This window comes from Phocoena phocoena, chromosome 6 (assembly GCF_963924675.1).
Source record: "Phocoena phocoena chromosome 6, mPhoPho1.1, whole genome shotgun sequence".
Classification (NCBI taxonomy): Eukaryota; Metazoa; Chordata; class Mammalia; order Artiodactyla; family Phocoenidae; genus Phocoena; species Phocoena phocoena.
Window position 1 is genome coordinate 2,955,148 of NC_089224.1, and position 141,286 is coordinate 3,096,433.

Consider the following 141,286-nt stretch of genomic DNA (forward strand, 5'->3'; position numbering starts at 1 on the left):
TAAGAGAATTCAGCACCACCAAACCAGCCCTACAATAAATGCTAAAGGAATTTCTCTAAGTGGGAAACATAAGAGAAGAAAAGGACCCGCAAAAACAAACCCACGGGCTTCCCTGGTGGCGCAGTGGTTAAGAGTCCGCCTGCCAATGCAGGGGACACGGGTTCGTGCCCCGGTCCGGGAGGATCCCACATGCCACGGAGAGGCTGGGCCCGTGAGACATGGCCGCTGAGCCTGCGCGTCCGGAGCCTGTGCTCCGCAACGGGAGAGGCCACACAGTGAGAGGCCCGCGTACCGCAAAAAAAAAAAAAAAAACCATAACAATTATGAAAATGGTAATAGGAACATACATATCAATAATTATCTTAAACGTGAATGGATTAAATGCTCCAACCAAAAGACAAGGCTCACTGAATGGATACAAAAACAAGACCCATATATATGCTGTCTACAAGAGACCCACTTCAGACCTAGGGACACATACAGACTGAAAGTGAGGGGATGGAAAAAGATATTCCATGCAAATGGAAATCAAAAGAAAGCTGGAGTAGCGATTCTCACATCAGACAAAACAGACTTTAAAATAAAGAATATTAAAAGAGACAAGGAAGGACACTACATAGTGATCAAGGGATCAATCCAAGTAGATATAACAATTATAAATATATACGCACCCAACACAGGAGCACCTCAATAAATAAGGCAACTGCTAACAGCTATAAAAGAGGAACTCAACAGTAACACAATAATAGTGGGGAACTTTTAACACCTCACTTACACCAATGGACAGATCATCCAGACAGAAAATTAATAAGGAAACACAAGCTTTAAATGACACATTAGACCAGATAGGTTTTATTGATATTTTGAGGACATTCCATCCAAAAACAGCAGATTACATTTTCTTCTCAAGTGCACATGGAACATTCTCCAGGATAGATCACATCTTCGTTCACAAATTAAGCCTCAGTAAATTTAAGAAAACTGAAATCATATCAAGCATCTTTTCTAAACACAACCCTATGAGATTAGAAATCAATTACAGGGAAAAAATGTAAAAAACACAAACACATGGAGGCTAAACAATACGTTACTAAACAACCAAGAGATCACTGAAGAAATCAAAGAGGAAATCAAAAAATAACTAGAGACAAATGACAACGAAAACACGACAATTCAAAACCTATGGGATACAGCAAAAGCAGTTTTAAGAGGGAAGTTTATAGCAATACAAGCCTACCTCAAGAAACAAAAAAAATCTCAATCTATAACTTATACCTAAAGGAACTAGAGAAAGAAGAACAAACAAAACCCAAAGTTAGCAGAAGGAAAGAAAGCATAAAGATCAGAGCAGAAATAAATGAAAAAGAAATGAAGGAAACAATAGCAAAGATCAATAAAACTAAAAGCTGGTTCTTTGAGAAGATAAACAAAATTGATAAACCATTAGCCAGACTCATCAAGAAAAAGAGGGAGAGGACTCAAGTCAATAAAATTAGAAATGAAAAAGGAGAAGTTACAACAGACACCACAGAAATACAAAGCATCCTAAGAGACTACTACAAGCAACTCTATGCCAATAAAATGGACAACCTGGACGAAATGGACAAATTCTTAGAAAAGCACAACCTTCTGAGACTGAACCAGGGAGAAATAGAAGATATGAACAGACCAATCACAAGCACTGAAATTGAGACTGTGATTAAAAATCTTCCAACAGGGCTTCCCTGGTGGTGCAGGGGTTGGGATTCCACCTGCCGATGCAGAGCACACGGGTTCATTCCCCGGTCCGGGAGGATCTCACATGCCGCAAAGCATCTGGGCCTGTGAGCCGTGGCCACTGAGCCTGTGTGTCCGGAGCCTGTGCTCCGCAACGGGAGAGGCCACAACAGACAGAGGCCAATGTACCAAAAAAAAAAAAAAAAAAATTCCAACAAACAAAAGTCCAGGACCAGATGGTTTCACAGGTGAATTCTACCAAACATTTAGAGAAGAGCTAACACCCATCATTCTCAAACTCTTCCAGAAAATTGCAGAGGAAGGAACACTCCCAAACTCATTCTACGAGGCCACCATCACCGTGATACAAAAACCAGACAAAGACACTACAAAAAAGGAATATTTCACACCAATATCACTGGTGATTACAGATGCAAAAATGCTCAAAAAATACTAGCAAACAGAATCCAGCAACATATTAAAAGGATCATACACCATGATCAAGTGGGCTTTATCCCAGGGATGCAAGGATTCTTCAATATATGCAAATCAATCAATGTGATACACCATATTAACAAACTGAAGAATAAAAACCATATGATCATCTCAATAGATGCAGAAAAAGCTTTTGACGAAATTCAACACCCATTTATGATAAAAAATCTCCAGAAAGTGGGCAAAGAGGGAACCTATCTCAACAAAATGAAGGCCATATATGACAAACCCACAGCCAACATCATTCTCAGTGCTGAAAAACTGAAAGCATTTCCTCTAAGATCAGGAACAAGACAAGGATGTCCACTCTCGCCACTATGATTCAACATAGTTTTGGAAGTGCTAGCCATGGCGATCAGAGAAGAAAAAGAAATAAAATAAAATAAAAGGAATACAAATTGGAAAAGAAGAAGTAAAACTGTCACTGTTGGCAGATGACATGATACTATACATAGAAAATTCTAAAGATGCCACCAGAAAACTACTAGAGCTAATCAATGAATCTGGTAAAGTTTCAGGATACAAAATTAATGCACAGAAATCTCTTGCATTCCTATAAACTAATGATGAAAAATCTGAAAGAGAAATTAAGGAAACCTTCCCATTTACCACTGCAACAAAAAGAATAAAATACCTAGGAATAAACCTACCTAGGGAGACAAAAGACCTGTATGCAGAAAACTCTAAGACATTGGTGAAAGAAATGAAAGATGATACAAATAGGTGGAGAGATATACCGTTTTCTTGGATTGGAAGAATCAATATTGTTAAAATGACTATACTACCCAAAGCAATCTACAGATTCAATGTAATCCCTATCAAATTACCAATGGCATTTTTTACAGAACTAGAACAAAAAATCTTAAAATTTGTATGGAGACACAAAAGACCCCAAATAGCCAAAGCAGTCTTGAGGGGAAATAAACGGAGCTGGAAGAATCAGACTCCCTGACTTCAGACTATACTACAAAGCTACAGTAATCAAGACAATATGGTACTGGCACATAAAGAGAAATATAGATCAATGGACCAGGATAGAAAGCCCAGAAATAAACCCACACACCTATGGTCAACTAATCTATGACAAAGGAGGCAAGTATATACAAAGGAGAAAAGACAGCCTCCTCAATAAGTGGTGCTGGGAACACTGAACAGCTACATGTAAAAGAATGAAATTAGAACACTCCCTAATACCATGCATAAAAATAAACCCAAGATGGATTAGAGACCTAAATGTTAGGCCGGACAGTATAAAACTCTCAGAGGAAAACATAGGAAGAACACGCTTTGACATAAATCACAGCAAGATCTTTTTTGATCCACCTCGTAGAGCAATGGAAATAAAAACAAAAATAAACAAATGGGACCTAATGAAACTTAAAAGCTTTTGCAAAGCAAAGTAGAAACAAGACAAAAAGACAACCCTCAGAATGGGAGAAAATATTTGCAAACAAATCAACAGACAAAGGATTAATCTCCAAAATATATAAACAGCTCATGAAGTTCAATATTAAAAAAAAACAAACAACCCAATCCAAAAATGGGCAGAAGACCTAAATAGACATTTCTCCAAGGAAGACATACAGATGGCCAAGAAGCAAATGAAAAGCTGCACAACATCACTAATTATTAGGGAAATGCAGATCAAAACTACAATGAGGTATCACCTCACACCGGTTAGAATGGGCATCATCAGAAAATCTATAAACATCAAATGCTGGAGAGGGTGTGGAGAAAAGGGAACCCTCTTGCACTGTTGGTGGGAATGTAAACTGATACAGCCACTATGGAGAACAGTATGGAGGTTCCTTAAAAAACTAAAAATAGAATTACCATATGATCCAGCAATCCCACTACTGGGCATATACCCAGAGAAAACCATAATTCAAAAAGACACATGCACCCCAATTTTCATTGCAGCACTATTTACAATGGCCAGGTCATGGAAGCAACCTAAATGCCCATCGACAGACAAATGGATAAAGAAGATGTGGTACATATATACAATGGAATATTACTCAGCCATAAAAAAGGAACGAAACTGGGTCATTTGTAGAGACGTGGATGCACCTAGAGACTGTCATACAGAGTGAAGTAAGTCAGAAAGAGAAAAACAAATATGGTATATTAACGCATATACGAGGAACCTAGAAAAATGGTACAGATGAACTGGTCTGCAGGGCAGAAATAGAGACACAGATGTAGAGAACAAATGTATGGACACAAAGGGGGGGAAGTGGCGGGGGTGGTGTTGGGATGAATTGGGAGATTGCGATTGACATATATACACTAATATGTATACAATGGATAACTAGTAAGAACCTGCTACATAAAAAAATTTAAAAAATGAAATTCGAAAAAAAAAAAGAAAGGGGAAAGTAAAAGCACTAGAATTAAAACATGATTTAAACAGCATAACAATCTGAAGCCAGGGAAGACTGGGACCAGTAGGCCAGAAGATAAGTACCAGATAATAGTAATTATGATTTGGGAGGAACATGAGATACCCTGTGACAGTTACTGCCTCATAGTCAAGACCTGTTCATGATGTGGCAAACAAGACGAGAGTTGTCCACTATTGGACTCCGGAAACTACAGAGAAAAATGGTAACTAGCGGAGGGTGGAGAAATCAAAATTGCTGGGAGGAGAAAACGAAAGGGAACTATGAAAAAACCCTTAGACTTATTCTGATTTCTGGAGTTCTGTCCCTTTCACTCATGCTTCATAGCTAAATGGTTCTTTTTCTTTAGGAATATGGTACGAGAATCTCCCTGTATATGACATCAACGGGTGGATTCAGAAGAAACACAATCATGTTAAGAGATAACACAAAAGACATCTGATAAAACGCCAAAACACAAGTCTGATAAAAACTGTAAAACCCAGACGTAAAATTATATTCCTTACTATTTTACCATACATAACAGAGAAATGACTAAAGTATTTCCATTAAAGACAGGAACAAAAGTATTATCTCTATTACTATTTAACTCTGCCCTAGAAGTTCTGGCCGATGCAGCAAGAATAAAGTGGTAATAAAAGGCAAAACTTAAAGAAAGCAGGGGAGTTAGGCGTACTGGCTATGAACACTAAGACTTTGATACCTGACAGGCACAGGTTCCTATCCCAATTCCACACTTCCTGAAAATGTGACCTCATCTAATTGTTTTATCTTTCTTTATCTGCTTTGTAAAGTCGTAAAGAGTAAGCAAAGCGATCCATGGGCAGTGGTTATAATTTGCCTTGCATACAATAAACAATTATGAACTGTAGCAATTACTGTTATGATGTATATCATGACTGCCTGTCAGTGATATTGTTGCATGCTGAAACCCCTCAACATTGGTAGAACAGGCACACTCACTGCATAAGAGATAAGCAAAACCCAACAATTTCTCCAAATATCAGCACTATTCTGTTAGAAAAAGCCAAACGTTTAAAAGCAGAAATGGAATTATAAACCACCAAGAAATGAGCTTTATAAGAAATATAACAAGTACGAGTTAAAAATGATCAAAATTATGTAAGAGATATAAAAGATACAAGTAAATGTAGATATTTAACACGCTTCTGGATAAAGACTATTATAAACACGTCAGCTCTTCTTAAGTTAATTTGTAGGTTTAAGGTAGTATGATCAAAATCCCAACAGGATGTAAGAAAAGAAAAAAGAAAAAATATTACTCTAAACTGTATCTCTTAGAGAAAAAGAGAGCAAGTAAGTAAGGAAAACAAATGAAAAAGAAGAGTGAAGGGGAAATGAGGGAAGAACCCTTCCAAGAATTAAATATATTCTAAACCCATAATTACAAGCACAACGGGGCCCTGGGGAACAGACGTGGACTCATCCTCCAGGACACACAGGCGTCTAGTCTCTCACAGGCAGCATTGCAGATCAGGGGCAGAAGAAAAGTTGCAGGCACTAAGTGATGCTGGGACTTTGATTAGCTACTTGGCAATAAAAAAGACTTAAAAAAAAAAAAAAAAAAAAAAGACTAAACACATTGGGTTCTCACCTCAAGTCAAACCCCAAAATAACTTCCATATGGATCATCCTTAAATGATGACAAAGACAGAGAGACGTAGGGGAATTGAACGAGAGGAAGAAAATAGGACCACAGAACCATAAGGCTGGCGCAGCACCCAGTGAAAGCCCGCGTGCAGGAGCCCGGCAGGACGACAGGGGCAAGGCTCACATGCTCCTCCCACAGCTTCTTCTCTCTCTCGTACGCCTCCTTCCTCCTACGTTCTAGCTGCTCCTTCAGCACAGCCGCGCGGGCGCTCACCTGGGCCTGGAAATGAAGACAATCAGCACAGCTAGTGCCAGAAAGAAAGGCGCACGTTTGCCTGTTTGTTTGTCCAGGTCTATAAAAATATTTCCTTATTAGCCAAAAAAGAAGTGGGTGAGTGTGGTTCCAGAACACAAACGTAAGCTGCATGCCCAGCACCTAAACGGGCTGCCAACACACAGCAGCTGCTCAATAAGTATTTCTGGAATGAAAATAAATGCAGGTACAGTCAAATGGAAATAAAAATTTAAAAATTTACAACTATGACTATTATGCACAAACTTGTCTTCACAGAAACAGAGATTACGTTTTTCACTTTTAGAGTTACCATTTTCTCTTCTTAAGGTTACTTGTGTGATAGTTTCATGTATTTATGCTGTGGCTTCATCAAATTGCTCTCCATCAATATGACATGAAGAGAGCAAAACGCTATTTTTCGGAAATGGAAAAGTGAGGGATAAAAGGGAAAGAAAAGTTAAGGCAAGAGAATAAGTTGGTTTACTATGAAAGACTTAAGAACACAACTTTCTATCTCGGGTTTCCATTTCCTCTAGGAAAACCTGTATCGCTTCCAGTACATACCTTCAGCACTTCCACTTTCTTACGCCTCACGTCAGCCTCCTCACTTCCTTCCTGTCCTTCGGAGCTGTCAGCTTCTTTCTACAAAATAAGTAGTGAGCAGACCACTTAGGATAGAACCGCAAACTCACTGTAGACTTCACATGAATAAACTAACATCTAAAAATGAAAAATGGCAAGTCGTTCACAGCTGCAACTGAACGCTCCACAACCGTCAACTCCTATGGACACTGAGAAAAAAGACAGAACAGAAGGATATAAAACGTACCATTTTATATGTCCATGGGTACCACTCACACTTTCCTCTCAGAATCCCCCCGGAACAAAAGGTCTTATCAATTTTAAGTCATATAAATAAGATATACTGTAACACTATGTATAGTTTTCTGGTCTTTGACCTTCACTGTCTTCATCAGACTTTATTTTGTGTTAGTGGCACATAATCTCAGTGTATTATAATGTCATTCAATTACTTTCTGAAAAAGATTTTCAACCTGCCTTTTCACCACGAAGCTTCGCTCTAATCTGTTGGCGCTCATTGAAATTCTGCAGCCTTATTTGTCTCAGCCTTGCCAGATAAACCTATGAAGAGAAAAAAAAACACAACATTTTAATTAAAAAAAAAAAAACTACCGTTTTCATTGCTAAAATGTTTTTTATTTAAAGAAAGGTGTTAATGTGAATATAAGAAATAAAAGTTTTGAAATCTGGTTAATGGCAATGTAATATTAGCTTTCAAGTGTTTAATCTAGATCAATTTGTTTCTGAAAAGAAAAACAACACAATAACAAATTTTTAATTTTATCAAAAGAAAAGAAATTGAACTCAGAATTCTGAATAACAGTTATGGGGCAAAATTATGACACAGTATGTCAGTCAAAATATATTAACAGGTCCCTACAGACCTAAAGATCGTCCAGTCATTGTTAGGAATTTAAACCATGCAGGAAAGGAAGGCAATCAACTCAAAGTGACGGCGTGAGGCAGCGAGCATGCAGGAGGCGTACCTCTTCCTCTTTGCTTCTCGGCTTCCCTCCTCGTGAAGAGCTGCGCCTGCCTTCGCACAGAGCTGCCAGGTTGTGCAGGGTGCCCTGTGCATCATTTAATGTACTAAGGTTAAAGAACGACTAAGGCTACAGCAGCATCTTACCTAGGGACCGCCCGGCGCCACTACTTCTGGTGGCAAATAGTGATCATGTCTAAATGATTAGCTGATAAACTGATAAAAGACGCTGGCATTCTCCTTTGGCGATTTAACCAACACATTCAGTGAGAACAGAAGGAAGCAATTAAACCCCAAATGTAATTATTTAAATAGAGACCAGCTACCTTTTTATTAGCCATTTATGTCAACATGTTTTTTAAAACTGCTTTGGAGGTTAACTAAACCCCAAATCAAAATCTTCCTCTACAAAGGCCCATCATTGCTACATGTTCGCTTACAAAGTACACACACACGTGCACACACACACACGCACACAACAGGGAATAACATGAGCTCCAACTCCCTGCACCTGGGCATGCCCTGGTCCTGGACTGCAAATGACCCGCCCAACCACATGCCGACTAACATGGTTTATCACAAGCATGGAATGATCTCCTCATTAGAAATTACTCATAATTACCCACTTTCTCTTCCTGCGGCACCAGCTGTGGATCGAGAGCCTCCCAACTGAAAAATCCTCGTCCCACTTCCCCTTCTCACGTCTTTCTGTCGGATTGCTGAACGTGTACTTTTTATATTTCCGTGCTTTTACCTGCTTCCCATTTATTTTTAAATCTGCTACACTCTGTGTTCTGATCCCACTGTGACTCTGAAAATCTTTCAAGGCTACCAATGCCCTCCAAGTTCGTAATTCAAATGGACTCTTTTGAGCAAATTTTGCAATGAACATTTCCATTGGAAATTAGTTTTCATTTAGCTTATGCCAGTATTTTTTTCTCTCATAAAAATCATATATGTACACTGTTGAAAACGTATGAAACAAAGAAAATACAAATCATTCGTAATTCTACCATCTGAGAAACTTACAGTTTCAGTGTTCTCCTCCAGACTTCCTTCTATGCCTATGTAGGAATTTAACCATTTTAGTTTGAAATATTATAGATAACAACAGAAAGGTGAGAAGTAATGTACAGGGAAGTCCCATGTATCCTTCACCCACCCTCTCCCAACTGTATCGTCCTGCATAACTGTGGTACCTATACACACTGGGAAGCTGGCACTGCACGAACCAGACATTTCACCAGTTACTAGTGCTCACGTTTCTGTATCGCCATCAGTACAATTTTATCACACGCGTAGCCTTATGTGACCACCATCAAATCAGGATACTTAACTGTACCATTACTATGTCACTTGATAGCCACATTCACTGCTCCCATCTCTGCCCGTCAACTACCAATCTGTTCCCCACGCCTACAACTATATTTCAGAAGTCCTATATATACGTATGGAATCGCGCAGTATGCATCCTTCTGAGGTTGACTGTTTTCACTTGGTATTACTTCCTCGGAGCCCATCCAAGACACTGGACGCATGACTGAATGGCCTGTTCCATCTCAGTGCTGAGCAGCAGACTATGGTATGGAAGTACCATAATTTGTTCATTCATTCACCCTCTGAAGGACATTGGGGTTTCACAGTTTTGGCTATTAAGAACAAAGTTGCTGGGCTTCCCTGGTGGCGCAGTGGTTGAGAGTCCGCCTGCCGATGCAGGGGACATGGGTTCGTGCCCCGGTCCGGGAGGATCCCACATGCCGCGGAGTGGCTGGGCCCATGAGCCATGGCCGCTGAGCCTGCGCGTCCGGAGCCTGTGCTCTACAACGGGAGAGGCCACAACACTGAGAGGCCCGCATACCACAAAACAAAACAAAAAAACCCACAAGAACAAAGTTGCTAAGAACATGCATGTAATAAGTTTCTTAGTGAAAATAAGTTTTCTCTTCTCTGGGACAAATGCCCAAGAGCGCAGCATTACCTGCTCTTGGTGTGACAGATCCATTTGTAGTTTTAAAAGGGACTGCCAAACAGTTTTGCAAAGTGGCTGTATCATTTAACATCCCTACTAGCAATGTTACGGTCACCCACTTCTTCCACATCCTCACCAGCATTTGGTTTTATCACAATTTTTATTTGAGCCATTCTGATGGATGGGTAGTGATATACTACTGTGGTTTTAATTTGCATTCCCCAGATGGCTAATGATGTTGAACATCTTTTCATGTGTTTATCTGCCATCTGTGTCTGCCATTCATCCTCTTCAATGAAATGTTTAGATTGTCTTTTGCCCATTTTCTAACTGGACTCTTCATATTTTTAATGTTGAATTTTGGTGGGTTTTTATATGTTCTAGATACAAGTCGTTTGTTAAACATGGGGTTTACAAATATTTTCCCCCAATCTGTAACTTGTATATTCTTCCTCTTAACAGAGTCTTTTGCAGAGCAAAAGTTTTAAATTCTCATGAAGTCCAATTTATCAAGTTTTTCTTTCATGGATTGTGCTTTTGGTGTTAAGTCTAAGCACTCTTCGTCTAGTCCTAGGTCTTGAAATTTTTCTCTAAGTTTTACAATTTTATGTTTTACATTAGAGTGCATGATCTGTATTGAGTTACTTATATTACGTGTGAGGTTTAGGTCAAGGTTCATATTTTTGCCTACAGATGGATGTCCAATTTCTCCAGCACTAATACTGAAAAGGCAATCCCTCCCTCACTGAACTGCTTTTGCTTCTTTGACAAGAATTAGCAGGGCATATTGGTGTGAATTTACTTCTGGGTTCCTCACACTGTTCCACTGACCTATGTGCCCGTCCTTCCACTAGCACTATACTGCTTCGATCACTGCAGCTACAAGCAAGCTGTGACACCAGGAAGAGTCATTCTTCCCACTTAGTCTTCCTCAGAATTGTTTGGCTATTTTAAGGCCTTTCTCTGTCTATATAAATTTTAGAATAAGCTCGTCTACAAAAAAAATGTTTCTGAGGGTTTACTAAGAACTACAATTATTAGTAAAACAATTTAAGAATACTTGCCATTTTCATTACCTTGAGTCTTCCAATTAATGAACATGGTATGATTCTCCAAATATTTAAATCTTCAATTTCATCAAGATTTTGTCATGTTAATTGCACAAATCCTGCATGTTTTATTATACTTTTGTTCATTTTCTTTGGAGCAATTGTAAATGGTATTGCGTTTTTTTAAATATGTTTCCACTTGTTCATTGTCAATGTATAGAAATCAGTTGATTTTTGTGAAGTGACCTTATACTTTTATAACAATAATAAATTCATTTTTTAGTTCTAGGAGTGTTTTGGTAGAGTCCTTCAGATATTCTATGCAGAAAATCATGTCAACTGGAAACAGCAATAGTTTCATTCCTTCTTTTCAATTTGTATGTCTTTTCTTTCTTTTTCTTTCTTTACTGCAGTAGCCAAAACTGCCGGCAGTATGTTGATTAACAGTGGTGAGAGCTAACTTCCTTGTCCTTTTCCAGACTGTAGAGGGAGAGCATTCAGTCCTCTACCTGTAAGTATTGTTAGGTGTAAGTTTGTTTATAGATGACTATTATGAGGTTGAGGACATTCCCCTTGCTTTCTACTTACTGATAGTTTTTATTTATTACGATGCTGAATTCTGTCAAAACATTTTCTGCATCCATTGTTATGATCACATGATTTTTCTTCTTTAGCCTGTTGATATGGTGGATCTCATTTTTTTTTTTTTTTTTTTTTTGCGGTACGTGGGCCTCTCACTGTTGTGGCCTCTCCCGTTGCGGAGCACAGGCTCCAGACGTGCAAGCTCAGTGGCCATGGCTCACGGGCCCAGCCGCTCCGCGGCATGTGGAATCTTCCCGTACCGGGGCACGAACCCGTGACCCCTGCATCGGCAGGCAGACTCTCAACCACTGCACCACCAGGGAAGCCCCTCATTGATTTTCTAATACTGAAACAGACTTGGGTTTCCAGACTAAATCCCAGTTGGCTGTGGTTGGATTCAATTTGCTAAAATTTGTTGAGAATTTTTGCATTTAAGTCAATGAGATATTAGTCTGTGGTTTTCTTTTTGTGCTGTATTTGTACAGTTTTGGTATCACGGTAATACAGGCCTCAAAATGAGTTGGGAAGTGTTCCTTCTGCTCTGACAGCCTGAAAGAGATGGTATCATTTTATCAAATTGATGTTAATGCTTTCTGTGTTTGGTAAAATTCTCCAGTGAAACCACTTAGGCCTGGAGATTTATTCCTTTTCAGTTTTTAATCAAAAGTTCAATTTTAAAAATAGTTACAGGACTATAGAAGATATCTATTTCAATTTGGCTAAGTTCTGGTAGTTCGTGGTTTTCAAATAGTTGGTGCATTTCTTCTAGGCTGTTTAACTTATGTGTAAAGTTGTCATCTTTTTACTCACTATAAGATCTGTAGTGATATCCTGTTTCATTCCTGATATTGGTGATTTGTGTCATCTCTTTCTTTTTATCAATCTTGCTAGAGATTTATCAATTTCATTCATTTTTTTCTAAGAACCAATTTTTTGTTTCATTACATTTCTCAGAAGGGTTCCTGTTTTCAATTTCACTGCCTTCTACTCTTAATGATTTCCCTCATCCTGCTTGCTTTGGGTCTATCTTGCTCTTCTTTTTCTAGCATCTTCAGATAGGAACTTAGACTATGGATTTGAGACTTTTCTTTTCTAATGTAAGCCTTTAGTGCTATAAATTTCCCTCACAGCAGTGCTTTAGCTGCATCTCATTTATTTTGATATGTGATGTGTGTATTTTCATTCATTCTTTGTATTTTTAACTTTCCTCTTAGATTTCCCCTTTGTCTCTGTATTATTTAGAAGTATCTTTAACTTTCAAGTGTTTGTAGATTTTCTTGTCACCTTTCTATTATTGATTTCTAGTTTGATTCCATTACGTTCAAAGAATATATGTCATATAACTTTAATTCTTCTGAATTAGTTAAGATTTGTTTTATGATCCAGCATATGGTCTATCTTGGTGAATGGTTCGTGGGCACTTGAAAAAATAATGTATTCTGCTATTGTTGGATAGGATGTAAATTAGATCTTGGTGGCCTGTGGTGGTGTTTAACTATTCTATACCCTTGCTCATTTCTGACTAGCAGTTCTATCAATCACTATGTTCAAGTCCCCAACTATACTTGTGGATTTGTTTATTTCTCCTTTCAGCTCTATTAGTTTTATATATTTTGAAGTTTGGTTGTTTGGTATACACCCATTAAGGATTGCAATAACTTCTTATTGGACTGATTCTTTTGTTATTATGTAATGTCTCTCTTTCTCCCTAGTAATTCTGTTTGCTACGTTAACAATAAATTCTTTTAGCTTATTTCGTTTGAGAACGTCTTTATTTCCCCTTCATTCCTGAAGGATGTTTTCATCAAATATAGGATTCAGGGTTGACAGTTCTTTTCTTTCAGCACTTGAAAATTTTTATGCCACTTCTTTCTGGACTCCACGGTTTCAGATGAGAAATTTGGTGTTGTTCCAATTGGTAGTCCTTTATATCTAATGTGTCATTTCTCTCTGGCTATTTTAAGATTTGTTTTCTTTGTCTTTTACTTTCAGAAGTTTAATATTCCTAGGTGAAGATTTAAGTGTATCCTATTTCAGGGTTTGCTCAGCTTCTTGAAGCTTTAAATTTATGTCTTTCACCAAATGTGGAAAGTTTTCAGCTATTATTTCTTCAAATACTTTTTACACTCCCATGCTCCTTCTATTATCCTTTGGGCTCCAATGATACAAATGTTAAATCTTTTGTTATTGTCCCACAAATCCTTAAGACTCTGATAATTTTTTTCAGTCTTTTTTCTGTTAATCAGGTTGAGTAAATTCAACTGATCTGCCTTCAAGTTCAGTGATTATATCTCCATCAGCTCCACTCTACTACTGATTCTACCCAGTGAATTTTAAACTTTGGTTATTATGTTTTCCAATTATATAACTGCCAACTGGTTCTTTTTATAACTACTAATCCTATACTGAGATTTTCTCCTTTTTTCATTCCAAAGAATTCCTAATTGCTTGTTGGAGCATTTGTTTAAAGCAGCTTGAAAATCTTTGTCAGATAATTCCAGTATTCCATTGGCCCTAGGTCAGCTCAATGTCAAGTTGTGGTTTTCCTGGTTCCTGGTATGACAAGTGATTTTTTTATTGTATCCTGAATATTTTAGGTATTATGTTAGAAGACTCGTGATCCTATTTACATGTTCTGTTTGAGCAGGCCATTTAGGTCCTGGCCTACTGTTGTGGGGCTTCACTCCAATGACAGTTTGGCCTTCTGAACTCTTGTGATGTTAATCTGGTCTGCTTTGTTGTTCTGGTGCTGATGGAGGTCCTGCTCAGTCCGTTCTGCTGTTATTCTATGAGGATGAAGTTGCTTCCCTGGGTCAGCTGCTGTTACTGAAGATCTCCTGAGGGTGGGGGTGACGGGCAGATGCCACTGGGCCTGGTCTCCTTGTCATTACGTGGAGAGAATGGGGACACAGCTTTGTGGCAACTTCTGCTATGGATAGATGGAGAACCTGCTCATGTACCAGTTGTTGAGTAGACCAGGACAGTCCAGGGCTTTGTTGCCACTGATGGGTCAAACTGCCCTCCAAGTCACCTGCTGATGCTCCAGTTGTGGGATGGGGTAGGGACACCCTGGGGCTTCACTGCTGCCCACAGTTTAAATCACTCAACAGGACCCCCCTGTGGCACATATTGGGGTTCTTCTTTCCTAGTACGTTGGCAAGTGAGAGGATTTTCTGGGGTTTTTTTTGCTTGTTTGGTTTCTTTGTATTTTTGTCTATGTCAATGGTGGATCTGGATTTCAGGCAGGTCCAACACCCAGTCCATGATATACAGGAGATGTAACTTCCAGAGTATTTAACTGTATTTAGGTGGGAAAAGCAGGGAAAACTGAGTCTATGCCATCTTGTCCTGGAACAATGCAGAAGCCATTTTTTGGCAGCTAGGGTTTCTGCACTGCAATACGCTCTACGATAAGACCAGTACAGTTGACCCTTAAATAATACGGATTTGAACTGTGAGACCCACTTATACTCAGATGTTTTTCAATAGTAAACATACTACAATCCTACACAATCTGCAGTTGTTGAATCCATGGATGCAGAGCTGCAGACATGACTTGGAGGAACCATGTATATGGAGGGTAGGCGGAGGGTAGGCTTAAGTTATATGCAGATTTTCAACAGGAAGGCAGGTTGATGCCCTCATCCCCACACTGTTCAAGATTCAACTGTATATTAAGGTTCCACAGAGTTACCTAGGATTGCTATAAAGACTAATAGAGAGCTTTCTGGGTTGAACTGTATTCCCCCAGAATTCATATGCTTAAGTTCTAACCCCTAGTACCTCAGAATGTGACCTTAGTTGGAGACAAGATCTTTATCAAGTTAAAAGAGATCATGAGGGTGGGCTCCAATCCAGTATAACTGGTGTCCTTAGAAAAAAGGGGAAATTTGGAGACACACGCCTGTACAGGTAGAACACCATGTAAAATGAAGGGAGAGGCTGGGGTGATGACTCTACATGTCAAGGAATGCTAAAGATAGCCAGGAAACCACCAGAAGACAGGGAGCAGATTCTTCTCACAGCCCTCAGAAGGAACAAACCCTGCTGACATGCTGATCTCTGACTTCTACCCTCCAGACTGTGAAGTAATAAATTTCTGTTGTGTAAGACATTCAGATTGGAATTTTGTTTTCTTACAGCAGCTCTAGTAGACTAATACAGAGATAATGCACATAATTGTTTAACATAATGTCTGGCATAGTAAGCTTTCAATAAACGGCTGTCATTTATTACTTAATTTTTGGTTTAATTGTCTATCTCCTTTACTGTTTAAGTTCTCTTGCTGGCACAGAACCTAATATATTAGTCAATAAATGTTTGTGTAATACTAAAAAAATGAGTGAAAGAATGAATTAAATATTTAACACTTCACTGCACATTTTAAAGGCATTTTTCCATTAATGTAAATAAATAAAGAATGATTTAAGATGAGGAAGTAAGACAATAACATTTCTCAAGGTAAATAATACTGCTTCATCATTTTTTATAAAATTCATAAGTGTTCTGTTAAATCATTCAACAGAAGAAAACAGATAACCAAGGAAATTCTTGTATATGTGTACCAGGAAACATGTGCAAAAACGTTCAAAGCAGAAACTAGATTCAACTTAAATACCTACTGTCAGGTGAATTAACTGCGGTATATTCACACAACAGAATATTATACAGCTAAACCCAACTATGTAAATGAATCTTAGAAAAATAATGACGAATGAAAAAAAGCAAGTCCTAATCTATATACAGTATGATGTAATTTTTATAATGCTCAAAAATAGGCAAAACAGAACAAGACATCATTCAGACACATATATGTAAGAGGAAAAAGCACTTTAAAAAAATCCATAGGAATGATATATCCAAAATTCAAGGTAATGGTCACCTCTGGGAGAAGACAGAGGCACAGTCAAGACAGGGGTTGACAAACTATGGTTCAGGGGCCAAATTCAGCCCGCCACCTGTTTTTTTATGTTTCATAAGATAAGAATGGTTTTGCACATTTTTAAATGGTCAAAAAAATGAAGCGAGTATTTCATGAACACATAAAAATTATATGAAATCCAGATTTCAGTCCCTAAGTAAGTTTTACTGAAAGTCAGCCATGCTCACTCATTTACACAGTGTCTATCGTTACTACTTTGCTACAATGCATAGTTAGTAGTTATGACAGAGATCTTACAGTTTGAAAAGACTAAGATATTTACAATCTGGCCCTTTACAGAAAAACACCCGCCAATCCCTAGATTAGGGAATAGTACACAGATAGAACTTAGTGTTCTAACTGCTGGGTATGTTATTTTGCTTGATAGTTTACACATATATATTACATATATGCTTTTTTATGTACCAAAAATTATATTTTACAAGGACAATAAGGGAATCATTTTTTTAAAAGAAGTGAAAAAATAATCTTCTCAAAATGAACAACTTAGTGTTGAAGAACTCTACAAGAGTCAGCAAACTACAATCCTCAGGTCAAACCTGGCCAGCTGCCTGACGGTGTAGATGAGGTGTTTGTTTGGTTTTTTTAAACATCTTTATCGGAGTGTAACTGCTTTACAATGGTTAGTTTCTGCTTTATAAAAGGTCAATCAGCTACACATGTACATATATCTCCAGATCTCCTCCCTCTTGTGTCTCCGACCACCCTCCCTATCTCACCCCTCTAGGTGGCCACAAAGCACCGAGCTGATCTCCCTGTGCTATGCGACTGCTTCCAACTAGCTATCTGTTTTACATTTGGTAGTATGTAAGTCCAAGGTACTCTCTCACTTCGTCCCAGATTCCCCTCCCCACCCCATGGTGTCCTCAAGTCCATTCTCTATGTCTGCGTCTTTATTCCAGTCCGTTCTGTAGGTTCTACAGAGCCCTCTTTTTTTTTTCTTTTTTTAGATTCCATATATATGTGTTAGCATACGGTATTTGTCTTTCTCTTTCTGACTTACTTCACTCAGTATGACAGACTCTAGGTCCATCCACCTCACTACAAATAATTCAATTTCGTTTCTTTTTATGGCTGAGTAATATTGCATTATATATATGTGCCATATCTTCTTTATCCATTCATCTGACAATGGACACTTAGGATCATTCCATACTCTGGCTATTGTAAATAGAGGTTCATTCCATGCTCTCTGGCTATTGTAAATAGCGCTTCAGTGAACACTGTGGTACATGACTCCTTTTGAATTATGGTTTTCTCAGGGTATATGCCCAGTAGTGGGATTGCTGCCTCATATGGTATTTCTGTTTTTCGTTTTCTAAGGAACCTCCATACTGTTCTCCATAGTGGCTGTACCAAGTTACATTCCCACCAACAGTGCAAGAGGGTTCCCTTTCCTCCACACCCTCTCCAGCATTTATTGTTTGTAGATTTTTGGACGATGGCCATTCTGACCAGTGTGAGGTGATACCTCATTATACTTTGGATTTGCATTTCTCTAACAATTAATGATGTTGAGCATCCTTTCATGTGCTTGTTGGCAATCTGTATATCTTCTTTGGAGAAATGTCTATTTAGGCTTTCTGCACATTTTTGGATTGGGTTTTTTTGATATTGAGCTGCATGGCCTGCTTGTAAAATTTGGAGATTAATCCTTTGTCAGTTGCTTCACTTGCAAATATTTTCTCCATTCTGAGGGTTGTCTTTTCGTCTTGTTTATGGTTTCCTTTGGTGTGCAAAAGCTTTTAAGTTTCATTAAGTCCCGTTTGTTTATATTATCATTTCTCAAGGAGATGAGTCAAAAATGATCTTGCTGTAATTTATGTCACAGAGTGTTCTGCCTATGCTTTCCTCCAAGAGTTTTATAGTGTCTGGCCTTACATTTAGGTTTTTATCCATTTTGAGTTAATTTTTGTGTATGCTGTTAGGGAGTGTTCTACTTTCATTACTTTACATGTACCTATCCAGTTTTCCCAGCACCATTTATTGAAGAGGCTGTCTTTTCTCCATTGTATATTCTTGCCTACTTTATCAAAAATAAGGTGACCCTACGTGTGTGGATTCATCTCTGGGCTTTCTATCCTGTTCCACTGATCTATCTTTCTGGTTTTGTGCCAGGACCACACTGTCTTGATTACTGTAGCTTTGTACTAGAGTCTGAAGTCAGGCAGCCTGATTCCTCCAGCTCCATTTTCCTTTCTCAAGATGGCTTTGGCTATTTGGGGTCTTTTGTGTTTCCATACAAATTGTGAATTTTTTTCTTCTAGTTCTGTGAAAAATGCCACTGGTAGTTTGATTGGGATTGCACTGAATCTGTAGGCTGCATTGGGTAGTAGAGGTATTTTCACGTTTATTCTTCCAATCCAAGAACATGGTATATCTCACCATCTGTTTGTATCACCTTTAACTTCTATCATCAGTGCCTTAAAATTTCCTGCATATAGGTCTTTTGTCTCCTTAGTTAGGTAGGTTTATTCCGACGTATTTTATTCTTTTTGTTGCAGTGGTAAATGGGAGTGTTTCCTTAATTTCTCTTTCTGATTTTTCATTATTAGTGTAGAGGAATGCAAGAAATCTGTACATTTTGTATCTTACTACTTTACCAAATTCATTGATTGGCTCTAGTAGTTTTCTGGTAGTATCTTTAGGATTCTCTACATATAGTACCATGTGATCTGAAACACTGACAGCTTTACTTTTTCTTATCCAATTTGGATTCCTTTTATTTCTTTTTCTTCTTTGACTGCTATGGCTAAAACTTACAAAACTATGTTGAATAATAGTGGTGAGAACGGACAACCTTGTCTTGTTCCTGATCTTAGTGGAAATGGTTTCAGTTTTTCACCATTGAGAACAATGTTGCCTGTGGGTTTGTAATATATGGCCTTTATTACGATAAGTTCCCTCTAGGCCAACTTTCTGGAGGGCTGTTTCATAAATGGGTGTTGAATTTTGTCGAAAGCTTTTTCTGCATCTACTGAGATGATCGTATGGTTTTTATTCTTCAGTTTGTTAATATGGTGTATCACATTAATTGATTTGCTTACATTGAAGAATCGTTGCATATTTGGGACAAACCCCACTTGATTATGGTGTATGATCCTTTTAATGTACTGTTGGATTCTGTTTGCTAGTATTTTGTTGAGGATTTTCGCATCTATATCACTATGTTCATCAGTGATACTGGCCCGTGGTTTTCTTTCTCTGTGACACCATTGTCTGGTTTTGGTATCAGGGTGATGGTGGCCTAGTATAATGAGTTTGGGAGTGTTCCTCCCTCTGCTATATTTGGGAAGAGTTTGAGAAGGACAGGTGTTACCTCTTCTCTAAATGCTTGATAGAATTTACCTGTGAAGCCATCGAGTCTTGTGCTTTTGTTTTTTGGAAGATTTTTAATCACAGTCTCAATTTCAGTGCTTGGGATATGTCTGATTATATTTTCTATTTCTTCCTGGTTCAGTCTTGGAAGGTTGTGCTTTCCCAAAAATTTGTCCATTTCTTCCACATCGTCCATTTTATTGGCACAGAGTTGCTTGTAGTAATTTCTCATGATCCTCTGTATTTCTGCAGTGTCAGTTGTTACTTCTCCTTTTCCATTTCTAAGTGTATTGATGAGTCTTCCTTTTTTTGTTGATGAGTGTGGCTAATGGTTTATCAATTTTGTTTTCTTCTCAAAGAACCTGCTTTTAGTTTTATTGATCTTTGCTATTGTTTCCTTCATTTCTTTTTCATTTATTTCTGATCTGATCTTTATGATTTCTTTCCTTCTGCTAACTTTGGTTTTTTTTTTTTTGGTTCTTTCTCTAATTGCTCTAGCTGTAAGGTTTAGGTTGTTTATTTGAGATGTTTCTTGTTTCTTGAGGGAGGATCGTATCACTATAAACTTCCCTCTTAGAACTGCTTTAGCTGCATCCCATAGGTTTTGGGTCATCATGTTTTCATTGTCATTTGTCTCTAGGTATTTTTTGATTTCTTCTTTGTTTTCTTCAGTGATCTCTTGGTTATTAAGTAGTGTATTGTTTAGCCTCCATGTGTTTGTATTTTTTACAGATTTTTCCCTGTAACTGATATCTAGTCTCACAGTACTGTGGGCAGAAAACATACTTGATACGATTTCAATTTTCTAAAATTTATCAAGGCTTGATTTGTGACCCAAGATATGATCTATCCTGGAGAATGTTCCATGAGCACTTGAGAAGAATGTGTATTCTGTTGTTCTTCGATGGAATGTCCTATAAATATCAATTAACTCCATCTTGTTTAATGTATCATTTAAAGCTTGTGTTTCCTTATTTATTTTCATTTTGGATGATTTGTCTCTTGGTGAAAGTGGGGTGTTAAAGTCCCCTATTGTGATTGTGTTACTGTCGATTTTTCCTTTTATGGCTGGTAGCATTTGCCTCACATACTGAGGTGCTCCTATGTTGGGTGCATAAATATTTACAATTGTTATATTTTCTTGGATTGATCCCTTGATCATCATGTAGTATCCTTCTTTGTCTCTTGTAATAGTGTTTATTTTAAAGTCTATTTTGTCTGATATGAGAATTGCTACTCCAGCTTTCTTTTAGTTACCATTTGCATGGAATATCTTTTCCTCCCCTTCACTTTTAGTCTGTATGTGCCCCTAGGACTGAACTGGGTCTCTTGTAGACAGCATATATATGGGTCTTGTTTTTGTATATATTCAGCCAGTCGATGTCTTTTGGTTGGAGCATTTAACCCATTTACATTTAAGGTAAGTATCGATATGTGCATTCCTATTACCATTTTCTTAATTGTTTTGGGTTTGTTATTGTAGGACTTTTCCTTCTCTTGTGTCTCCTGCCTAGAGAACTTCCTTTAGCATTTGTTGTAAAGCTGGTGTGGTGGTGCTGAATTCTCTTAGGTTTTGCTTCTCTGTAAAGGTTTTAATTTCTCTGTCGAATCTGAATGAGATCCTTCCTGGGTAGAGTCATCTTGGTTGTAGGTTTTTCCCTTTCATCACTTTAAGTATGTCTTGCCACTCCCTTCTGGCTTGCCGAGTTTCTGCTGAAAGATCAGCTGTTAACCTTATGGGAATTCGCTTGTATGTTATTTGTTGTTTTTCTCTTGCTGCTTCTAGTATTTTTTCTTTGTATTTAATTTTTGATAGTTTGATTAACATGTGTGTTGGCGTGTTTCTCCTTGGATTTATCCTGTATTGGACTCTCTGCTCTGCCTGGACTTCATTAACTATTTCCTTTCCCATATTAGGGAAGTTTTCAACTATAACCTCTTCAAATATTTTTTTAGTCCCTTTCTTTCTCTTCTTCTTCTGGGACCCCTATAATTCAAATAGTGGTGTGTTTAATATTGTCCCAGAGGTCTCTGAGAGTGGCCTCAATTCTTTTCATTCTTTTTTCTTTATTCTGCTTTGCGGTAGTTATTTCCACTATTTTATCTTCCAGGTCACTTATCTGTTCTTCTGCCTCAGTTATTCAGCTATTGATTCCTTCTAGAGGATTTTAAATTTCATTTATTGTGCTGTTCATCATTGTTTGTTTCCTCTTTAGTTCTTCTAGATCCTTGTTAAAAGTTTCTTGTATTTCCTCCATTCTATTTCCAAGATTTTGGATTATCTTTACTACCATTACTCTGAATACTTTTTCAGGTAGACTGCCTATTTCCTCTTCATTTGTTGGTCTGGTGGGTTTTTACCTTGCTCCTTCATCTGTTGTGTGCTTCTCTGTCTTCTCATTTTGTTTGACTTACTGTGTTTGGGGTCTCTTTTTCGCAAGCTGCAGTTTCATAGCTCCTGTGGTTTTTGGTGTCTGCCCCCAGTAGCTACGGTTGTTTCAGTGGGTTGTGTAGGCTTCTTTGGAGGGGACTAGTGTCTGTGTCCTGGTGGATGAGGCTGGATCTTGTCTTTCTGGCGGGCAGGTCTGTATCCAGTGGTGTGTTCTGGGGTGTCTCTGAGTTTATTATGATTTTAGGCACACTCTCTGCTAATGGGTGGGATTGTGTTCCTGTCTTACTAGTTGTTTGGCTTAGGGTGTCCAGCACTGTAGTTGGCTGGTATTTAGTGGAGCTAAGGCCTAGCACTGAGATGGAGATCTCTGGGAGAGCTTTCACCGTTTGTTATTATGTGGAGCTGGGAGGTCTCTGGTGGACCAATGTCCTGAACTTGGCTCTCCCACCTCAGAGGCACAGACCTCACACCCAGCCAGAGCACCAAGACTCTGTCAGCCACACAGCCCAGAAGATAAGGGAGGGAGGGGGAGGGAGAGAGAGAGGGAGAGGGAGGGGGAGGGGGAGGGGGAGGGGGAGAGAGGGAGAGAGGGAGAGAGGGAGACAGGGAGAGAGGGAGAGAGGGAGAGAGGGAGAGAGGGAGAAAGAATGAAAAAATAAAGTTATTAAAATTAAAAAGTAATAAAAAAGAAATAAGAGAGCAACCAAACCAAAAAACAAATACACCAATGATAACAAGCGTTAAAAACTATACTAAAAAACAAACAAACCAAAAATACGGACAGACAAGACCCTAGGACAAATGGTAAAAGCAAAGCTATAAAGAGAAAATCACACACTGAAGCATACACATACACACTTACAAAAAGAGAAAAAGGAAAAAAATATATACATCATGGCTCTGAAAGTTCATCTCCTCAATTTGGGATGATTCGCTGTCTATGCAGGTATACCACAGATGCAGGGTACATCAAGTTGATTGTGGAGATTTAATCCACTGCTCCTGAGGCTGCTGGGAGAGATTTCCCTTCTCTTGTTTGTTCGCACAGCTCCTGGGGTTCAGCTTTGGATCTGGCCCTGCCTCTGTGTGTAGGTCGCCTGAGGGCATCTGTTCTTTGCTCAGACAGGACTGGGTTAAAGGAACCGCTGATTAGGGGCTCTGGCTCACTCAGGCAGTGGGGAGGGAGGGGTACGGAATGTGGGGCTAGTCTGGGGCGGCAGAGGCCGGCGTGACATTGCACCAGCCTGAGGCACTCCGTGTGTTCTCCCAGGGAAGTTCTCCCTGGATCACAGGACCCTGGCAGTGGCGGGCTGCACAGGCTCCCAGGAGGGGAGGTCTGGAGAGTGACCTGTGCTTGCACACAGGCTTGTTGGTTGCTGCAGCAGCAGCCTTAGCATCTCATGCCCGTCTCTGGGGTACGCGCTGATAGCTGTGGCTTATGGCCTGGAGCTCATTTAGGCAGTGCTCTGAATGCCCTCTCCTCACACACCCCGCAACAATGGTCTCTTGCCTCTTAGGCAGGTCCAGACTTTTCCCTGGACTCCCTCATGGCTAGCTGTGGCACACTAGTCCCCTTCAGGCTGTCTTCACACAGCCAACCCCAGTCCTCTCCCTGGGATCTGACCTCTGACGCCCAAGCCTCAGCTCCCAGCACCCGCCTGCCCCGGCGGATGAGTAGACAAGCCTCTCGGGCTGGTGAGCGCTGGTCGGCAGCGATCCTCTGTGCGGGCATCTGTCCACTTTGCCCTCCGTACCCCTGTTGCTGTGCTCTCCTCCGTGGCTCTGAAGCTTCCCCTCCACCCTCCTTGTCTCCACCAGTGAAGGGGTTTACTAGTGTGTGGAAACCCTTCCTCCTTCACTGCTCCCTCCCACTGGTGCAGATCCTGTCCCTATTCTTTTGTCTCTGTTTTTTCTTTTTTCTTTTGCCCTACCCAGGTACATGGGGTAGTTTCTTGCCTTTTGGGAGGTCTAAGGTCTTCTGCCAGCGTTCAGTAGGTGTTCTGTAGGAGCTGTTCCACATGTAGACGTACTTCTGATGTATCTGTGGGGAGAAAGGTGATCTCCACGTCTCACTGCTCCGGCATCTTGAAGGTCTCCTAGGTAAGGTTTTACCAGCACAGCCTCGCCCATTTGCTTTGGCTTTCACTGCCACGGCAGAGTTGAGTAGTTACTCAGGACAGCCTATGGGCTGCAAAGCCTAAAACACTGACTATCTGCCCTTTTACACAGAAGGTCTGTCTATCCCTGCACTACAAAATCATCAAATCCACAAGTATTACATAAAGTAAAGCAAATACTAATATGGGATTTAAAAACGAACAAACAGCAAAGCAAAATAGCTAGAAGAATGATCTCGAAAGTCAGACACACTGGGCTTGCATGCTGCCTCTGGACATACCAAGTGATCTCAGGCAAACTACTAATGACTGAGTCAGTTTCACAACCTGTGACCTTGGAATAAAAATCCCCACTGCAGAGAATTACTGTCAGGATTAGATTCTAAGTAACTTTAGTTAATTTTTATAAATACTGCTCAGAGAAAAACAAACAAACCACCTGGCTTGAAGTGTTACTTGTTAAGAGTTTCCTTAACCTGCATTTTTTTAAAATTTCAAATTACCTGAACAGGGAAAATTTTAAATTCGCATACAAGCATATGAAATTACTCTGAAATCCATGATTACTTTAAATTACAATTCAATCCAAAAATTATTTATGTCCCAAATGCTTATTCATAGGTCAGGGACTTGGATTTCATTTTGCCACAGAAACAATGTTGTAATCATTATGATTTCCCAAAGCAGTTAATAAAATTTACTGATCAAATAATTTAACTACAGCAGTTTCCCAATTCCAGAGGATCAATCTTTAAGACTCAGAACTTATTCTTAACTGTTTAGGTTTGATTATTTATAATGAGATTGTAAGTATTAGAAAACACATATTAGGTTTAAGATATGTATCTGTCACAATACCTTTAAGACTCCTCTTCATTAGCAAAATGGATATTTTATGACTGGTTATAAGGACAAACCACAGTGTAACATCTATACATTTTCAAACTGTACAAACAAATCATGAGTATTAATATTTATCAGTGGAAAAATGTTTATTATGTGCTGCCTTAAATCACTGGTGTTAATATATTTTTCTTGACGAGTCAGGGTTATTACCATAAATATCCATCACAGTCCTGTGCTATAGGTACAGTTGTAACATAAATACCTCAGTATTTACAATGCTGAATGCTGTCAGAGTCCAAAAATAAGCATTAATGACCACTATGAAAGTAGCCCCCAAGTAACACCAGTTTCTCCTCATTCATCACATCAAGGTCTCTGTTGATCCATCTCTCCCTGATTGTGGAATGTTGTAAATATCTGACAACATAGTGCATGTCTAATGCAAACTGTCTGACAAAGAAAATTATTAATCTTGCCAAAGATGAAGGGTTTCATGAAGATGATAACAATGATACTGGAAAAATCTTCAAATCACATGCAAAACCGTCTACAAATACAACAGGATTAGATAAATTAAGTGAATTTTTAAAAAGTGCACAGAATGATGATGTTGGTCCTTCAAAATATTATTGGTATTAAAAAATTCAGGGCTTCCCTGCAAAATATTATTGGTATTAAAAAACTCAGGGCTTCCCTGGTGGTGCAGTGGTTGAGAGTCCACCTGCCAGTGCAGGGGACGCGGGTTTGTGCCCCAGTCTGGGAGGATCCCACACGCCGCGGAGCGGCTGGGCCCGTGAGCCATGGCTGCTGGGCCTGCGCGTCCGGAACGTGTGCTCCGCAACGGGAGAGGCCACAACGGTGAGAGGCCCGTGTACAGCAAAAACAGAAACAAAAACAAAAAAACACATAAAAAAAATTTCAGAAACGATCTTTGGAAAACTGCCAAAATCTCAGCCATTTTTGCAAGAAACAGCCATCTTTTATAATACAGTTATAAAAACAAACGTACAAACATTTTGAAGTGAAGGGTATACCATCTTTCATCAGTTCTAATATGAACAGTGTTCACATTTTAACATCTCTGAAATGGGGTGCATCTTACAATCAATAGCATCTCTATGATCTGTTATAATCTTATAAACTGTGGGCCAGGCAGCAGTTACAACATAGATGTTACTGCCAGAGAATGTATGAGCTTTGTCAATTTTTTATTTCTTGGTGTCATAACTGGAAAACCTCAACTCCTCAGTTTTAAATTAAAAAAATCACGTACTGGCTTGTTCAAGAGGAAACAGGAGCCTAGCAGTTGTTGAAAACCTTCCATTGATTCCCTCTGATAAGAGCAAGAAAGCACCAGCACCAAAGCCTGCAGACTGGTGCTGACGCCCTGAGAGAAAATTGGGGTTCTCTTTTAAGAATCGCTGAAATCTCAGTGCACTTGGTGGCACAGAGGATAATATTATTTGAGAAAACATGAACGTCAATGATCCTAATTTTAAAAACGAATGATTGGAAAGTCAAAGTATGAAAGTAGATTTAGGAATGAATACCTTTACTGATTTATTTCATTCATATTTTCCTTTGTATGGATGCTCAAGAATAACATAATAAAAAAAATCCAAAAGACTTATTTCAACAAGTATAAAATAAAAAGGTTAAGTGATAAAAAGCATTGTATCAAGTTAAACTGGCAAGATTTTTTCTCTTTTAGTCATATATAAAATAACAATATGCCTTATAGTTGTATCTTAGATTTGATAAAATACATATTGTATTCATTATACAATTCTAACAGAAAAATTATAATCCTCCTCAAGTTAGTTACTTTCAGAATCAATATGGATTCGGAAGTATATCCAAAATTCTGACAAACGTAAGACAAAATAATTTTAAAATTTCATTTTTCAAGGTAAAATCCCAATCAAACCCTTTTTCCACTCTTTACTACAAAATGTGGGTCTCTATTTTAGCTGGATTTACTTTAAGTGGCTTTACCCAACATGAATGCTGCTGGGCTAAGGAGGGTCTCCTACACGAGACACGGGGCTGAATGACTCAGCACCTCATGCTGAGTGAGTGACAGTTCCCAGGCTCCTGGCTGTTTTCAGAGGAGACTGCAAGGCTCTCCCTGAGGCCTCTCCTCCCTCAGGTTCCCCGGATGATTCGTTAGAGCTGATAAACTCTCAGAGCAGCCACGTCTCCCTGCTCCAGCCTGTGCAGCCTAAGCGTGCCGTACAGACCTGTGGCACAGAACCAATCGTTTTCCCAGGGCAATAACGGGATGTCTACTCTTTGAAGATACACGAGGCTGGCAAAATCAGAAAGCTTTAAGTAAACTACCTAAGATGCTATGCAAATTAACAGTAATTATTTCTAGAGTTAATCGCCATCTCCTCCTCAGCAGGAAACAAATGCAGTGGCAGTAAAAACATGTCTACCTTCCCCCTGAATCTCTCCCACAGCTTCAGCCACAGTCCCCAAGCCAGCAAGGCAACAGAAAGGTACCGTGAACTCTCTCACGAAGATAAGGCAGATGGAATCTCAGTAGAAACTAGAAACAGCGTTTTCTGGGAACTGCACGTAGTCTGGTATGGTCGAAGCTGAAGGGATGAAGAGGGGAACAGGAAAATCAAGAGCAGTAAGAAAGACAAAGGGTAGACCCCTTGTGCTAAGCTACCAGGTTTAATTTATCCTCTAAACAATAAACAACCACTGAGTAATTCCAAGCACATGGGCAATGTGTTCCATGTGGCTTCAGAAAGATCACCTTAGCAGCCCAAGCCAAAGATGCATTAGAAGGATCCTTAGTTAGAAGCGGTGAGATGAAAAGACTAACAAGACATAAGGATCTCAATGAACAAGGGCAAAAATAACAAAAACAGAAAGGAGGAGGTGGCTACGGGATATTCAGAAGGCAGAAAACGCGATCTGGTCGCTGACTGGCTACGAGTTGGGTGGGACGTGACAAAGAGAAGATGCTACAAGATGGCTTTCAAACCAGAACCCAAAAGTCAAGACATATTTGATGGTGATTCTCTGCAGCAGGATGGGTACTACAGGAAGGGCCATGGGTCTGAAGACAATGAAGTGAATTTAGTTTTGGAAATAAAAGAATGAAGTACAGAAAGCTCTAGTCCCGGGTAAGATGGAAGCACACACACCCCCTTTCCCAATGAACACATGATAAAGTGCAGGCACATCTGGGGACCCTGAAAAGTAAACAGAGGCAGGCAGACTTGAGAATGCCAGAGCTCAGAGTACCTGTAAATGCATGATGAGGGTACCACACTTTTAAAACTGCGGTATCTTATGACCTAAACCTAACTTGGCGAAAACGCCGAAACTGAGCACTCTGGTAACAACAGCAGTAACTCTGGTTATCTCTTCCAGTTCCAGAGTGTGGGGGGGAAACTTAAGGAGAAAGTAGGAAATGTTCCAGTTTTTTTCTTTCTGTCTCCTTTTCTTCTTGTGCTGCAGCCCCCAGGAAAGCTCACTGCTGTGGTGGCAACCAAGACAGCAAGAGGAGCTTCTGGGAACTACAATGGTGAGGGGGGGACCCTTTGTCTCCTGTGACGATGATACTCCAAAAGCCAGAGCAGGGCTTCCCTGGTGGTGCAGTGGTTGAGAGTCCGCCTGCCGATACAGGGGGACACAGGTTCATGCCCCGGTCCAGGAAGATCCCATATGCCGCAGAGCGGCTGGGCCTGTGAGCCATGGCCGCTGAGCCTGCGCTCCACAACGGAAGAGGCCACAACAGTGAGAGGCCCACGTACTGCCAAAAAAAAAAAAGAAAACCAGAGCAAAGTCTGTGGCCTCTGCCTCTCTCTTTCTCTCTCTGCCTCTGTCTGTCTGTCTGTCTGTCCTCCCACTGCTTCACTCTAGGAGTGAGGGAGCCCTAGGTATGCGAGGCCTCAGACTGAGAGGTGAGCCCAGGGAAAACGCGGGCATCAGACCAACGGCACACTGTGGGGCTCCGGAAAATGGCCCCAGAGTTGTTATAAAGTCCTGGGGTTGCCTGCATCTGTGTGTGGACAAGACCCTGCTCTGCATGAGCACAGGGCTGGCCGAAAGACTTCCACCCAAATGCCGGGCAAACAATACTGCACAGTGCACACGAGGGACAAAAGGAAAACAGGAATTTGAAGTCTGACCCCGACAGGTCAACTGCCTGCTAAAACAAATAAAATCAACAGCCTCCATAAAATTTAAACAAAATCCAAAGTCTAATAATGTAATATTCCAAATGTCCAGGGTGCAACTCAAAATTAATCAGCACATGAAAAACGACAAAAATCTCAACCTACCTGGGAATATACAATAGACAGATAATGATTAGATGAAAGAGATGATATAATTATGGGACAGAAACTTCAAAGAAACTATTTTAAAAGTATTTGAACAGCAATCAAGTGGTGAAAAAAGGTTAACATAGAAAATACTAGCAGGGAAAGAAAAGAAACAAGGAAAAACCAAATGAAAACACAAGAAATGAAAAAATAAAATTACTAAAATAAAACCCTCCCTGGCTGGACCAAATAAGCAGAATAAAGATGAAAGGGGAAAGAGGAAGTGAATCTGAAAACAACAGAAATTAACCAATCTGAACAACAGAGAAAAAAACTGTAAAAAACAAAACAGAGCTTCACAAACCTGTGGAACAAGAACAAAAGGTCTAACATTCATGTCATCAGAGAACCAGAGAAGAGAAAGAGCACAGAGCTGAAAAAAATATTTGAAGAAATCATGGCTCAAAAATGGCATAAGGCATAAATCTACAAGTCCAAGAAACTTAGCAAACCACCAACAGAATAAACCTAAAGAAATCCATGCCCAGAGACAACTTAATCACACTGCTGGAAACTACAGACAAAGAAAGAATCTGGAAGCATCCAGAGAAAAATAAGACATACCTGCAGGAGAAAAAAAGGTGAGGATTTCTCTTCAAAAACTATGGAGGACAAAAAGCAGTGAAGTAACTTTTTAAATGAAAATAGAAAAGAACTGTCAACCCAAAATACTACACCCATCGAAAATACTGCTTAGAAATAAAGATGAAATAAAACTAAGAGGACTTATAGCCAACAGACCTAACCTAAAAGAACTGCCAGTCTTTCTGCGAGTAGGTGTGCGATCGAGCGGCTGTGTGCGTGCCGCATGGTGCTGGTCTCCGTTGCCGCTGAGAAGGAAGCACAGGCGGCAGTGGAGGCAGGAAAGCAGGCAGCGGCCAGCCGGGCCTTGGCAGCTCCCTGTGCGCAGCGGGCGGCGACCTAGACGGCGCATGGTGGTGCTAGGTCTCGCGGCAGCAGCGGCCCAGCTGTTGGCAGCGAGCCACCCCAAAACACACCACCAGACGTGGACCTACCCACCAGAAAGACAAGATCCAGCCTCATCCACCAGAACACAGGCACTAGTCCCCTCCACCAGGAAGCCTACACAACCCACTGAACCAACTTTGGCCACTGGGGACAGACACCAAAAACAACGGGAACTACGAACCTGCAGCCTGCAAAAAGGAGACCCGAAACACAGTAAGATAAGGAAAATGAAAAGATAGAAAAACACACAGCAGATGAAGGAGCAAGATAAAAACCCACCAGACCTAACAAATGAAGAAGAAATAGGCAGTCTACCTGACAAAGAATTCAGAATAATGATAGTAAAGATGATCCAAAATCTTGGAAATAGAATAGAGAAAATGCAAGAAACATTTAACAAGGACCTAGAAGAACTAAAGATGAAACAAACAACGATGAACAACACAATAAATGAAATTAAGAACACTCTACATGGGATCAGTAGCAGAATAACTGAGGCAGAAAAACGGATAAGTGACCTGGAAGATAAAATAATGGAAATAACTACTGCAGAGCAGAATAAAGAAAAAAGAATGAAAAGAACTGAGGACAGTCTCAGAGACCTCTGGGACAACATTAAACACAGCAACATTCGAATTATAGGGGTTCCAGAGGAAGAAGAGAAAAAGAAAGGGACTGAGAAAATATTTGAAGAGATTATAGTTGAAAACTTCCCTAATATGGGAAAGGAAATAGTTAATCTAGTCCAGGAAGCACAGAGAGGCCCATACAGGATAAATCCAAGGACAAACACACCAAGACACATATTAATCAAACTGTCAAAAATTAAATACAAAGAAAACATATTAAAATCAGCAAGAGAAAAACAACAAATAACACACAAGGGAATCCCCATAAGGTTAACAGCTGATCTTTCCGCAGAAACTCTGCAAGCCAGAAGGGACTGGCAGAACATATTAAAACTGATGAAGGAGAGAAAACTACAACCAAGATTACTCTACCCAGCAAGGATCTCATTCAGATTTGATGGAGAAATTAAAACCTTTACACAAAAGCAAAATGTGAGAGTTCAGCACCACCAAACCAGCATTACAACAAATGCTAAAGGAACTTCTCTAGGCAAGAAACACAAGAGAAGGAAAAGACCTACAATAACAAACCCAAAACAATTAAGAAAATGGAAATAGGAACATACATATCAATAATTACCTTAAATGTAAATGGATTAAAGGCTCCCACCAAAAGACACAGACTGGCTGAATGGATACAAAAACAAGACCAAAATATATGCTGTCTACGTGAGACCCACTTCAGACATAGAGACACATACAGACTGAATGTAGGGGGATGGAAAAAGATATCCCTAAAAGAACTAAAGAAAGCTGGAATAGCAATTCTCTTATCAGACAAAACAGACTTTAAACTAAAGACTATTAGAAGAGACAAAGGAGGACACTACATAATGATCAAGGGATCGATCCAAGAAGAAGATATAACAATTATAAATATTTATGCACCCAACACAGGAGCACCTCAATACATAACGCAAATGCTAACAGCCATAAAAGGGGAAATCGAAAGTAACACAGTCATAGTATGGGACTTTCACACCCCACTTACACCCATGGACAGATCATCCAAAAGGAAAATAAATAAGGAAACACAAGCTTTAAATGATACATTAAACAAGATGGACTTAATTGATATTTATAGGACATTCCATCCAAAAACAACAGCATACACATTTTTCTCAACAGCTCATGGAACATTCTCCAGGATAGATCATATCTTGGATCACAAATCAAGCCTTGGTAAATTTAAGAAAATTGAAATTGTATCAAGTATGTTTTCCGACCAAAACGCTGTGAGACTAGATATCAATTACAGGAAAAGATCTGTAAAAAAATACAAACACATGGAGGCTAAACAATACACTACTTAAAAACGAAGTGATCACTGAGGAAATCAAAGAGGAAATAAAAAAATACCTGGAAACAAATCACAATGGAGACACAACGACCCAAAACCTATGGGATGCAGCAAAAGCAGTTCTAATAGGGAAGTTTATAGCAATACAATCCTAGCTTAAGAAACAGGAAACATCTCGAATAAACAACCTAACCTTGCACCTCAAGCAATTAGAGAAAGAAGAACAAAAAACCCCCGAAGTTAGCAGAAGGAAAGAAATCATAAAGATCAGATCAGAAATAAATGAAAAAGCAATGAAGGAAACAATATCAAAGATCAATAAAACTAAAAGCTGCTTCTTTGAGAAGATAAACAAAATAGATAAACCATTAGCCAGACTCATCAAGAAAAAAAGGGAGAAGACTCAAATCAATAGAATTAGAAATGAAAAAGGAGAAGTAACAACTGACACTGCAGAAATACAAGAGATCATGAGAGATTACTACAAGCAACTCTATGCCAATAAAACGGACAACGTGGAAGACATGGACAAATTGTTAGAAATGCACAACCTGCTGAGACTGAATCAGAAAGAAATAGAAAATATGAACAGACCAATCACAAGCACTGAAATTGAAACTGTGATTAAAAATCTTCCAACAAACAAAAGCCCAGGACCAGATGGATTCACAGGCGAATTCTATCAAACATTTAGAGAAGGGCTAACACCTATCCTTCTCAAACTCTTCCAAAATATAGCAGAGGGAGGAACTCTCAGAAACTCATTCTTCAAGGCCACCATCACCCTGATACCAAAACCAGACAAGGATGTCACAAAGAAAGAAAACTACAGGCCAATATCACTGATGAACATAGATGCAAAAATCCTCAACAAAATCCTAGCAAAAAGAACCCAACAGCACATTAAAAGGATCATACACCATGATCAAGTGGAGATTATTCCAGGAATGCAAGGATTCTTCAATATATGCAAATTAATCAACGTGATACACCATATTAACAAGCTGAAGGAGAAAAACCACATGATCATCTCAACAGATGCAGAGAAAGCTTTCGACAAAATTCAACACCCATTTATGATAAAAACCCTGCAGAAAGTAGGCATACAGGGAACTTTCCTCAACATAATAAAGGCCATATATGACAAAACAACAGCCAACATCATCCTCAGTGGTGAAAAACTGAAAGCATTTCCACCAAGATGAGGAACAAGACAAGGTTTCCCACTCTCACGACTCTTATTCAACATAGTTTTGGAAGTTTTAGCCACAGTAATCAGAGAAGAAAAGGAAATAAAAGGAATCCAAATCGGAAAAGAAGAAGTAAACCTGTCACTGTTTGTAGATGACATGATACTATACATAGAGAATCCTAAAGATGCTACCAGAAAACCATTAGAGCTAATCAATGAATTTGGTAAAGTAGCAGGATACAAAATTCATGCACAGAAATCTCTGGCATTCCTATACACTAAGGATGAAAAATCTGAAAGTGAAATCAAGAAAACACTCCCATTTACCGTTGCAACAAAAAGAATAAAATATCTAGGAATAAACCTACTTAAGGAGACAAAAGACCTGTATGCAGAAAATTATAAGACGCTGATGAAAGAAATTAAAGATGATACAAATAGATGGAGAGATATACCATGTTCTTGGATTGGAAGAATCAACATTGTGAAAATGACTCTACTACCCAAAGCAATCTACAGATTCAATGCAATCCCTATCAAACTACCACTGGCATTTTTCACAGAACTAGAACAAAAAATTTCACAATTTGTATGGAAACACAAAAGACCCCGAATAGCCAAAGCAATCTTGAGAACAAAAAACGGAGCTGGAGGATTCAGCCTCCCTGACTTTGGACTATACTACAAAGCTACAGTAATCAAGACAGTATGGTGCTGGCACAAAAACAGAAATATAGATCAATGGAACAGGATAGAAAGCCCAGAGATAAACCCATGCACATATGGTCACCTTATCTTTGATAAAGGAAGCAGGAATGTACAGTGGAGAAAGGACAGCCTCTTCAATAAGTGGTGCTGGGAAAACTGGACAGGTACATGTAAAAGTATGAGATTAGATCACTCCCTAACACCATACACAAAAATAAGCTCAAAATGGATTAAAGACCTAAATATAAGGCCAGAAATTATCAAACTCTTAGAGGAAAACATAGGCAGGACACTCTATGACATAAATCACAGCAAGATCCTTTTTGACCCACCTCCTAGAGAAATGGAAATAAAAACAAAAATAAACAAATGGGACCTAATGAAACTTCAAAGCTTTTGCACAGCAAAGGAAACCATAAACAAGACCAAAAAGACAACCCTCAGAATGGGAGACAATATTTGCAAATTAATCAACTGACAAAGGATTAATCTCCAAAATTTATAAGCAGCTCATGCAGCTCAATAACAAAAAAACAGACAACCCAATCCAAAAATGGGCAGAAGACCTAAATAGACATTTCTCCAAAGAAGATATCCAGATTGCCAACAAACACATGAAAGAATGCTCAACATCATTAATCATTAGAGAAATGCAAATCAAAACTACAATGTGATATCATCTCACAGCAGTCAGAATGGCCATCATCATAAAATCTGGAAACAATAAATGCTGGAGAGGGCGTGGAGAAAAGGGAACACTCTTGCACTGCGGGTGGGAATGTGAATTGGTACAGCCACTATGGAGAACAGTATGGAGGTTCCTTAAAAAACTACAAATAGAACTACCATATGACCCAGCAATCCCATTACTGGGCATATACCTTGAGAAAACCATAATTCAAAAAGAGTCATGTACCTAAATGTTCATCCCAGCTCTATTTACAATAGCCAGGAGATGGAAACAACCTAAGTGTCCATCATTGGATGAATGGATAAAGAAGATGTGGCACATATATACAGTGGAATATTTCTCAGCCATAAAAAGAAACAAAATTGAGTTATTTGTAGTGAGGTGGATGGACCTAGAGTCTGTCACACAGACTGAAGTAAGTCAGAAAGAGAAAGACAAATACCGTAAGGTAACACATATATATGGAATATAAGGGAAAAAAAATGTCTTGAAGAACCTAGGGGTAAGACGGGAAGAAAGACACAGACCTACTAGAGAATGGACTTGAGGATATGGGGAGGGGCAAGGGTAAGCTGTGACAAAGTGAGAGAGTGGCATGGACATATATACACTACCAAACGTAAGGTAGATAGCTAGTGGGAAACAGCCGCATAGCACAGGGTGATCAGTTCGGTGCTTTGTGACCACCTGGATGGGTGGGATAGGGAGGGTGGGAGGGAAGGAGATGCAAGAGGGAGGAGATATGGGAACATATGTATAACTGATCCACTTTGTTATAAAGCAGACCCTAACACACCCTGTAAAGCAATTATACTCCAATAAAGATGTTAAAAAAAAAAAAAAAAAAAGAACTGCGAAAGGAATTTCTTCAGACAGAGAGAAATTATATAAGAAGAAACTTGGATCATTAGGAATGAGTGAATAGCAAGAAAAACGGTAAATATTTGTGTAAATATTAGAAAGTATTCCTGTCCTATTGCCTTCTTAAACATGTTTGAAGTTGTAAGAAAAATTTATAAGACAGCCTAATGAGGCTTTAAATTTATGTTAACGTAATATATAAGACAACTATGGCATAAAGGGGAGAGGGTAAGGGTACCTACATGATGGAAAAATTTCTACATTCCAAATTGAAACAGTAAAATAGCGTTTACAGCTGACCCGGGAACAACAAGGGGTCTGGAGCACCGACCCTTCATACAGTTGAAAATGAGATAACAAATACATGTTGTTAAAAGCCACTAACTTGTGGTAATTTGTTACACAGCGAAACAAAAACAAAAACAAAAACGAACCCCTCCAGTAATATGAGAAACAAAAAGAGATTACATTTTGGTAAGAAAGGTCAATTCACTCTAAAACCCCAACGATTCTAAATGTGTATGCTCTCTAAAAAAAAAAAAGAAAGAAAGAAAGGAAAAACTGACCTAACTAAAAGGAGAAACAGATAAATCTATAATTATATCTGAAGGCTTCTACTCTCCTACCTCAGTATCAAACAATGTTGGCATAATGTCAGCATGGATTAAGTACTAAAAAGCATCAACTCACTGGATCTAATTGAAACATATAGCACTCCACCGAACCACAGCAGGGTACACATTCTTTTCAAGTGTATGTGGAACATTCACAAAGATAGATCATATTCTAGATCAAAGTACAAACAGTAACAAATGTAAAATGACTGAATGAAGTCCTACAAAGTATGTTCTCTGATCATAAAATAAAACCAGAAAACAGTAACAGAAAAAAGTAGGAAAATGTCCAAACACTTGGAAATTAACCCATTTCTAAGTAATCCTGGGCCAAAGAGGATGTTTCAAGGGGAAATTACAATAAAGTTTGAACTGAATTAAAATGAAAATAGAACACAGAAAAATTTGTGGGGTGCAACTAAAGCAGTGCTTAGAGGGAAATTTACAGCATGCAATACCAATATTAGAAAAGAAAAAAGGTCTCACCCTCAGCTATCTAAGCTTCAACCTTAAAAGACCAGATAAGAGCAAAATAAACAGAAATCAAGCAGAAGGAAGATAACATTGTGAATGTACCTTATGCTACTGAATTGTGTATTTTTAAATGGTTAAGACAGAAAATTTTATGTTTTGTGTATTTTACCACACTAAAAACATATTCTTTCATGGATCATAGGTCTAAAGGTTAAAAGTAAAACTATAAAAATTTTTTTGAGGGCTTCCCTGGTGGCGCAGTGGTTGAGAGTCCGCCTGCCGATGCAGGGGACACGGGTTCGTGCCCTGGTCCGGGAGGATCCCACATGCCGCGGAGCGGCTGGGCCCGTGAGCCATGGCCGCTGAGCCTGCGCGTCCGGAGCCTGTGCTCCGCAACGGGAGAGGCCACAACAGTGAGAGGCCCACGTACCGCAAAAAAAAAAAAATTTTTTTGAAAAATAGGAGCAAATTTTCATGACTGCTGGATAGGCAGAGAGTTTTTAGACATGATAGAGTAAAAGCATGATCCGTAAACAAGAAACCTGAAAACGTACACTTTATCAAAGTTAACATCTTGCGCTCTGTGAAAAATATTGTTAAGAGAATGATAAGCCAAACTGCCACCTAGGAGAACATATTGGCAAATCACTTACCCAATAAAAGATTTGTCCAGAATATAAAGAACTCTCAAAACAAAACAGTAACAACACAACACAATTAATATGGACAAATTACTCAGACACATGGTTCCCTAAAGAGGATATAAGGATCACAAATAAGCACATGAAAAGGGATTCAACATCATTAACATTTAGCGACATGCAAATCAAACAACAATGAGATACCCCTATACATAGATTAGATGACCAAAATAAAAGACACAGACAATACCGAATGCTGATGAGGATGTGGGGCAACGGGCGCTCTTGATCACCGATGCTAAGAAGGCAAAAGGGTGCGAGTGCTCTGCCAAATGGCTGACTTTTGAAAACTCAAGGTAAGTCTACACTTACCATATGATCCAGAAAAGCCGCTCTTGGGCATTTACCCTAGAGGAACAAAAACTTACTCTTTTCCAAACACCTGTAAATGAATGATCAAAGCAGCACTGATTATTAATTAACAAAAACTAGAAACAACCCAAATGTCCCTCGGTGGGTGAATGAATAAATGAACTGTAGCACATCCATACAATGGAATACCACTCAACAACAAAAAACAAAAAGTTACTGATACATGCAACAACTTGGATGAACAGCATCAAGGTGAATGAAAGAAGCCAACCGCTAAAGGTTACATACTATTATATATACCACACACAAATACCATATAAGACATTCTTGAAGAAAAGACAAAGCCATAGTAATGGAGAATAGACAGTGGCTTTCAGGGCATTAGGAGTGAGGGGACAGCATGACTATGCTGAGAGAGAGCACGAGAGAGTTTTGGGGTGATGGAATGGTTCTGTATCCTGACTGTGGTGGTCGGTACGTGAATTTATACTTGTGTTAAAATTCATAGAACCGGAAAAGAAAAATAAAGTTAATGTTATTGTATGATGATTTACATAATAAAAGGAAAATTTTTAAATAAGGTACCAATGTGACCGCTAGGAAATGATGTCCAGAAAGCAGCTAGACAGGATGGAAGTTAGGAGGGTAGTCTGCGTAACTGACAGAGACTTTGAGGTCACCAGTCCCTTGTAGAATAGTGAGTGAGATCACCCCAGGGTATTAACTTACAGTGAAAAATAGCCAAGGACAGAACCCCAGGAAATATCAGCCTTAGAAACTACGGAAGAAGAGAATCCTGTAGAAGAAGATATTAAGAAATAATAATCAGAAAACTAAGGGATAAAGAAAGAGAATTTGGTGTCACGGAAGGCAAGGAAGAAATTTTGAAGAAGTAACTCATGAGATCAAATGTCACAGAAAGGTCAAGTAAGATAAAGATTTAAAATACTCGATTATATTTGGCAGGATGGACATCGGTGACTTTCAACAGGATTTCAACAGGATTATGAATAGCGGGTAAGCAACGACAGAGAACAGAGCTTCATTCATTTGAGGTGTCTGGCCATGAAGAGGAGGAAGGAGCCAGGAACGTGAGAAACATGAATATATTTATGGGCTATGCCAGGAAAGACGGGAAGTTCAGAAAAGGGAGGAAACAAGTGATAGAGTAAGGAGGACCCTTGAGGAAACAGACAGCATGGCCCAGAAAATAAGGCCATGAAAGCGTGGGCTCTCAAGTCAGACTGCAGGGATTCAAACACGATGTAATCTATCATTTGGCTGCTGTAAAGCTCAAGCTATCGCTTTAGCTTCTCCACCTCTGCCTCAGTGAGATGTAACATGGGAAGACGACAGAACCTGCCTCAGAGCACTGCTATGACAAGTGAGTGAGTACAGGTATAGAGCTTAGAACTAAGCCTGACACATAAGCACCCAGTAAACGACCAATGTGAACAATTACCAGCATTAGAATCACCAAATAGGATGGAACAGGAAGATTACTTTTGAACAGAGGAAGTTATATCCTTCTCTGAGACTGGAGAAAACAAGGATAGATTGGGCACAATTATGCATAAGTTTATAAGTATGGAGGCAGAAAATGTGATGAAATGTGGGATTTTTAAGCCCAATTTTCTCTGTGATGTAATGATTATCTTCACAGAAAGGGAAGAAGGATGAAACCATGGAGGAAAGTCCCCACTGTGGGCAACAGGAGAGGCTGCTGACCACGGAGATTCAGAGGACAGCCGAGAAGGACTGACAGCTCTGCTGAAACCAGAGCCATAAACCCATCTGACACTAGTCACCACAGCTTTAACTTTCTCCAGCAGTGTTCAGAAGTCTTAGAGTAAAAACAGTCACCAACTGAGTTACACGTAATAAAGAGGGATATGCCCACTCAGACAGAAGGGCTCTGTGGGAGCATGGGGAGCATATAATTGAGGGAATTTAATGATCGGCTACTCCCATGAGCTTTAAAAGCATCTCTTTTAGAAACTACACAAATGCCCATCAACTGAGGACTGAACAAATAAACTGTAGTACATCCACACGATGGAATATGACTCAGGAATAAAAAAGAACTACTCATACACACCAGCCTCAAAACTCCATATACTGTATAATAATTTTACATGACATTCTAGAAGAAACAAGACCACAGTGGCAGGAAGCAGACCGGTGGTTGCCTACAGCTGGTAGAAGATTGACTGTCACAGGGCACAAGGAAACTTCTTCCTCCAGTGTTACTGAGACACAACGGACTTACAACACGGCTAGTTTAAGGTGTAAAACATAATGGCTTGATACACGCATGTACTGAGAAAGGATCACTATGGTAAGTCTGGTTATCATCCATCATCTCACATACCGACAGCTTTTTCTCTGGTGGCAAGAGGAGCAACCTTTTAAGAAATGATGGAATGGTGCTGTCCTGTGGTTGTGGCAGTGGTTACATGACTACATACACCTGTCAACACCATCCAGATACACTCCCAACACTGGTGAATTTCACTGTATTTAAACTTCATGTTAATACAGCTGACTTCTTACAAGGCTCTGTGTGGACGCCTGGGCTGCGTGCTCCACCACCAAGCACGGGCTCGAGACAGCTCCTCCCCGTCACCTTGTCTACATCCCCAGACGCGGCCTCTAAGTCACAGGCAAAGGGACTGTGGCGGGCAGAACCTGGAGAAGACCCCAAAGGCTTCCCGATACCCACACCCACTCCCCAGGTATGCAAGTCTGATGGGTTGTAACCCCAGGATTAGGTCACGATAAATGGGATGAGGGGTGTTAAACCAGTGAGCTGACCATTAAATGCAGTTTTCCTGGCTGGTTGTAGAAGCGGCAGGTGGGGGGTTGATGTACAGGGAGTTCTTTGACGCTGAGATGAAGGGGCCACATGGTCCCAGTCAAAGCTCTCAGACAGCGAGGCCTGAGTTCCACAGCAGCAGGGAGGGAAGTCCTGCCAGCACCCTGAGGGGTCGGTGAAGGTGGCTGAGCCTCCAGCTGAGGACACAGCTGTTGACACATCCACCTCAGCCTCAGGAGACCAGGAGCAGAGAACTGTTACAACGTGCCAGAGTCCTGGCCCGGAGAAACTGTAGGTCATAAATTTGTGTTGCTTTAAGCCACTACATTATGGTAATTTGTGTTATACAGCATGGAAAAGGAGAGGCCAATTTTAAACAAACCCTCTACCTCATCATAAAAAAGTTCCAATTTAGAACTTAAAATTGTGTGAACTTAAAATCTTAAAATCCCCACAGGTAACCTCAGCTTTCGCCTCTGTTCTTTACCTCACGCTTCCAGAATATATATTCTTGTCTAACACCAGACTCTAAGTTATTCCAGAGAGAAACTATATCTGAGTAAGCTTTAATTAAGTCATCTTTAATCAATTAATTAACCTATTACCCCCAAAGTGTTTAACACACTGCCTTGTTGTTATATTAGTGAATAAAGAAAGTAATATACGATGTATCCACCCAAATATACTGAAAAGTAAAAATTCTTCACTTTTTAGCCACATTTTTCTAAAGTAAAGTTTCACATACACATATAGTCATGTAGGGAATGAAGAAACTCTATACAGGTTAACAAAACGAATCTTGGAAAGTCATATAAAAATCACTGTCAAAAATGCACTGATTTCTAAAGCACATCTTTTAAAAATGATAAAACAACAAAATGAAAATACTAATATCTGATTGCAGTGAGACCATGGCCTCCCCTTCTTCCAAAATTCTACACTTGAGAAGTTGTTAAGTGAATGCATACCAGCACTCCCAAACAAGTGAAACTCTGGGTAGTCCCAAGAACAGAAGGAACCCAGAGGTAAGGAAAGTACACACGTGGGTTTAAGATGAGAAGCGTCATGAGCACAGCCTGTAGGGAAGAGGCCTCGGCAGAAGATGTGAGCAACAGGAGACTGCTCTGCAATGAGCTGGCAGCCGGGGCACGAGGGGAACAGCAGCAATGGCACTTAAAGAAGAGGTCACCCAGCACACTCCATCTCCGCGAGCAGCTCCCTTCAGACACGAGTAGTGAGAGAGCCCGGACCGAAAGGCCAGGCCGATGCTCCAGGTGACCGGTGACACCCAGGAAGGTGGGGTCTCCAATGCCCAGAAAGTAAGCTGCTACGTATTTGCCTGGCCGAACAGCAACGTGTCCCACCCATCCTCTACTGTGATGAAAAAACTGAACAGAGGAGAGGTCAGCAACATGTGCCCATCTCGCCAGGGGGCCACCCAAACAGAGGCAACGAAGGGTAAAATAGACACCCCCAAACATGAACACACCAGAAAGAACACTAAATGTATGAGGGATGCCAGTACCATGAAACAGGGGGCAGACTTGCTGAAAAAAAAACTGAAGACACCGAGGTGACACGGCCAAGAGTGCACTAAGAACAAGACCTTATGATAACCAAAGTATCATTAGAGAAATGAGCACAAGATCACAGAGCTTTCAAGGAAAACTAAGAAGATTCATGGACATGAGAATACAAGTTTCTAAACTTAAGAGAAAACATCACTGGATGGGCTGAAGAGCAGAGTAGAGAAAACAAAAGAACATGTTACGAGCTGAAATTAGGGCCCAGGAATCCTTCCAAAACAGTAAGAAGGGACAAAGGGATAAAAAAGATGAAATAAAAGTACAGAAAAAAAGACATTTGATGCAGAGGTTCCAGTCTATCCATTTAACGGGAGTTCTCTTAAGGAGAAAAAGGAGAAGCGATATGTGAACAAGCGTCAGTTAAGAATGTCCTAGAACTGAAGGTGAGCGCTCAGACTGAAGGCATCTGGTTAGAGTCATGACAGGTCAATTAAAAATACCGAGAACACTCAAGCGATATTTCAGAACACGGAAGGCAGAAAAACGGTGCCAAAAGCTTTCAGAGAGGCAAAACCCCTTACAGAGGAATGTGAAGGAAAACCATGTCACAAGACTTGAGAGCGACAATGAGACCATGATGAGGCAGCAGCTTCAAGGTGGGGTGGGGAGAGCTTGCCACCCACATTTCTTCACCCAGCAAACTACCAGTCAAGACTTCCACTTGCAGCTGTGCGGGAGTAACAGGGACCAGGTCTACCCTCCCACCTTCAGCAACTACAAGTCTGGACAAAGTGGATGAAACAACGATTTTCCAACACTGGCCAACAGGCAGCACAAGACAGTGATCCTTGTGAGAAGGGTAACAAGTGAGGTAAGCTCAGCAACTGCCCAGTCTCCAGGCTGCAGCACAGGGAGAGGGTGTCCTGAGTCAGGGAAACAGCAGCCAGAGCTTGGGAGGCTGAAGAGCAGTACCATTTGCAGGAAGGGGTACCAAGGAAGAGAGAGCTGCCCAGAGAGTCCTGGAATCGGCAGAGGTTTCCCCTGCGTTTCCTGCTGAGGGACGGTTACCATGACATCACCAATCCCTCAGGCTCACTGAGGGCTGGGAACACATCACACTTCCAACAGCCAGACTAGAAAGGCCTCCAAATCAACAGAGCATTGGAGTACCACCAATCCATCATCAGAGCGTCAAGAGTACTGCCTCGCTTTTCCGGTAAGCAGCCTGAGGTGACCCCTAAAAATGGTTCGCTAGTCACTTGACCCAGAAAACCCCACAAAATCATGCAAGTCGAGAGGTTCAAATCTTCGTGTTCACTTTAAGAACACTTGTGAAACGGCCCAGGCCGTTAAGGGTATGCATATCCGAAAAGTCACCAAGTATCTGAAGGATGTCACTTTAAAGAAGCAATGTGTGCCATTCCGTCGTTACAATGATGGAGTTGGTAGGTGTGCCCAGGCCAAACAGTGGGACCGCATGCAGGGTCGGTGGCCCAAAAAGAGTGCTGAATTTTTACTGCACATGCTCAAAAATGCAGAGAGTAACGCTGAACTTAAGGGCTTAGATGTAGATTCTCTGGTCATTGGGCATATCCAGGCGAACAAAGCCCCCAAGACGCAGCGCAGGACTTACACAGCTCATGGTTGGATCAACCTATACGTGAGCTCTCCCTGCCACACTGAGATGATCCTTACTGAAAAAAACCAGATTGTTCCTAAAGCAGAAGAGGAGGTTGCCCAGAAGAAAAAGATATCCCCGAAGAAATTGAAGAAACAAAAACTTATGGCCCCAGAATAAATGCTGCAAAAAGTAAATGCAAATAAAAGTAAAAAACAAAAAAAAAAAAGAGTACTGCCTGAGTGGTGGTGCCAAGTGCATTCTAGACGAAAAGCTGTTCTCCACCTGCCTAGCAAAGCTGAGAATCAACCTTGAAAGACTCAAACTATTTTCAAGTAACATAACTGCATCGCAGAATAAATTTATTAATTTGTATTTAAATACAAAAAATCCAAGCTAAAATACACAATGCCAGGCATCCAACCACAAATTACCAGGTAGGGAAAGAAGCAGGAAAAGATTACCCAAATGAAGAGAAAATCAGTCAACAAACAGACTCAGGAATGACACAGATAATAGAATTAGTGACAAGGTCATTAAAAAGGCGACTCTAATCATATTTCGTATGTTCAAGAAGGTAGAGAAAAGTGTAAGTATTATAAAGACAGACATGGAAAGTATAAAAATGACCCAAATAAATTTTAAGAGATTAAAAAATACAGTATCTGAAATGAAAAATATACAGTGTCTGGATGGGATTAAGAGCAGAGATTACACAAAGCAGACAAAAAGAGTAATGAACTTGAAGATACAGTAACAGAAGCTACCCAAAACCAAACACAGGAAAAGGACCAAAAAGAAATGAACAGAGCATCAGCAAGCTGACGTATGGCTACTGAGCCCCCAGAGGAAAAAGGAGAGGAGAACAGAAAAGGATTTTGAAGAAATAATGGCTGAATTTTTCCAAATTTGATAAAAACAATAAATCCACTGATCCAAGAAGCTCAATGAACCCCCAACAAAATAAAAATGAAGAAAACTACACCAAGATACATCTAAATCAATCCACTTCCAGCGATAAGGAGGAAATGTTAAAAGCCGTCAGAGGGAAAAGACACATTACACGCAGAGGAAAATTTAAGAATGACAGCAGACTTCTGGTCAGAACCGGCGTGCCAGGATGTAAGTGGAGAAACACCTTTAAAGAACTGAAAGAAAAAGAACTCTCAACCTATAAGACTACATCCAGCAAAAATATTTTTCAAAAAAGAAGACAAAATGCTTTTTCAGACATATAAATGCTAAGCAAATTCACCAGCAGACCACCACTACAAATTAACATTTAAGTGTGAAGACAAAATAAGGACCTTCCCAACAAATCTTTGACAGTTTCTCTCCGAAAGGTTACGAGAGGATAGTCTCCATCATGAAGACAAACTGAGGGAGGACAGTAGTATATAAGGAACTGTGCTGAGGAAAGAAATGTGTAAATCTTGGTAAGTCTAATAACTATTTTTAAAATCTGTAACTAAAATTCCAGATGCTACTAACATGGGAGAAATAGGGCAAGGGAAAACAAAGGAGGTTCTCCTCTGTCTATAGAGAGGATACAAATACAGATTAATTCCAGGTATTAGAAAAACAAGCTCATGGGTGTTACACATATACAGGGTAACCATTAAAAAATTTAACTATTTTTCTGTGATATTATTTCAAAGAAAAAAAAAATCCTAAATTGGAATAACTATATTAATTAACTCATAAAGATATCACTTATGGACTTACAGTAAATCTAAGTCTAAAGAACACACACTACCATACAATTGACCTATTTCCTACGTGAGCATGATGCTTCACGGGTGCTGAGCTGACCAACAGTCACCACTTGTTCTGTGGACAAAAGGTGGAAAGGCATTTGTGTACCTCTGCAAGTCAAAACTATTAACTACTGAAATGATGATTTAAAACTATTAATATTTTCTTATGTACATGACTTAATTCAGCTAACTGGAATAATTAGGGGCTTTAAAATACTTTTGTTTCTAATTTACTTTTGAGTAAATGCAGTTACATGTATATTTACCCAAATGTTTATTTCCCATTTTTCTTCTACAATTCTTTGCTACTTAAAAGTATTTAAAACCAGAAGCATATTGGAAGAAAAAAGTAATGTAAAAACTTATTTATTTAATATAAATATCTGGGTTGCTATACCTACTTCAACTCTTTTAAAAGGAAGGATACAGCTACGAACTTACTCTCAATTAACCAAGGAACAATACAATTTCACGCTTGGCATAAAAGAAATAACTGAAGAGAGGTTAAATGCTCTGCAAATGTTCAGAGGAAATGTTTGTAAAGGATTACAACTCTTGGCGTTTATACCTACCTTGTTCCAGACCTTCACTTTGAATACTAACATGTTCAAAAATCTCAAAAACAAAATCCTACCATATGCCCCTCAGCCCGAGCCTTGTTCTGCCTCGCTTCCCGTCTTCGCTGTAGAAACTCTTCTACCTGCTTTGCTCTTTCCACAGCCAGCTGCCCCTTCTGCCTGAGGAATTTGGACAAATAGCAAAGTTAGAAATTCTGAACATTAAATATTTCAAAAAGTTTAAATTTACACTTCTTCTACATATTTTCTTTAGAGATATTTGCAAAGTATGAAGGCTGACATGAAGTAAAATCTTCCTCTGTAATGAAGAAATTGCTACACATATATTAGAATCTACCACTTAAATTGGAGACATTATTATTTTAAATAGAGGTAAAATTTCCACTGCTATGTTCATTTAATCTATTCTACTTATAGACACATAAAATGATTTTAGACTATACCTACAGAAAAATCTCAATAGTTTCCAAGTAGGTAAGCTTATTTCAGAAGTCTGCATCAAAGATATCAATCAGTATGGAAGTAAGATCAAAGCAGCAGAGTAGCAACTTCAAAGCTCATCAAAAATAAGGAAGAGTTTGTGTGAATTTTCAAAACTGCAGTAAAAAGTAAAATCTGAATTCCTTGAATATCACAACTATTAAAAAGAAAAATGGATAGATTAGGGGAAAAAACTAAAAGCACACTTATTTGTTTCCACCTTTTTCAGTTATGTTTCTGTATCTTCCTCTAACAACTATGAGAGAATGTAAACATGTTGGCCTTAGACGACAACTAAAAAATATCAATGACATTTTGAACATCTAATATATATTGTGTGGGACTTCCCTAACCAGTGGAGCAGTGGTTAAGGATCCGCCTGCCAATGCAGTGGACACAGGTTTGATCTCTGGTCTGGGAAGATCCCCCATGCCATGGAGCAACTAAGCCCATGCGCCACAACTACTGAGCCTGCGCTCTAGAGCCTGTGAGCCATAACTACTGAGCCCACGTGTCACAACTACTAAAGCCCACGTGCCTAGAGCCCCGTGCTCCACAACAAGAGAAGCCACTGCAATGAGAAGCCTACACACCGCAACGAAGAGTAGCCCCCGCTCACCGCAACTAGAGAAAGCCCACATAGCAACAAAGACCCAATGCAGCCAAAAATAAATAAATAAATTTATAATATATATTGTGTCTGTTACCGTGTACTAGGAAAGATACAAAAATAAACAAAACCCACCCCCCGTAAACAGAGAACTCATTGCATAGTATCAACTGCAGTAATTTTGTGAGTAAGGAAGAAAGATGAGAAAGTTATTGACTGTACTTCTCAGATATTGGCTACGAAGGCACACAAAATTCCTACAGCCTCTGTGATGGACCATAACTAAGTTATGTTCAGAAAAAGATATGAAATAATGCCTTCTCTCTTCCAGTAGATTTAAACACTTCTGATTTTCATACCCCAAACAGTCATTTCTTTTACATGTTTTGTTAACAATTAAAGTTGACCCTTGAACAACACAGGTTTGAACTGTGTGGGTCCACTTAATGCGGATATTTTTCAACAGTAAATACTACAGCACTACATGTTCATGGTTGGTTGAATCCATGGATGCAGAGGAACCTCAGATATGGAGGGCTGACTATAAGTATATGCAGATTGACCCCCATATTGTTCAAGGGTCAACTGTACTGAGACATGTAAGGATTTTAAATATGAAATTAAATGGTAGAAATTTAAAATCTGATTTACCATAAAGCTATGGAAGACAGTACCCTAAGATTCATTTAACTTTCATAGTGCTTAAAAGATATTCTTGTGAAACTCCATCATTGGAATTTTCTAGGATTGGATAATCTCTATAGCTGGTTCAGAGCCTTTCCAGTGTATTAATTTTGTAACCTGGAGCTTTACCAAATTCTTTGATGAGCTCTAGTAGTTTTTTGGTAGCGTCTTTAGGATTTTCTATGGACAGTATCATGTCATCTGTAAACAGTGACAGTTTTAGTTCTCTTCTTCCAATTTGGATTCCTTTCATTTCTTTTTCTTCTCTGGTTGCTGAGGCTAGGAAAATCTCCTTCATATACAGCGTTGGCCAAAACGTTCATTTTTCTGTATGTTACAGAAAAACCTGAACAAACATTTTGACCAGCTCAATATATAGGCAAGGCTGTTATTCTGGTCTGCTATAGCCCCATTTATATAAGGCTGGGCCTAAAGACGACAGATAAACTTTCAGAGAGTATGACGCTCAGATATGTCATCTGAAACTGTATAGCTACTGATAAGGCTGTTTTGAGGAGTCCTGGACGCTTACACCACCATATACAATTAGATAAAATCTCTGCTTTGTATCCTGACTGTGCTGACTTCCTTTTCTAACCTTTATAAAAGTAAAACTTCTATAAAGTTTTTATGCTTGATTTCCCATTCTAAGATACTGAGTATCTCCAATGTTTGTCAGTCTGGGGTTCCAACTCAGCATATGTTAATTCATATTCACTGACTGATTTGATTCACTAAATCAAATAATTCAGCTACAAAGAAATATTTTACTAAGAACCTGATCATACACATAACAGCTTTGATTTAAAGAATGTTCACAGCATTTATGTAAATATAGTACTATCCATTCTATTTATTTATGTAATCTATAAGTTTTGCTTTACTGAATAGTTTTTTCCAAAGCTGGTTTAAATAAGCAAGTATATATAACTGGTTGCTTTCAATCACAAACTTAAAACCTGTAGTGATTTTTGCTTACCATTATTTCTTTTATCTTCTCATTTATTAAACAAATACTTATTGTCAACTATTTACCAATATTACATCTGTCTTTGAAGATATAAGATGTATAAAACAGAATTCCAGGAATGCAAGGTTGGTGCAACATATAAAAATCAATCAGAGTAATATACCTTATCAAAAAAATAAAGGACAAAACTAGTTTAATTGATTCTATGATTCCTTATAATATTTAAAAACCTATACTGTTTTCATTTTTCACATGCATTTCTGTTTACTACTTAATACATACCAAAAAGAACCCATTCTTATTCCCCTTTCAGTAGTAAAACTGTACTGAACTGTGAGCACAAACTATATATGTGTGCAAGGCTTATAGGGATAGAGGAAATAGTCAATTAACTTAATAGTCATTTAATAGTCATTCTCTTCATTAAATGTTATTAAGAATTTATATGTGGGACTTCCCCAGTGGCTCAGTCGTTGAGAATCTGCCTGCCAATGCAGGGGACACGGGTTCAATCCCTGGTCCGGAAGATCCCACATGCTGTGGAGCAATTCAGCCCATGCACCACAACTACTGAGCCTGTGCTCTAGAGCCCATGAGCCACAACTACTGAGCCTGAGTGCCACAACTACTGAAGCCCACGCACCTAGAACCTGTGCTCCACAACAAGAGAATCCACTGCAATGAGAAGCCCGTGCAATGAAGAGTAGCCCCCGCTCGCCACAACTACAGAAAGCCCGCATACAGCAACAAAGACCCAACAACTACAGAAAGCCCGCATACAGCAACAAAGACCCAACACAGCCAAAAATAAATAAATAAAAGAATTTATATGTGTATACTCTTTTTTAAACAAATTAAATAGACCATATCTTTTGAGTTCCAAACTTATGCCACTTAAAATTAGTAGAACATTAATCTAGATTAATAGTAAAGGAATGATTAATATAAATACTATATAAGCCACAAATATACAGTAAGAAATTAGGAATCTGGAAAGTGAAATACAGAGACATTAAAATGGGTAAAAAAGAAATAATGAGACAAACTCTTTTTCATCCTGACAAGAGAAAAAAGGAAATTATTTTCATTTTTTTATACAAATGCATGAATAAATGGAAAGATCTGGGTAAGATACCTCATATCCATGGCTCAAACCTTTTACTAAGGGAAATTAAAAATTTTGAAAGATGACTAAAAATGGATTTGTTTAAGAGGTGAAAGCAACATAAAAATGGCAGCAATCTAGGTAGCAGAAATAATCCGAGAAATGAAAAATGAGTCAATATGGTTTAAGGTAGAAGAATTGGGGTGGTATAGGGTTAATGAAATGAAAAAAGGATGTCGTGGGTGCATTCACTAAGCTTCCTCCTCTGTTTAAGTGGCATAATGTCTATCTGAGGGAATGGAATTGTTGTCAGCTTTACTCAAATGAAGCAATACAAAGGAAAAGACTTGGAAAAGTAAAAGCTCAATAAAATGCAAATGATTAGAGGCACTCAATGGTTTCATAAGATGGTCTCACGTGATTGAGGTTCTAACGTTAAAAGCTAACTGAATATAAGCTCACCAGCTGTAACAAACATACCACTCTGGTGGGGGACACTGACAACGGGTATAGGGACAGCATGTGGGAAATCTCTGTACCGTCTCCCTCAGTTTTGTGGTAAAGCTAAACTGCTGTAAAAAGTTAGTCTTCAAAAAAACATGCTAATTGAGGTGTGTTATCAAGACATGGATATAAAAAGCAAAGTCGGACTGACTAGCCAGAGTTACTGATAAAAAGGGAAGAAGAGGGCTTCCCTGGTGGCGCAGTGGTTGAGAGTCCGCCTGCCGATGCAGGGGACACGGGTTCGTGCCCCGGTCTGGGAAGATCCCACATGCCGCGGAGCGGCTGGGCCCGTGAGCCATGGCCGCTGAGCCTGCGCGTCCGGAGCCTGTCCTCCGCAACGGGAGAGGCCACAACAGTGAGAGGCCCGCGTAACGCATAAAAAAAAAAAAAAAAAAAAAAAAAAAAAAGGGAAGAAGAAAAATAACACCATGAAAAAGGAAGAAGCAAATATGGGCTATCTAAAATATGAGGAAAAGATAACCTGAAGCACTCTTAGATGACTATAGATTTCAGTTTGCTAATTCAGTTTGAATCAGGGAAATGAACTGACTACATATGACAATAACAAACAAATTATAAAAACCAGAAGTTATGACAGTGTGGAGAAAATGCTCTATAATGCCAATGGTGCTAAAAAGTTCAACAAAAGAATAGGGAAGCAGCTGCATAGCGCAGGGAGATCAGCTCAGTGCTTTGTGACCAGCTAGAGGGGTGGGATGGGGAGGGTGGGAGGGAGACGCAAGAGGGAGGAGATACGGGGATATATGCATATGTATAGCTGATTCACTTTGTTTTACAGCAGAAACTAACACAACATTGTAAAGCAATTATACTCCAATAAAGATGTTAAATTTTTTTAAAAAATCATAATATTCAAATTGGAGGAGACCCTGAGTATTAACTAATCCAACTTCTTGCTGAATAAAGTATTCTCATATCCCCATCTAAATATCCCCGACACATGGTCATTCAAACCCCTAGTGTAATACTTTCAGTTTGAGAGCACTGATTAAATCCCATAACAGCCCATCCACTAAACACACCTCATAATGGATGGAAATCTGCTTCTTTACTTCTAATCACAGTACTTCTACAATGTGGATCTACAAAGAAATCTAATTCCTCTTCTACAAGACAAGCCATCGAATTCTTCTGAACTTGTTCCTTTAAGCATGCTTTCTTTAATGGTAGCGAAATTTTCCCAGCTTCTCTAATTTTCCTCATAAAATGTTTCAAGCCTTAGTAAAGTCAATATGGCACAAAAGTTAAGTGAGTGAACTTTGGCACCAAACTGTCCAACTTCAACTCCCGGTTTTACTAATAAACAGTTATGTGGCCTTCAAGAAATTAGTTATTTATACAGTCATTTATCATATATCAATTTCTTAATCTATAAAACTAGGAACAGTAATATGTGCCTTGTAGCACTGGGGATGACTAGATGAGCTAATAATAATCAACTCTCATTATTCCTGGTAGTTATGTTGTATAAAGTCACCGCGAATATGAATTAGCGCATACTGAATGATTACCCCGAGGAGAATTACAGAGTTAGGCTCCTGACAGCCTCTTGCTACAACATTTTCACCAATGGATTAATATACAACCTTGTTTTATGTGTGTTTCTGTTTAAAGACACCTTATTACAGGGTCCATTCATTAACACTGAACTCTCGGCCAACAACACTGTAACTCACACCTGAATGAAGCTTCTCTGATACAAATATTTCCTCCATAAGGAACATCACAGCCTTCTTGCACTTAAGAACACGAGACAGCACAAGGCGTGAGGGCCATTTTAAGCAATGAAATCACCAGCAAAATGCCCCCAAATGCAGAAAATGCAGCTGAGCAGACTATGAAAGTACATTTGTTCATGAGCGCTGAAACAGGAAAGCAGAGCTGGCCTTGCTCCCGCTCAGCTGGGACTTGCGCACTGGGCAACTCAAAGTCCCTGGGGCTCTGCACATGCCCAGGAATGACCGTGAAGGGACTGGGAGTACTGATGTGCGGCTACACATAAATTTTAGCAAGCAGGCAAATCCACAAGCACACAATCCACAGGTAGCGGGGACGGGTGAGGCACGTAAATCCCTCCGCGGTGGTCTTGGTACAGAGTACGCAACCCAGCAGCAGCTCCTATGTTTATGTCACTATCATCCTCCTCATCCCCATCCTCATGGGCACATGCTTTGTCAATATTCTGTTGTGTGGCCAGTAGTGAATATAGTGAAAGCTTCATTTCCTCCATTACTTTAATTTAAAATTTTATATTTTTCAAAAACTTCTTTAGCTCCTAGGAGTAACTGGTACTAGTCAGGGGGCAATAAAATGGGCACAATCATATACTGTTAGACCGAGCATAAATTGGCACAGCTTTTGTAGAAAGAAAATTAGTAGTATTTAGTTAATAAATTTAGTTAAATAAATTTAATTTCATAAATTCAATAAATTTAGTAATATTTCTTTCTAGAGCCTTCATAAAGAACATAACAGAGCAAGTCCTTTAATCCAGGAATTACCCTTCTAAGATTGTATTCTACAGAAATAGTGAGAAATAAAAAATATGTTCAAAACACAAAGTGTTCAAAAAAGTGAAAAATTACAATGTCTTATATTAGAGGATTTGCTATATAAACTATAGGTAACAGCACTGGAATCGAATACAGACATCAAAAGTCCCATGAAAACAATTTTTTGCATGGGGAAATTTTTATGGTAAAAATGTTAAATAAAAACAGATACCAAAAAAAAAAAAAAAGAAACCCCAGCAGATAAAACTTTGTGCATGATTTGATCTCCTCTAACTATAGAAAAAGAAATATGAACAAAAGATGCGAAAATAGACCACAGTTTTCATAGTGACTGCCTTGCAGGATGAGCAGTGATTTCTTCTCCTGTTTCTAACACCTACTGATACCTTCCAATATTTCTAAAGCTAATCTATATCACCTTGGTAAGCAGAAAAACAAGACCAAAAAGCCACTTGCGATTTTCCTTCAGGTTTTCTTTTTCCTTGAGCGAAAGGAGGAGAAAAAAGAGGTCTGAACATTTGGCTATGAATCCTAAGTGAAAGGGGGACAACAGGATGGCCAGCTGCCACTATTTTAAAATCAGGAAATATGTGAGCTTTCTTGACTTCAGCAAAGGAAACAGCATTAAAATGGAACTTGAGGATTAAAGGAAGTAAAATAAATAAATGCCTTTGAATAAAGCAAAACACTGGCATGCAAAGATGACACTTAATAAACATTGTGGTACATGATTCTTTTTGAATTACGGTTTTCTCAGGGTATATGCCCTGTAGTGGGATTGCTGGGTCATATGGTAGGTCTATTTTTAGTTTTTTAAGGAACCTCCATACTGTTCTCCATAGTGGCTGTATCAATTTACATTCCCACCAACAGTGCAAGAGGGTTCCCTTTTCTCCACACCCTCTCCAGCATTTGTTGTTTGTAGATTTTTTGATGATGGCCATTCTGACTGGTGTGAGGTGATACCTCACTGTAGTTGTGATGTGCATTTCTCTAATGATTAGTGATGTTGAGCATCCTTTCATGTGTTTGTTGGCAGTCTGTATATCTTCTTTGGAGAAATGTCTATTTAGGCCTTGTGCCCATTTTTGGATCAGGTTGTTTGTTTTTTTGATATTGAGCTGCATGAGCTGCTTGTATATTTTGGAGATTAATCCTTTGTCAGTTGTTTCGTTTGCAAATATTTTCTCCCATTCTGAGGGTTGTCTTTTCGTCTTGTTTATGGTTTCCTTTGCTGTGCAAAAGGTTTTAAGTTTCATTAGGTCCCATTTATTTATTTTTGTCTTTATTTCCATTTCTCTAGGAGGTGGGTCAAAAAGAGAAAAACAAATACCATATGCTAACACATATACATGGAATCTTTAAAAGAAAATGGTTCTGAAGAACCTACAGGCAGGATGGGAATAAACATGCAGACGTAGAGAACGGACTGGAGGATATGGGGAGGGGGAAGAGTAAGCTGGGATGAAGTGAGAGAGTGGCATGGGCACATACACACTACCAAATGTAAAACAGACAGCTAGTGGGAAGCAGCCACATAGCACATCAGCTCAGTGCTTTGTGACCTCCTAGAGGGGTGGGATAAGGAGGGTGGGAGGGAGACGCAAGAGGGAGGGGATATGGGGATATATGTATACCTATAGCTGACTCACTTTGTTATACAGCAGCAACTAACATAACAATGTAAAGCAATTATACTCCAATAAAGATGTTAAAATAAATAAAAAGTTTTTTAAAAATGTGTACCAAATATTAAAAGATAGTCTGTCTTAGAATAATTTCATATCACACCAGATTGCAAACAAATGAGTCCTTGTACCAAGGTGCATTGGTAATTCCTGGATATGAATGACATTAAAATGAAAGTACTGATTGAGAAGGCAGACCCATTGAATTCTCCAGGCTGGATACACAGCTTGCTTCATTGTTAATGGCACTTGTGTGTTCACACAGTTGGAGAAACAGACTTCTGTTCGTTTGTTGCTTTCAGTATGGAATACTTTATACCAATAAATTTTAAAATGTTAAAAAAAAAGACAACACTTTAAGTGTGACGGAGTAGGAAAAGTTATTGATCTACGACAGTGGAAAAGGATTACAATACATACGTAAATAAGAGACAGTGGGTATTAGTAAGTATGAAGTTAGGAGCATATCACACACACAATAGTTGAATTCGTCTCTTACCAATGATTACTAGTTATAAAAGGTAAGGGCATTTTTATTCTTATAGCAATATATCATTATACTAGTTTGAAAGCTTTTTATTATTTTCCTTTTTCATTCACAAGGAGTTTGCAGGAGAAGCAAATCCTTCAAATGTGTTTAAACTGGCTGATTTATCAACGCGTTTTAACTTGCTTCTTTTCCTAATTTAACCTACTGGAGTGTATACCGTAGCAGGATCTGAAAACAAAATAAATAAATTTGACTTCTTAATATTGAACTGTAAAACGAACATATTGAAAGAAGCAAGAGCTGTAAAGCTGCCCTCACGAGACAGAATGGCTTGCTGACCAAGGCAGAGTTGTGGGAAACCTGGTTATACTAAGGTTACACATAAAAGCCCTAAGATGAGGACAGCGGTAGAGGCACAGTGGTGGCGATGGCGACAGTGATGGGGGTGCCCGAGAAGCTCCCTGAGGAGCCATCCAAGCAGCAACCGAGGGGGCTCTCCGGCTCACAGCTCAAGCCTCATGAGGAGACCCACGGTGGGATGTGAGAGCAGCCCAGACCACAGCTAGCTGAGGCTCGGAAGAGCATGGTGATCAGCCTGGGTACGTCCCCTAACCGGTGGTCACTCATCACTGAGTTTTCAACAGTTGTCAACAACATAAAGAAACGACTAATATAATTTTCACAAATCCAAATTTATTTAATCCCAAAGGACAATCTGCATTCTAAGACTGTGTCACCCTACTTTTTTCACATTAAAATGTTCATTCTTTTACCAAAGGATGGAATTAGGGCTGAGAAACTTTTTTTTTAAATGAGCTTACTTGGCAAATTAAAAGTTGGAAGTCCTCAATCAGGTCTCCAATTTTATTTTATTTTTCATTTTATAGACCTAGTAAGTACCTGTCAACCTAAACCAACGCCAGAAAAGTAGGAATTAACCAGCAAAAATTTGGGCAGAGGGAGCAGCAGGTACACAGGAACAAGGATGAGGAAAAACATGTCTTTTAAGTCTGCACTCCCAGAACTCTGGAAAGAAAGAGCAGAAGATAAGGCCAAGGAAGGACACAGGCCTCCAAGAGACACTGCAGGCTACTTAGGGGCTGCAATTCGATCCAAGAGGCAATGAAAGGTCATTAGGTCAACTTTTTAGTGTATGCTATTTACAAACCTTTTCCAAGGGTATATTTATTTGGTCAGATAATTTTTCAGACTCAAAACTATATCAAATTCCCATTAAGTTTTCTCTAAATCAAGTTAGTTGTAGCTATGGTCTACTGAGATTATTTTGTTTCCTGATCAATCATACAACATATCTACTATTTCTTTCCACTTTATGTCTTCTGGAAATATGACTATATCCTTTGAATGTTTTTTCTATGTCCTCTTTAAAAATGGAGATTAGTTACAGGAGGACACGCTTCTAAAACTTTTTTAATTTGGACATCAAAATATTAACCAGCATCCTCTGAATATAATTCTTTAACCAATGACTAATCCACCTAACAATTTTTATTTATATTTCTTTACCATGTCTACACTGAGACACCCTGGTAACAGTATCCTGCTGAAGTTTATATACCCCACTAGGTATCTAAGTAATTTTTTCACAATGCCTCGAAGGCCAAAAGAAATACCTAGCAGTCCCATTCATTAAACAGTTAGGTCAAAACTGCTCAACAGTATGGTCTACACTTTGTCCAACAGATGTAGTTACGTTTCCCTCACAACTGTAAAATATCCAAGGCACTGTGAGGCTCCAACTTGCCTCAGCACACAGGTTGAGAACTAGAGTTCTAGCCTACAACCCTAAAAAGAAATAAAGGCTGTATCTGACAAAATCCATTCTCTGTGAATTTATGCTGCATTGCAGTGATGACTGCTTCCTTTTTTCTTTTCTTTTTTTTTTTTTTGCGGTACGCGGGCCTCTCACTGTTGTGGCCTCTTCCGTTGCAGAGCACAGGCTCCGGACACACAGGCTCAGTGGCCATGGCTCACAGGCCCAGCCGCTCCGTGGCATGCGGGATCTTCCCAGACCGGGGCACGAACCCGTGTCCCCTGCATTGGCAGGCGGACTCTCAACCACCGCATCACCAGGGAAGCCCGACTGCTTCCTTTTAAGATGTTTGCAGGCTCTACTTTTAATCTTGCCTGGGATGAACATGAAAAAAACTAGTCTAGTTTTTAGAATCTGCCTTTTGAAAATTATATGATACTTGATGATCTCCAGTTTGCTATCAATTCTTCCATTTTCTACATCCTCACATAAAACCAAAATAAATTCAATGAATATATATGAAAGTTCATTCAGTATTTGGTATCATGTTTAATCTTTCAAGTACCCAATATTTTAAAATTTTATAACCAACTAAACCAATAACTGTTTTGCCTGTTCACTAGTAGTATCTCAAGAAGCTGAGAAGTCCTTAAAACGGTGCTCGAGGAGCTCAACTCTACACTCAGACGGACTTAGTTTAAATCCTACCTCCGCCACTTACTAGTGGCCTGACCATACACAGGTTTTAAATCTCTGCAGGTCCTAATTTCTTCATCTTATTAAAAGAGTGATATCTAATTCAAAGGGATGCTGTGATAAGTAAATATAACTTGGTACATAATAAGTATGCAATAAATAATATCTATCGTCAATAATAACAAGTTCAAAGCAATATAAGAAAAGGTATACTATATGTCTGAGTACTGCTAAACCCCCCAAAGTTAGCAGAAAGGAAATGATAAACGATCTCACAATCACAAATGGTTGAAAAGCTGAAAATTAAAATATTGAAACTATATCTGATGCTCAGACAAAGACTGAATGGAAGTTGTGTTCTAGTGGAAGAAGTAACTGAGATACACAGTCATTGAAGACAATATGAAAGAAGTGTAAATGTATGTGAACATTCAAGGTTATATGGGAGCCTGATGCAAATGGACCACACTAGTCCATTACTCGTCACTCCAACTGTGAAGAACCAAGAAACCTTATGGAAGATGAACAGCATGAAGATGCATAACATAGTTTTCCCTATTTTCTTTATACTATACACATTTATTTTAAGAGATCTGATTAAAATTAAACAAAAAAAGGGGCTTCCCTGGTGGCGCAGTGGTTGAGAGTCCGCCTGCCGAGGCAGGGGACACGGGTTCGTGCCCCGGTCCGGGAGGATCCCACATGCCGCAGAGTGGCTGGGCCCGTGAGCCATGGCCGCTGAGCCTGCGCGTCCGGAGCCTGTGCTCCGCAACGGGAGAGGCCACAACAGTGAGAGGTCCGGGTACCACAAAAAAAAAAAAATAAAAAGCCATACAAATTATATAGTAGAAAGGTCAATAATACCAGCGGATAAAACCCCACACAAAAATCTTCTTTACCATTTCATAAAAAACATGCATATGTGGAAGTCTGTAGCCCTCTTTTCTCAAAAATGGGAAGTATTTACAATTAGCTTAACACTTCAGGCTACTGTACATAATTCATAATGTTAATTTGTATTCCCCTCAATTATTTACCTCTGCTCAACTACCTTTTAATAATCTTTTATAATTGGGAGAGCCATAAAGAGTTTTATCACACTCAAAAGTATTCTCTGTAAAATGACAAATTAAATTTTCACAAAATGGTATCTGCTCTTAACTGGAACGTTTTTATGGAAGAAATGGGAAGATCTAAAAAAACACATATGCATACTTTAAAAAAAGGAACTATGCAAGTTAAAACTATTGACTGCAACCATATTAAATTAATTAATGGAAGAAAAGAAAAAACCCAATGAACAGGATCATAGTGAGCCATCGATCAGAGATGAACATGCAGAGAAAGAAACAGAAAAGTGGGGTTCTAAGTAATGAGGAAAAGGAAGACCCAAAGGCATGTCTTGGATTTCTGCATAGAATGTAATTCCATTTTAAATATATTCTGATTTATTTAAAGCAAGTGGATAAAGTTATTACAACCATATGTTGGTTCAAAGTTATCACATGTTCCTTTAAATAGTATGTGCAGCCTATAACATATATAAGCTACAAAAATCAGGCTGAAGAGCTACATGTTTTCCACATGTAATCAAGGGCCAAATTTGCACATAAGAAAATGACTGCATCCAGAAGGCAAAAAATATTCTATATAACGGAGAAAACACCCGGAAGGTGTAGGTATTAGGCTGTACATGGCCTAAAACAAATTTACAAGCAAGGGTGAATTTATGGATCATCACAGTCCAACCTGTTTATATTGGCTTGTTTAGACACGGCCTTCAATCTTTTCCAAGTTTTTCTAAGAGCATCGGCATCAGAGGAATGGTGATGACCTGCAGCCCCCTTGGGAAATCCTGGATGTACTCCAGGTGGGATTCCTCTGCCAATAAATACACATGATGACTTCCATTATTTTCTCTAAAGCAAAGCACAAGCAACTTCTGCAGAACATGCCATACCTTTCTGGAAGCCTTCGGCCATGTCTTTCTCCTTTCCACTTAGCTTCATTATCTTCTGCTCTTTGTTGCTGCATTTGATCAAAAATGGCATGGTAATGTTCATACTGTCCTCGAGAAGAAAAAGATGATGGAGCCACAGCCCCTCCACTGCCAAAAAGGGGAGCCTAGGAATCAAACAAAGAGCTCTCACATGCTTGTCTCACAAGACCTAAAAGGTCTGTACTACCCTCAAAAGAAAAAAGTAAATTTCAACACTTGACTCTTAAAAAGCAATTACCTAATTTAACGTTTTCCTACTATATTATAACCATTAACAATCAAAAACTAGTATACTTTGTTACTAACAATAAAGCTTAATTCAATGTAACTAAAATATAAACTATCACTAAATTTATGTAACTATGAAAAAACTTGGTCTTAATTAACAAGTTTTGAAACAAGTTTCTAGTATACATTTTATGTGATCCCATCCTATTAAGTTTAAATATGTATAGCTTATAAATAAAACAGAGCCTGCTTTTTGTAACACTCAAAATTATATCTAACGAAAACATATGGCATTTAACATACCCCAAATCCAATTCAACAAGCAATGAGGATATAAACACCACTGAAACATACTCTAGGTGTAAATAAAAGAAACAAAACAACATACCAATCCTTAAGCAGTTGACAAACAAACTGGGAACCAAAGTGTAAAGCTTGAAAAACATTTCATTTCCTGTAGTAAATGAGTGGCCACAGGCACACTGTAAAGTAGTAAATACTGAACAAATTTACAAAATAGAAAAAAAAATTATGAGAAATAAAAATTCCAAAAAAAAAAATCACTGGAGAAAAATATTATTCAACCCAGCCTTGAAAGCAATGTAACAAAGAAAGAGTAAATGATTAAGTATGAACCATGGTATTAAAGTAAAACTTAAAGTAAAAAATAAGCACTGGAGGTGTATGTTTAGGTGTTGGCAGTAGGGGGAAAAAGGACGCAGGAAGACACAAGAAGTTAACTAGAAAGAAGGCAGATAGGAAGTGTTATTTGGTCCTAAAAGGTCATCACAGGTAACTACCCTCAGCTGTGCGAGTTCATAGACTAAACAACAGAAAGCACGCATACATTTTCTAGCAGGAAAGTGCACTAAGACAGTTTCTTAGAAGGTTGGTGGGACTTCCCTGGTGGTGCAGTGGTTAAAAATCCGCCTGCCAATGCAGCGGACAAGGGTTCGAGCCCTGGTCCAGGAAGATCCCATGTGCCACGGAGCAACTAGGCCTGTGCGCCACAACTACTGAGCCGGAGCTCTAGAGCCTGCAAGCCACAACTACTGAAGCCTGCGCACCTAGAGCCCGTGCTCTGCAACGAGAAGCCACCGCAATGAGAAGCTCATGCACCGCAACAAAGAGTAGCCCCCGCTCACCACAACTAGAGAAACCCCCTGTGAAGCAACAAAGACCCAATGCAGCCAAAAATAAACAAAGTTTAAAAAAAAAGGTCAGTAAGTCAAATTACGCATGATAAGCAAGAATAAAAGAGAGAACAAAGTAGAGGAACTAATTAGAAGGTTTGCTGCACTGACACCAAGCCAAGAAGCCTGCGAGCAAAGAAAGGCAATCAGAGAAGAAGTCAACGGTGAAAGGAGCTGTGGGTTCTCTGCGGAAATAACAAAGGATGAAGGCAAAGGCATAGGACACAGCCTCAGAACACACGCACCCAAGCGCATGGAAAACTCACAGAAAACAGAGATGTCAGGATGAGAGTTGAGTAAGTGTAGAATGTTACAGAGGTCAGGGGGCAAGAACTGCACTGCAAAGAGGAAATAGGAACCTAAGAGGCAGAGGCCAGCAGCACCAAAACGAAGACAAAGTGACATGACTCAAGTGGAGGGGCAGCACTCAAACGCAGATGAGAGCAGAAGCCAGAACACTGCCCGGAAAGGGAGAAGAGCTTCCAGGTGACGACATCCTGAGGAAGAAGTCTGGCTAAGGAAAATACGAGAACCAAATAAAAGGCATTTCAGGTACCCAGTGAGATAAAACTTGTGTTAACATCTTGACGCAAGAACTGTGTACAGTATTATAAGAAAGCCTGATTTTTAAAAAAGTCAGCTGAAGATAAAAATAGAAAACTGATTCAAGATGCTTGAATAGCAAGAGATGAAAGTTGCTAGAAATAGGGAAGATACCTCATTAGGCAGGAAACTCCATCAAGGTGATTTTCATATACATTTTCAAAATGTGCATCTCAGGGCAAGATTATCAGAATCACAATTCTGGTAAAAGGTGGTCATACCTCCTACGAGCCTGGTTCCTCAAGTTTAGTCTGGCGCTAATATCAACTTAAGGTTGAGTGTTCTAAGTTTTCTCTCTAGCAAAATCAAATGTATGTACATATCTCTGAAGATACCTATACTCAAAATAATGCTGAAAACACTGTACTAGAATACTGAAACAACAGGATCTTTTAAACATGACTTTATTCACCAATTATAAGCGCAGGTTGATGTTCTGACAAATACAGACACTCTCGGAACCACTACCACAATCGAAAGCACATCCATCACCCCAAAAGGTCCCTCATGTTCCTTTGCAGCCAACATCCCCTCCCTCCTTCTAGCAAACACTGATCTGCTCTCTGTCACAGAAATTGGATTTGCCTTTTCTTATCATTTCATATAAATGGATTCATACAAAATGTACTCTTGTGCCTGGCTTCTTTCACTCAGTATGCTGTTGACTGACCCATGTTGTTGCATGTATTAACAGGCTATTCCTTTTCAATGCTGAGCAGCATTCCAATGTATTGTCAAACAACAGATACACTCTTATATATAATGGCTATCTATATAATCAAACTATATATGTGGAACATTTCATAATTTTTCTAAAAACACACTTTCATAAGAGATATATCAAAAATGGATAAAGCACTGAAAATCAACTACAATTTAAAAAAAGAAAAAAATACCTACCAGAAGAATCAAAAAGAAAAAATGGACAAAGCAAAAAGTCCCAGATTTTGCAGATACTAAGTAATCAAGGACAGTAGGTTATTTATACTGTGCATAATGTCTTGGTATTTAGAGGTATATAATAATAGAATATTAACTTTGAAATATTTCCCTTAATGTTTAGTTTTTGTTTTATCTTTATTTTGGGGAATCTCCTTAATTTGATTCACATTTTATTGAGCTTCCAGGTCCTTATCAACTGTACAGAAATCAAACAGCTGAAGAAGTTAAATATTTCAAACCTCATAGGGAATAAGTACAGAAACTAACATAGACTTTGCTTTACATCATGGAAAATAAATTGTTTTATTAATCCTCACAGAAAGCAGTATAGAAGTTTATGAAGCGAAGCAGAAACCTATTAAGCACATAGTATCTCACACTGTTGAGAAACTATAATCAAACATTGGTAAAACTGGACTTTAGGATTAAATATGGCTTTAGACATCATAGGAAAAAAAGGTGCTTTACTGCATAAAGAAGATATACGCAAACGGAGAAGAAAAAATAATCAAATTCTCAACACTGATCATGGACTGATATAAAATGCTTGACAAGATCTGAGGGCCTGCACTTTGGTAAGATTTTACTTTCTAATCATATAAGATATAGGGTTAGTCATTTTAGAATGGGCCAAATTCTGTCTGAGTCATTCCTTATCACTCAGGAGGTTAAAAGTTCAATTTCATAGTAAATTGGATAGTACAGTACAAAAATAGTAAAGTACAATTTTAAAGATAAAATTGTATTACTAAAAACTGTATAAGTCTATATTAATACAGAATTAGAAAAAGTGACTCCTACTGGGTTATTGATATGTAATACGAAAAATGTGTCATCTCAAGACACTGAAATACAAACCAAGAAAGCCAGGGCAGAACATGTATATCTACATAAACAGATAAATTTTTATTCAAATCATATCTTTCGGGGAAAAAGAAACAAGTAAGAATGGTAATCATTTCAACTTAACAAATATCTACTGGGCACCTAAATACCAAGTTTATTGAGCAAGGTCAGGTGAATTCACAGTTTAAAGACCTTAAGTAACAGTTGATTGGATTATACAAATTAAAACTGATAGTACAGAGGAATAATAGTATGTATTCACTTTTTATTGCTGTGTCATAAAGTACTACAAACTCAGCAGCTTAAGACAGACCCATTTGTGGTCTCAGGAGTCTGGGCATGGTTAGCAGGGTCCTCTGCTGGGGGTCTCACCAGGCAGAAATCAAGGCGTCAGCCAGGGCTGCCACCCTCATCTGAGGCTCAGGATCCTCTTCCAAGCTCATTGGTTCCTGGCAGAATTCACGCCCTTGTGGCTGTCACGGCTAAGGTCACTACATTCTTGCTAGCTGTTGGTCAGAGACCACTATCAGCTCCCACAGGACACCTGTGCTTCCCTGCCACGTGAACGCATGCTTTTTCCCAGGCCAGCAGAGGCTGTCTCTCTGACCTTCTCCCTTCCAGGCTGCTATGAGGGAGGCTTATAAAATAGTGACGTGACCACAGGAGTGGCTACCCCATCAGCAGGGCCATACAACACAGCCTAACTAAGAGGCTGTGACACACCCTGTTCACAGGTTCCCCCATGCTCCAGTAGAGGGATAACATCAGGCCTGACCCCTGGAGTCAGGAATTTTGGGACCACCTTAGAATTCGGCATGTAAAGGATGTTATGAGGGCGAAAGAAGAAATGCAAGATTCAGACTGGCAGAGCAAGGAAAGGAAAAGGAGCTTAACAGGTGAGTCCTTGCAGGCCAAGCTCAGGCACTGCTCTTGAAATTCATTCCTCCTTCCTTCCTCCCTCCCTCCCTCCCTTCTCTCTTTCTTTCTTTCTTTCTTTTCTTTTTCTTTCTTTCTTCCTTTCTTTCTTTCCTTTCTTTCTTTCTCTTTCTTTCTTTCCTTTCTTTTTCTTTCTTTCTTTCTTTCTTTTCTTCCTTTCTTTCTTTCCTTCCTTTTCTTTCTTTTCTTTCCTTCCTTCCTTCCTTCTCTTTCTTTCTCTTTCTTTCCCTCCCTTCCTCTCTCTCTCTCTCTCTCTTTCTTTCTTTCTTCTTTTAAATGAAGAAATTAAGGCTCAGGAAAGTTAAGTAACTTGCCCAAGGTTGTACAGTGTGGATCTGCCCAAAGGAAATGTCTGACTTAACCTACCTAGGTAAATGGCTGGTTAGGTCACTGGTTACCTAGGTAAATGGCTGGAGGTAGGAGTGAGAGTGAGGAGGGACGGAGGGTGCTTTCAGGTAAAGACTAATACAGGTATCAGGACGTAGCTCCAGCAGGCCACACACAGTGGGGAAACTGCAGTACGGTCCTTAGCTCAGCATGACTAGAGCGCATGGCACGACCAGGATGAGTGCGGAGAGACTGGCAGGGCCCCGCTTAGTACGGGTCTCCTGGAAACGGAATCTTCAGGTCTGCGTGAAGCTAGAGGAGGACTTTAGGCAGAGTGGAGACAAACTGTATTTGATTTTAAAAAAACGCCTCAGGCAGGAATGGTGTATCACAGCCTTCACAGCAAACTTTTTATGCAATTTTAACAGTGTCACATATTAGTTATCAGTACAAATTACAAACCATATACGTGCAGGAAAACTAAGGAGTCATAATAGATGCTGAAGAACTCTAGTAAAAAGTAAGTGTATCCCCCCAAAAAGCCAATTGTATACCTTTTCAAGAGCAGGAGGAAACTGGAGAAAAAGCAGTAGTGTAAGTGCACTGGCACCAAAGGCCTACCTTCATTTCACCGCTTCCACCAGCACTCAGCACGTTTCTCCATCCTTGTTCCCTGGCCCTATTTATTTTCTCCAACTTTTGGGGAAAAGAAACAAACGAAACACCATTTCAAATATTTAGTATAAAGTACATGAAATACATTTAGAAATAAAATGGAATCAGTGTATCCCTTTTAAAAAAAAAAGGGCGGGGGGGACTTCCCTGGTGGCACAGTGGTTGGGAGTCCTCCTGCCGATGCAGGGGACACGGGTTTGATCCCTGGTCTGGGAGGATCCCGCGTGCCGCGGAGTGGCTGAGCCCGTGTGCCACAGCAACTGATCCTGCGCTCTCGAGCCCGCAAGCCACAACTACTGAGCCCGCAGGCCTACAGCCCGTGCTCCGCAGCAAGAGAGGCCACCACGATGAGAAGCAAGTGCACTGCAGCGAGCCGTGGCCCCCACTCACCGCAACTAGAGAGGACCAGCGTGCAGCAACGGGGACCCAACGCAGCCAGGGAAAAAAAAAAAAAAAAGGCGCATGTGTAGGAGGCAGTGCAACACACCGGGGAAATGGACCATCCTCTTACCCTTTCCTTTTCTTGCCTTTTCATCTGTTCAGCCTTCATTAAACTAATCTGTAACAAGTTTTAAAGACAAACTTTTTAGAACACTTGAAACTATTATCCTCTCCAACTTGGCAGGGGAAAAAAGTAAGAGCGAAATAACTACCTGATCCTTTTGTTTCTTTTCTTTTTCATTCAATTCCAATCTTCTCTTCCTTGCTGGTTCCTTAAATAAAAAAAAAGAACAGTTTTTAATCAATAATAAATATTACTTCTTCTAGTTTCATCAGTAAAGCTAGCATACCAATGGTAGACATATGCCCAGGGAGGTTAAGAAACAGAAATAAGTTAGAGGTATTTGTTTGAAAGAAATAAGGAGGAAAGGTTTGGAGGTTTTATAAGATTTGTTTCTTCTTTTATAATTATTTTTACAAAGCTTTAAAATAAGCAGACAGATGTCTTTATACCTCAAACAGTTTCCTCCTTTCTTCTCCAGGATTCACTTTCTTCACTGGACTTTGATGGGCCTGGACAAAAAGTAAAACTACAAATTAGATAAGGATTTTGAAAAATTCAAATGTATGGAAATTTAAAACAGGAAAAAATGTAAAGTCAATACTGCCATAACTGTCTTTCAAAATATATTATCCCTGGGGCTTCCCCGGTGGTACAGTGGTTAAGAATCTGCCTGCCAATGCAGGGGACGTGGGTTCGATCCCTGGTCCGGGAAGATACCACATGCCGCGGAGCAACTAAGTCTGTGCACCACAACTACTGAGCCTGTGCTCTAGAGCTGGCGAGCCACAACTACTGAGCCCACGTGACACAACTACTGAAGCTGACGCGCCTAGAGCCTGTGCTCCGCAACAAGAGAAGCCACCGCGATGAGAAGCCTGCACACCGCAACGAAGAGTAGCCCCCGCTCGCAGTGATTAGAGAAAGCCCACGCGCAGCAATTAGAGAAAGCCTACACACAGCAATGAAGACCCAATGCAGCCAAAAATAAATAAATAAATAAATTTTTTTAATAAATAAAAATAAAGTCACCTATAAAGAAGTAGATAAAGGACATACAGAGAGGTTAGCAAAAATAAAGGAAATAGCCAGTAACTACCACCCAAGTCAAGGCACAGAATACTGCCAACAAGCAGAAGCCCTCCACCAGAGAGGTAGCCACCATCCTGACTTTACTAATCACTATCTTGCCTGTCTTTATGGCTTTGCCAATTATGTATGCCTTCCTAAGCAATACAGTTTAGTTTTCTGTGTTCTGAGTTGTATATTAATGGAATTACACAATATATATTCCTTTGTATCTCACTTCTGGTGCTCAACATTGTTTTCAGAATCGTCCATGTTATTATTTGCATCTGCATTTGTTTCCTTCATTGATAAGTAATACTCCATTGATGTTGATTCCTTTCTTGCATAGTTATCTTGCACTTTTCTCAGCAGGTCTAAAGTATTTGAGAATTGGGAGACTGGGATTGACATATATACACTAATATGTATAAAACAGATAATAAGAACCTGCTGCATAAAAATAAATAAACAATGAAGTATTTGCGGCGTCTGTCGCTGCGTCGCTCCATTCCCTTTTCTGATCACTCATTGCTGCATGCTGAGCTTCTACCAGGCCACTTCACTGAACTCACTAGGAATGTGCTGCTGCTTCACTAGGATGTTCCACCTAGGGAATCATATCATGTGCAAATGTCTGTTTCCTCTTCTCTCCCAGTGTTTATGTTTCTTATTTCTTTCTCTTTTTAATTACATTAGCTAGGCTTCTGGAATAACATTAAATAATAGCAATCGTTGCAAACATCCTTGTTTTGCTCCTAACTTTAATGTAAATGCTTCCAATTTTTCAGTATTATGTATAATGCCTGACATGGGTTTCTAGTATATATAACTGTGTCATGTTAAGAACTTTCCCCTATATTTCTTGAATGAAAGAAATTTGGATTTTTAAAATTTATTTATTTATTTGTTTTTGGCTGCACTGGGTCTTCGTTGCTGCACGTGGGCTTTCTTTAGTTGCGGCGAGCGGGAGCTACTCTTTAACTTTTTTTTTTTTTTTTTTGCAGTACGCGGGCCTCTCACTGTTGTGGCCTCTCCCATTGCGGAGCACAGGCTCCGGACGTGCAGGCTCAACGGCCATGGCTCACGGGCCCAGCCGCTCTGCGACATGTGGGATCTTCCCGAACCGGGGCACGAACCCGTGTCCTCTGCATTAGCAGGCAGACTCTCAACCACTGCGCCACCAGGGAAGCCCGGGAGCTACTCTTTGTTGTGGTGCGCAGGCTTCTCCTTGAGGTGGCTTCTCCTCTTGTGAAGCACGGGCTCTAGGCACACGGGCTTCAGTAATTGTGGCATGTGGGCTCAGTAGTTGTGGTGCACGGGCTCTAGAGCGCAGGCTCAGTAGTTGTGGCGCATGGGCTTAGCTGCTCCACAGCATGTGGGATCTTCCTGGACCAGGGCTGGAACCTGTGTCCCCTGCATTGAGAGGTGGATTCTTAACCACTGCGCCACCAGGGAGGCCACTGGATCATTTTTAAAAACCATTTTATTGAGGTACGATGGACATACAAAAAGTTGTACATGTTCGATGTATACAACCAAAGAAGTTTTTTTTTTAAACTGTTAAATTCTACTAAACTTTCAGTATCTACCGAGATCATTTATGTATGATTTTCTCAACTTACTAATGAAGTGAAATTAATCAGTTTCCTACTGTTGAACCATCCTTGCATCCCAAAATGTATCCTATTTAATAATTCTTAAATCATTCTTTTGATAAATGGTTTGAGTTTTTGAAAAACTTCTTTTAGGATTTCTGCATGTGTGCTCATAAGTATAATGACCCATGGATTTCTTTCTTTTTTTATTTTGGGCTAGCTACTCAATTTTGTGAGCAATGTTAAGCCTACTGTATGATCAGTGTTTCAAACCATTCAAAATACAATTCCATACACCAAAAAAGATTTAAAGTATTTACAGGAAACTCTAGTTATTTATCATGAACGAATTTTAAATTTTTCAGCTACCTTAGGAAAAAATGAATATAAAAAGAAACACTGTACAAAATTATTTACCAATGTTGGGTTTCAACTCAAAGGAAAGCAAATGCTACTTTAAAAAAATTATTTCGGTGGTCATTTACATTATTAGTAAAATAATTCAGCATTTGATTATATCATTAAAGTGTCTCCACTAACAATTCCATTTCAATAGCAGCTGTATTTTGGCAAAAGTCAATGTTATGAAATTACTCTCATATACCACTTATTGCTTCTACTTCCTAAATTTTGTAAAATGACCATAATGGATAAGCACTAAAATTCTAAATGCGAATTCAGAATATTACAAAATAAATATGACCCACAATCAATATGAAATTAACATAATTAATTCCAGAAATATATTACTGTTAAGATATTATATAGCTACAATACATAAAAAAGAACTAGAAAGGCACCAAAAGTTTCCTTTCACTAAAAAAAAAAAAATTCAAAAAGATATTTAAAGTTTCTGCTTACTTTAGAAAGCAACATGATACATAATTTAAACACAATTTCTTCCTTAGGAAATGCAACTAACTTATTTTAATGAATACATTATTTAATCTGAGCACAATAAAATGATAATATTTACAATACGTAACATCATCAAATGGGTTGATAAACTGTTAAAATGAGAATAATGATTCTCTTATACTGTGTTTTGGCATTTTAATTAAATGACCATTATAAACCAAATCCATTTTATTGATACAGTATGTTTTAAACTCAAAGCTACATCATCAATGTGATAAGTGGTATTAAGTCTCATACCAGGGACTTCCCTGGCAGCCCAGTGGTTAAGACTCGGCACTTCCACTGCAGGGGGCATAGGACTGATCCCTGGTTGGGGAACTAACATCTCGCAAGCCGCGCGGTATAGCCCAAAAAACAAAAAAAAACAAAACCTCACACCATGACTAACTAAATGGCAAGTCTACTCCCTGACAAAACGACCCAAGCAGTAGGTTCCCGGAACCGTCCCTTCTCCTCCTCACTGTATTATTAGGTCCTAACTCCTAACCTAATGCCGGCTAGTTATTTCAATTCAACCTTCACTTAAGCTGAACCATGTATCTCACCACCTCGCCCCAGGAAAGACACTAGGGTTAATGAGATGACAATAATACTGAAATATTTAAACAACAGTAGCTTTCAAACTTTTTGTAAAAGCAACCCACTGTAAGAAATATATTTCAGGGCTTCCCTGCCGATGCAGCAGACACAGGTTCGTGCCCTGGTCCGGGAAGATCCCACATGCCGCGGAGCGGCTGGGCCTGTGTGCCATGGCCGCTGAGCCTGCGCATCCGGAGCCTGTGCTCCGCAACAGGAGAGGCCACAACAGTGAGAAGCCCGCGTACCGCAAAAAAAAAAAAAACAAAAAAAAAACAAGAAATATATTTCACATCCAGGCCCAATTAAGATACATACACATACACACACACACACACACACACACACACACACACACACACAAGTTCCATAAAATACTTTTACTATGTGTAGCTGAGTCTGTTACTTTCCATTCTATTACTTAAAAAAAAAAGTCCGTGCTCTTCACCCACTAAATGGTTTTGCTACCACTAATAGATAGCAAACCCCTCTTTTAAAATAGTCAAGAGAGCGTTCTGGGGGCACTATTACTGAAGTACAAGGAAAAAACAGTTGTATATAATTTTTTTATGGCATTACAATCACAAAGTTAACATTTCAAAGTATGTTTTATATATATATAGAATTTAAACTAGTGGGGAATGCTACCCAGGAGCTTTGTAAAAATACATATTCCTTCCATACAAAAGAGTATTACTTGGCAATAAACAGCAATGAAGTACTGATACATGCTACAACATGGATACATGCTACAACCTTGAAAACACTATACTAAGCAAAAGAAGCCAGTCACAAAAGACCAGGTACTGTATGACTCCAGTTACATGAAATGTCCACAACAAGCAAATCTATACAGAGACAAAAGTAGATTAGCAGTTGCCCAGAGCTAAGGGTTGGGGAAGAATGGGGAGGGAATGCTAATGGTAAAAGGATTTTGTGGGGAGGCAAGGAAAATGTTCTAAAGTTGATTGTGGGGATGGTTGCACAACTCTTGCAAATTCATTGGAAACCATTTAATTCCAAACTTCAAATGGATGAGTTGTATAGTATGTGAGTTATATCTTGATAAAGCTATTTTCAAAAAACACATATCCCCAAGAGTTGCTGAATTATAATTTCTGGACACAGAGCCCTGCGTACTACATTTTAACAAGTTCCACAGGTGAACCCTTATGTAGCAGGTCTAGCACTGGTCTCCACATTTGTGAACCACGACACCCAACAACTTAAAAATATTAACATGAGTGATACAGCATCTCACTATACATGACCAGATTTACACCAGATTACACAACTGTGCACAACAAGAGAATGTTTAACTAAGACACCTGCGTACTCTTGGGTAAGTCACATGAAAGCAAGAGTTACATTCATGTTTTGGTTCTCCAGATTGCAGCCTCACATAAGATATACAAATATTTGTGAAATAAAAATGCCAAGCTGTTCCTCTGACATCACACAAGTGTTTTCAGAACACTATTTCTACACAGAAGAGAAAAATATGGTTACATAAAACATCCATATTAAACGAAAAGTGTTGTTTTGTTTCTTTGCCCAAGTCAGAACCAAAATACTGAAACATACTCACAGAGCTCCCTCTGGTGGCTTCATAACCACTCCTCTGTTTTAACTGAAGCCTTTAAGAAAACAGCTATGATTATTAATAGGAAGTGGAGCAAAGAAAGTTTTTATGACATGCAGATATTTTTAAGATATGCTGAGTAATAAAAACTTAATGTGTATTAGCTTAATTTTCTGCAGTTAAAAAGAGCCAGACAGGACTTCCCTGGTGGTGCACTGGTAAAGAATCTGCCTGCCAATGCAGGGGATACGGGTTCAATCCCTGGTCTGGGCAGATCCCACATGCTGCGGAGCAACTAAGCCCGTGAGCCACAACTACTGAGCCTGCTCTCTAGAGCCCACAAGCCACAACTACTGAGTCCATGTACCACAACTACTGAGCCTGCGCTCTAGAGCCTGTGAGCCACAACTACTGAGCCCGTGCACCACAACTACTGAAGCCTGTGCGCCTAGAGCCCGTGCTCTGCAACAAGAGAAGCCACTGCAGTGAGAAGCCCGCGCACCACAATGAAGAGTAGCCCCCGCTCACCGCAACTAGAGAAAGCCCGCACAGCAACTAAGACCCAATGCAGCCAAAAATTATTTTTAAAAAAGAGACAGGCACTATCAGTAAGGGGTTATGGTTTTCCTTATAAACTTCTCCTTTTCAAGCTTGATAGAAAGTTAAATTTAAAATTCTAAGAGCCATTATGAATTTGAATCTAAAAGATGCTTTAGATTTTCTGGGGACAAAATAAGTCTTTTAAAAAAATATATGAGGACTTCCCTGGTGGCGCAGTGATTGAGAGTCCGCCTGTCGATGCAGGGGACAGGGGTTCGTGCCCTGGTCCGGGAAGATCCCACATGCCGCGGAGCGGCTGGGCCCGTGAGCCATAGCCTCTGAGCCTGTGCCTCCGGAGCCTGTGCTCCGCAACGGGAGAGGCCACAACAGTGAGAGGCCTGCGTACCGCAAAAAATAATAATAATAAAAATAAATAAATAAATAAATAAATAATATGAGTCATATAAAAACCAAAAAAAAACCAACTTATTTTAAAAAATCACATTTAAAATAATTTAGACATTTAGTTTCTTTCCTTTAATTCTTTTCATTGTTAGGGTTTTTTTTTGTGGTACGCAGGCCTCTCACCTCTGTGGCCTCTCCCGCTGCGGAGCACAGGCTCCGGACGCGCAGGCCCAGCGGCCATGGCTCACAGGCCCAGCCGCTCCGCGGCATGTGGGATCCTCCCGGACTGGGACACAAACCCACGTCCCCTGCATCGGCAGCGGACTCTCAACCACTGAGCCACCAGGGAAGCCCTTCATTGTTAGGTTTGAAAAACTTCACGCATGTGTCGTTTCTTTTATTTTTATTTAGTTTTTATTTACCTGAAATTTTTTCTAATTTGTTTTCATCATGGTAAAACACATATATAATTTACCATTTTAGAAAACAGTATGGAAGTTCCTTAAAAAACTAAAAATCGGGCTTCCCTGGTGGCGCAGTGGTTGAGAGTCCACCTGCCGATGCAGGGGACACGGTTTCGTGCCCTGGTCCGGGGGGATCCCACATGCCGCGGAGCGGCTGGGCCCGTGAGCCATGGCCGCTGAGCCTGCGCGTCCGGAGCCTGTGCTCCGCAACGGGAGAGGTCACAACAGTGAGAGGCCCGCGTAACGCAAAAAAAAAAAAAAAAAAAAAAACTAAAAATAAAGCTACCATATGATCCAGCAACCCCACTCCTGGGTATACATCCAGAAAAACCAAAAATTCTAATTTGAAAAGAAACATGCACCCCAATGTTCACTGCAGCAGTATTCACAATAGCCAAGACATGGAAACAACCCAAGGGCCCATCAACAGACGACTGGCTTAAGAAGATGTGGTACGTATATACAAAAAGAATGAAAAGTTGCTATTTGCAGCAACATGGATGGACCTAGAGATTATTATGCTAAGTGAAATAAGTCAGACAAAGACAAATACTATACGATACCACTTCTATGTGGAATCTAAAATATAATACAAATGAATGTATATGTAAAAAAGAAATAGACTCACAGACACAGAAAACAAACTCATGGTTACCAAAAGGGAGAGGGACAAATTAGGAGTACGGGATTAACAAATAAAAACTACTATACATAAAACAGATAAGCACCACGGATTTACTGTATAGCACAGGAAATTAATACCCAATATCTTGTAATAACCTATAATGGAATATAATCTGCCCCCAACAATAAACTGAATCACTAGAATGCTGTACACCTGAAACTAACACAATATGATAGATCAACTATACTTCAGCTAAAAAAAATTTACCATTTTAACCATTTTTTTAGTGTACAATTCTGTGGCATTAAGTACATTCACACTGTCGTGCAAAGAAATCTGTCGTGAAACGTTGTTTAAATAAGCTGCATGATTATTTCATGTGCTAATTATTACTTAGTTCTCATTGGTCTGGTCTAGAAAATCATGCCAAATGCCTAAAAACTTTAAGGGCGACAACCTTGCCTGAACTCCAAAACTCTTATAACCATCACCTGAATCATGTACCTGTCACTAACTATTTGATGGGATGGTATCTGCTATTCAGGATATTATTAATACCACAGCATGCTGCTCTTGCATACTGAATAAATGCTAACTGAAAATGAGGGAAACATTAAGAACACCAACATACTGTTTGATTCGACCAGCCATGTGAAAGAATAAACACTCGGCTACGATCCCGCACAAGGGTGAGGACCACCTGCTACATCTTCAGCCCAGCCTCACCAAGCGCTCTGATCTCTCCACTGGTCAGGTGAACACTTGGCCCAGAGATAAGGCAAATGACCTTCTACAAGTCCACCCAAGTATGTATTTGGGTTACAAGAGAAAGTTAAAGGGATCGTATTAATTTTTAGTCTCTTCAGTACAGCTACCGATAATAATCTTGTCTTCCTAACTGAAGAAAATAGCTATTGCGTCTATTTTTTTCCTCCTGTGACCTTATGGAGTACAGACACATCCCAGTGTGCTCAGGAGTTGGTCATTATCATTCTTTTCTCTCTTGGTTTTGTTTTTCTAATAGTTATCAATGTGCTAACAACGGCAACAAAATGGCCTCTGCACAGTTTTACTAACAACCTTTGGGTGTTATTCATTCTTTTAAAGAATTAACACTTGAGTGACTTGACAAACTCTGTTAGTGCTCTCTAATCCACTCATCACTCACTTATCCAGTCAGTGTTTACTGGGGGCCCCACTGGTTCAGGCACCAGTGAACAACATCACCCCTGCTCTCACAGATTCACACCTCCACGGAGGAGGCTGGAAACAAGCACATGCAAGAAAAACAGCAGAGGAAAAAGCACACGGAGCTGCGGGGGTGGGCCAGAAGGCTGGATGGCAGTTCTATCCATAGAGTTGCGAGCACAGCCCGGAAGGAAGGAAGGAGGAAAACCATGCAAGAGAGAGAGAGTCCTCCAGGAGAAGAGAGGAGCAAGTTCAAGTGCTCTTCCGCAGATAAGTGCTCGGCATGTCCGAGGACAGCAAGGTTTCATGAGCGCTGCTGGATGGAGACTAGCAAGGAGGGAGCAGAGATGAGACTTGCGGAGGTAACAAGGGCACCTTCTCTGAGCGGGAGGAAAGGCTGCTGGCACCTCTTGAGCAGGAAAGGGCGACGATTACCCTTCACCACCAGAGCAGCATTGAGGCTGCCGTGTGCAGACAGACACAGGACGCCGGTCTGAGAGCAGTGAGGTCAGGCCGGGGAGGGCGAGGTGGCCTGGATCAGTGTTTGACAGAGTGGCGAGCAGCAGTCAGACTGCGAACAGGACAGGTTCTGCAGGCGGTGGACAGGATGTGACGGTGACGGGGCATCAGCGGACTTCAGGAGCGTGAGGCAAGATAAGAAGGATGAGCCTGGGGACGGCACGGGACATGGCGTTCAGACTTACACAGCCTCACGCTGGGATGCCCATCAGACACCCGGTTAGAAACGCGAGGACAGCACGGGTCTGGAGTTCAGGAAAGGAGTCCAGGCTCGAGACGCAGATGTGTCGGTTTACAGGTGCTGTCAGAGCGCGAGGATGGTCCGGGGAGGTGTCCCCGGCCGGCGTCCTGAAGCACTGGAGCGTCAGGGGTCAGCGACAGCAGGAGGAGCTTGCGCTGCGGCAAGAGGAGCAGGCAGGCAGGGAGGAGGACAGTCAGCAGAGGGCGGTATCTGGACTCACGTGAAGAGAACGTTAAAGGAAGAGCAGGTAATCAGTGAGTCCAAAACTGAGGCAGGGGAACAAGACACCTGACCCCTGGACATACCCAAGTGGGCTCCCTGCGGTCCTCGCCAGGAGCCGCGTCCTAACAGCCGTGACAAAGCAAGAGGAAAGGGTAAGCAAGGAAGCGAAGACGTACAGACAAGGCTGGGGGAAGTTCTGCCATTAAAGGAGCAGAGATACAGGGAAAGGGCTGGATCCAGGGAGACATGGGAGGGAGGATTTTGTTAAGAAGACTGAAGATATAACATGTCTGTTTGCTAACAGGAGTGATTCGGGAGAGAGGAAAAATATGATACCGAAGAGAGGGTGAAGTCCTTTAGCAGGCAGAAATACTAACAACAGATGGTCCACAAACAGCTGGGTCGGCTCTGGATCAAAACACAAATAGATCAGCACAGTAAGAGGAAGAAAGGCAGGATATTTACAAACACGTAGGACTGATTGGCAAGAGGGCTGCTGAGTGTGGGCAATTTCCTTCCACTTGCTTCTGTTTTCTCAGTGAAACAGGAAGCAAGGCCATACCCTGAGGTGAAGAGCAAGGAGAAAGCAGGAGATAACCATCCTGGAAAGTGGGAAGGGAACTGGACTGTGGAAACATAACAGGGTGGTAGCGGCAGTGCTTGCCTGACGCTGGGGGTTTAAATTTAAAGCGAGACCAGTTAGAACAGCTGCCTGTTTTCCTCACCACATTCCACTGGGGCAAGACAGTCGAGGTTCTGGAAACTATTACAACGAGAGAACATGAAATTAAAGCCGGAGAAAGAAAATAAAAATGAAGAAGGGATGGACAATGAAAAAACTAGCTAAGATCCACGGATCCAACAGAACAAAGAAGTTTTGGTGGCAGAGTCCTCAGGGAATGAGCTGAAAACACAGGAAGTAGTGGTCAGACAGTGGGGTACTTGTAACTGAGACTACGAAATAGATGCTATTATCGATGACAAATGTGATGGCATGACTACAGGGGAGAGTTCCAAGGTGAGGCAGGAGACACGATCACTGATGAAAGAACCATCAAGAAAACAAGGCCGTGCACTACTGCAAGGGTCATCTTCTCAGATACGGAAGTCACCAAGAATCATGACAGTGCGGGGAAGTGTCTAGGATGACCCTCACGGAGGCGCAGCAGCTGACACGAAGCCTGGCGGAGTGGCTTAGGGAGCAGGGGAGAATCTGGCAATGACAAGCGAGGACCACGCCTCCGTCGGCCGACCTCTAGGCCCAGCAGGACTGAGGGACCAGAGGGAAAACGGTCCCCAAGAGAGATGCATGACAGTGTTCAGGGCAAGCCAGACTTTAGAGCAAAAGAGGTGAAGACACTCTTGACAAGGTTAGAACACAGGGGAGTTTGCTGGTGATGTGCTCTCCAAGGCTCTGTGGAAGGGTTCGGGGGTGGGATCGGGGGAGGGCCAGAGCCTTAGGGAGCTGAGAGGCTACGGAATGAGGGCATGCCGGGGGCGCTGGGTGTCTTGTGGTGACTAAAGAAAAGAGGGCTAAAGGCTATGATGGAATTGTTCCACTTAGGCCTGAATAAACATGGTACCAAAAAACAGAAACACAAACGCGGTGTGCCAGCTGTCACAATGCCCCTCAGCTCGCAGTTCACCCTTCACTGTCCTGCTCGTGACCCTGGAGCTGGACAGGGCAAACCTCGGGCCTGCAGCAGGATGTAAGCTTTGTCCGCAGACCATGTTGGAGAAAGGGATGCTGCACAAGGAAAGGGCTTCTCTTCCTCTTGTCCCTGTGGGTACAGGACAGGCAGTGACACCACCCCTGCAGGCAGAGTACCCCCGGCAGCCCCTCTGCGAGTTTCAGCGGCAGCCTCGAGGCCAGCTGCCCGCCGCACCCGGTGCCCCAGCCGGGCAGCCCAGCCCAAAGGGCCCAGCAGTGCCGGCAGGCTCCTCCATGGGCCTCTCAGCACGGTTCACCCTATGAAGGTTCCAGGCGTCTGATCAGCTCCACAATGGACAGTCTCGCATCTGCCAGCCTCGGCCCTGGCACCTCAGCGAACTCCACTACCCAGGGGTCACCTCCATGCACACCCAGCAGGCTCTGAGTCTCAGCTTTAAGGGCAGGCGAGGTGATACTCTGGCCTCTGTCTCTCCTATGGGGCCCTGCCTCTGCACCAGGAGCAGTGCCTGCTTCCTGCGTCTGTCTGCTAGGCCTGTATTCTTTAGAGTTCTCTTTACCCCTTAGAAGTCAATTACCTAAAAACAGATCATAATGACTTACACCAAACTTCCCCCTATCAAATTATTATGTTTTCTGTCTCCTGACTGGATGCTGACTTACACAACTTATTTGAAGACTGCTTTACAAGGATCACGTTGAACTTTATCATAGCTTCTACCCAAAGAGACGGACCACCGCTCCTAGGAGGTCTGCCTTACAGCATTACACACACCTTTGTAACTACATGTGTGTGTACGTGTATGCATGCATGTGCACACGCAGTGCAAACCAACAGGTTCCATATACCAGAGGACACAGCTAGTGACGTGAAGAAAAGTATCAAATTCCAGGAACTAATACTGTGTTCTTAGACACAACCCCTAAATGCTACAGGCCTTAGTTTTCATCTGAAATATGACAGACTATATGATCATATTCCTCCAGCTCTATGATTTTATTTATCTCATCGTGAAATCTTAAATTCAACATTTCCCCAGATTTTTATGATGTTTATCACAGATATTTACTTATTTCAGGCACAAAGACAAATGGCTCTGCTTAGGTTATTCAAAAATGATTTCATTTATAATGTTACTCTCTTTTTACTGCACCAGCTACTTTACTTAACTAATGTTTCTTTATGACTTCTGTAAGTCTCCCAAGTTTTAGAAGACTGGTGAAGCAGAGAACAATGTTCTTTAGTAACTTAATAAAAACAATCCTATGAATATCCAGATTAACTGAACTGAGCTACAATAAAATAAGGTCAAACCGAGCATGTTATTAATACACAGTTTGTAGCATGATCATCATACCTGTTTATGTTTTTGGAGTGGTTTCTTTTCATGTAATTTTTTATCTCCGTATTTCTTATACGTTAAAGGGACTCCATATTTAGCAGCAGGCTTTGTAATTTTCTGAGCAGACACAACAGAAGCCAGGCTTTGTCCTGAACCTGGTCTTTTGGCTGTGTGAAAAAAATAGAAAAAAATTTTCAGAGTTCTTAATAGGAAACCCCTAATTTCAAAATTCTTCAAGATGGCCTTGTTCATGTTCACAATCACTGAGATCACTGAATCTGAGACTTTTCATTAAACGTCTCACTCCCTCCTTACCACCCGGCAATGCCTTCATTAGGGCCATTCCACACCAAAGCCACTCTTTGAAAGAAGCAAGAAGCTAACTTGTTGAAATTTCTCACATGTTGAAACTTCTCACACAGAACAAGCACGTCCCTAAAACTGACTGTGGATGATGACTGCACGTATCTGTGAATATACTAAAAAACACTGACCTGTTGACTTTAAATGGGCGAATTGAATGGTATGCGGATTATATCTCAATACAGCTGTTAACAATAAACTTTAAAAAGAACATTCAATGTCTTAGAAATTACTTTTGAAATCAGAATATAAACCTTAAGAGCACCTGTTAAACATTAATTCCATCACTATGAGCACTTTAATATTTGCTTCACATGTAGTCTGAGTAATGCCTACACCTATAGACCCATTGAAGAAGACGTACTTAAAAGAATCTCTATAGCTAAGGGTCCCATGAAATAAATATGTTTATGCACTGCTGGTAGGAATACAAACTGGTCAAACTTTCCAGAGAGCAATCTATATCAAGAACAATGTTTATGGGAATTCCCTGGAGGTCCAGTGGTTAGGATTCCACGCTTTCACTGCCAAGGGCACGGGTTCAATCCTTGGCTGGGGAACTAAGATCCCACAAGCCGCGCAGTGTGGCCAAAACAAACAAACAAAAAAGAACAACGTCTATGAAGTGATTTTAAAGACATAAACAGAGAAACACAAAAATTTATACACAAGGATAAACCCTGCAGCATTCCGTATTAAACTTTTATTGAAGCTCAGACAAGATTCAGTCTTAGAACAATGACAAATTCAAGAAAAATAGACTAAAGTAATGAAAAAGAAAGTCTACACCATACGGCCATCAAAGATACTAAAGGAGGTCAAAGAGTCTCCTCTGCTCGAAGCCTTCCTGGAGCCCCTTCCTCCATGACCCCCTCCCCCTGCTCTGCCCCACTCCTCACTCAGCCTGCCCTCCATCCCAGGGGTGTACCATGTCCTAGAGCCACGTGATTAACCTCTGCCAACAAGCACGCTTCTTCTTTAAGAGGGGAATGGAGAAAAAAATTACCTGGGAGTTCACGAGGAAATACTACCATTAAATTCTGTTCTTCAAAGAATATTTAATTGTATTAGAAAATGATCAACATATAATACTGTGAATTAAAAGAAACGAACCTTTGTTTATATAACACAACCCCAATTTTCAATCATTACACATCTCCTATCACGGAAAAAAATATACCAAATATAATAGTCTGTGTTAACATTAGGGTAATTTCTATTTTCTTCTTTTTAATTTTTATAATGAACACATACTGTTCATATAATTTAGTAAACTCTTACAAAAATAAAAATAATATAAGCCATTTGATTGGCAGTTTAGAGATTCACAACTAATGTGTGAGATACAGTGTGGTACAGTAAGTTTTTCCAAACACATACTCCAACTGTATCAGAACAGGAACTAGGAAATGTGAGAAAAAAAATTTCCCCTTTGAAAATTCAACTGCAAGTTCCAATCGGAAGACAGATATACAAAGTCACACCGCTGCAACCTGGCTACTTATATTAACATAACCAAAGAAATACCGTGTAAAAAAAAAAAAGGAAATACTGTGTGTACCAGAAAAGGGGCAAGAGGCAGGAAAGCACAAACACTCCCCAGAGAAGAGGGAGGATTACTTGTCTGGCTGCTGAGGTGTCTCATCTCAGAGGTGAGGCTCCCAGTAGGAGGAAGCTTCCTGCCCACAGGGAGGGGGCCCACAAGGTAGTGCCTCGCCATTACACATCTCCTCCATCCAGCTCCTCACACCAGAGTAGAGCAGAGCTCCTGCGCTGTGCTTCCCAGGAGGCTCGCCCACTGGGAAGAAAGTGCTGACACAGGGATTCCTTCCTGCCTGTGCGACAAGGAGGCTTTTGAAGAAGGTGTGACTCCTCGCCAGGAGGGACACGCTGACCCTGCCCTGCGTTTGTCTCATGAACTTGGTTCCAAGTGGATCTGATCTCCCAGGACTGCCAGTCTCGGCCGGCACAGAGGATGAGCCCCAGGGTGTTTAAGAAGAGCTAAACCCAGCTGGCCTCCCTAAGAACACACACTCACACCACATCCAGCTGATATGGACTCGCTTTTACGATACAGGATTTATTTTTATTAATGTGTTCATACTCAAACTGGAGTAGAACATGCAAAGCATTGTGTTTGAAAAACAACACAATCTTCAAATTTTAAATGACTTCCACTGATTTTAGAAACCCATTCTGAAATCATTCCATGCAGAAAAAATGTAATTTCCCTCTCACAGAGATACACTTACATACATAAACATACTATATAACCACACTCACAGCCCTACAAATATTCCACCACTGCTGGCCATACTTAAAAGAAAATCTATCCTTACTAAGGTGCCTGACTTCACACTGATTTACATTTAAAATATTCCAGAATACTAAATATTTCTCAAAGAAAACTATTTTACATAAATATTAAGTATTTCTCAAAGAAAATTAATTTACATAAAGATTTGCAGTCAACTAGGGCATTTTATAACATTTTGTAACAATGTTCTCAGAATATGAGCTGAACATTTGAATATGACAGATTTCAAAATAGAATTCATTTAAATAAGGCAGATAATAAAGGGAAATTTTGTTATGAATTCATCAGAAAGTGTTGTATATTGCCACATAACATAAAAAATTTAAAGACGCATTTCCTCTGGATTACCCCAACTTACTACATCTACAAATACCTCTAGTATAATTAGTATACTGATTATGGCAAACAGGGGAAAGGATTCATATTAAATTTCATTTACCTGCAATAGGCTGTGCTCCAAACCTGGAAAATGTTTTTAGACAAAATTCTTCTGCAATAAGCTTAAATTGAAAGACAGGGGAAATCGTTAGAAAAAATGTTAAATTACCAAATTAAAAAAAAAAAACCTAGCCATTAATCAGAACACATTTTTTTCCCTTTTTCAGTCACAATTATGCTGCCAAATAATCTGTACTAAAATCCAAGCTACCCATTCAACAAATTCCTCTCACGCTACCTTCTCCCCAGTCTTACCAATATCTTTTTATTATTTCTCTGGACAAGCTCTCTTCTTGAATTAACAAAACGCACCCCCCAGGCCCCTGCACATTGCCTTGCCTGTTCTGCGTTTCGGCGATTTAACATCACTGCCCTCCATCTGAAATAACCTCTGTATCGAGGTGCATCCGTCTCCCTCATCTACTTCAAAACTGCTGAAGAATCACTTCATTATCCCTCCCCTGGATTAACCTCTCGGTTATTTCAACTTTACTCTGAATCTTCTCAGCATCTCCAATGAGTTTTCGATCTTATCAATATATAATTGTAAACATATTACTGGATAAATATTTGAATATTCTTTTTTTTACATCTTTATTGGAGTATAATTGCTTTACAATGGTGTGCTAGTTTCTGCTTTATAACAAAGCGAATCAGTTATACATATACATATGTTCCCATATCTCTTCCCTCTTGCGTCTCCCTCCCTCGCACCCTCCCTATCCCACCCCTCTAGGTGGTCACAAAGCACCGAGCTGATCTCCCTGTGCTATGCGGCTGCTTCCCACTACCTATCTATTTTACGTTTGGTAGTGTATATATGTCCATGCCACTCTCTCACTTTGTCACAGCTTACCCTTCCCCTCCCCTATTTGAATATTCTTACATAACTTAAAAGTTATCTCCTTTTACTATTCCTACAACACTCCACTACTTATTTTGAGAAGCGGAAATCATTAGTATTTCCTGCAAGTAACTTTCTCTCCCTACTCACTATATTTTTTCTCTCTTTAAATGTAAAACTATGTTAGCAACAATATAATTGCTAAGTCGATTTAGGCCTGCTTTTTTTCTTACTGGGCAAAGAAGGGAAAGGCAAGTGAATTTTCTCTTTCTTCGAGAGAACAGAGGGGTGGTGAAGGGAAGACTGCCCACAGTGGAAGGGATCAGAAACTCCAACAGGCAAAAAGCCAGAAGCTAAGATGGTCGCCTTTCCCATCAGGGATCCCTACAGGAGCAGTTCTCAAAGCCTCATAATATCAGTGAATCAGCATCACCAGGAACTTATAAAATACGCCAATTCTCAGGCTCCATCTCAGATTTACTGAAATAGAAATAGAGGTGGGATTCAGCAGCGTCCTCCAGGTAATTTTTATGTATGCTAAAGTTTGAGAACCACTGCATGAAAAGTCTGCTTCACAGGCAACTGAGAGCCAACTGTGTGAGTGTGCTTTCTCTTCTGAACATGTGCGGGTTTTTTTCCTTTCTTTTTCATGGAAGACATGCTTTATGATCTCCACCTTGCCCTAAATCTGAGTGTGAGTCTGTCTTTTCCCCTGTGTGAATGCACATGTGAACTGAGAGATGGGACATGTGGAATCCAAGAAGATTCTGGAATTCCTATGTTGTGGCATCCAATATAGTTGCCACCACCAACATGCAGCCATTTGGATTAAAATTTAAAATAAATAAAATTTAAAGTTCGGCTCTTCAGCCACACTAGCCACATTTTAAGCTGGTGGCTATGGGGTTGCACATGCAGATATAAAACATCTTCAGCCTCACAGAAAGCACTACAGGACGGCACCTACATTCCTCATGGACCAAAGCTTGTCCACGATCTATCAAGCCACATCCAAGAAGACATCTCCAGGATGTGCTGGACTGAGAACTATGCCCCACAGATCCTGGCTGACGGCACTGAGAGAATTCAGGGACTAGAAATTTAAAGACAGTACAGAATCTTACAGTGATAATAACAGTTCATATGCTACAGTAAAAGTTCATATTGTTTCAAAGTTAAAGCCTTAAAAAAAGTATCATAAACTTTGTCGTTAAAGTACTGAACAAGGGATATACAGCAGAAAAATCATAAGAACGAAAGTTTTTCGTGAAGAGTGAAATCTAAGTGGCGCATAAACAGCGACGGGGTACTTTGTATTTAGTAAGCACGTGTGTCAAACACTCTGTTAACGGCCATAATCTGCCCTTTTGTCTTTAGATGTTACAGGCTTTGTGTATATCAGGCTTGAATATTTCTTCTGTAGCTGGCTAATTGAATTCCAGTGCTTCAGCCTTGGGACTGCACGTCCTAACTGCTGGTATGCGGGCGAAAGAAACAGCGAGATTAAATGCAGTCATCCTTTCTTCTCCAGTAGTTGCCAAAAAAACAATAGTAGGCTGCACCATAAACCTGTCCTTGAAAATGTTATTTATAACAAAGGAGTCTTGTAAGACACCCACGCTTCAGAGATTGTAGCTATGTCCTACATAAGTGGCCTTTAACCGCCAAATTTTAATTGGCTTTCTTGCTTACTAATGTGTTTTCCTGGATGTTAACAGTTAAATCCACATCTCTGTTTTCTAAAGATTGTTTGTTCATACGGATGTTCTGTTAAAAGCCAGAGGATATACGACACTTCCCTCTCATCTCATGAACATATAAAAGTAATAAAACTATGATTTTGCTAGATATCTGATTTATACAAGAGTATACATGATCACTGTTGATCATTTAAATCAGCAAAGGCCACACAAACTACGTAAAATAATTCCACTTTCAGGTGATCATATTTATATCAATAACTTAACACTAATTGACTTATAGATGTTTGATAAATCCTGTCAAAATAAAATTCAACACAACAAATATTTATTATGCACCTATCTGCAAGTACTAGAGGAGGAATCACGAGTCACTAATCTATCACACACACATACAAATGCCCACACATCCGCGGATTCCAATCATCTTCTGTTACAGAAAAAACAATTACAATCATATGAATTATAAAGATAACATATTTATATTAGCATAATAAAGTGATATACGGATAATATTTAATATATATTGAGTATACTGAGTACTTATTAAGTATGAGGCATCAGGCACTTCACATGCAAGTGTCACTTTTGATTCTCACAACCGCCTCATTTACAATCCCATTGTTCACAGGTGAGGAAAGGGAAGCACACAAGTGTTCGATAATCTTACTGTCAGAAACCAGAGAAGACAGAGAGTACAGAAAGATGGGTGTCAGGGCTGGGGAGAGGGGAAGCAGAGTTACTGGTTAATGAGTAGAGTCTGTTTTCCAAGATGAAAAGAATTAGACGATGTGGCGATCACTGTACAGCGTTATGAACGTAGTTAGTACTACTGAATTGCGTACTCAGAACTTGTCACCATAATAAATAAATTTAATGTTATGTCTATTTTACCACAATAAAATAAAGTGGAAAACCAAACGAGAGGAACACAAGAGACAGAGGAGTAACTCTGTCCTGAGGCGACGACGTTAGGGAACATATACTTGGCCTTCGCTCAGTTCTTGGCACACAGCCCTCAAATCCCTGTTTTTCCCTCAGCGGGAAGAGCACAAAAGTGTCTGTTGTTGTTCAAAACAAGCCCCTTTCAAACACACCTGAATTTATGTTAATGCGATGATATCTGGAAAGCACCTAAGGATGGAGGCTGCTTGCCAGGGAAACCAACCACCTGACTAGAGGGTTAAAACTTTCAATGCCACTCCCCTCCCCTACCCAGGAGAGGAAAGGGGCTGGAGCCAATCACCAAGAGCCAGTGATTCAACTGATCGTGCCTACTAATGAAGCCTCCATAAAAACCAAAAGGACAGGGTTCAGAGAGCTTCTGAGTCGGTGAACATTCACAGAAGGACCCCAGTTCCTACACTCGGGACCCTTCTGGACCTCACCATACGCACCTCTTCACCTGGCTATTCATCTGTATCCCTTATCCTATGCTTTATAATAAACTGGTGAACGTAAGTAAATGTTTCTCCAAGTTCCGTGAGTCGCTCCAGCAAGATATTAATCAAACCAGAGGAAGGGGAAATGGAAAACTCTGATTTATAAGTCGCTCAGAAGCACAGATGGCAACCTGTGACTTAAACTGGCTTCTGAAGTGGGGGTGGTCTTGTGGGAGAGACGGAGCCCTTAACCTGTGGGATCTGATGTGATCTCCAGGTACACAGGGTCAGGGCTGAAATGAATTCTACTTGGTATGTAAAAACTGCCACACATTTGGTGATGAGAAGTTCAGAAGTTCAGCAGTAAGTGTTAAGAGGAAACACAGAAGGTATGTTTTCCCTCCTATGGATGCACAGCTCAAAAGCCGACAGCAAGGGGAAGAGCTATGTGAGAACAGAAAGTAAGCTGACGCCAGTGTAAAGGCAAGCATTCCCCCACAGCTGCGATGTGCTCTCCTCCAAAGAGGAGGCCACGTCCTAGCCAAGCACCATAACCCGACTGTTCAATTTAATTATAAAATAAAAAAACATACCTGAGGGGAGAGAAACTTTTCAATGCGTTTGGCTATAAAACCTTTCTCCAATATGGAGTTGACTGATGGTCTATCCCTAGGATTTCTTTTAAATAGTTGAGAGAGCAAACTGCGGAGATCATAAGAATAATGCAAAGACACGGGTGGAAAAGATCCAGATATGATCTTCAGTACCAGGTTTTTCATATTGCCAGCTTCAAACTAAAATCCAGAAAATAAATTAACGTATATGAAACGTAAGTCGAAAATGTCAGTTTCAACAATGAGAAACAGTACTTTTCCTATCAATATAGAACAGAATTGCAACCCTCTTCCCAGTTTTAATCAGCACATGCTCTCTAGAGCAAGGTTCACTTGGTTATTTACGAACACATTTGAAAGAGAGTATCAGTCCTCATAAAATGGTACCACTCGCTATAAGATTAACTTTTACTTATTCAAAAAACTAAAAGATGGGATATAGGTATCAATTAAAGAGTTTATAAAAACATAACAGTAATCAAGATGGTAAAACAAGCAAACCCGGTAGTCTTCATTTAACACCTGCCTTCCTGTACCCCTGCTGTAGCAACTAGAACAAGAAATTAACTACAGAACTAAAACTATTTGGTAAAAATATAATAAATAAAGGTACTGATTAATTTCCTTTTATACACTGCTCATTATTACTTTTAAGTGTGTGATGCTCCCAAAAGCCATGCGATCAGCGATGTGGCAAATATTCCAAAGGGGAATATAAGCCTTATCAATGGGAATATATATTTTAGGATTAAACACAATATAAACTCTAACTGAAGTGGGGGGGAAAAAGACATGGGGCAGTTTAAAATCTAAAGAGATTTCATTTTGAAAGTAAAATTAAGCTTTTGACATCTCAGCTAAAATAGTATAGAACAGTTGTACACTATCAATATGTTCTTAATGCACACGTTAAGAAAACAAAACATGCTATAAGTTAGGCACTGGTGATTATATCCAAGTATAAAAAAGTTCTGTTAAATGCGGAATTCTCCTAGCATTTAAAATATGATATTGTTTATTAAGATTTGAGTACAATTCCATCATCTAGAAATACCTATATACCTAAGAAGGATCCTAAATGCAGAAATAGGTTATTACTCTATTCTTTCATTACAATGAAGTTTTATTTATCTCTCAACTGATAAGCTCTTCATAAATAAAGGTTAATGAATTACTTAATTTTATGTGTCCACTTAAGGGAAAACAATTCCAAAATACAGAAACAATGGTGACAGAACAATGTATTGTAAATGAAAAGACTATCTAAAAGTATGTAGATTTAGACCTACATGACTGTGTGTCACAGAAAAACTGACCAATTCCTTAAAGTACAGATCTAATATCCACCAGGCCATATCACTTTGGCAGTCTATGTTTTTTTCCTTCAGAAAAATAAAATCTTAAGGGAATACAGTAGAAGAGTATGCAACTATGAATAAACACAACAAAGAAAAATACTCCCCAAATAATATCAGGCAATAAAAACAAACTATAAAACTACTTATACCATATAACCAAAATCTTGAGGGAAAAAGAACAAAAACTCATTTTATAAATTATTCTATAAGTCTAGAAGGAAACAACAAAATATTACAAGTAATCATTATTGGCTGGAAGAATTGCTTTTGATATTTATTCACTTACTTATATTTTAATCTCTTCCCTTAAGTTTTCTGTAATGAAAATATATTATGGCTTAATCAGTGGGGGAAGCATTTTAAAAAGATTTAAAAATGGAAAGTGATTAAAATTCAACCTATTTTGGACAAGAACTCCCCCTTTTTGGTGAATTATGTGTGATCTCAAAAGAATCTCAACAGTGAAATTTTTAAATACTCTATATTAAACATTATTTAAATTGATAAAATCCCCCCTCAACAAATACGCTGAGATATGTTCTTCAGATAATTTCAATTCCAAACTCAAATAATTTGGATGCTTTGAGAAAAACTGCTAAAATGAAATTAATAAAGTTTGTTAAGCTGAAATATCAAATTCATACGTGAATTTAACATTAAAAAGACAGCAAATTTGTCTTTAGAAATAATTTTCTGGAATAAAGTATGATACATGTATTATAATAACATATATAATATGTATATATGCATACAATTAAGGGGAAATTGATTTAAATTTATACCTCAGAAAAGAAGAGAAATCTATAAACCGACAGAGAAGAATTTCTAGCACAAGAGGGTCATCTGAAAGATGGCATATGATTTTTTTAAATCAGAAACATTATACGTACTTTTTGACATAATTTTTAAAGTATCTCAGAAACTTCTACTTACTGCATGTTTAAGTGTGCACATCTCATAAAGGACACACCCCAGAGCCCAAATGTCACTAGAAAAGAGAAAAATAAGAGATATTCTCTAAATATCAGAATTTACTTTAAAAGGTTTTTTAACTTAAAGGAGACAAAAGCAGCATAAAAATGCTTTGCAAAAGTATGTGTTCCATAAAACATGACCTTTCAAACTTAAAATTACAACCATAACCAAATGACAAAAGCAGCTATTCCAGATTAGAAAAATAACTGTTGCCCAAGTAATTACTTTAAAAGTTTCATTAAAGAAATCTAATATTTAAAAGGACAAAAATCAGTAAATTTCATGGATGCTTCATTTAGTTTTTTTATTTTGCATAAATCAAAATGTTTTGTTCAATTATTTGCAAAATACCACAATTTCTTAAATACTATAAAAGCAAAATACTGCTTTAATGAAGAAAATATTAATTTACTAAAATTAAATCTGAAACAAATCTGTGACAGCCAACTAAAATATGTAAATACATTAATTTATTTTCTCCTAATTTAAAGACTTACACTATCTTCTTTATCCACTCTCTTCCGCTCTTTTATCTTAAACAGATAGTTCTGTAACTAAAAGACTACTTCTATTTTTAAAAGGAAAAAACCCCACAATTTAGAGCTACAGTGGTCCTTAGAAGTCAAAAAAAAGAAAAACAAAACCACTGCTCCTGGAAGTTGAACTTATTGAAAAAGAATAAAGCCCATTATCGAAATCCTAAAGTTATCTTTACCCAAACTCTCACAAAAATCTATATATATAAACCTGTAACCTCCAAAATCTGTTTAATTTTAAGATTCAACTAAGAAAAAAATGTAAATGTAATTGAGCTTTTAGTAACTTGTACATGTTACAAACTAAAAGCTATAAACAAAAACATTAAACTAATGATCTTATCAATAAAATACTTTAAAATACATTTGGGAAAATATGAATTTCAAAATATAATTGATGATGTTCATGCATTACATTTTTAAAGCATTTTTCCCACAAAACCAATTTTACATAAAATTCTCCAAGGGATGATTAAATCCATTTCAAATTTAAAGACTAATATTTTCACAGTTGAGTTATCCACAAGACACAGAAACAGCATTAAAATGTAAAATTACTTTAGCTCAAAGTAAATACTATTTTCTTTTAGAATATCTACTAATAATACACTGCATGAACTTGACTGATCATTGTAATTTAAACTGATCTTAAATACATTCCTCGGATGACGTTCTCAGACCTTCTGCTCAGGTCTGAAACACAGCTTCCTCTCTACCCTCAAAAAAAAAGGGGGGGCGGGCAGGGGGATAGCAACCATGAACACATGCATTATTGCCAGCTACCACTTTCTTCCTTTCAGCTTCTAAGGGTGCTTTCAAAATTAAGACCAATGCTTCTTGGTTGGCATTTTTAAATTAGTGAGTATGAGAGAAAATAAAGGGTAACTGGAATTCAGTGGCAGAATTCCTCTTCCCAACACACATATTAGTCAATCTGTTAGCCATAATACGGCCCAGTGATTAGGAATTTGTGCTTGGGAGCCAGATGCCTGGGACTTTGAAGTTACTTTACCTCTTTCTGCATTTGGTTCCCTTATAAGGAAAGGAGGAATGAGTAATACCTGTAACTCACAAGGTTTATCGTGAAGATAAAAACAGTTAATGCATAAAATGCATTTAAAACAGTGCCTGGCATATAGTAAGTGTTCAATAAATATTAACTATGATAATTCAATAAGTGACTATTACAAACAGAAAGACAAGGAAGGCACTCTATTTCCCATTATAGCTTAAATAATAAAGAGATTCTATACTTCCTTCAGCAAGACAGTGAAATAGCTGCTTTATAATTCCCCTCATTATATACTAAAAAAATGTATATACATATGTATATATATGTCTACATATGTGCATTACTGATTTTAGAATAATATTCTGAAGGTTAATAAAGACAGTACAACAGAGAAATATGTAAAGGAAATAAACACGTAATGAATATCATTTTAAATACCTTTTATTATTATATGGTTTGTTTTCACAGATTTCGGGTGACAAGTAGTATGGGGTCCCTATGCAAGTCCGAACCAGCTCCACAGTACTAGAACAAAAGAGAGTTACTGGAGAAGCTTAAGACATTTAAAGACATTACCACACGTACATCACCAGGGATTAAAATTTCACTGAAGACATTATAGCAAACCAAAGTTTAAAACTGTATGTTACCTATTAAGAACTCTAGCGATTCCAAAATCTCCAAGTTGTATTGTCCCATCTTTGGTTAAAAATATGTTCTGTAAAAGAGACGAAAAAAAGCCAGAAATGTTGCTACAGTCCAGTTCTTAGTCAACGACTTCTGTCATAAAAATGAATCCAGTTAAAAAATAATGCTGGGATAAGTGGATATCCACATGCGAAAGAATGAATGTAGACCCCTATCTCACACCATAAGCAAAAATTAACTCAGAACGGATTCTAGACCTAAATGTGAGAACTATAAAACTCCTAGAGGAAAACACAGGAGTAAATCTCCATGCCACTGGGTTACGCAATGATTTCTTAGATATGACACCAAAAGCACAAGCAAAGAAAGAAAATACAGATAAACTGGATTTCATTAAATTAAAAACTTTTGTGCAAAGGACACCATCAAGAAAGTAAACAGACAACCCACAGAATTGGGGGAAATATTTGCAAAGCACGTATCTGACAAAGAATCTGCATCCAGCATAAAGAACTCTTACAATTCAATAATAACCAAAGACAACCCAATTTTAAAATAGGCACAGTCATATATTATATGATCCATTTGTATCAAATGTCCAGAATAGGCAAATCCACAGAGACAGAAAGCATACCACTGGTTTCCAATGCTCTATCATCAAACTGCAGAGCCAGGAGTTTGTGGGATTACATGATTTAAACTCCATCATCAGTCAGATGTGAACCAAGCACATGCTCACAGCCACAGACGGCACAAGGCAGGGTTGAGTGGAATGGAGTAAAATGGTCTAAAATGGGATTAGGAGGCAGAGGGTCGGGAGAAAGGAAAGATGGGGTAGGGAGCCCCACCACAGTCCCTCTCCTTCCCACTACTCATCCTGGGGCTACAAGGCTACATAAGCAGCTGCAGGCCTAAGGACGTAAGAAGACAGACACACAGCCTTGACATCAGGAAACAAAGCCCCTCTGTACTACCCGCTCTGGGAAGGGCGTGAGCCCAAGTGACGCAAACGTGAAAGAAACCTCGATGCAAAGATGAGTGAGCTGTGGGGACAAAGTATCTCCCACAAAAGAATCCAATACACGTGAAGAAAGCTACTGCAAAGAAAACAACCAATAAAATAACCAGAACCAGAATTCACTACAGACAGAATTAGTTTTATAAAGCAGTCCAATAAAAACTCTGAAGTAAATATATTTAGAAACTTGCAAAGAAATAAATGAAGAAATAAATATGCATTTGAAAAGAACAAGACATTATGAAACAAAACCCAATTACAATAAGAACAGATCTATATGAAAAACCATTTAGAAACCTTGGAGAGAAAAAAAGTCATAATAAAGTCAACAGATGAGAAAAGCACTAGTTTACACAAAATATCAAAGGGATTTAGTTAACTAGAAGATAGGTCGAAAAATTCATGTAGAATACAACTGAGAGAGACACAGATAAAATGTGAAAGAACAAATAAGGCACTTGAAGGGACGAACTGAGAAGCTCCAACGTGTGTCTAGAAAAAAATCCAGGAGACAACTGTGAAAGTAGCAAAAGAGAAATTTGAAAAAATATAACTAAACATTTTCTACAACATTTCTAGAAGAAATATACATTCTCAAAAGTACACAGCATAATGAATAAAAGTGAGCCTCACCAATTCACAAACTATGAAATTTCAGAACCATGGGACAGAGAGAATATCTTAAATGGGTCAGAGAGAAGAAACAAGGGCAAGAGATTGCAAATTCCTAAACAGCAACAGAAGAAGCCAAAAGACAAATAGGCAACATCTTAAAAATTCTGTAAGAAAACAATTTCTAACCAGAAGTTGATAACCAAATTCTCATCAAAGTTAGAGAATCCTGGACTTCCCTTGTGGCGCAGTGGTTAAGAATCCACCTGCCAAGGCAGGGGACACGGGTTCAAATCCTGGTCCGGGAAGATCCCACATGCTGTGGAGCAACTAAGCCCATGCACCACAACTACCGAGCCTGCGCTCTAGAACTCGCGAGCCATAACTACTGAGCCCGCGCGCCACAGCAACTGAAGCCCGCGCACCTAGAACCCGTGCTCCACAAGAGAAGCCACCACGATGAGAAGCCCACACACCGCAACAAAGAGTAGCCCCCGCTCACCACAACTATAGAAAGCCCGCGCAAAGCAAAGACCCAATGCAGCCAAAAATAAATAAATAAAAAGTAAATAAATCTTTTCAAAAATTAAAAAAAAATAAAGTAGGAGAATCTTCAAACATGCAAAATCTCAAAAACAACCCAAAAAACAAATCCCTTCCACATAACCATTGTTTTGGATTTCTTCCATCATAATGAAAGAGCAGGACACGAAAAGCAGGCAAAGACCTAACACACGACGCCTGTGTGATATTCAGGGTTACAGTGGAGTGGGGACCGTGAAGGGAGAAGACAGTCGGATGCAGACTGCACCAAGCTCAAACATTCTAGCCCAAGACAATGCTGGCCCCACGTCCACATCCACTGAGAAGTTAGTAGTGACGTAATAAACTTACCTGTGATTTTATGTCTCGATGAAGAATTTTTCTATCATGTACATGTTTCAGGGCCAAACATATCTGTACAAACCAGTCCAAAATCTAGGGGGGAAAATAAGATCTGTCATTTCTTTTAAAATTCACATTTCACAGTAGCCTTTCCTTGATCATTAAAATGCTTCAGAAATATTCAGGGATGAGGGGAACTAAATCCTTAAAATAATCAGGCGATAATGTTTCACTTGACTGTACTGTAATTAATGTCACCAACATTAGGTAGATATTCGAGCCAACTGACACATTACGTGCAGCACGCATGGTAAGCTTAAATGTAAGACACTGCTACTGAAGCATCTCCTATAAATCAGAATTAATACGGAAAGAACTTCCAGAGAAAAGTGAAAAATGGAACTACTTTATATTTTAGTACAGTATGATGGTAAGTGACTTTTCTCTGTTGTTAAATATATCTTTATTTCTATATACGTAAACAGAAATCATAAGACGAAAAAAATTAGGCTGGAAATTTGGAAGACATCTCTGACTTTTTTCTCGCCCCCCATTCATCACATAAAAACACACACTCTGGAGTTGGCCACCTGAAAGTAAAAAGGCTGAATTTCTACCTCACTCCTAACACCAAAAAAATTCCAAGTAGACGGCATTTTTAAACATGAAAAAATTAAAGTTTAAAGCGAGGAAGAAAACACAGGTTAATTTTCTATACTCTCTGACTGACGCAGGACTTCCAAAACATGATACCAAACCCACAAGTCACAAGAAAAGTTCCCTATATAAATTTTAAAACACCTGGATGGCAAAATATACAATTAAATTTAATAATTATTTGAGAAAATACCTGCAACATAACTGATAGACTGCTAATCTTCTAATACACAACAGTTCTTCCACATCACTGAGAAAAACATGGCAGCCAAAATAAGAAGTGGACAGAAGACGGGAAAGGCAAATGACAGAGGAAACATAAGCCAATCAACACATAAACCAAATACTAACTTCCCTCCAAATTAAGAAAATTGCAATTAAACAAGATACCACTGTAACCTGACAAAGATGAAGTGATGAACAATGTTGGCCAGGATGTGAGGAAATAAGTCTTTGCATACCCTGTTTGTGAGAAAGTTAATTACAGTTACTTGGTAAAAATTTTAAATTCACATACCATTTGAAAGAGCAACTGAAATTTCAAATTTATCCTACAGATAAAATGTCACAAATACAAAAGAATATGTACAAGGATATGTACTCCAGCATTTTTGCTCCACCTAAACATAATCAAGGGCCTGGGAAAATATTACAGCTGGAATCACTAGAATTCTATGCAGCCACTGGGAAGAAGGAAGTACTTCTATGTACGTACACCGTGAAGGGAAAAGAAGAAAGTCACAGCACGGTATGCAGAGAGCACTCCTTTTTTTAAGTCTCTTTCTGTCTGTAACGTACCAGAACTCTGTATAATTGTTTACAACTGTGTGCTGTGTGTAGGGAGGATGCACAGAAGGACAGCTACCCATCAGTTAACAGTGTGTTCTTCAGGGAAGTAGATTTTCAGAAGAATGAATGAAAGGCAAGTAGCAGGCTTTACTTTTTATTCTTACCTCTTCAGTATTTTTTTTAAAGAAGAAATGTTACATTAAAGTAACCTAAAATTAGAGACTCTGGGAGGGCTCATGCCAAGTAGTACTTCCCAGCACTTCTGCTGCCAGTGTCCTTATCCCCATGGTGAGCCACAGCCACCGCCCACCTCTGCAGGAGACCATCCAACCCTAGCAGGCCAATGAATTGGGAGACAAGGGATAACAACTTTGTTCAGTGAGCAGAGAGTCCAAGAAGATGGCAGACTAATGTCCCAGAGAACCATCCTGCCAGGCTCTGAATTCTAGTTTCTTTTACAGAACAAAGAGGCATTATAAGATTCAGGCTGCTAATGTTGGCATATGCGCATTTAGCCTTAAAAGAAATTAACTTGAGAAGCAAGAAGAATTACAATCCTGCAGCCTGTGGAACAAAAACCACATTCACAGAAAGTCAGACAAGATGAAAAGGCAGAGGGCTATGCACCAGATGAAGGAACAAGATAAAACCCCAGAAAAACAACTAAACGAAGTGGAGATAGGCAACCTTCCAGAAAAAGAATTCAGAATAATGATAGTGAAGATGATCCAGGACCTCGGAAAAAGAATGGAGGCAAAGATTGAGAAGATGCAAGAAATGTTTAACAAAGAATTAAAGAAAAAACAAACAGAGATGAACAATACAATAACTGAAATGAAAACTACTCTAGAAGGAACCAATAGCAGAATAACTGAGGCAGAAGAACGGATAAGCAACCTGGAAGACAGAATGATGGAATTCACTGCTGCAGAACAGAATAAAGAAAAAACAATGAAGACAGCCTAAGAGACCTCTGGGACAACATTAAACGCAACAACATTCGCATTACAGGGTTCCCAGAAGGAGAAGAGAGAGACAAAGGACCAGAGAAAATATTTGAAGAGATTATAGTTGAAAATTTCCCTATCATGGGAAAGGAAATAGTCACCCAAGTCCAGAAAGTGAAGAGAGTCCCAGGTAGGATAAACCCAAGGAGAAACACACCAAGACACCTAGTAATCAAATTGGCAAAAATTAAAGACAAATTATTGAGAGCAGCAAGGGAAAAACAAAAAATAACATACAAGGGAACTCCCATAAGGTTAACAGCTGATTTCTCAGCAGAAACTCTACAAGCCAGAAGGGAGTGGCATGATATACTTAAAGTGATGAGAGGGAAGAACTTACAACCAAGATTACTCTACCTGGCAAGGATCTCATTCAGATACGATGGAGATATCAAAAGCTTTACAGACAAGCAAAAGCCAAGAGAATTCAGCACCACCAAAGCAGCTCTACAGCAAATGCTAAAGGAACTTCTCTAAGTGGGAAACACAAGAGAAGAAAAGGACCTACAAAAACAAACCCAAAACAATTAAGAAAATGGTCATAGGAACATACATATTGATAATTACCTTAAACGTGAATGAATTAAATGTTCAACCAAAAGACACAGGCTTGCTGAATGGATACAAAAACAAGACCCATATATATGCTGTCTACAGGAGACCTACTTCAGACCAAGGGACACATACAGACTGAAAGTGAGGGGATGGAAAAAGATATTCCATGCAAGTGGAAATCAAAAGAAAGCTGGAGTAGCTATACTCATATCAGATAAAATAGACTTTAAAATAAAGAATGTTACAAGAGACAAGGAAGGACACTACATAATGATCAAGGGATCAACCCAAGAAGAAGATATAACAATTATAAATATATATGCAACCAACAAAGGAGCACCTCAATACATAAGGCAACTACTAACAGCTATAAAAGAGGAAATCGACAGTAACACAAAAATAGTGGGGGACTTTAACACCTCACTTACACCAATGGACAGATAATCCAAAATGAAAATAAAAAAGGAAACAGAAGCTTTAAATGACACAATAGACCAGACGGATTTAATTGATATTTATAGGACATTCCATCCAAAAACAGCAGATTACACTTTCTTCTCAAGTGCGCAAGGAATATTCTTCAGAATAGATCACATCTTGGGTCACAAATCAAGCCTCAGTAAATTTAAGAAAACTGAAATCATAACAAGCATCTTTTCTGACCACAGTGCTATGAGATTAGAAATGAATCACAGGGAAAAAAAACACAAAAAACACAAGCACATGGAGGCTAAACAATATGTTACTAAATAACCAAGAGATCACTGAAGAAATCAAAGAGGAAATCAAAAAATAACTCGAGACAAATGACAATGAAAACACGATGATCCAAAACCTATGGGATGCAGCAAAAGCAGTTCTAAGAGGGAAGTTTATAGCAATACAAGCCTACCTCAACAAATAAGAAAAATCTCAAATAAACAAGCTAACCTTACACCTAAAGGAACTAGAGAAAGAAGAACAAGCAAAACCCAAAGTTAGCAGAAGGAAAGAAATTGTAAAGGTCAGATCAGAAATAAATGAAATAGAAACAAAGAAAACAATAGCAAAGATCAATAAAACTAAAAGCTGCTTCTTTGAGAAGATAAACAAAATTGATAAACCATTAGCCAGACTCATCAAGAAAAAGAAGGAAAGGACTCAAATCAATAAAATTAGAAATGAAAAAGGAGAAGTTACAACATACATCGTAGAAATACAAAGCATCCTAAGAGACTACTACAAGCAACTCTATGCCAATAAAATGGACAACCTGGAAGAAATGGGCAAATTCTTAGAAAAGCACAACCTTCTGAGACTGAACCAGGGAGAAATAGAAAATATGAACAGACCAATCACAAGCACTGAAATTGAGACTGTGATTTAAAATCTTCCATCAGGGCTTCCCTGGTGGCGCAGGGGTTGGGATTCCACCTGCTGATGCAGAGCACACGGGTTCGTTCCCCGGTCCGGGAGGATCTCACATGCCGCAAAGCGGCTGGGCCTGTGAGCCGTGGCCGCTGAGCCTGTGTGTCTGGAGGCTGTGCTCCACAACGGGAGAGGCCACAACAGACAGAGGCCAATGTACCAAAAAAAAAAAAAAAAAAAAAAAAATTCCAACAAACAAAAGTCCAGGACCAGATGGTTTCACAGGTGAATTCCATCAAACATTTAGAGAATAGGTAACACCCATCCTTTTCAAACTCTTCCAAAAAATTGCAGAGGAAGGAACACTCCCAAACTCATTCTATGAGGCCACCATCACCTTGATACCAAAACCAGGCAAAGATACTACAAAAAAAAGAAAATTACAGACCATATCACTGATGAATATAGATGCAAAAATCCTCAACAAAATACTAGCAAACGGATTCCAACAACACATTAAAAGGATCATACACCATGATCAAGTGGGATTTATCCCAGGGATGCAAGGATTCTTCAATATATGCAAATCTATCAATGTGATAAACCATATTAACAAATTGAAGAAGAAAAACCATATGATCATCTCAATAGATGCAGAAAAAGCTTTTGACAAAATTCAACACCCATTTATGATAAAAACTCTCCAGAAAGTGGGCATAGAGAGAACCTACCTCAACATAATAAAGGCCATATATGACAAACCCAGAGCAAACATCATTCTCAATGGTGAAAAGCTGAAAGCATTTCTTCTAAGATCAGGAACAAGACAAGGATGTCCACTCTCACCACTATGATTCAACATAGTTTTGGAAGTCCGAGCCACGGCAATGAGAGAAGAAAAAGAAATAGAAGGAATACAAATTGGAAAAGAAGAAGTAAAACTGTCACTGTTTGCAGATGACATGATACTATATATAGAGAATCCTAAGAATGCCACCAGAGAACTACTAGAGCTAACCAATGAATTTGGTAAAGTTTCAGGATACAAAATTAATGCACAGAAATCTCTTGCATTCCTATACATTAATGATGAAAAATCTGAAAGCGAAATTAAGGAAACACTCCCATTTACCACTGCAACAAAAAGAATAAAATACCTAGCAATAAACCTACCTAGGGAGACAAAAGACCTATATGCAGAAAACTATAAGACACTGATGAAAGAAATTAAAGATGATACCAACGGATGGAGAGATATACCATGTTCTTACATTGGAAGAATCAATATTGTGAAAATGACTATACTACCCAAAGCAATCTACAGATTCAATGCAATCCCTATCAATTTACCAATGGCATTTTTTACAGAACTAGAACAAAAAATCTTAAAATTTGTATGGAGACACAAAAGACCCCAAATAGCAAAAGCAATCTTGAGCGAAAAAAATGGAGTGGGAGGAATCAGACTCCCTGACTTCAAACTCTAATACAAAGCTACAGTAATGAAGACAATATGGTACTAGCACAAAAACAGAAACATAGATCAATGGAAGAAGATAGAAAGCCCAGAGATAAACCCACACACCTATGGTCAACTAATCTATGACAAAGGAGGCAAGGATATACAATGGAGAAAAGGCAGTCTCTTCAATAAGTGATGCTGGGAACACTGGACAGCTACATGTAAAAGAATGAAATTAGGACACTCCCTAACACCATACACAAAAATAAACTCAAAATGGATTAGAGACTTAAATGTAAGACTGTACAGTATAAAACTCTTAGAGGAAAACATAGGAAGAACACTCTTTGACATAAATCACAGCAAGATCTTTTTTGATCCACCTCGTAGAGTAATGGAAATAAAAACAAAAGTAAACAAATGGGACCTAATGAAACTTAAAAGCTTTTGCACAGCAACGGAAACCATAAACAAGATGAAAAGACAACGCTCAGAATGGGAGAAAATATTTGCAAATGAATCAACAAAGGATTAATCTCCAAAATATATAAACAGCTCATGCAGCTCAATATTAAAAAAACAAACAACCTAATCTAAAAATGGGCAGTAGACCTAAATAGACATTTCTCCAAAGAAGACATATAGATGGCCAAGAAGCACATGAAAAGCTGCTCAACATCACCAATTATTAGAGAAATGCAAATCAAAACTACAATGAGGTATCACCTCACACCAGTTAGAATGGGCATCATCAGAAAATCTACAAACAACAAATGCTGGAGAGGGTGTGGAGAAAAGGGAACCCTCTTGCACTGTTGGTGGGAATGTAAATTGATACAGCCACTATGGAGAACAGTATGGAGGTTCCTTAAAAAACTAAAAACAGAATTACCATATGACCCAGCAATCCCACTACTGGGCATGTACACAGAGAAAAGCATAATTCAAAAAGAAACATGCACCCCAATGTTCACTGCAGCACAGTTTACAATAGCCAGGTCATGGAAGCAACCTAAATGCCCATCGACAGACGAATGGATAAAGAAGAAGTGGTACATAAATACAATGGAATATTACTCAGCCATAAAAAGGAATGAAATTGGATCATTTGTTGAGACATGGATGGATCTAGAGACTGTCATACATAGTGAAGTAAGTCAGAAAGAGAAAAACAAATATCGTATATTAACGCATGTATGTGGAACCTAGAAAAATGGTACAGATGAACCGGTTTGCAGGGCAGAAGTTGAGACACAGATGTAGAGAACAAACGTATGGACACCAAGGGGGGAAAGCCGCAGGGGGGTGGGGATGGTGGTGTGATGAATTGGGTGACTGGGATTGACATGTATACACTGATTTGTATAAAATTGATGACTAATAAGAACCTACTGTATAAAATAGTAAATAAAATAAAATTCAAAAACAAAACAAAAAATGTAACCTAAAATTAATTTTTTAAAAATTAGAAAAATAGAATAGTGATGTCTAGTGACAAGGGAAAGAGGGGAGTGGGGAGAAGAACCCCCACTCCCCCCCCTTTTTTTTTTTTTTGCGGTACGCGGGCCTCTTACTGTTGTGGCCTCTCCCGTTGTGGAGCAACAGGCTCCGGACGCGCAAGCTCAGCGGCCATGGCTCACGGGCCTAGCCGCTCCGCGGCATGTGGGATCTTCCCGGACCGGAACACGAACCCGTGTCCCCTGCATTGGCAGGCGGACTCTCAACCACTGCACCACCAGTGAAGTCCATGTTCGTTTAATAAACAACCCTCTTGGTTCAGTTCGGTAGATATTTACTGAGGACTACACAAATTTTAAGTTCCTTTCCATATTCACATAAGGCGCTGTAAGTAGAAAAATTAAATATAGTTCTCTGAGTTCGTTCATACAGTGGTAGAAATATACTTTTAGACAAATACCTCATAAAACGCACAAGTCTTATAACAGCAATGTGCACTGAGAAAGCAATTAACTCCAGCAGGGAGGGTCAGGAAAAGTATAAAACGAAAATGAAAATTCAGCTCAGCTGAGTCTTATTGTTATACAGTCTACCTGGAGTGCCTGGGACACATGCTAGAAACCACCAATGCCTCGTTTTACAGACTAATGTTTTTCATTACCATATTTCCCATACCTGTACTCCTTTATAATTTGACAAAAATGTATTCAGCACCAACAATGTACCCGATATGGGCTGGAATTGGCCAAAAAAGTTAATAAAAGCTCACAGAGCAGCAGTCAGCAAATTTATTCTGTCAAGGGCCAGAGGGTAAATATTTCAGGTTTTGCAGACCCTATGGTCTCTGTCCCAAGACAGATTTGCCACTGTAGTATAAATGCAGCCAGAGATTATATGCAAACAAATAAGCATGAACTGTTTAAATAAAACTTTATTTACAAACAAAGACGTGGGCCAAGTTTGCTGACCCGCATCAGAGACCAGGAGGGAGATGAGTAAGTAGAGCAGAGGTGATGCTCTGAGTGTTGACAGCACAGAGGACAACAGCCAACGCAGCCTGGAGGCGATAAAGCAAAACCTGACAGAAGACGAGGTTCCAGAGCGAAGTTGTGAGGAGGAGGAGGAGGGCACAAGTCTGTGCTCCCTCTGTCCGTCTAGTTCAGCCTGTCTTACATCAGGGCTGGAGGGGAGGGAAGGCCATTAAATTACAGGCCTGCTTCTAACCGCTCCTCCTCTTCACTTCCTTGTACACATTAGCTCACATTAATATTTACAAAATAATGTTGGGATAATGGCATTCTCTTGCTCAAAAGAGAATGTCCTTATTTGTCCCTATTTGCCAAATTCCAATGGTATAAAATGCTGAGCCAGCCCAACTAAACACATGGTAATTATCATACACTTAGACGTCTGAATTACAGCTTTATGTGTACGTGTTATTTCCATTACTGTAGACTGCCTTAGAGCACTAAAACAATTCCACAATCCACCTTCTCTGCTCCAAAACTCAGGTTTCTTTGTGCAATGAAATGTGTTAAAATTTACTAAAGTATGCTGTTTTAACATGTTTATTCTTTGTAAAAAATCTTTTGAGAAACTTTTACTGCCAAATATTATATTAGTGGAAAAACGGAACTTGGCTTTCTCTCTAATAGAACCGTAAATTGATCTCAGAGCGCCTGTAAGAGGTTATAAGAGCTTACTTACTATTTAACTTCCATGAAATTTGCCCAGAAAGCAGATATCCCAGGTCCACCAGAATAGTTTTCTCTGCTTTCTACTGACTTTACTGTTTCTGTTTTTGAAGAAAGGTTCCTCACCTATGAGAGTGCTAAGGATCCTTATAATTGTATTACCTTCATGTATATTTAAAAAGATTTTTAATTGTAGTAAAATACACAGAACACAAAATTTACCACCTTAACCATTTTAAGTGCATACTTCAGTGGTATTAAGTACATTCATATTGTTGTACAACTATCACCACCTGTACAACTCTTTTCATTTTGTAAAACTGAAACATTAAATGTTAAACAGTTCTCCTCACTCCCCTCTTTCCCTCTTCCCTAGACATCACTATTGTGCTTTGTCTCTATGATTTCGAGTACTCTAAGTATGTCATACACATGGAATCATACAGTATTCATCTTTTTGTGACTGGCTTATTTCACTTAACATAATGTTCTCAAGGTCAATCCACTGTATTATATGTCAGAATTCCCTTCCTTTCATAAGGATGACTGATACGGAGGGTTATTTCTGTCACTTTGCTATTTGTTTTCTATATGCCTTGTGGTTCTTTTGTCCCTATTTCCTGCATTACTGTCTTCTTTGTGCTTAGTTGACATTTGTATTGTGAAACATTTAAATTCATCTCTCATTTACTTTTTTAAAAAAATTTATTGATTTATTTATCTTTGGCTGTGTTGGGTCTTTGTTGCTGTGCACCGGCTTTCTCTAGTTGCGGCAAGCAGGAGTTACTCTTTGTTGCGGTGCACAGGCTTCTCATTGCGGTGGCTTCTCTTGTTCCAGAGCACGGGGCTCTAGGCACGCGGGCTTCAGTAGTTGTGGGGCGCAGGCTCAGTAGTTGTGGCTTGCGGGCTCTAGAGCGCAGGCTCAGTAGTTGTGGCACACGGGCTTAGTTGCTATGCAGCATGTGGGATCTTCCTGGCTCAGGGCTCAAACCCATGTCCCCTGCACAGCAGGCAGATTCTTAACCATGGTGCCACCAGGAAAGCCCCTCTCATTTCATTTTATATATTTGGTTGGCCAAAAGGTTCGTTCGGTTTTTTTCCGTAAGATGGCTCTAGTAGCACTTAGCTGTCTTTAACTTCATTTGAAACAATTTTGTCAGATTGTATGTGACAGCTGTCATATCAGCATGCATTTAAAAAAAGACATCAGGGACTTCCCTGGTGGCGCAGTGGTTAAGAATCCACCTGCAATGCAGGGGACACGGGTTCGATCCCTGGTCCGGGAAGATCCCACACACCTCAGAGCAACTAAGCCCATGCACCACAACTACTGAGCTTGTGCTCTAGAGCCCATGAGCCACAACTACTGAGCCCGCATACTGCAACTAATGAAGCCTGTGCACCTAGAGCCCATGCTCTGCAACAAGAAGCCATTGCAGTGAGAAGCCCACGCACCAGAACAGAGAGTAGATCCCTGCTCGCCACAACTAGAGAAAGCCCGTGCGCAGCAACGAAGACCCAAGACCCAATGCAGCCAAAATAAAATAATAATAAAAAAATAAAATTAAAAAAGACATCAAAATTGGTGAATTTTTGTGTAGCCATTTTAATACTGAAGATAGAAGAGAAGGGGGCTTCCCTGGTGGTGCAGTGGTTGAGAGTCCCCTGCCGATGCAGGGGACGCGGGTTCGTGCCCCGGTCCGGAAGGATCCCACATGCTGCGGAGCAGCTAGGCCCGTGAGCCATGGCCACTGAGCCTGCGCGTCTGGAGCCTGTGCTCCACAACGGGAGAGGCCACAACAGTGAGAGGCCTGCGTACCACAGAAAAAAAAAAAAAAAAAAAAAAAGATAGAAGAGAAAAAGCAACGTTTTCGGCATATTATGTTTTATCATTTCAGGAAGGTAAAAACACAACCGAAATGCAAAAAAAGATTTGTGCAGTGTATGGAGAAGGTGCTCTGACATGTCAAAAGCAGTTTGCACAGTTTCATGATGGAGATTTCTCACTGGACGATGCTCCACTGTCGGGCAGACCATATGAAGTTGACAGCGATCAAATCGAGACGTTAATTGAGAACAATCAACATTACACCACCTGGGAGGTAGCTGACATACTCAGAATATCCAAATCAAGTGCTGAAAATCATTTGCACCAGCTTGGTTATGTCAAACGCTTTGATGTTTGGGTTCCACATAAGATAAGCGAAAAAACCTTCTTAACTGTATTTCCGCAGGCAATTCTCCACTACTTAAATGTAATGAAAACGTTCCGTTTTTTTAAAACAAATTGTGACAGGCAATGAAAAGGGGATACTGTACAATAATGTGGAACAGAAGAGATAGTGGGGCAAACGAAATAAACCACCAACAACCACACCAAAGGCTGGTCTTCATCCAAAGAAGGTGATATTGTTTATATGGTGGGATTGGAAGGGAGTTGTCTATTATGAGCTCCTTCCAAAAACCCAAACGATTAATTCCAACAAGTACTGCTCCCACTTAGACCAACTGAAAGCAGCACTCGACGAAAGGAGTCCAGAATTAGTCAAAAGAAAACGCATAATCTTCCATCAGGATAACGCAAGATTACATGTTTCTTTCATGACCAGGCAAAAACTGTACAGCTTGGCTGGGAAGTTCTGATTCATCCGCTGTATTCACCAGACATTGCACCTGCGGATTTCCATTTATTTTGGTCTTTACAAAATTCTCTTAATGAAAAAATTTCAATTCCCTGGAAGCCTGTAAAAGGCACCTGGAACAGTTCTTTGCTCAAAAAGATAAAAGTTTTGGGAAGATGAAATTATTAAGTTGCCTGAAAAATGGCAGAAGGTAGTGGAACAAAATGGTATATACGTTATTCAATAAAGTCCTTGGTGAAAATGAAAAATGGGTCTTTTATTTTGACTTAAAAACTGAAGACACTTTTTAGTCAACCCAAGAAGTGTAACCTATTTTCTTTGTGTTAACAAGGGGATTACTTTCGATACCATAAAATTACAATACTCTAATTTGGACTTCTACCAGCTTAACTCCAATAACATATAAAAACTCTGCTCCTCGGCTTCCCTGGTGGCGCAGTGGTTAAGAATCTGCCGGCCAATGCAGGGAACACGGGTTCAAGCCGTGGTAAGGGAAGATCCCACATGCCACGGAGCAACTAAGCCCGTGCACCACAACTACTGAGTCTGCACTCTAGAGCCCTCAAGCCACAACTACTGAGTCCGCGTGCTACAACTACTGAAGCCCACGTGCCTAGAGCCCATGCTCCGCAACAAGAGAAGCCACTGAAATGAGAAGCCCACACACTGCAAGGAAGAGCAGCCCCCCTCGCTGCAACTAAAGAGAGCCCACGCGCAGCAATGAAGACCCAATGCAGCCAAAAATAAATAAATAAAATAAATTTTAGAAAGAAAAAAAAATACTGCTCCTTTACATCTCTGTCCTACTTCTTTCAGTTGCTGATGTCACCAAATTACATCTTTGTACAATGATATCATTGTTTGTATGTTTCAAAACGTAAAACTAATAATTTTTTTAAAGTGCATTAGTCTCTTAAATCATGTAGAAAAACAAAATGGGGAGTTACAAACCAGTTACAATAATACCAGCTTTTAGACTAGTAATTGCTTTTTAAAAAATTTATTAGTCTCAAATCATGTAGAAAAAGGGGAGTCACAAACCACTGCTGTAACAATTCTAGCTTTTATAACTGCCCGTGTATTTACCTTTACTGAGCTCTCCATTTCTCCACATGGCTTCAAGCCACTGTCTAGTGTCCCTTCCTTTCAATCTGCACGACTCCATTTAGCACTTCTTTCAGTGCAACTCTAGTAGTAACAAATAGCTTCAGCTTTTGTTTATCTGGAAATGACTCTCATTTCTGAAAGACAATGTTGCCAGATATAGGATTGCTGGTTGATAGCCTTTTTTCTTTTAGCACTTTGAATATATCAGCCCAGTTTCTCCTGGCCTGTAAAGTTTCCACTGAGAAATCTGCCGGAAATCTTACTGACGATTCCTTGTATGTGATGAGCCACATCCCTCTTGCTGATTTCAAGATTCTCTGGCTTTCAACAGTTAAGTTATAGTGTGTCTGGGTGTGGGTCTCCTTGAGTTCATCCTACTTGGAGTTCATTGAGTTTCTTGTATGTTTATATACATGTCTTTCATCAAATTTGGGAAGTTTTCAGCCATTAACTCTTCAAATACGTTGTCCGTCCCTCTCTCCCTCTTTTCCTTCCTATGATGCACATGTTGGTCTGTGTGACAATGTCCCACAGGTCCCTTAAGCTCTGTTCATTTTTCTTCAATCTTTTATCTTTCTGTGACTCAGACTCAATAATTTCCATTGTCCTAGCTTCCAGTTCACTGAGTCTTCTTCTTCAGGAAAGGTTCAAATCTGCCTTTGAATCTCTCTAATGAATTTTTCATTTTAGTTATTGTATTTTCCACCTCCAGACTTTCTTTTTTGGTTTCTTTTTAGATTTTCTATCTCCTTATTGATATTTCTGTTTTGTTCATATAGTTTTTTTTTTACTTTCTCCATGTCTTCTTTTAGCTTTGAGCCTCTTTAAGACAGTTGTTTTCAACTCTTTGTCTAGTATATCTGCCATCAGATCTTTTTCAGGGATAGTTCCTGTTAGTTTATTTTTTTTTTCCTATGAATGAGCTATACCTTCATGTTTCTTTTTTTTTTGGTGGAAAGTAGTCATTTGAATCTAAAAATGCGGTACCTCTGGAAATCAGATTCTTCTCCTTCCCCAACATTCGCTGTTTTTTGTGTTTTTGTTGATTGTTGTACGTTGTCTCTGAGCCAAGATCAGTGTGAGGCACAAACTTAAAATCCTCTCAGGTCTTTTCTGAGTCTGCATGTTCTCTGGATATGCATGGTGACTTTTTTTTTTTAAGATGTTGGGGGTAGGAATTTATTTATTTATTTTTGCTGTGTTGGGTCTTCATTTCTACACAAGGGCTTTCTCTAGTTGTGGCAAGCGGGGGTCACTCTTCATCGCGGTGCGCAGGCTTCTCACTATCACGGCCTCTCTTGTTGCGGAGCACAGGCTCCAGATGCACAGGCTCAGTAGTTGTGGCTCACGGGCCCACTTGCTCCGCAGCATGTGGGATCATCCCAGACCAGGGCTCAAACCCGTGTCCCCTGCATTAGCAGGCAGATTCTCAACTGCTGCACCACCAGGGAAGCCCCATGGTGACTTTTTAATTTCCCTCAGATCCGTGGTTGCTTTGAATGCCTTAAGTTTTAACGTCTGTCTCCCCAAAGGTGAAAAGAAAGAAATGTAGCAGGGGGGAAAAGAGCTGCTGGCCCTTTAAATCCTCTGGAAGTCACATCAGCCAGAAGGGGAGAGGCTTGCAACAAATTGGGGAGGAACAATAACAATGGCTGCCCACCTCTTTCCCCCCAGATCTGAAGTAGCCATCAACAATCAGAGCACAGATCCCTGATATGTGGAGGACAGGGACCTGTCTGCCCACCCTGGTTCCCACAAGGTGCAGGCAAGCTGCTGCTGGGATGTATGCACAGCTGGATGTCTCAGTGCTGGGATGTGGGGGATGAGTAGCCCCTGCTACCTAACTAAGAGGTGAAATTGACTGAAATTAACCACAATTTACTATCCAAGTCTTCCCCTGGAAGTTGCAAAGATTCAAGAGATTCCAGAGACCCAAAATAGTTACATCAGATAGATTCTGCCACTGTATTGTTGTACAGGTGGGGAGACAGATTCCTAGTGTTTCCTACTCTACTATCTTCCCAGAATCTTCTCCATCTGTATTTATTTTAAAATACTTTTATCTCTTTGATTAAATAGGTAACCAAATATTGCTTTTCAGGTACCCAAAACCGTCTCTTAATCAAGTGACCAAATCTCTGACAACTCTGTAATCTTTCCTCCCCAAGATTAGATCCTAAATTTAGAAAAAATAAAATAAAAATTCTAGGCTACCTCTCACCATATGTATTAGTTAGCTCAACATTTTTATAAGAGCTGCATGGGAAGACTTACCAAATCAACAAAGATGCTCAGCATTTTCTAGGTTAAGTTTGTATACATAAAATATTATTGGGCTTCCCTGATGGCGCAGTGGTTAAGAGTCCGCCTGCCAAAGCAGGGGACACGGGTTCGTGCCCCGGTCCGGGAAGATCCCACATGCCACGGAGTAGCTGGGCCGGTGAGCCATGGCCGCTGAGCCTGCGCGTCCAGAGCCTGTGCTCCGCAACGGGAGAGGCCACAACAGTGAGAGGCCCGCGTACAGCAAAAAAATATATATATATATATTATTAATATAAATATTTCAGAAAATGCATGCTTTATGGAGGTCCCAGAGATTTGTCAATGACTTTGCTGTCCGTTTTTACCCTTAGGGAAAATATTCATCAAGCCAGTAGCAAATACCCCTATGGAGAACTGTATTCTATTACTGGTTACTATAAGAAATTAACTACAGCCTTTCAGTCTCATTATCAAACAGGCCTTTGCTTCTTGATGACCAGAAGGCTCCTGGAAAAGACTCTACTAGGAACACTAAACTACTGACACCTCAGAAAACACACTCTTGAGTACAGGCTTCTGAGCTGACGCTGCTTACGTTGAACAATGGACTGAGTCAATATTCCTAAGGCTTTTTCAGTCCAGAAGCTGATATACATCATAAAAGCAGACTCACCCAAAACCCAGCATGATAAGAATTACTAGGACTGAATGAACTGAGTTAAATGAAATTTAATTACGTGTATTTATTTGAAATACAACTGGTATTATACATGTATTTTTAACGTTTCATCCTTCTATACTTAATGAACATATGAAGTTCTCTTCTTTCTCTTCTTAATCTATCTCTACCCTCAATTTAGTAAATTGTGCTTTTCTAGACTGAAATATAACATCTTGAAATGATTATCTGCTTCTCACTGACCCTTTCAGAATTTAGAAATAGTTTTACTGAGTTTTACTTTTCAGGAATATTGTAATTTTCATTGGTTCAATAAGAATGTACACTCCTTTTTACCAGAATATAACTACACAAATCAATTGTGCAACCAAAGCCATACTTGGACTGTCTTATGTGAGGATGAATTTCATTCAATCAGTTATGACAAGCCTGCTGCCCACAAATACACACAGAGCCAATTCCTACATTGTGCCACCAGGGTACTGGCCTAGTGCCTGACTTACAAGGTCTCAGCATCACAGGTGGCAAGGTCATTTAGTAGTAGCCAAAAACCTTGGCAAATCTGAAAACCCTCAAGAAGAAAAAAAATCACCCAAATTTATAGGTACTGCAGGTGAAATTCAGTGGAAAATGTACTGGGGTTGGTTTACTGGCCTTGGGATAGAAGAACAAATAGTATTTTAAAAAGTCCAATCTAAGATTCCTTATGAAAACTTCTGGACAGAAATCAATTCTGTGGCCTTAGTAGCTACATAGGTGCTCAATTCTATAAGGCTCTGGATTTTCAGAGCAAACTCAAGGAAGTCTGTATGACTAATTAACACTCTGACTGCACCTAAATATTAGGGCTAACCCTACGAGACCAGACTTTCTTTTAAAAGAACATACATTTGTAAATTACCAGGAGACGAGACTATCAGAAAATTTATCCAACACTTAGAAATAAGCCAAAAATAGTCAGTGGCACATCTTTTTAATATCTACATGGGGAAAGGCCATTCAAGGATTGTTCAGCAGAATGTACTTACTTCATATCATTGTTTACTACTGAATAAAAGTCACAGACTTAGCCTGCTTCCTAACTTGACGAGGTTTTTTTCTGGTAAAGATGCAAACAAGGAAGTATCACTGAAGAGAATGGCTTGAGCAGTTGGAGAATTTCCTTGTCTCACGCGTCTCTGCTCCTCACGCGTCTCTGCTCCCACTTCCATTCTAGAGATGGAACAAAACCATCTCAGACTGATTTCAACCTACAGCCTACAGCAAAAATGGCCTCTGACCTCTGTTTTCCTGCTTCAAAGCTCAGAGAGTAGTAGGTTGTTTTTGTGTAAATAATTACCATTTTAAATAGGCTAACAAAACTTGTCATTTTGAAGGGTAGGAAAAAATGCTATTAACTTAAAAGAAAGGCTTGCCAAATTTTTATTGTTTATATGGAATAATCTCAGATGGACGAAAAAACTAGAGTAAATCTCCATAATTTCTAGGATTACAAGAAAAATGTATGTACACACACACACATATATATCGTTATGTACTAAGAATATTTATCCAACAGAAAAACCAAATCCATAGGGCTTCCCTGGTGGCACAGTGGTTAAGAATCCACCTGCCAATGCAGGCGACACAGGTTCAAGCCCTGGTCCAGGAAGACCCCACATGCCGTAGAGCAACTAAGCCCGTGCGCCACAACTACTGAGCCTGTGCTCTAGAGCCGGCGAGCCACAACTACTGAGCCCACGTGCCACAACTACTGAAGCCCATGCACCTAGAGCCTGTGCTCTGCAACAAGAGAAGCCACAGCAATGAGAAGCCTGCGCACCACAACAAAGAGTAGCCCCCGCTCGCCCCAACTAGAGAAAGCCCGCATGTAGCAACGAAGACCAAAAATAAATAAATAAATTAATTAATTAAAAAAACTAAACTAAACTAAACCCATAGATTATCAATGTACTTTACAGTATAATGTTACGGAATTTAACAGCAAGCATTTTAAACTCCAAAAGAGACAAAAGAATAAAAATAAGCACAAGCAATGGAACATATCAGATAAAACTGTAATAAAAAAATAGCACCTGGTACACAAACAAACATTACTATCTGACCTTCACCACAACAGTACCGTCGGCTACCTGGTAGGAATATCCCTACTACTGAGTGAGGATGTAAAGTCACAAAGCAGTTAAGTAACTTGTGAACGTAATTACCAAGCTGATAAGTAGGACAAGCACTCAAACCCAAGTCTTCTCACTCCAAGTTTTGGGCTCTGCCTAGTAGGCTTAATTGTGGAACATGAGGTAAGGAAAGCTTGAGGAATACGATACTACCCTACTCGATAGTACTTGTAACTCAAGCTCTCATCTTACCATATCTCCAAGTTGCTGCCAAGACCCTCAAAGTCCCCATCTGTATGACGTTATCAATCAGCTGATGAATTGTGCCAAGGCGGTGCTACCACAGACGCAGCCTTCCTCAGTACCTTGACATAAGCAGACTGGGGCCTCCGCTCTACAGTAAATTACAACCTGCTTGGAGAAACAACTCTAATGTGACATTATTCAGAGTACAATAATAAGGGTGCACAATGCACTGAAGGTGAGTGTAGACTGGGAGGAATCCCATGGACTATTAGGTCGGAGCTAGAAACAACAGATGTACAGACAGCAAAGCGGATGGATCAGAAACAGTCCTTAGGGGAAAAGTAAAACTGAATGAGATATAATACAACAGGTACACATTTAAAAATACATGTATACAAAACAATGATGGCTATTTTGCAGACATAGACAGAGATATTGATTAAAGACATTAGAAGGGCTGCCTAAGGATAGAGGGGAGTGGAACAGAAATGAGTACGAAGTGAAAAGAAACAAAGCAAGGGCTTTGCTGGAATGAAATATAACGCACCTCTTAAAACTAATGCAACTGATCTAGGGACTTCCCTGGCGGTCCAGCGGTTAGGACTCCGAGCTTCCACTGCAGGGGGGCACGGGTTTGATCCCTGCCTGGGGAACAAAAATCCCGCATACGGTGTGCCCGAAAAAACAAAACAAAACCTTATACAACTGATCTATATGGACCGACATGTCAATGTAATCAAGATAATTTTTAAGCGACAAAAGCAAGACAGAGCATGGTATGTATACTATCCCATTTCTGAATATGCATGTCTCAGTGTATACGTGTGTATGTTCAATATGAAAAAGAAAGCACACCAAACCAAAAGCAGTGGTAATCTCAGGAACAGAACGGCAGGGGAAGACGGCTTTCCATCTCCAAACCTCTGAATAATTTTACAATTTAAGTTTGTAAAAAGAACATTTTATAAACTCTGCTGTTAGATAGGGGTAGGTTCAAACACCAATTGTGACTTTGGGCAAGCTACTTAACCTTAGCTTTCTTACCTATTAAATAGAGAAAACTACAGTACGCTAATTCACAGGGGGATTTAAGAATTAAAAGAGACAACAAATGCAACACTCCTAGCACAGAGCTCCCTCCATTCTCCTACGTAATAGCCTGCAATTAAAATTAAGGATGGGTGATAATGAGAAATGCAATAGGAATTCAGAGAAAGAAAAGATCATGGAAAATCAGGGTACCTATGGAAAATCTAAAGAGGCTGGGACTTGAGCTGAGTTTTTTTAAAAATGGTAAAATGTTAGTCAGGGATGCGGAGGAGAAGGTACTACCAAAATAAAATAAATAATCAAAAAAATACACAGGAAGAAGAATGAGAGGTATAAACCTGTGTCCCAGTGCCAACCACAAAATGAATGTGCGATAAATATCTGGCACATCCATGAAAAAGGGTGCACACTAGGGAACAAGAAACAAGACTGTGTACGTAGAATAGCTCATATTTTAGAGATCCTTGAAATCAAAACAAAGACTGGATTTCACGCAGTTGCAGGGCAAGGCTTCTAGAGCTGGAGTTAACAGCAAAGCCACATTCTAAGATAAGGTGGCAGTAAGCCAACTGACAGCATATAGAGTAATCAATCAGCTACCCGCATAAAAATATAGTTACACACACACACAGGACACAACGTATACGACACACACAGCAGCATCGCCATAGACGGAAACGAGACGGGACCTGAACTCAGGAGGGAGGTCACGAGAGCTGGAGTAGGCGTCCAGTTAATACTCGTAGTACAAACAAACAAGCGCTGAATGAATTCTCAACAACACTTACGGAGTAAGAGCCAGTCTCCCACGTGCTAACTCACCTGGTCCTCTTGAAACAAAATGCCTTTCTGGGCATTTATTCGTTTAAACAGATCCCCTCCTTCACAGTAATCCATCACTATGTAGAGAGAGCCATTTTCTAAAAAATATAAACGTTACAGTCCATTTTTTAAAATGTACATCAAAAGCATAGCTACATTAAAGGTACCTAAAGGGTTTACTAAAAAGCAGCAATTAATTAAATACGTTGCACTAAACTAAAAACAGAACCACAGCCAGAAGAACTGAAGTGCAAAGTCAAGGTTTACTGGACGTACAGACTGTGCGGTAACTTGGGTTAACAGGCAACTCCATCATTAATGACTTTTCTGCCAAGAATATATCATCCCATTATCCACACTGACATAAACATCTCTGCAATATGGACAAAATGCAGACAGATATAGTTGATTTCATTTAATAGATATATTTCCTTAAACGTCAACTATAAAAATCACATTTTTCCAATCATTTGTCAGAGATGGGTAACCTTGGTTTTTAGATGACCATTACTTTCCAGCTTTATTTCATCCACTTAATTACCTGTTAAACAAACAAAATAACAGATGCTGCGATGAACTGTCAGGACTCAACAGTGAGACAGTCTCTACTCTCCTGGAGCTCTCTTTGTAGTGATATATAATCTGTGAACGAACATGAAGATGGGGCACTTCCCTAATCACCTGTATGCCTCAGTCCACAGGATAAAAGACTTCCATGACCCTTCCTGTGGTAGACAGGATGAGAAGAACACTTCTAATCCTTCTCTCCACCCTCACTCTTCCATAGGACTAAGACCACACCACTTCTTCCCAGGTAAGGAAGAGTGGCCAAGATCACCTATTACAGCTCCAGGAACAGCCTTCCCAGAGTTCACTTCTCTTGCTGCCTTGTGCTGACGGCCTTGCTCCCGGCACCCTGGATGGTGGTCTTGTTACTCGCGGTGCTCACATTCACCTTGTATACACTGCTTCCACTGTGCCCAGGGTTGGGAACCTACATGAATGAGCTGATTAAGAATCTGTGTAACTCTTTACAATTGATACGAAAAGATCATCCAAATATACATGTGAGAAATCACTGTGCGAAAAAAAGAAAACAGAAGACCGTACAATCTACTACTTATGAAAAATATGTATAGAATGTCACCATTTACATAGTATGAGAAACAAAAAGCCAAAAAAAACTACCGTGTGCTATGATTTATGTATGCTTATTAACGCTTAGAACATTTCTGGAGGGAAACTCAAGATAGTGGTAAAACAGTGGGTACCTCCAGGAGGGAAAAACATGTGACTCAAAACTAGAAACAGAAGGCAAATTTTTTACTGTTATGTAACCTTTGAATTCTGTACCATCTGCATGTAGCAAAAATTAAATAAAACCATTACAAGGTTTTTTTAAAAAGGTGTGTATGTTTGTGTGTGAGAGACAGAAACAGACACAGAGACAGGGAGACAGAGAAGGTTAAACAGGACCTGAGAAAGGAAATGGAGAAGCAATCCTGAAGAAAAATATCTGAGCTCTGCTATATTTTTTTGCTGTTTAAACAATTATCATTTATTTTGGGATAAGTACTAGTTAAAATGTAAGGTTAAAAGAAAAGTCTTTTCTGCATGAGGGAAATACTAATCTGTTTTGTATTCCTTCGATCATTCAAGCATCTGAGTGCCAACTATGTTCCAGGCACTTTGCACAAGATGCCAGGGATACAGAAATATAAGACACCACCCCTATCACCAATGGGCTCACACAGTACTGAAGAAACACCCTCCAAAAAACCCCAACATAATGACCACCTAGAAACTGCTTGAAATTGAAGCAAAAAGACTGTAAGGCGAGTGACAAAGCCTCAAGGCATGTTAAAAACGACCGAGAGTTTAAGAGAGGACACGAACCACGACCTCTCAGCGAAGCACGCACTGCTGGCAGGCTAACCCTGTAATTCTAACACTTTTCTCCCTTCATCGCCTCTCACTTGAGAAGCTGAAAAAAATCCTAGATTCCCTAATTCCCAGTCTCCCCTACAGTTGGAGGTGGTTACTGACTCCATATCGGTCACTAAGATCTAGGAGGAAATCTGAACAGTGGCTTCTGAGAAAGCACTGGCTCGTCTGGTCACAGGACAGACAAGAGCAAGCTGCTGGTGCTGCCCTTGCCCCTTCTTTTGGCATCTTTTGGATGCAGGCGCTGCCTGGAGTTGCAAAGCGTCTTCTCAGGACAAGGAGACAGGATTGGGCTTAAAACCATGCCTATTAAGGATGTCAGAGTAGAAATCAGACAGGGCCTAAGCTGCCATATACACAGGACAGCTCATCTTTCAGACTTCCGGTTAGGTGAGATCATTAAATATCTTTCTCACTTAAGCCAATACTGGCCAGATTTTCTGTTACCTGCAGCAAAAAGCAATCCGAATTTAGCCTCAAAGAAAAGCTTTCTTCAAGTACACAGAGAAGTTAGATTTTGGCAACACCAATGGGGAACAAGGTGAATGCCAACACAAGCTCCATAAGTGAGACTGAGAAGCTTCCATTAAAGATATAAAAGCTACTCTTGCAACAGTAAGAAGTAAAACAAACTTATGAGGTTAAAAAAACACAGACTGTAGGAAAATACAAACAAAAGAATGAAAGCAGTTAGAAGGTAATAGCTAGAGACAACTAAAAACAGAGAGCAATATATGAATAACAGTAGAGAAAACAGAACTGTATATAACACAGATACCCCAATATACAGTGACACAACACTATCCCAATGATAAGGTCAAATTTTTAAAAATTTTAAAATGTTAGGAATATAGACAAAAATGTCTAATTATAATATTTAATATAATCTAATTATACATTTATATACCTGAAAATACTGTTTTCTCCCCACTCTCCAGTTTTACAAAACAATTTTATCTGAATTTTTCACGTGTCATCAATATAAATGTCTTTTATTGATTCACCTATGTTTCCCCCATACACATGATCTTCATTTCCTTTTAAGTTAACTGAAAGAGAGCACTTTTAAAATCTGTTTATGTTGTCAGTGGAATTTTTTCTATGTCCTAATTCCCATACACATAAGATTGGGACCTTAAAAAAAATCCTAGAGAGTTCCTATGCATGATTGTCACAACATAACCATACTACCTTTTAAGTGACTTTAGAAGGCTTACAATAGTATCTGCAGTTATGACATCAGTATTAAATTTCTCTGACGCCTCTTTTTAAAACTGATTCTGCCTGAGGACCTCTATAAGCACTCAAAACTAACTCAGTGAAGTTTTCTTCCCCAAAACCACTTTGTTATTTAATGTATTTTAAAATTTGAGAACACATCCTGTAATACAAGAGACTTTATAAGAAAGAATTCATCTGTAAGCTAAGACAACTTTATGACAAACAAATTTTGGAATATTTTTCCTTATCTTAAGATATATATGGATTCTTTAAAAACAGTGAAATGAAAACTTTCCTGAAACAAAGAAAAACCAGAATCTGCAGGCAGAAGGGGTACAAAATGTTCCAAGAGAGACAGAATCAGAATTATTAATACTAAGCCATATTCTGGTGAATTTCAATTCTAAAGAAAGAATCCTTTGAGCATTGAGGAAAGATAAAGTAAATTACCTTCAAGAGGAGAAGCTTTATGCTGACCTCAAACTTTTCTACAGAAACATTCAATGCCAGAAGATATAATGTGATTGTAAGGGAAAAGGGGTCATCAAAGATATTTACTCACGTATAAAAGCATCAGTTAGACACTCTCAGAAATGCAAACAGTAACTGCATTGAGGGAATACAGCATCCATAAGCTCGTCATGAAAAAAAATTGATGAAATCCAGAAAAGTTGGAGATAAATTCAAGTATCTCTGGAAAGGGGTATCTAAGTTATAAAAGAACTAACAATAAGAATTGAATCTGTCTAAATATAGAACCAAGGCCAAACAACTCTAAGAATTATAATTTCAGAACAAAAGATAATTATTAAATATTTTTACCCTGTCAAGATGAACAAAAACCAGTGGGGAGGAATTGTAAAGACACTAATTTCCTCACCTTTCATGGCAGACATTGAAAATAACATCAAAATTTTCACTTTTTTAACCAACTTGCTTATTTTTAAAAATTGAGAGATTTAAAATGTTCACATATGTAAGTTATTTTTAATCATTTTAGAGAAAAATTAAATATTTGTGTTTCAGAGCTCCCAAAAGCTCTATGAGAATCTAAGAGGTCCAAAGAGCTACATGATTAAAATGAGAAGATGGCTCAGGTGAGGCAGAAACAGGGACCAAATTCTATACCAAATGTATAGAATCACCAGACGAAACTACATCTTATAAATCTGAGAATGAACTATAGGCCAGGGTTGGAGAGCTTGTGAGAAAAAGGAACTCTCATGCCCTTTAGTCTAAGGACTCCACTCCTAAAAGACTGCCACAGTACACAGACACCTGTACAAGGAGGTCCAGTGCAACACTACCTGTAACAGTGAAACACTAAATACAACCTAAGTATCCATAACAGAAAAGAGGCTAAACAAATTGTGATACAGCCATAAAGTGCATCCGATGGAAAACACTGCAGATGTTACAAGAAAGTTGTAAAGAATGGGGTGCATCAATACACAGTAACATGGAAAGATACCCATGAGAGACAAAGTGAAAAGAACTAGATGCAGACATAAATAGACACAATCCCACTTGTTTTTAAATGTCAAAGGCTACAAACATATGCCTGTTCCACACGGTCACAGAAAATATAGGAAGGAATCAATGTGGAATTATTCACATTGCTTACCCCTAGGGAATGAGAATGAGTGGGAGGAACAGAGAGCTTGGGGTTCATGCATGTCTGCACTCCTGAATACGTTTACCACGAGCATTTACTCCTTTAAAACTAAACGCCAGTAACAATACAACCTTATTTAAAGAACGTGCTATCCCTTTTGAATCATTCAGATGTTTCTAGGTGAAGCATTCAACATAAATACAAAACATCTGATAGAACATGTGTTGACATACATTCAAACCTTTTACCTTGAAATAGTAAAATCTTGGTGACGAAAGAAGAAACTAAAAGACAGATGCTAAGGGAAAGATAAAAAAAAGGAAATTCAAGGTCCTGAGAAAGAAGAGATGGTTAACATTGTACTCTTTCACAGGAGCTATAAAGCCTCATTTCACTGCCATCATAAAATAAATAAACTGAGTACTTTATGGCATAAGGTGTTAATGATCCATATACTTTTTAAAAGTATGTTCTACTTTACTAGATACCAAGTTTATTTGGGAACAAGGACACTTTAATTCAGCTGCTGAAACTGGTATGTAATGTGACCCTGAAATGGTCATTTAAACTATCTTTTACTTTCAATCTAGATTATCTATTTTGCAACTGACAGAGATTTATGATAATGGGAATGGCTTCAATAAACCACCTTCTCCTGCCTTTAGAGAAGCTTTGTCTTATCTTAGTTCCTGCATTACCAAATATGATGGTAGATATTTCCAAAACAGCAATACTTTATAATATTTTAAGAACCTGAGAACACTCTCAAGCAGGATAATTTCTAAAATCGGAACATTTTCTCAGTGGCAGTGGTGGTAGCACTTAAAAGAAGTTTAGTTAAAAAGGTGTAAATGACTGTTCCTCCTATGTCTAAAATGCATGTGTATTGAAGCAGAAATGATATACTTTTCTTCCTGAGAATAATTCACAAAAAGATCCTTAAAAGGGAAGTATACAACAGTTGTCATAAGGCTTAGGAGTTCTTTTGAGCGTTCTTGCAAAATTTATCTGACCTTCAAATGATTCTCTATACTGGACAATATTTGGATGCTTCATGTTTGCCAGCACTGCAACTTCTCTCCTTGATTCTTCCCTTTCTTTACTGGACATCTTAAATAGAAGGAAAAAAGAAAATAGTAAATTAAGTAAATAAACAACATAATAGTCCATCAAAAAGAGAGTGCTTAAAAATAATGCTACCGGGACTTCCCTTGTGGCGCAGTGGATAAGACTCCGCGCTCCCAATGCAGGGGGCCTGGGTTCAAACCCTGGTCAGGGAGCTAGATGCCACAGGCATGCCGCAACTAAGGAGCCCGCAAGCTGCAAGGAGCCAGTAAGCCACAACTAAGGAGCCCGCCTGCTGCAACTAAGACCCAGCACAACCAAATAATAAATATTTTTTAAAAAATAATAATGCTACCAATGAAGCACAGCCCAAATACTAAAATATAGCTAGAAGTTAAAAAGAATAAGTTGAAGGCACAAATACAACAAAAACATTTTAAGATGTTCAAACCAGATTAAGTCACAGAACAGTAGGTGAGGTATCTTTTTTAAACACATAAACATGAGCACACATCACAGAAAAAAATCTGAAAGGATTTACAGACTCTTCTGCAATTAGTGGTTCTCTCTGCGATTACGGCAGTCTTTCACTTTCGGTCATGCATTGCCATATATTTTTTTATTCTCTCCTGTAACCAGACTTCTACTTGGATGACCAAATGAAAAATATACTTACACTTGAGATGTTAATTTCTTTGATAACATACTGTCTGCCATCTTCTATAGATTTAACGAGAATGGCTTTTCCGAATGAACCTTCTCCAATCTTCTGTACTCTAACATACTTCTCCATGGTTCTTTTTCTAAGGCATCTTAACAGATAGGCTAGATATTTAAAAAAAAGAGTAACAGTTAATAGAAATAAAGCATGTCGTCTATAACAATTATAATATTTAATTCAAATTCTATTCCTCAGTGATTTGCTTACTTAAAAAAAAGATACATAAAATCTTTACTGAAGGTTAAATAAACTTTAACTCAATTTTAGTCATGCAACCTAGAGATAGCTAAAAAGAGAAAACCAGTGACATTTCAATCTTATAAGAATACTTTGGAAAGTCAAATACTGTACATACTTAATGGAGGATGAAGCAAACCTTTTCCTACATGAACTAATTAATTAGCAGCATTACTTTACTACCTGCAATAAGAACACAAGCTTAGCAAGACTATTTCCCAAAGTTATTTACCTAATCCTCTCTTATTAGACATTTAGGCTGTTTACAGTGTTTGCTATTATAAAAGAACTTTAGATTAAATTTCTGTACATACATTTTTATGTACTCATTATAAAGATTTCCATAGTACATACTGTGAGTTCAAAGAATACGCACATGTTAAAGCTTTCAAACACGCCTACTAGCTTGCTTGCATTCTGACCAGCAGTGAATAAAAATGCCTGTTCCTACGTACTCTTTTAACAGTGGTTATTATTTATTAAAATATTTCAGAGGTAATAAAGGGTAGTAGTCAAAGAGCACTAAAACCGGGCTTCCCTGGTGGCACAGTGGTTGAGAATCCGCCTGCCAATGCAGGGGACACGGGTTCGATCCCTGGCCCGGGGAGATCCCACATTACGCGGAGCAACTAAGCCTGTGCGCCACAGCTACTGAGCCTGCACTCTAGAGCCCATGCTCTGCAACAAGAGAAGCCATGACAATGAGAAGCCCGCGCACCACAAGGAAGGGTAACCCCCACTTGATGCAACTAGAGAAAGCCCGTGAGCAGCAACGAGCCAAAGATAAAAACAAATAAATAAATTATTAAAAAAAAAAAAAAAAAAAAGAGCACTAAAACCTTAGAGTCAGAGAGCCTGGGTTTAAATCCTGGCTTCAGCACTTATTTGCTATTTGACCTTGGACAAGTTACTTATGTTTAAGTAGCACAGTTTGTTCACCTGTACAATATGGCGAACAACAGGACCTGCTTATAGAGCTGCTGGGAGGATTAGTCAATTTCATTAATGTCTAGAGAACAGTGACCTACAGACAGTGAGCACTGTGTCACAATCTGTTCTTACTGTTATTCGTTATGTTGGATGGGGGGAAGCAGTGTCTCACTTTTTTTTGTAAGCTCCTTTGCTTACCAATGAATCTGAAAAATTCTTCCACGTTTCTGAACTGTTGCATTTCTTCTCTTTTGAACTATTCATTCAGGTTCTTTGTCCATTTTCTACTGGGATAGTCTTCTCTATTGTTTTTTAATTGAAGTATAGTTGATTACAATACTGTGTAAATTTCAGGTGCACAACAAAGTATTCCGTATACATATTTTCAGATTCTCTTCCACTGTAGGTGTTTACAAGATTAGGAATATAGTTCCCTGTGCTATACAGTAGGTTCTTGTTGTTTATCTATTTTGTATACAGTAGCTTGTACCTGCTAATCCCAAACTGTTAATTTGTCCCTGCCACCCGTTTCCCCTTTGGTAACCACAATTTTGTTTTCTATGTCTGTGAGTCTATTTGTTTTGTCAGTAAGTTCATTTGTATCATTTTTTAGATTTTACATAAGTGATATCTTATGATATTTGTCTCTGTCTTACTTCACTTAGTATGATAATCTCTAGGTCCATCCATGTTGCTGCAAATGGCATATTTCATTCTTTTTTATGGCTGAGTAATATTCTATTGTATATATGTACCACATCTTCTTTATCCATGGCTGAGTAATATTCTACTGTATATATGTACCACATCTTCTTCATCCATTCCTCTGTCGATGGACATTTAGGTTACTTCCATGTCTTGGCTATTATAAACAGTGCTGCTATAAACATTGCATCCTCTTTATAGTTTCTAGTTGCTTGTTACAGTGACCTGCATTTCTATCAATAGTCTTTCTTAACTCCTTCAGCATTTTTATTACCTCCTTTTCTGAATCAGGGTCTGGTAGACTGGAGAGGTCTATTTCATTGTTCCTTCAGGGGATTCCTCTTGTTCTTTTACTTGGGAGTAGTTCCTCTGCTTTTTCATTTTAGTTAAATTTCTCTGACTCTAAGAATTTAAGAGAAACAGTTATCTATCGTGGTCTCACAGGGCTGTTTTTATGTGGGAGTGTCCCTGTGTAGACTGTGTGAGTCTGATATTTTTGGTGTGAAGGCTGTTTTTAGTGTGGATGCTTGCCATGTCTTTCCTCAGGGTGTGCTGGCCCTTGTCCCCTTGCTCCCTTGCTAAGGGGTGTGTCTGGTGTTGTGGTGACCAGAGCCTGCAGTTGTTACTGCGTGGGGCCTCTTCTCTGCCCTGTAGTTGTCACAGCCCTGTCGGGGACAGGGTCTGCTCCTCGGCTGTCACAGGTGAAGCCCCCAGATCCAGTTCCAAGCTGCAACACGAGGAGTGAGGGCCTGGAGCACTGGGAGACAGGAGCCAGTGTGTGCTCCTCCCCAGGAGCTATCCACCAGGACACGCAACTCTGTGACGCCACCCGTGCGCACACACACAGACGTCACTGTTAGTGAACTAGTGCTAGTGCTGCCCTCAGGGGCCACCTCAGGGCCGCCGTGGACGTCCCTCAGGCATGCATGAGTTGTCCCAAAACCCACGCACCACCACGAGAGCCAGCCACCGCCACAGCCCGGGACCCGCTGTGGGAGGACCGGTGACGGGCTCTGATTTCAGCCCCGCCTCTGTGTGCACGCCCACAAACTGCACAAACTCCACGGCAGCCAGAGCCATGCCCGCTGTGAGCATGCTGATAGTGGGCTGCTAAGGCGGCCCACACCCCTCCCTTTATGCACTGACAACAGGCTCGAGGGCGGGCCCACGCTCCTGCTGTGCGCACCCCCAGGTGTGTCCTGTGCCACGCTCCAGGCCCGTCGGGCTGTCTCCATGCACCCAGCCCGAGTCCCTCCCCGGGTCTGTCTGCTGAAGCCTGAGTTGCAGCACCCAGCTGCTGCACACACCAGCAGGCGCATCACAGGCTGGAAAGTGCAGCGGCACGGCCAAGATGGTCTGTGCTACACTCTCTCTACCCTGTAGGACAGCAGGCCGGTTTCCACACTGTCCTCCCAAGCCTCTGAAGCTCCCTATCTGTCCCACCGAACCTCCCAGCCGGTAAAGGAGGTCCCCAGAGCGAGGGAACATTTCCTCTTTCACAGCTCCCTTCCAGGGGGCAGGTCCCATCCCAATTCCTCGTCTCCCTTTTCCCTTTGTCCTATTTAATTACTTGGGGATCTCTACTGCAGCTTTGGTTGTATGAGATTTTCTGCCAGCTTTCAGTAGGTATTCCATGAGAATAGTTTCACATATAGATGTATTTTTTAAAACGTATTATTTATTTTTGGCTGTGTTGGGTCTTTGTTGCTGCGCGCAGGCTTTCTCTAGTTGCGGCGAGCGGGGGCTACTTTTCATTGTGGTGCATGGGCTCTCACTGCAGTGGCTTCTCTTGTTGCAGAGCACGGGCTCTAGGCGAGCGGACTCAGTAGTTGTGGCTCATGGGCTCTAGAGCACAGGCTCAGTAGTTGTGGTGCATGGGCTTAGTTGCTCTGCAGCATGTGGGATCTTCCCGGACCAGGGCTCGAACCCGTGTCCCCTGCATTGGCAGGCAGATTCTTAACCTCTGCACCACCAAGGAAGTCCTATAGATGTATTTCTGATGTACTTGTGGGAGGAGGTGAGTTCCACATCCCTCTACTCCACCATCTTCAAGTTCATCTTCTTTTCATTAGTTTGTAGAAGCTTCTTTAATGACGATGTTAGCCCTTCTCCGGTATGAATTTTTTTTGCTTATATGCCATTTGTCTTCAATTTTATTGAAATACAAAAGTTTATTTTGATGTGAACAAATTTATTAACGTCTTCCTTATATTTCTGCCATCAGTATCACACTTAGAAACTCACTGTACCAAATACCATAAGATACTAGATTAAGGTTGTTAACTTCAGCAAGAGTAACTTCAGGAGAATGGTGGAGACAGAAGCGAGAGTACAACAGGTTAGGTAGTGAAAGCTTAAAAAAGTGAAGGGAAGGGGAGGAGGATAGATGGAGGGAGGGGAAAGGAGAGAAAAAGTGTCCCAAAAGCAACCTCTAGCACTGCTTATTGGCAAGATCACACATACTGTGAAGATACATGAATTCACTTTGTTAATCTAAAAATAATAAATATTTAATTTAGGGGGGTGTGGCCAAGATGGCAGAGTAAGAAGACCCTGAGCTCACCTCCTCCCACAAACACACCAAAAGTACAACTATTTAAAGAGCAGCTACCTATAAGAACAACCGGAAGAACAGCAGAAAAGATTTTCTGCAACTGAAGATACAAAGAAGGAACCACAATGGGATGGGTAGGAGTGGTGGAGACCCAGTATAGACAAGACGCACAGCCATGGGCAGGTGACCCACAAATAGGAGAATAATCACAAATGCAGAAGTTCTCCCCGAGAAGCAAGGAGTTCAAGACCCACATGAGGCTCCCCAGCCCAGGGCTCCTGCAGCAGGTTGATGAGCCCCCAGAATACCTGCCTTTGAAGACCAGCAGAGCTTGCATACAAGAGAGGCAGAGTGCTGTAGAAAAAAAGACTCTACTCTTAGAGGGCGCACACAAAATCTCACCCACTCTGAGATACAGCTCTGAGAAGCAATAATTTGAAAGAAGCTTATATCAAACCCACCGGCTAATCTTGGAGAGCCCCCTGGAGAGGCAAGAGGGCCACTGGGACTCCCCTGGGGACACAGATGCTCGCAGCAGCCATTTTTGGAAGTCTGTTCTTCCACGAAGACACTGATGGTACAAAAGCCAGCTTGGAGTCCTCCCTCTAGCCTATTAGCAACAGGAGCTTACCCAACCACTAACCAGATGGCAACAGCCCTGGAGGCCACCCCCTGGCGACCTGTAGTCAGCTACGCTAGTACCCAGCCCCACCCACCAGTGGCAGCCACCACAGGAGGCAGGACCTGACAATCAACCAGGCCACAGGGCAGCCCCACCAAAAAAGAAGGGCCCACATAAGGGACACTCCTAGAGCACATAGCTCTTGTGACCAAAGAGGAGTGTGCCACTGGGCCCCATAGGACAACTCCTACACAAAGCCACTTGTCCAAGATTGGGAAACACAACCGACCTAATTCATAGAAATAAAGATAGATAATTAATTCAGTAAAATGAGGAGACAGAGGAATACATACCATAGGAAGAAACAAGACAAAACCCCAGAAGGACTAAGCAAAATGGAGATAAGCAATCTACCCAATAAAGAGTTCAAGGTCATGATCATACAGATGCTCCATAAATTCAGGAGAAAAATGGATGAACACTCTTAGAAGTGCGACAAGGAGTTAAAAAACATAAGGAAAAAACCCAACGAATATGAAGAATACAATCACTGAAATAAAAAATACACTAAAAGGAATAAACAGTAGAGTAGATGATACAGAGGAACAGAGCAACAAACTGGAAGACAGAGGAGTTGAAATCACCCAGCTGAAGAGAAAAAAGAAAAAATAATTTTTAAAAATGAAGATAGTTTAAGAAACCGCTAAGACAACATCCAATGTGTAACATTAGCATTATAAGGGGTCCCAGGAGGAGAAGAGACAGAGAAAGGGGAAGAGAACTTATTTGAAGAAATAATAGCTGAACATTTCCCTAACCTGGGAAAGAAAACATATCCAGGTCCGAGAAGTACAGAGAGTCCCCAACAAGATAAAACCAAAGAGGTCCACAGCAAGAAACATTAAAATGAAAATGGCAAAAATTAAAGATTAAGACAGAACCTTAAAAACAGCAAAAGAAGGCTTCCCTGGTGGAGCAGTGGTTAACAGTCTGCCCACCAATGCAGGGGACATGGGTTCGAGCCCTGGTCCGGGAGGATCCCACATGCCACAGAGTGACTAGGCCTGTGTGCCACAACTACCGAGCCTGCGCTCTAGAGCCCGTGAGCCACAACTACTGAAGCTCGTGCACCTGGAGTCCATGCTCCATGACAGGAGAAACCATCGCAAATAGAGGTCCACGCACTGCACAGAAGAGTGGCCCCCACTCGCCACAACTAGAAAAAACCCGTGCACAGCAATGAAGACCCAACACAGCCAAAAATAAATAAAATTTTTTTTAAAAAGCAGCAAAAGAAAAGCAACTAGTTATGGGACTTCCATGGTTGTCCAGTGGTTAAGACTTTGCCTTCCAACGCAGAGGGTGCAGGTTCAATCCCTGGTCGGGGAGTTAAGATCCCACATGCCTTGCGGCCAAATAAACCAAAACATACAACAGAAGCAATGTCGTAACAAATTCAATAAAGACTTTAAAAAATGGTCCATGTTAAAAAAATCTTAAAAAAAAAAAAAAGAAAGGCAACTAGTTATGTACAAGAGAACTTCCAAAAGATCATCAGCTGATCTTTGCAGGCCAGAAGGGAGTAGCATAATACATTCAAAATGATGAAAGGGAAAAGCCTATAATCCAAAATACTCTACCTGGCAAGGCTATCATTCAGATTTGAAGGAGAGATAAAAAGTTCTACAGAAAAGCAAAAGTGAAAAGAGTTCAGCACCACTAAACTGGCTTTACAAGAAATGTACAAAGACTTCTCTAAGTGGAAAAGAAAAGACCATAACTAGAAATATGAAAATTACAAAAGGAAAAATCTTATTGGTAAAGGCAAACATACTGTAAATGTAGTAGATGAACCACTTATAAAGCTAGCAGGAAGGTTAAAAAAGAAAAGTTGTAAAATCATCTATATCCACAATAAGTAGTTAAGGGATACATAAACAAAAAGATTCAAAAAAATTAAGACAAAAACATTCAATTTGGGGGGTAGGGAGAAAAAACACAAAATTGTTAGAATGCATTAGGATTTAAGAGATCATCAACTTAAAATAATCATAGTACATACACACACACACATATATGTGTGTGTGTGTGTATATATATATATATAGAGAGAGAGAGAGAGAGAGAGAGACAAGAGGGAAGGAGGGAGGGAGAGAGGGGGAGGGGGAGGGGAGGGGAGGGGGAGGGGAGGGGAGGGGAGGGGAGGGGGAGGGGAGGGAAGGGGAGGGGGAGGGGAGGAGGAGGGGAGGGGGAGGGGGAGGGGAGGGGGAGGGGAGGGGAGGGGAGGGGAGGGGAGGGGAGGGGAGGGGGAGGGGAGGGGAGGGGAGGGGAGAGGGAGGGGAGGGGGAGGGGAGGGGAGGGGGAGGGGACGGGAGGGGGAGGGGAGGGGGAGGGGAGAGGGAGGGGGAGGGGGAGGGGAGGGGAGGGGGAGGGGAGGAGAGGGGAGGGGAGGGGGAGGGGAGGGGGAGGGGAGGGGAGGGGAGGAGAGGGGAGGGGAGGGGGAGGGGAGGGGAGGGGAGGGGAGAGGGAGGGGGAGGGGGAGGGGAGGGGAGGGGGGGGAGGGGAGGGGGAGAGGGAGAGGGAGAGGGAGAGACAGTGGGGAGAGAGGGTTAGGGAGGGAAGGGGGTTGTTATATATGAACTTCATGGTAACCACAAACCAAACATAAAATAGATAGATATACAAAAAAGAGAAAGGCATCCAAACATAACACTAAAGATAGCCATCAAGGGAATTCCCTGGCAGTCCAGTGGTCAGGACTCGGCACCTTCACTGCCATGGGCCCAGGTTCGATCCCTGGTCAGGGAAGTAAGATTGCACAAGGCACATTGTGGAGCCAAAAAAAAAAAGAGAGATAGCCATCAAATCACAAGGGAAGAGAGCAAATGAAAAAAAATAAAGAACTTAAAAAAGAATGAGAAAACAATTAACAAAAGAGCAATAAGTACACACCTATCAATAATTACTGTAAATGTAAATGGACTAAATGCTCCGATCAAAAGACACAGCATGTATGCTGCCTTACAAGAGACTCACTTCAGAGTTAAGACACACAGAGACTGAAAGTGAAAGGGTGAAAAAAGGTATTCTATGCAAAGGGAAACGGAAAGAAAGCTGGGGTAGCAATACTTATAGCAGACAACAGACTCTAAAACAAAGACTGTAACAAGAGACAAAGAATAACAATAGACAACGATAAAGGGATCAATCTAACAAGAAGATATAACAATTGTCAATATATATGCACCCAACACAGGAGCACCTAAATACCTAAAGCAAATACTAACAAACATAAAGGAAGAAACTGACAGAAACACAATAACAGTAGGCAAATTTAACACCCCACTTACATCAATGGACAGATTACCCAGACAGAAAATCAATAAGGAAACAATGGCCTTAAATGACACATTAGATCACATGGACTTAAGAGATATATATAGAACGTTCTATGCAAAAGCAGAACACACATTCTTCAAGCACACATGGAACATTCTCCAAGATACATCATATGCTAGGCCACAAAACAAGTCTCAATAAATTTAAGAAGAGTGAAATCATATCAAGCATCTTTTCTGATCACAACAGAGATTAGAAATCAATTACAAGAAAAAAACTGCAAAAAATAAAACATGCAGATATGTTACTAAACGACAAATACATCACTAAAGAAATTGAACATGAAATCAAAAAATACCTGGAGACAAATGAAAACAAAAACACAATGATCCAAAATCCATGAGACACAGCAAAAGCAGTTCTAAGAGGGAAGTTTATAGCAATACAAGACTATCTCAGGAAACAAGAAATCTCAAATAAACCATCTAACCTTACACCAAAAGGAACTACGAAAAGAACAAAACCCAAAGTTAGTAAAAGGAAAAAACAGAGTTCACAGCAGAAATAAATGAAATAGAGACTAAAAAAAATGGAAAAGATAAATGAAACTAAGAGTTGGATCTTTGAAAAAATAAAATTGCTAAACCTCTAGCCAGACTTATGAATAGAGAGAAGAATATATAAAATCTGAAATGAAAGAGAAGTTACAATGATACCACAGAAATACAAAAGATCATAAGTGATTACTATACATAATTTTATACCAATAAAATAGACAACCTAAAAGAAATGGATAAATTTCTAGAAACATACAACCTCCCAAGACTGAAACAGGAAGGAAAAACAGTATGAAAAGACTGCTCACCAATAATTAAATTGAATCACTAATCAAAAAACTCCCAACAAACAGAAGTCCACAACCAGGCAGCTTCAAAGGTGAATTCTACAAAACACTTAAGAAAGAGTTAACACCTATCCTTCTCAAGCTAGTCAAAGAAAACTGAAGAGGAAGGAACACTTATGAACTCATTCTACAAGGCCAACATCACCTGATAGCAAAACCAGACAAAGATACCACAAAAAAAGGAAAATATCACTTTAAGAGACAATATCACTGATGAACACAAATGCAAAAATCCTCAACAGAATATAAGCAAACCAAATTCAACAATACATTAAAAGAATCATATACCATGATCAGGTGGGATTTAACTCAGGGATTTAAGGCTGGTGAGATATCTGCCAATCAACCAATGTGATACACCATATGAAAAAAACCTGAAGAATAAAAACCATAGGATCATCGCAGTAGATGAAGAAAAAGCTTTTGACAGGATTCAACATCCATCTATAAAAACTCTCAGCAAAATGGGTATAGAGGGAACATACCTCAACATAATAGAAGTCATATATGAACCTACAGCCAACAGCATACTCAACGGTGAAAAGCTGAAAGGATTTTCTTTATGATCAGGAACAAGACAAGGATGCCAAATATTGCCATTTTTATTCGACATAGTATTGGAAGTCAAATCAAAGCAACTGGTAGCTTTGCTAGCCAAAGCAATCATACAAGAAGAAGAAATAAAAGGAATCCAAGTTGGAAAGGAAGAAGTAAAACTATCACTGTTTGCATATGACATGATATTAGAAATACCTGATATATAGAAAATCCTACAGATACCACCAAAGAGCTATTAAAACTAATAAATGAATTGAGTAAAGGTGCAGGATACAAAATTAATATACGGAAATCTGTTGCATTTCTATACACCAACAATGAACTATCAGAGAAATTAAGAAAAAAATCTCATTTACAACTGTGGCAAAAAGAATAAAATACCTAGGAATAAATATGACTAAGGAGGTATCAATAAAAGACCTGTATTTAGAAAACTATGACAATGATGAAAGAAACTGAAGATGACACAAACAAATGGAAAGATATACTGTGCGCATGGATTGGAAGACTCAATATTGTAAAAATGACCATCCTCCCCAAGGGAATCTACAGATTCAATACAATCCCTATGAAAATACCAATGGCATTTTTCAAAGAACTAGAACAAATAATTCTAAAATTTGTATGGAAATATAAAAGGCCCAAAATAGCCAAAACAATCTTGAAAAAGAAGAACAAAGTTGGAGGTATCACACTCCCTGATTTCAAACTATACTACAAAGCCACAGTAATCAAAACAGTACGTTACTGGCACAAAAACGGACACACAGGTCAACTGAAGAGACTAGAGAGCCCAGAAATACATCCACACTAATATGGGCAAATTAATCTAAGACAAAGGAGGCAAGAATATACAACGGGGAAAAGTCAGCCTCTTCAATAAAGGTTGTTGGGAAAACTCGACAGCCACATGCAAAAGAATCAAACTGGACTACTTTCTCATACCATATACAAAAATAAACTCAAAATGAATTAAAGACTTAAATGTAAGACCTCAAACCATAAAACTCCTAGAAGAAAACATATGCAGTATACTCTTTGAAATCTTAGCACTATTTTTTTAGATACCTCTCCTCAGGCAAGGAAAATGGCAGCAAAAAAAAAACATTTGGAACTACATCAAACTAAAAAACTTGCATAGCAAAGGAAACTATCCACAAAACAATAAGGCAGTCTACTGAACGGGAGAAGGTATTTGCAAACATTATACTTTATAAGGAGTTAATATCCAAAATATACAGAGAACTCATACAACTCAACATCAAAAAAAAAAACATTAAAAAGTGGGTTGACTCTTAACAGACATTTTTCCAAAGAAAACCTACAGATGGCCAACACACACGTGAAAAGATACCCAACTTCACTAATCATCAGGGAAATGCAAATCAAAACCACAGTGAGATATCACGTCACTCCTGTCAGAATGGCTATTATCAAAAAGACAACCAAAAAAGGGTGTTGGAGAGGATGTAGTGAAAAGGGAATCTTCATGCACTCTCAGTGGAAATGTAAGTTGCTGCAGATACTCTGGAAAACAGTATGAAAGTTCCTCAAATAATTAAAAATAGAATTACCACATAATCCAGCAATGTCACTTCCGGGCATTTGTCTGAAGAAAACAAAAACACTAATTCAAAAAGATATGTGCACCCCAATGCAGCATTATTTAAAACAGCCAAGACATGGAAGCACCCCAATTGTCCATCAATAGATGAATGGATAAAGAAGACTTGGTATATATATATATACAATGGACTATTAGTCATAAAAAAGAATGAGGTGATGCCTTGGTGGTCCAGTGGTTAGGGCTTAGCGCTTTCACTGCCGGGGCCCGGGTTCAATCTCTGGTTGGGGAAGATTTCGCAAGCCGCATGGCATAGCCAAAAAAAAGAGAGAGAAAATGAAATCTGCTATTTGCAATAACATGGACATTACGTTAAGTGAATAAAGTCAGATAGAGAAGGACAAATACTGTATGATTTCACCTATACATGAAATATATAAAAGAAAACAAATGAAGAAATGTAACAAAAGAGAAACAGATTCATAGATACAGGGAACAAACTGGTGGTTGCTAGAGGGGTGGCGGTGGGGGATGAGTGAAATAGGTTAGGGAGACTAAGAGGTACAAACTTCCAGTTACAAAACAAATAAGTCATGAAGATGTAATGTACAACATAGGGAATACAGTCAATAGCACTGCAATAACTTTATATGGTGACAGATTGTAACTAGACTTACGGTGGCCACTTTGTAATGTATAAAAAAATTGAATCTTTATATTGCACACCTGAAACTAATATAATATTGTAAGTCAACTATACTTCGATAAAAAATAAAGTATAAATAAATAATTTGAAAAATAGTGATTCATATAACTTGCTCTTTTCTATCTCCATTCCATAGCAAGCAGGCTTTCTGTGAATGATTCCCTTCTAGGAGAAAATGAGCTTGTCATGAAGGCTATATTACCATTTCTATGACAGTTTACCATATCTCTCATTGTAAGTGAACAAATTCATGTTCTTATTTCACCCATTAATACTAAATTTCATTTTATTTTGCCTCTAATATATTGATCCAGTCTCCTTAAATGACAAAATTCGTATCCTGGGCTTCTAAGACTCAAAGGCCACAACTTTACCTGTGGTAAATCAATGGAATAATCATGCTTAATAGAAATTTGTGGGAAAGAGCCTTCTTCTACCTCAGGAAACTTTTCTACTTCAAACTTTCTGTAAGAAATGACATGTTCTTTAGCAGCTGTAAGAGAAACAAGAAATTAACTATTATGACAGCACTAGAGCATCGCTAGTGAGTTAAAGAAGAAAAGTCACTCCAAACATATTTTCAAGCCCAAGTTTGGTCAACCGGCATAATATAATAGCTCTCTGAGCACCAGCCAGAATTTAATGATTTCTCCAGGACATGATATCACATTACTATGCTGTTTAGAAAAAATATAAACTTATCTTAGAAAACTAAATTTCATAAATCAAATTACATTAAATAGGGCTTCCCTGGTGGCGCAGTGGTTGAGAGCCCGCCTGCTGATGCAGGGGACACGGGTTCGTGCCCCGGTCTGGGGGGATCCCACATGCCGCGGAGCGGCTGGGCCCGTGAGCCATGGCCGCTGCGCCTGCGCGTCCGGAGCCTGTGCTCCGCAATGGGTGAGGCCGCAGCAGTGAGAGGCCCGCGTACCGCAAAAAAAAAAAAAAATTACATTAAATAGTAAGCGTACAATGAGTCTACTTCACAACCATCATTACTCTGTGACTTTTGCCAAGGAAAAAACCACAATTAGTCCATTTGGCCCTCCCCCAAAATGGAGTTGCCAATTCCTTTCGAGGGACCGCACTAACAAGATGGAGGCCCCGAGGGTCCTAGCACTGCAGTCCGCTGCCCACCACAGGGCTACAGTGTGTTGTGGCACGTCAGGAAAGTGGAGGAGATCTACTGCCCCGGAAATGAAGAAAGACGGCTCTCACTGCCACCAAATAACGTCCAGTGCAGACAGCTTTCTGGACGATGAAAGGCATGGTAGGTGAGTTGTAGAGCAACCAACAGCCCCTCCTATTCTGCAGAGTCTACACGTGACTAGTATCGGACGCCAGACGAAGTGAAGGGGAAAACACGGCAAGATAGGTAATTTCAGCGTCTTAAAGCATATGTAACTGGGGTACTTACTTCCTAGTCAGGAGACTTCTCAGCTGAATAACAACTCTAGAAGATTTTTAAACCAAAGGAAATAAAAGGTAACAACAAAATGTACTACAGGCTTACACATCCAAAACAGTCGTAACATGTAACTGAAGAAGCACACGGATCCTGTTCTAATTTCATTACTGTAATAAACCCAAATTATAAACAAATAATTGTCCTTTCTATGCTTCAGCTTCCAAAGTCAGAGGGAAATCGCATACCAACTTCACAGTATCTTAAGGTCTCTAACAATGACATCAATTTAATCCCTGTAATACATATGTGATACTGAAGATATTCAAAGTATAAAATTAGAGATTTTTTTTTGATATTTAAGATTTCCAAGAGTCTTGTGATATAACAAACAAAGCAATGGATTCAGAAGAGAAAAGTTACGTGACCAAAAGCAAACCACCCGACTTCCCTGGGTCTTAGTTTCTTCATCTAAAAACACTAAAGATTTAAATATAATACTATCTTAAGGGCCCTACGAATTCTAAGTCTGTGACTCAAGGAGAAAAAAATGTTAAAGTAGGTCAGAAAGTAGAAAACTTCAACAATTTAAAATTGCACTATTAGCCACAAAGAGTAGGAATGGCAGAGAGATGGCCAAAGCCTTTCGTTCAGAAAAATCAAAAGATGCCCCAAATCTTTAGCCTAAATCTTTAAAAAGTCAAAAAATAAACTGCAACTTACAATTTAAGGTACCAGACTGAACATACATATTTACCTCTGCTTCTTCCCTAAACCCAGCTAACACAGCTTGAAAGGATCAGAAAGGCAGAAGAGGAGAGACAGCAATGGCAATAAAATTCTGGAAGCTGACAAACACAAGAGCAAGCAGCAACTGACACAGGAAACTAGAGAAAGCTGTGTCCTCAGCCACGAGTGGGGAGGAAGTCACTTCCACTACAGACTAGCTCAATAACTGGTGGAGACTTTGTAAGAAGCTGTCAGACACACAGCTCCTCCATCCCCTCTCCCAGTCAGGCGACCACCCCTCCCATCTTGGCAGCAGGCGAGAGATGTCTCCAGATTAGGAACACCCATCACAGCTGAGAATGGAAATACCGTCTGGGAGACTGAATGAAAGCTGACATAATGACGGTGAGACTGTTCCGGACCATGATGGTGCGCTTGCACCAGACCACCCTGCCTCCAAAAACATTCACGAACCCTGAGTAAAATATATAAAAGAACAGAAAGAAATTCACTGAGAGGTGGGAATATCCTAGTGAGTCCCACATTACCCCAGCCTTTTCCCTGAAGACATTTTCCAAACTGTGGCACAGCAGAATGGAGCTTGAGTAGAAAGCAGCAGTCTTATGGGCTGAGGACAGAGAGATCAGAGTTGAGGGCTGCCAAAATCCTGGGGAGGAGGAGAAGGAACAGGAGGCCAAAAATGTGCACGTAAATTCCTCTCCTGTCAGTCAGCCCACTCCTAAATTGTGCAGATACAGGGCAAGACTAAATCAGACTAGTCCTAACGACAGAAACAGACTCACGAACGACTCAAATACAGAGCTATCAGCAGGGGACTTCAAATAACCTTGATTAATAAGTTCAAGAAAATAAGAGGAAACGATGGACAAAAGTGATTTTTTAAAAGATGGAGAACTTCAACAAAGAACTGAAATTTATTTTTAAAAACTAAATGAACTTCTAGAACTAAAATATAAAATATCTGGAATTAAGAACTCATTGCATGGGTTTTACAGCCGGCAGCATACAGCAGGATTAGTAATCTGGAAAATAAACCAGCAGAATATATTCAACAAAAGAACAGAGAGAAAAAATGAAGAAAAAACAAAAAGACACGCCCAGAAGGAAGGAAGGAAGAAAAGGAAAGGAAGTTTCCATATTCGAAAGATTTTAATTCTTAATCTCTAAATTTAATGCTTCCCTAGTAAAAACACAAACTCTGGGGGTGAGGGTGATCAGACGAGCTGATTTTTAAAGTTAATGTGAAAAAAAGAAGAAAGAATAGCCAGAGATACTGAAAAAAAAAAAAAGCAATGAAGGAAGAGTTGTTCTACTTGATATCAAGACACATTATAAAGCAGTAATAATTATGAACTAGACAGGTAAATCATAGAAAGTCCAGAAATATACAAAAAAATTTTTTTAATTTGGTAGATGACCATCATGACATTTTAAATCAGTAAGGAAAAGATGGATTTTGAAATAAATAGTTTTTAGACAACTAGGTAGCCATATGAAAAAAAATTAATCCATTTTCTTTGCTTTACACCAACACAAATTTCAGACGATAAAATACATAAATGTCCATCGAATTTTTCTATACGGCATCACTCTTTTCAAGTATGTCAACTACGCTCCAGAAAAAATATCTTAGCCTCTAGTCAAGTTAGACATCTTTCCTCACTTTTTACTAAGAACACCTTTAAGCCATAAATAAATGTTTGACATAATAAAATTTTGTGCACCGAATGAGAAAAATGTCAGAGTATATGAATGAAAAGCTATATTCCCACCAATCTGGAACATTAAGCCTCTGCAGCTGCTTCAGCTATTTAATGCACAAGCAAGTTGTCCTGAAGGAAAACACTGGTAAAGAAGTGTCAACAGATTTCAGGAAGCCCTGAGAGTACTGTCTGCAACCAGGATCTACACATATAATTCTCCCCAAATAATGAATACCATTTTGGGTTATGGGAGAGGCTCGGTTTAACTCCTCAATGAGGAAAGGCCCTGTCTTACTTCGCATAATTCAAAAAAGGAGAAAGCAAAAGCGGGATTCCTAATACAGAGTTTTTCCAAAATATTTGTTGTTCTTCTCTGCAAGTCTATTCCTCTCTGTAAGACTCTTCAGACAACGATTAACAGCTTCCCTAGTGAAAGTACCAACATGTAAATAAAGAGTTTACATTCATGAAATGGATATATTCAAGTCCAGGGGATTAGACAGAGGAAAATATACCTGGAGTACAACGTCAATGCATTATTAAAATAACCTCAAAAGAACTCCTGTGGCCAAGTTCCATAACCTTTACTAAACTCCCAGTGGTGACTCTTAACGTGCAAAAACCTGTTTTCCCACAAAACAGGCTCCTTACCTCTCACCAAAAACAAGCGGGCAACGTTAAAACAGATCTGCAGATGCTCTAATTTCAGACAAATCTAAATCAGAAACAAAGAACTACTTCTCTCCATATCTGGCTTCCCTCCATCATCTCTGCAATACTGCTGCATCATACGAAAAGGCCATTATTAGCATATACTGGATATTACTTTTAATCCTTCATAATTATTTCTGATGTAACTTACCCTGGCAATACAAAAATTTCTGCTTCTTGGGGGGCGGATCTTACATTAGAGAACAAAAATCAGGCCCGCATAAAAAAAAAGAGTTGTGATGAACTCTACAAGTCCTAGAACTTTCAATGCCTTGAATGAACAAATTGTTGAATCAAACTATGGAAAGTGAAATATAAGATTATGGGCCAGCCAGTTAACTGCTACTCATTTTCTAGTTAAAAGGTATACGTAAAGATCGCAGACAAGATATAAGCAACGTAAATGACTTCTTACTCATACCAACGCTTCTATTCTTATTTTAATTCCATGATCACTATCGCTTTTTAAATAATGTCCAAAGGGTACTGAGTAACACACACGGTTCCTTGGAGAACTCCCATCTTGACGAGGTGCGGCTACTGGTGCTATTTTCCGCGCACTTCAGGGAGGACCCCGCAGCCTCTACCTCGGAAGTCGAGGCAAGCTCTCCCGTTTCCCGAGCGACCCCACCATCGCGCACGTCACGCCGCCCCGAGCGCAGCTCACCTCAGGACCCAGGCCGTGGGCGGGCACCGTCCGGGGGTCGCCGCCTTCCCGCGGGGCTCAGCGAGCCCGAGGCACCCCCCCGCGGTCCAGAAAGGGCATTGGGCCGCAGCCCGCGCCACCCCGGCCAACGCCCCGGGACACGAGTCTGCGCCGCCGGACGAAACAAACCGGTTTCCGAGCCCCCTGCAACGGCTGCAGTGGCGTGGGGTGTTCCCCGGGCGCCGCCCCCCAACTTCTCAGAGGCGGCTGCCGGCGGCCTCGCGGGCCGGGCGCATTGGGGCTGGGTGCTCCCTGCCGGTTCGTCCCCCAGCCTCGCCACGCGGGCGCTGGCTACCCGGCAACGCGGAGATGCGCTCCGGGTTCAGGCTCAGGACTCCACAAGCGGCGCCCCAAATCCCGGAGCCAGGGCAGAGGGTGTGGCGTCCGTGGCGCGGGCATGTGACGTCAGCGCGCCTAAGCCGGCGCGGAGCGGGGGTGGCCGGGAAGGGCAGGCGGGGACGGGGGCGGGCTCTCTAGGTGCGGGAGGAGAAGAGAGGAGGAAAGAGAGACCAGAGCGTCCCTCACTCACAGGAGCGAGGTTCGGCGGCCGACAGAACCCGCTGAAACTGGTGTGGAGTAAAGCCTGTGATAAATTCGTCCCGCACATACCGTAAAAGAGATTTTTTTTTTAAACTTGAGGGCCATTTCTTAGGGATGCCATATTTTTAAACTAAATTTGCTTTAAAAAGCAAGACAAGTGAAATAAGTCAAATACTGTATGATATCACTTACATGTGGAATCTAAAAAGTAATATAAACTAGTGAATGTAACAAAAAGTCAGCTATAATCCAACAAATATTTTTTTCTTCCTTTATATAAATTTATTATTTTCGGCTGCGTTGGGTCTTCATTGCTGCACGCAGGCTTTCTCAAATTGTGGCGAGCAGGAGGTACTCTTCATTGCAGTGCGTGGGGCTTCTCATTGTGTTGACCCCTCTCGTTGTGGTGCGTGGGCCTCCGTAGTTGTGACACAAGGGCTCGGCAGTTGTGACACACGGGCTCAGTAGTTGTGGCTTGCAGGCTCTAGAGCACAGGCTCAGTAGTTGTGGCTCGCGGGCTCTACAGCATAGGCTCAGTAGTTGTGGCGCACGGGCTTAGTTGCTCTGCAGCATGTGGGATCTTCCCGGACTAGGGCTCGAACCTGTGTCCCCTGCATTGGCAAGTGGATCCTCAACCACTGCCCACCAGGGAAGCCCTCTAATAAATACTTTAAAAAACAAAACAAAACGAAAAACAGCAAAAAGGAAACAGACTCACAGATATAGAAAGCAAACTAGTAGTTACCAGTGGGGAGAGGGAAGGAGGGAGGAGTACGATGGGGTATGGGATTGAGGTACAACTACTATGTATAAAATAAATGATAAAGGATATATTATACAGCACAGGGAAATATAGCCATTATTTTGTAATAACTGTAAATGAAGTATAACCTGTAAAAATATTGAATCACTGTGTTGTACACCTGAAACTTAAGTAATATTGTACATTGACTGCACCTCAATAAATAAACAGAATGTTTTTTAAAAGCAAGCCTATTCCTAGTATATTCTGGATGATTAAAGCAAGAAAGTATTTTTAAGTCTTGAAATTTTTTTTTTAGTATAACTTGGTTTAAAGAGAAAAAAACAAAAACAAAACAAATAAACAAAATGTGGTTCTACACCTTTACATCTAACGGGTGTACGCATTACTCGCTGGTATATTGAAAGGGTTAGTGGTCTGAGTACCTTTCTTCATTGCAGGCTTGCAGGCTGCAGGTAGAGACAGACTTTGTGTAATAAGGAATCAGGTGCGGTGTAGTCCTTCAGCTAAATTGCCTTCCCTAGAGTAAAGCTGAGATACTGGAGAATCCAAACTTGAAGCTGAAGGAGGACAGTGGTCTAGCCACCTTAGTTACTCCCCAGGTTGTAGTACCTGTTTGTATGTCTTGTGTGTAGCACGGCAGAGATACCACAGATTCTGCCAGAGACCTCAGATGTAAATGATTCAGACCTTGGCTTCAAAGAAATCTGCTTCCTTCCCCCTCATGCCCTCCCAAACACACCAGCGCCTAAAACCTCTCGGGTTCTCCTGCCAGTCTGGTTTAGTCCTGCTTTATAAGAAGTACTTTATTGCTAGCGTGGAAATTGAACGTTTTTGGCTTCTTTGCCAGAAGATGGCACTGCAAGTCATCCAACCTGGCAAGCTGGGGCAGTCTGCTTTGGTATATCTCCTCTCTTCAATCTCCAAGCAAAAGACTTGTTTCCCTCATTTCCCGACTCCTAGGCTAACCTTCTGTGACTCCTCCCACCCCCAGTCAGTAGGAATTTTGGTGTCTGAATGCACAAGAACGCCAGTTCTACCCACACCCCTTTGTACAGCAAAGCAACATGAAAACATTGCCAATTGCTAATCTAAGTAAACTCTTTGCTGCTTTCATGAAGAATGATTAGTCAGATCCTTCTTTAGGCTCCTGTCATAAACTGTTGGTGGGAACATAAACTGCTCTAGTCTTTGCAGAAGGCATGCCAGCTATATACATATCCTTGACAGCAAGTTCACTTCTAAGACAAGAGGGCAAATATATATATATATATATATATATATATATATATATATACAAGGTAACCATCATTGTTTATAATCAGAAAAACTAAAAACAATGTAAATGTCTAACAATAAGGAATTGACTGAATACATTCCAATATATCCAAACAATGGAGTATTCTGAAAACATTAAAAAGGGTTATTGGGATCTATTTGTACTGACACAGAAAGATGCCCCTGACATACTGTTGAGTAAATAATGCAGTTTACTCTTAACTGTAACAGAACAAAGGGCCAGTGCCCAAGGCGTAGAAAGCCAAACTCCCACAGCGATAGCAGGAGTTTGCAGCAAAGTAAGGGTTTATTGCAGAGACCCAAGCAAGGGGGTGGGAGACAATCCGCAGATCCACTCCCCCTTGGTCTACGAGTTGTGTGTGTGTGTTTGTTTCTTTGTTTAAAGGGGAAAAACAGAAGCTGGGGTTAATCATTGTCTTGTCACATTTCTTAATCGAAAATCAGGAGTCAGGATGTCTCTGGATTATGATTATCTGGCCAGGTGTTCTATGGCTGGGGGATCTGTGAGCTCATCTTGCCCTGTTAATGATATCTATAATAGCAATTTTAGTACTTTAACAATGTTAACCACAGCAACAATTTTAGTCATCTGATTCTGGTTGATGAGTGTTCAGTGAGCATAGGATTGAGGTCAGAGGGGACAAGAAAAGGAATAAAATTTTGGATGGAGAGATGAATCATAAACTTGGTAAGGGAACTTGGTTTTAGGGGGACTCAGTTTCATAACCTGAGTTAAAAGGATTACCTGGTTATTTCTCTTTCTAGTTTATATACTTTGGTAATATTTTTTTCTTTTTACAAGAGTGTGTTTAGTTTCCTTTGGTTCTTTTTATTTAAGTATTTTATTGGATTTTTCTTTCAAACAAAAGTCTGTTCCTTGCAAAATCCCAATAACACAAACATGCATACGTAAGGTCCGTATGCAGTCTGTTTCCAGAGCTCACCCTGTGCTCACTCCCCCAGGAAACCACTGTTAACAGTTTCACATATATAATCTACAT

At 39.8% G+C, this 141,286-nt stretch overlaps 1 protein-coding gene and 1 pseudogene across 1 annotated transcript; one reads left to right on the forward strand and one right to left on the reverse strand.

The window, feature by feature from the left end:
- Positions 1-43,679: 43,679 nt before the first annotated feature.
- Positions 43,680-44,234, forward strand: LOC136124670 (large ribosomal subunit protein uL22-like; annotated as a pseudogene).
- Positions 44,235-59,651: 15,417 nt separating this feature from the next.
- Positions 59,652-120,361, reverse strand: NEK1 (NIMA related kinase 1). Its single transcript, XM_065879846.1, has 16 exons — positions 120,245-120,361; positions 119,517-119,613; positions 113,724-113,821; positions 93,842-93,925; positions 91,320-91,387; positions 91,108-91,194; positions 89,080-89,134; positions 86,768-86,968; positions 82,250-82,310; positions 79,146-79,297; positions 66,628-66,687; positions 66,324-66,386; positions 66,185-66,232; positions 65,620-65,694; positions 59,885-60,048; positions 59,652-59,805 (listed from the first exon to the last, which is right to left on the reverse strand). Exons 1-16 carry the CDS (start codon positions 120,359-120,361, stop codon positions 59,652-59,654), a joined length of 1,584 nt encoding a protein of 527 aa, XP_065735918.1.
- Positions 120,362-141,286: the final 20,925 nt, after the last annotated feature.

Bases quoted from the DNA above. Each gene is read 5' to 3' on its own strand.
- NEK1 (XM_065879846.1), bottom strand. From the start codon at position 120,361: ATGGAGAAGTATGTTAGAGTACAGAAGATTGGAGAAGGTTCATTCGGA. The intron at 82,311-86,767 runs GTATGTTTTTTT...TTTCAATTTAAG, and splicing joins AAAAGTTTCTCTCCCCTCAG to CTTATTGCAGAAGAATTTTG. The intron at 59,806-59,884 runs GTATGGCATGTT...ATTTATTGGCAG, and splicing joins GGCCGAAGGCTTCCAGAAAG to AGGAATCCCACCTGGAGTAC.